This window comes from Gigantopelta aegis, chromosome 3, assembly GCF_016097555.1.
Source record: "Gigantopelta aegis isolate Gae_Host chromosome 3, Gae_host_genome, whole genome shotgun sequence".
Lineage (NCBI taxonomy): Eukaryota > Metazoa > Mollusca > Gastropoda > Neomphalida > Peltospiridae > Gigantopelta > Gigantopelta aegis.
Window position 1 is genome coordinate 45240340 of NC_054701.1, and position 144179 is coordinate 45384518.

The window sequence follows — 144179 nt, forward strand, 5'->3', positions numbered from 1 at the left end:
CTCTCGTGGGCGAATATCGGACAAAGTCGGCCTCACCCGGACTTTAAAATCCCATACTTCCACGTGGTATCGTAAGCTTTCTCCAAATGTGTTGATTATGGATAAAAGCTTCCTTACAAAACGTTTCAAATCTAACAAGATTATCAATCATGCTACGTCTGGATCTGAACCCACATTGCACATTAGTAAGCAATTTGTGGTTTCAAGATACCAGACAAGTCTACTATTGATAATTCGTTCCATGGTTTTACAAATACAATTTATCAAAGTGATAGGGCGATAACTAATAGGATTAGTTGGATCCTTACCAGGCTTGGGAATAGGAATAATAATAGTTTTTCGCCAATGAGAAGGAAAGTCACCAGAAATCCAGGTGTTATTAAAATATTCAAAAGAACCATCAAAGATGATTCCTGTAAATGCTTCAATAACTAATAATGAATTTCATCTGGTCCTACTGAAGTACCATGGGCTCTACGAAGAGCATCCTGCAATTCCTTCAGAGAAATGCCTGTTGTATACTTCAGCATTTTCGGATGAAAAATTAATGGACTGCTTTTCATCTTTAGTTCTAACAGATGTAAAAGCATCTGTACTGAAAGCAGAAGATGAAGTATGAGAAAAGTTGTCTGCCAATGCGTTGCCAATGTCACGATGAGACGTAACATCCGTATCATTGACAGACAAATGATGAATTGTATTACTGGATTCGTTACCTTTGATTTTACGGATCCTATTACAGACAGATTTCACTGATGTTTGTGAATTCAACTTGGAGACAAAAGTTCTCCAATATGTTTTCTTACTCTGTCTGATCTCTCTGTGAGCCTTAGCCCCAGCAGTACGAAATGCATCCAGGTTATCCGCTTTAGGTTTGCGTTTGAATGCATCCTTGCACGTATCATTGAACCATGGTTTATTGAAACGCTTTGGTACTGTCGAAGTCTTAGGAAGAGTTTCATCTGCAATATCCTTCAAGATGGAAATGAACAAAGACATGGGATCATCAGTAATGGCAAATTGTTACAGACGAATGTTGCACAGATTCTGAAACTGACCCCAGTTTGCCTTCGCCAACTTCCGCCTTTGAACTCGTTCAGGCGATGGAGGTCCATCATTCTCCAAAATAATGGGTAAGTGGTCACTACCACAAGGGTCTGAACCAACTTTCCAGGAGAAATCAAGAAAAAGTGAAGGACTACAAAGGGACAAGTCTATAGAAGTGAAAGAACCATATGCAGAATGAAAATATGTATGACTTTTATCATTAAATAAAAGCAAGTCATTTTTGAGAATTAAGTCTTCCAATTGTTTGCCGCCTCACATCCCCACAAAGTGTGGTGACCATTAAAATCTCCCATAATAAAGGTAGTAGGGAGCTTGTTTATAAAATCTTGAAGATCCTGTGGTTTAAAATTAAAATGATTATGAGGATGTAAATAAACTGAACATAGAGTAATAGTTTTATGAGCAGTGACTTTTACAGCCGCAGCTTGTAAATTAGTAGTTAATGTCACTGTACTCCTAGGAATGTTTTCATTAACAAAAATGAAAAACATCCCCTGATGCTCCATTTTTAGTTTCTTAAAACTTATGATAGAGGTTAAATCCTCTCATGGTAATATGGTCAGTGTCCTTCAAGACAGTTTCCTGATGACACACTGCAAGTTTTTGAAAGACTTAATTCATCAAAATTGGGCCTAAGCCCATGGCAGTTCCACTAAATGTCAGTAGGAGGAAGTATGGGGCTAATTTAGACTTTCCCTTAGATTTTGATGCTACTTTTTGTGAGCGCAAATAATCTTGTGATAAATCACCCATCTCATCGATCATATCAACCAAAGGATCATATTGATTGCTGACTGAGATGGAATTCAACTCTCTTCTTTAATCGTCCAGATTTAGAATGTTTTGTCTGTTTGCCTTTTCCTGACTGTTGTTGTATAACTGCTTCCTTCATTTTCTTGATAGCTTTAGCCACTTGTATTTCAGTTTTTTCAACATCAGACAACTTTTTGTACTTATTGTCACCAGATGGCCAAGTACGATCAGTATTGACAGCAACACTAATCATGGAAACCTTGACTACTGCAGCACACGATTTATCTGCAGTAGCTGGAGATGATGTTTCCACCACTTTCCTAGCTTCCTGAAATTGTAAGTGTCGACCTTGACCTGCTGAATCTTCTTTTCAAACTTCAACTTTGCACACTCTCGAGAATATGCAAAGGATTTTTTTTGGCATGTATTCCGACCATGCCTAAATTTCTAACATTTAAAAGAACGTAAAGGGTTTTGGATGCAAGGCTCAACAGGTACACTGAGATACCCAGCCTTACTCGAGCTTGGGAGTTTTGGTGTATTGAAAGTTAAAATTAAGTTATTCGTCGAAATCAACTCACTGAAACAATGACGGACCTTAATTCTTTTAACAAACGTCACGTCTTGAGCTGACAAATTTTCAAGAATTTCTTCTTCACCAACTCCTGCCAAATCTCAACATCTGATGACACCTTTAGATGAATTTAAATTACTGTGAGCTGTCACTGTAATAGGTATATTGCAGAGGAATGTTGACTTCAGGAAACACTTTGAATGACACTCTTTGGAACATTTCACTAACAACGAAACATTCCTCAATTGTTTTTACATTTTTTGGCTCACCAGCCAAACCAACTAGACCTTTCTGAATAGTAAATGGTGAAAGTTTGCCCAAGGCTCCATCAATTGAAGAAGTAACAACCAAGAACCCAATCTAATTAAAATTAGCTCCACTATTACATGTGGATCTAAAGACAGCCAGTTGGAACTCATGTCCACCAATCAAAACCTTACTTGCAGAATCCTGCCAGTGATTTAAAAATAATTTGAAAACATTCCGAATTATCCTGAGGGTATACGACATGTTTCGTGTGAATTACGAATGCCTTAAAACATGTTTTATTTTATAAAATAAATAATTTGTAATGTAAAACTGAAGACTGATTTAGTTTTTTTTTAATTTTATAAATAAATAAATAATTTTTAATGTAAAATTGAAGACTGATAACCCACCCCGTATGGTTCGCTGTACTGCGGCCACTAAAATAGACTCGCCCGATATTTTTAGAATTTGTATGCTCCCAAATAACGTTATAAAAGGCGAAGTGTGATTGGTCAATATTTAAATTGTTATTTACAGACGAAATGTTACCTGAACATTGGGGACTACGCAGTGTTGTTAGTTTTAAATCACTGGCAGGATTCTGCAAGTAAGGTTTTGATTGGTGGACATGAGCTCCAACTGGCTGTCTTTAGATCCACATGTAATAGTGAAGCTAATTTTAATTAGATTGCCAAGAACCTTGACCAGGATTCAGACTTCTTAATTGTAGCATTGATCATGGCATTGACGAAGAATCCGCAACTTTGGTGTGGACCTGTTTCATGGTCCCATCAAAAGTGATATCTTTATTTGGATCCATACATGAATCTATAATTTCATCAAATATGTCCACCACCAACCACAGAGTTCAACGAGGGGTGCTGCGGATAACCAGCAGGCAGCCAAGCAAGGGATACATGGTTGATATACCTGGGCAATAAAGAAACCATAAATCACCCAAATGACCCTAGCCACTGCCCCAAGAGCAACAAATACAAAAGGTACATCAAACAATGTTTGTTCTTGACCATATAAATAAAACAAAGGGTGTTTGCTATAGAGATTGGCGTGACCAGCCGATTGATCAGGTCGGACCTCCCTGACCACCCGTCTTGCTGAACTCCAGGCCAAAGTAGTGTTGCCAGAAAACATACCCATAGATATGCCCCCAACTCAACCACCAGGATCCCATCATCCAGCATTACAAGATGCACCTCACTGCCAACAAGGTGCCCCAAAAGGGGAGTTGTACTGTAGGCCTATTAGCCATTCTCATAGAGAATGTTTCACCCCTGCACCACAGTGAGGTTACAGTATTTGCAGGGGAAATAGCTAAAGATAAAGTTACAGATGCAGACGTCAAAAGATACAAGACATATCGGGTCTTTGCCACATTCAGCAGACCCAGCTTTGGCGAGTTTTGAGCCTTAAAAAAGAGAAGAAAAAAAGAGTCGAGATGAGTTAACGACACACCTTGAGCTGGATGTCAAACTTATGGTAGTTTTAACAGACTGCCAGCTACATTTTTGCATTAGTAGCAAGGAATCTTTTATATGCACCATCCCACAGACAGGATAGCACATACCATGACCTTTGATATGCCAGTCGTGGTGCACTGGTTGGAATAAGAAAATAACCCAATGAGCCTGCTGATGGGATTCGATCCTAGACTGACCGTGCACCAGGTGAGCACTATACCACTGGGCTATGTCTTACCCCTCATAAGGGTATGTAGCTATGACTCACTGTCAGGTTCTTTGTCTGCAGAGCTAGACCGGCTTCGGTGGCGTAGTGGTTAGGCCATCAGACTACAGGCTGGTAGGTACAGGGTTCGCAGCCTGGTACCGGCTCCAACCCAGAGTGAGTTCTCAATGGGCTCAGTGGGTAGGTGTAAGGCCACTACACCTTCTTCTCTCTCACTAACCACTAACAACTAACCCACTGTCCTGGACAAACATCCCAGATAGCTGAGGTATGTGCCCAGGACAGCGTGCTTGCACCTTAAATGGATGTAAGCACGAAAGTTAAAATTAAATGAAAATAAATAAATGCAGAGCTAGTTTAGACCATGACATACGGTTCCAATAGCAGGAGGACTGCCACTTTAAAATGCAACCTAGTAGAGGTGCAAACATTCTTTCTATAGTTTTTCAAACAAAGAGATGTCTAAATGCAAAGATGTGTATTGAACAATATTTCAAGGAACTGCTAGAATTTTACAGAAAAATTGCTCAAATTATTTTCTGAGGGCAATGTATCTTTGAATAAAAATAGTAAATTCAAGATGGCTGGTTAAAGTAATTTGAAATCTGTATGAACTCAAATCACGCCCCAAAAAACAACAACAACCACCCAAAACAAAGCCTCCATATTATCAGATAATTAAAAATATATATAATACAAGAATAATACAAACACTTATTAAGTTTTGTACCATCGTTTTATTACTTTTATAATTTATTATTTATAAAAGGAGTAAAGGTTTCAAAAATGTTTTGTTGCATAAAACAGTCCAACGATGATATTTCTATACAATTTCGAAAGTGAGAAGTGAAGTACAAAAAAAACAAGCATTCTGAGAGTACTGCTAAAGTAATACTTATCCCCTACCGGGCCCAACAAATTTTCTTTTCTCCTAAGTTCAAGGGGAATAACTCAAACTTATATATGATAAAGCTATACACAAAATTTGAAGAATTATGAAAAAGAGAGTTGGAAAACTATATTACTGACAGACAGAGAACTATAGTTGGACCAGTAGAGAATAAATAAAAGCTTACGTGGAATGTTAATAAAAAGAAATGTATATGTTTAATAAGATGTCTGTTTAATCAGCAGCAATGAGGTGAAGAATATATAGTATTAGTAGATATGCTTTAAAGGATGACTAGGGATGTGTGTGTGTGTGTGTGTGTGTGTGTGTGTGTGTGTGAAGAGGACCAGGATGTGAGTGGAAAATGCAGGCATTAATGACAGAAGTACAAAAAAAAAACAGAACAAAAAGGCAAGGCAATAATGGATAAAACCATAATCGAGGGGGACACAAAACAAATAGATACAACTCATTTGTCTGTAACAAGGCATAAAACAATTTCATCAACATTTTAAGTAACAAACCCAGCTGCTATCACACAGCCTATATTTTCAGTTAGCAGCAAAAAAGAAGAAGTTTTAGATACTCCTTCAATGTGACACTTTTTAGACAGAAGAAGAAGATGAAAAAAAAAAAAATATAGAGGAATAATAAAGCATCCAGTCTACTAAGGGAATAGATCCTATGACCTACTGCACATCAGTCTGACACTGTGCCAAATCTCACTCTTTAGTGTGTGTCTAACAGTAGCATGTTGAGGAGGCAGAGTACTCATTACCAATTTGACTGATGCCATCACATCTTCTATCATACTGTATCTCGTTTTTCTTCAGATGCCCTCTTTAGCATGCCTCAAATGTTGACACTGTGTAATGTTTTTTTTTAAAAATAAAAACAAAAACAAAAACAAACAAAAAATCACATAACAGGAACTGAACATTCATGAGTCATTGTAGTAACAGGTGAAACCTCTATTCAAGACACTGGACGATTGCCTTGATACATCTACATATATACATATATTTACAACTATCTTACACTGCTACCTTTTGGAAATAGATTCTCGAAGCTATTATCCATTGAACCATCTTTCGCACCAGTTTGCCAGATACGAAGTCTGGTTTCTTTAACGACACCACTAGATCACATTGAGTTATTAATTACCAGATATGAATTACAAACTGGCTATCCCTTTTATCAAACAAAAAGTTGCCAAACTGCTAACCATATTTTTGGCCAACTTGAATGTTGTTTAGTACATCACATTTGTGTGAAAATTTTATTAGTGTGTTCATTACTAGCAGTTATTTTCTCTAGATAATGTTGTTGTCGGCTCATTTCCATTCGTACAGTCATACACTTCATTATGCTCACTAGGTATATACTAAACAATAACAGAAAGAAATACATGTTTTATTTAACGATGCACCCAACATATTTTATTTACGGTTATATGGCATCAAACATATGGTTAAGGACCACAGATATTGAGAGAGGAAACCCGCTGTCGCCACTTCATGGGCTACTCTTTCTGATTAGCAGCAAGGGATCTTTTATATGCACCATCCCATAGACAGGATAGCACATACCACAGCCTTTGATATACCAGTCGTGGTGCACGGGCTGGAGCGAGAAACAGCCCAATGGGCCCATCGACGGGGATCGATCCCACACCGACTGCACATCGAGCGAACACTATACCACTGGGCTACGTCCCGCCACAAACAATAACAGAGACACAAATATGTTGATATATTTTTTCATGATACGATAATTTCGTAAATAGATTGTCAAAATAGGCCTGACAAGACACTGAAAACTGTAACAGAGGCAAACACTAATGTCAACATACATATCACTAGGCTCCTCAGTTAATACATATCAATAACTGTGACATATATCAGTAGATTCCTCACCTCTGTACACACATTACTAGGTCATTAATAGTTACTGTCAACATATATACCTAAAGTCTGAACCACATTGTTAACAACCACGATCAATTACTCTGCTACCTTGAGATTTGTCTGTACAGAAATTATGAAAAAATTCATTGCAATGACACAAGATTCCACATGTCACTAATATTGGCTTTGCTGAAATCTAGGACAAAAAGCATGTAGGGTGCCATTTTAAAAAAAAAAAAATATTTTATCGAATTCTGTCCAAGAGGGTGGAAGGATGTGACATAATCTAACAAAGATATGACATGCATTATAGTATAAAGCAATTGTGGTGACGTCATATTAATTACGTCACATACTTCGGAGTCTTCCACCACTCTTGAAGAGTATTTAAAAAAAAGTAAAATGGTAGACAGCAAAATATTACATGTTTTTTGTCATCGGATGTTACAACCTTGAATGTGGAATCTATGTTACAACCTTGAATGTGGAATCTATGTCAATGTAATGTTTTTGTCACGATGTTCGCCTGGATAAAAGGGGGGGGGGGGGGGGGGGGGGGGGAGAGAGAGAGAGAGAGAGAGAGAGAGAGAGAGAGAGAGAGAGAGAGAGAGAGAGAGAGAGAGAATCTAACAGGTAGGAGATTAATTTATTGTAGATGTTAACAATGTTGTTTGGACTTGAAAAAATTATCTGTGAACCGTGAATAAAATACAAAGTTAAAGCAATACCCAGAAGAGTAAAGTAGTTTATATCGATTCTATGTACATGGACATGTAGCCAATGTAGGCTATATTGAAAATAAAGGTTTTTCAAACTCCCAAATAGCTGGGGTAATAAAATAGAATAACAAATGAGTTACAAGTTATTATCAAATTTATGTCCCAAGTGAAATAATTTTCACTTGGGACATAAATTTGATGATAACTGGTAACTCATTTATTATCCTCTGTTCAATTTAGGATCCTTAACTGACATATCACTACTCCTCAACTGTCAACATATATCTCTAGGTTCCTTAGTCAATAAATACCACTAGGCTCCTTAGTTAATAAATACCACTAGGCTCCTTAGTTAATAAACATCACTAGGCTCCTTAGTTAATAACTATCACTAGGCTCCTTAGTTAATAACTATCACTAGGCTCCTTAACAGTTGTCAACATATATGTATCACAAGACTCCCTGGTTACTAAATATCAATAGGCTCCTTGACGTAAATCAACAATCAGTCAATGAATATCACTAAGTTCTTTAGTTGATATGCATCACCAGGATCCTAACTGCAACCCATATTGCTGGACTCCTTAGTTGTCCATATATATATCACCAGGCTTCTTAACAGTCATAGTATATTACAAGGCTGCTCAGATGTCAATATATCCCACGAGGCTCTGACACTATTACACAGGGGTGCAGACAAATGGGGAAAATGTCCAGTCAGCTGAACTGGTACCTGTTTACTGGAATTCCTACTAGTTCATGAGACTACAGCACAGGATAATATTGTTATAATACATTGTACATCCGTAACTTCAAAATGACAATCCACCAACTTCCTCATTTCTCCCACCACCCTACATTTTTGTCTGCAAATATGTTAAGGTTAAATCTAAACCTTTGTCCTTGCAAGATGTTTAAATAAATATGTAGGTTTATTTCTCTCCAGAATTGAATACATGATGTTGGTTTCTGACTCTGCTGTGATGCTCACAGAAACATGCGGAGATTACTGAGTTTTACAAGTGTTCACGTCGGTGGATTCAGACTCATCGGTGGGGTTTTTTGACACTTCGGGGATTTTGAAGTGAGGTTCTGTTCTCGAGATGGGGGATCTTTTCTTCCAAATGTTGTCGAGACTAAAAACCACAGAGTCGTCAGCACATGCTGTAAAAGAAACCAATGAATACATCTAAATACAGTGTAACATAAAAGCAACCTCCCCCCCCCTCCACCAAAAAACCCCAACAACACAAAAACAAACAAAGAAAACAATGAACTCAAAAATCAAAATACGTAAATGAGATTTGAAATGGGAACATAAATGTCTAAACACTGAGAAAACTAAATTTTGCCAACTAACAGTGGAATCAAAGGAAAATACCCAACAATGTGGGGATTTGGAGCCTTCCTGAAAACAAAATCAAACAAAAAGCCCTTCGGTTTGCTACAGCCTCTACAGGTAGACCATTTAATTTTGCATTACCCCTTACACCCATCCATATAGAATGTCTGAAATTTAATGTGTGAGCAAAAAAACAAAACACCCCAGTTTACACAACACCAGACTTGCACGAACATGATACAAATGTAACTACATGTATTGCTGTGGCAATTGTTAGAGGCCTGCATGAAGTAAAAATCCACAACTTTAGTGGCTGTAGGTGGGTTAACACCTCGTTAGAACAAAACAAAAATGGAGAAAGAACACTTATGAAGAAATGATGACAGGAAAATCCATGGTAATGCTCTCATAATTTTGATGAGATGAATGGATTATAGACTCCGACTCGGAACTCTATTTACGTGCCCATATACCAGAGAGGTTTCAGGCATGTCCGTCCCAGGTTTGATCTCTGGCATGGCTGGATGAGCTGACCTGGGACGGACATGGATTATAGAAGACACAATTTCTAGAATTGGCCACTGGCGAAGTCAGAGACCAAGTCCAGGGTGGGCGTGCCTGAACCCTTGTGGATATGGGCACGTAAAAAAGAGTTCCTGATTGCCGTTTCTATGATGCAATAACCAAGATGAATAATGACACTTTGACACTATTAATAGATTTTGCCGGAGAAAAAAACAATTTAAAAAGAATGAAAGGGGGAGGGGAGAGGGATTGAGGAGAGAGAGAAAGACAAATCTATGCATTTTTATTGTCACCTTTGTGCAAAAAACAAACCCAAGGGAAATTACCTTGATGTTTTTCTGGAGATGGAGGTGGCAAGGATATGTTCTCCTTGTTCATTCTGCAAAATAAAACAATGCACCTTCTTACTGCATATTGTGGAAATGTATAATGTCACATTACATTCCATCCTGAGTACTGTGGACCAGAACACTGGCACATAAGTACATGAAATGTGATGTTTCGATTCACAGTTTGTTGAACACAACTCAACAGTCATTTCAAAGTCAAGTACAACTACATCAAAATACAGAGTAACTTCCCTTCTGGTTTGGTTGTTCTTCGTGCACTAATTATACAATTAACTCTGACAATGATATACATTTAATACACAAATAACATATGATATTTAATTAGTATTTACACTGTTAGCATTGACATTATTATTACTGTTATTATTACAAATTTAATTAATTGTTTTGATAACAACAAGCTTATTTATTTTTTATTTCATATTTAAAAAATTTATTATTTAATAGTATTCCTATAGAAAAACATACATCTGAAATATGTATGGTATGCAGAAAATTTATTTTAAATTCCAGAAAGCACATTATACATTTAATATTTAAAATTAATGCTTTACAAAAATATTCTGAAAAAATAATCCACATAAACAAAAGAAAAATCTACTCCACTGAAGTTAAAACAAACTGTTTTATCCTTTCATGAATACTCACCTGACATTTGGCATTAACCCCAATTTAACACACCACTCCACTGCAAAAAATACACCTTGATCTAGAGGTAAAAACTATTATAATTCTTGGCCCCTTCAGGTGAGGTATAATTACCTAGGGATGAAGTTTGCAGTTTAAATTACCTCAAGCCAGGGTCAAATGTCAGAAAGCATTGTAAGCCTAGTTTTGCATGTAAACATAAATCTATGACTTAACCACAATTGTTATTACTATTAACAGTACAACTAATGTAGTTTAAATTACACGTTTCATTTTCTTTTGTCCTTAAAATGCTCCATTTTTTCTAACGATGTCATTTTCTGTGTGAAATACATGACTATTATAATTGCTAGTTGCACATACGTAAACTGACCATGTTTGGTGAAATTGGCTCCTCCATGGGTCTATTACTGGTATGCAAACTAAGGTGTTTTTTTGTTTGTTGTTTTTTTAAGAACTGTCAAAATACTGCACATGTGTCAGTTACATTGTTCCATCCAATGATGGATGGAACTAGTGACATTTCATGGGGACTACCAACTTGTTTTAGGCTAACACCACAAGAGACAAGCATCTTTTGCACTTGGAGCTTCAAGGACCAAAATGTGGAGGTGAACAGTGAAAGAAATTGAAAAGATAGGAGTTGCCAAATTGAGAAGAAATAAAATGGAATTCAAAGGAGGGAACAGAAAGGGGCAGTGCAATATAAAAACCCCACAAACCCCCCCCCCCCAAAAAAAAAAAACCCACACACTCAAACTAATAATAAAAAAAAACCTACTAAAACAATAAAGCTACTTGTTCCCCAGATGAATGAAAAATGTTCTACTCATCACTAACTACATTCATTTGCACCTTTTTCCATGTGGACTGCCCCGAACATCCCAAAAACCAATCATTGGCTAAAACTGTCCACTTTTATGAAGGGTACTTGCATCTGACTCTGACGATGTAACAGACTCTACTGGTAGCACTAAACCAAATAACTTCCGGCTGGGTCAAAGTTTGAGGTGCACCCAACGTTTGACAGAGAAGTGAACACCACAAGTCCTGTGATTGGTTATAAATGTGAGTGTGTTGGTTGTAAAAAAATAATAGTTTCATCTGGGTAAAACAAATATGCAATTTTATTTCATCTAGTACCAATGTGTCAAGTAGCCTTGTGCTTGAAACATGTATGGGGTACCTGTAAAAAAAAAGTACTCTAATTTTGCGCGGAACTAGGGTAGTCATAGACGCTACCAGTTATCTCAGAAACAAACAGCTTGACCCCCAATTTTTTCTGATTTACTTTAAGTGTGAGGGGTGGTAGTATTTATATCCGTGGCGTTTATGTTGATTGATACGCTGCAGGTAGGAGTTTTAGTCACATATGTTACTATTGTCGTCTATGGGATTTGATTTGGTAGTATACACCCTACTACACTGTTGAAAGGTTGGGTTACAGTGTGGAAACAAACTGCATGTTGTGACTAACCTTGTAACACTGCGCAGTTGATGTCTCAGAGATTTGTTCTCGTCTTCTAACCGCGCCATCTGCTTCTCCAGTCTTTTCTTCTCGCTTTCCAGCATGCACACAGAAAAATAGTCCACCGTGCCGCTGCGGCTCATGAACGATTTCGGTCCATCAGTGTCAGAAAGCGACTGCGAACTCTCAACTTTTTGTCCTTCATCAGTCTGACAAACTGGAAAGAAACAGAAACTATCCCGTCAGTTTTTAAGATACATATACTTTCAGGAATTGAAATAATCATAGTGTATGGTAACCCATATGCAGGTCTTTTTCTTTTGTCTGGTTGTTTCAGTTGTTTGGAGGGTTTTTTTTTGTAGATTTTGTGTTTTGTTTTTCAAACATACTGTATCATATATAAATAATTTAGTTATTCATAAATATACACCTGGAAATTAATTAAGCATCACCTGAACAAGTAGTTGTCCGTGCAAACAGTGTTTAAACTAGATAATGAGGTGGGGGTTTTTTGGGGTTTTTTTTGACATATTCTGTACCTACTAGATATTTACTGAGATGGCATACATAAATTGTTGCCATTATATTGTATGTATATACATGTAGGAGAGGGTCTAGTAAGTTGGCAAACTTGTGCCCAATATGTTTGTTGTTCATGCAATAAAATGTTTTCAATAAAAAAAACATATGTAAATTACTTATGAATAGCACACATAAGTGTGATTCCAGTTAAACTAGATGGTGCCTAATTAATTTCCAGATGTGTTAGTCAATCTGTGAAACCAGTCATTACGCGTAATGCCTAAACAAATCAGTCATTTCGCGAAGTGCCTATGACCACCAGGCGATACGCGAAATGACAGAAAATTCCAGGCATTTCATGAAATGACTAAAAAGTGCTATCTATAATACCATACCACACAAGTCTTAATGTAATGCTTTATTTAAACTCAAATCAAATAATTTCAGAAGTTGTACTTGAAGATGAAGTTGAATGTTAACCAAGTAGTCAGTGTCAAATCATGACAGTAACATATTGGTATAGAAAGGTCACCAACTTTGTACAGTTTACATCAGCATCAGTAAGTAAACGCTGGGGGCACAAATCAAATTTATTGTGTGTAAACTTCCAGTTTAGAATCTCTGCTATCACACAAATTGCGTAGACCTACATATTGTTCTCATCACAATCTATGATTATTCCGAGAATAATAAATCCCAGAAACATGTTTAGTTTTATAGAGATGAAAGTCATATGGTGCTGTATCACAGATTTGTACTAATGAATGTAGCCATGTCTTAATCCATTTGCTTATATAAACACAAAGCAAGGCTAGGTTTGAGAATAAACCAGCGAACCATTACAACTAATCAGGGATCAAAAGAAGCTCCTAGATAACAAAAAAAAGTTGGCTTTGTTTAACGACACCTCTAGAGCACATTGATTATTAATCATCAGCTATTGGATGTCAAACATTTGGTAATTCTGACTCGTGGTCAGTAGAGGAACCCACAACATTTTCTTAATACAGCAAGGGATCTTTTATATGCACTTTCCCACAGACAGGAAAGCACATACCAAGTCCTTTGGTTGGAACGACAAAAAAACCCAATCAGTTGAACGGATCCACTGAGGTGGTTCGATCCTGCGACACAAGCACCTCAAACGAGCACTCAACCAACTGAGCTAAATCCCACACCCTAGATAACAAGACATCAATAATATAGCAGATTCTGATTTGTTTGTTTAATTACCAGAAACTTTTGTTGGTAATATTCAAGTGTTACTTAGCATATTTTCTATAAGATTCTTTAATCTGAAACTATAGCAAAAGTTGAATATTAAGTTATTGTATAATAATAAATAATTAATATTAAGTAGTATTTTAAATCGTATAATCAATATACTTATCCTTATTTGTTCTTAAAATGTGATTTTATCAATATTTAAGACCAAAAGCCTGTATACAAGTGTCAATAATAAGACTTGAATCACTTTAGTCATTTTGCGTAATGGCTGGCCATGATTTTCAGTCATTTCGTGAAATGCCTGTTATTTTCAGTCATTTTGCGTATTGCCTGGTGGTCATAGGCACTTCGCGAAATGACAGATTTGTTTAGGCATTACGCGTAATGACTGGTTTCACAGATTGACTGTAACATATACACGTACATACATAAATTAGTGTACTTACATAGATATTTGCATGTGTATTTGTGTCACCATGTTCATATAAGCATGGATTCAAGACCCCCACCCCCCACTCCCTACAAAGCTTGACTTGGCTAATGTTTCAGGGGGCAATAAAACATTAAAAAATATACTAATAAAATTAAAGACTAACCATTGTGAAAGCTGGGTGACTGATAACAATAACTGTCAATAATACGTACAGGTTCTGTCACAGGTGTGTTCTATGCGTCTGAGCTGAGCTTTCAGACGAGTTATCACTGTATCTTTGTAGGCCACTGTCGTATCTTTCCCTGAAATGCTGTTATAAAAAGAGTCTCGTTTAGATAACTTTAAATGCACTAAAGAACCATGTGAAGAGAAATTCCCGACTTTGTAGCAATTTACCGATGCCATTTAACCATACCAATAACTAAATTGTGCTGAGTGTGTGCATCGTTAAATAAAACGCTTCCTTTTTCCTTGAAGCAATTTTTACGATTCCAACTAATCAAGCTTTTTTAACCAGTTCAATGCACATCTGTCCATTGCTGAAAAAGTACAGTTAGTCCAATGAGGTCCTGAATCCAGTTCAAGCCCTTTTCCTTCCATTTGCATAAATGGATGTTCCTAAAGTTTTCCAAGTTGGACTAGTGCAGCTGACAAATATTCATCAGTGAATAATTAAAATTACACATTAATTACATTTCCTTGCTTAGAATATACATGTAAATGTTTGTATATCCAATGTGATTCTGGTCATCCTAATATTTGTAGTAGCTCAAACAAAATTTAAAAATTTCTAATATATATTATATTTTTATTATATATATATATACAGATAAAATTATTGAAAGTTAAATTCCAATTTGAACTCTATAAAACTAGAAACAATGAGAAGCCAAGATATATTCACAAAATGCTAGTCTAAGCAAGAAATGTAATTATTAATGTCATTTTAATCATCTAGAAGGAGCTGTTGGCCGGAAACAATGGCTATGAAGTCGGCCATGTTTTTTTAATAGCTACCTTATACAGATAAAAACAGGTTCATTAATAAAGCTATGCACAAGAAATGTTTACTGGTTTTCTGAATCTAAATACCATTAAAAACACAATGTCTTCTCACACTACTCAGTGTTCTAACTGGGTGAAAATTAAAGAGGGGTGGCTTCCCAATCTCACCATCCTCCTAACAAAAAACCCAACAACAGAAGGAAGGAAGGAAATGTTTTATTTAACGATGCACTCAACACATTTTATTTACGGTTATATGGCGTCACATATGGTTAAGGACCACACAGATATTGAGAGAGGAAACCCACTGTCGCCACTTCATGGGCTACTCTTTTCGATCTTTTATATACACCATCCCACAGACAGGATAACACATACCACAGCTTTTGGTATACCAGTTGTGGTGCACTGGCTGGAGCGAGAAATAGCCCAATGGGCCCACCAATGAGGATCAATCGCAGACCGACTGTGCATCATGCTTTACCACTGGGCTACGTCCCACCCCTCCCCCAACAACAGAAAGGCAAAAAACCCCAAAAACAACCCAAAACCCCTCCAAAAACCCCAACAAAACAAAAAAAAAAAAAAACGAAAAAAAAAACAAAAAAAAACCATACATTTGAAAGCTTGATTGCCATGTATATTTGTGTGTTAGTCGACTCTGTGAATAGAACTACCCCTTATTTTGCCCCTCAGTATCTGGTACCAAAACAAATTTATCTTTTATGTAAATCAGTCAGTTACTGTCAGACTGTTAACCATTTGTTTTCCTGGACCGGAGATTACCGATATGATAAAAATAAAATAATTCTTTTATTGCTGAAATAAAATATAGCATTTATTGCGTGTATCCAACACACAAATGGATACTGGTATGGAACAAAATGGAGGATGTTAAAAACACTGTTAGATTATGTAACAATAAGCTACTGAGGTTTTCGTCATATCCTTATATTGCTGTGGTTTGTTTACACATCAATTTCTTTTCATAAAGTGTGCATTATTAAATAGCAGAGAATGTAGAAATGAAATCTAGGTGCAGTAAAATAGAGTAGGTTGTGAACAAATAAAAGAGGGGTGCAGGAAAATAATGGGGGGGGGGGGGGTGGAAAAATATGAAAGGGGGCATATTCAGAACACTTGGCTCTGAGTTTACAAAGACTAAAAGTCTGAAGACTTAAAAGAGTCAGACTCTATGTTAAAGCCACAATGTATAAATCTAATAAATAGATCACCGATATTGAATGTACATATTTTGAAAACCTTAGATTTTGTCAAGCCAATGTGTCACTGTGTGTACATACGTTTCTTCGAATTCCTTTTCTTTAGACCTCAACTCATGCTTCACGCGATGCACTTCGAGGTTCATGTTCTTCTTCTCGTTTTCCAGCTGAGTGATGAGTTCTGAAAACCGGAGGAAATAAATCTGAACTACATTGGGAACTGACAGGAACGTCATCACTGATCATTGGTTATATACTCTTCAAAAGAAGAAACGCAAAACCACATTGTCGTAACATTTGGAGAATTGATTTAATTATTGAATGGTGAGTCCGATAATTACCAAATGTTGCAGGATTGTTCACAATTCACTCTAGTCCACCAAGGTCAAGGTCATCTGGAGTCAATACCGGGTGTGGCCTCCGCGTGTGTTGACAACTGCCTGGCACCGCCTGCCCATTGAAGCAACCAGAGTATGGATGACGTCCCGGGGGATGGTGGCCCACTCGTCCTGCAAGGCTGCTGCCAGCTCGGGCAGGGTCTGGGGCTGTGGTTGTCGCTGTTGGAGGCGTCGGTCCAACTCGTCCCATAGATGCTCAATTGGGTTCAAATTCGGTGATGTCGATGGCCAAGGAAGGACATTAATGTTGTTGTTCTGTAGGAAAGCCGTTGTGAGACGTGCTGTGTGAGGCCTGGCGTTGTCATGTTGGAACACTGCGTTGGCGTTGGCCATAACTGGAATGATGTGTGGCCGGAGGATCTGGTCAATGTAGCCCTGTGCATTCAGGTTGCCCTGCACGTGGACCAGGTCAGTTCTGCCAGTGTGTGAGATGGCTGCCCACACCATGACACTACCCCCGCCGAATCTGTCCACTTCCTGCACGCAGTTTGCCGCATAACGTTCACCACGACGCCTATACACGCGACATCTTTCATCATGACGTCGGAGCAGAAATCGGGACTCGTCACTGAACCACACCTGTCTCCATCGCAGTTGAGGCCATTGTCGATGAATCTGGCACCACTGCAGTCGGAGTCGACGGTGTTGTGGTGTTAAGATGACACCTCGAACTGGACGTCTGGCACGAATTCCTACCTCACGTAGGCGGTTCTGTACGGTCTGGTCGGATATCCTGCGCAAACCTGGTATTGCTGCGGCTGTGGAGGTGGCAGTAGTCAATCGTTCCCGAAGGTGGCGTACCCGGATGTAGCGGTCCTGCCCGGGGGTAGTGACCCGTGGTCGACCGGATCTAGGGAGGTCACGTGTTGATCCATGTTGCTGGTAACGGTCCCACAGTCTGGAGATGGTGCTTGGGGACACATGGAATGCCCTGGCAACGGCCGTTCTGGATCGCCTGCGTCTAGTCGGCCGATGGCATTGTTTCTCTGCGGTTCACTGAGACGTGGCATGTCCTGGATTGTCAACTGTCGGCCAGATACAGAGGCCAGGCAAGCGAACACCCTGCACTTTTATACTGTCGGTGTTCATGTTGCATGTGCAGACAACGCACGTGCAGTGGTGACATGGTTTGCATGTGGCTGCATTTTTGCGAATATTCACATTTTGGAACTTTATTGTACAGTAGCTGCGTTTTATCGAATGTAACCGTGGGAATGTGTTTGGGACATGCAATGACCTTATATTCACAAAGCATGAACCGGTAGGAAACATAAAATCGGAGTTATAACCCATTTGTACCCTTTTGCGTTTTTTTTTTTGAAGAGTATATATATAATTGCTTTAGACAAACTGACTGACTTTCGATTACAGCATCAGTTAGAATAAATGTAAACTTTGATGCAACCAGTCTTGTAGCACTTGCTCGAATAGGGAAAAAAACATTTAACCACAGAGCCTCCACCCAATATATTTAAAAATCAATTTAACACATATTCATATAGGTAGTTTAAAAAACAACATTGTATCTGCTGAAGGCATGGAGATCCCACATGTTGAAATACAAAAGTTTCGACAGGACAGCACATACTACACCCTATGAAATACCAGCCATGGTGCACTGGCTAGAATGATAAAACCCATCAAGGTCCATTTTCAGACAAACAGTTGGATCACTCAGATTGAATTTGTCAATCTTTGACTTTTTTTGTATACAATTTCTTCACAGCCAGGATATCACATACCTTTGTCTTACTCTTAGATAAACCAGTCATGGTATTACATTAAACTTCTTTAAGTCAAGACGAAAAACCAACAAACCACCTCTTCTTGAAAATAGGTGATCTAAACGAGAAAACGATTTCTCTTGTGAAATTTACCAACCTTCTTTTCTGGCATCTTCCGATTTCCAGCTCTCTTCCTTTTGTTCATATTCAAAACACTTCAGCATCATATCCTACAAAATACATAATCATATCCAAGAAACTGGAGACAGAGGGGCAATCACGTGTTAGAGCAGAAACTTGTGTATACAAAGTTCGCACCAGCTGCCAGTACATGTTAAAATGCTTAGAAAGCTGTTTCTGTGAGTCATGATAATTTTGTGAACAGAGTATTGCTAAAACTGCAAATGAATAATGATCGCAATACTTTAATCAAGCAATAATACGATGACATTGTTAAAAGTAAAAGAACAAAACAAAGAACAAAACAGAGCACCAAAATACTGAAGGAGAAAAAAGGTAGTTGCAGTCATGTGACCGGAAAAGGAAGATTTTGGCCATCCCATTGGCTGTTGGGATGTTCAGACATAGGGGAAAATGCCCTTTTTTTGTGTTAGGTGAAGTAGAAAAGAAATGAAAGTTGCAAAGTATTAAAGATACCTATCCTACAATTTAAAAGCTATTTTGCGATAATTGATCAGGTTACACAAATACAAATTTTGTAGATAAACATCATGTGACTTGACTTCTGGTTATCTACAATTTTGAAATATTGTCCCCTGTAAAACATTACTTTACTGCATTATTACTGTGTCATTCAGTAGAAGGAAACTTGTACAAAAACATTATAGATGCATCATAAGTTATCACCTCATAATAGCAAGATGATATTTTATTAAAATCATGGACATCAACAAAAAACATATTTAAAATAATGATCCAACCTTCAAGGTTTCCCCTCTTGACTGGGCCTCTTCCCTCTCTTGTTCCATCCGTCGGATGTTTCTTATTCGCATTGCATACTGTAATCAAAAATGTTCTTTAGTTATGGAGTCATAGCATAGTCAGTCTGTCTGGAAATACAACTGCGTTTTATATCCAAGAAAAAAAGGTTCTCCAGAATATTTATTCTAAGTCTAAAACTAACCCTAATGTTTGAACTGAACAAATCATTGGAGCCCAGTATTTTGGCAGCAATGAAATTACATGTATATAGCAGGCAGAACATTTTATATCATCACTTATAACAGTAGTTGATTTCTCTTGTAATTAATGCATCACGAAAAACAAGTGAGGCTACTTCTCCCCACTATGAAACCTGCTTTTACCAATGGCTTTTCCTGAATTTTTGTTTAATAATAATATACACACAACCCACAAAATAAAACATTATTGAAACCATATATGGAAAAAACACCAAAACAATCCACACGCAAAATAATATGAGTGCCTCCCACACCACTTCTGGAACAATCTTAGCTTAAAAAAGTTTGTTTTGTTTAACGACACCACTAAAGCACATTGATTAATTAATCATCGGCTATTGGATGTCAAACATTTGGTCATTCTGACACGTGGTTATCACAGGAAGCCCGCTACATTTTCCTAATGCAGAAAGGGATCTTTTATATGCACTTTCCCACGGGCAGGAAAGCACATACCATGGCAAAACATGTGCTAGGCAAAAACCAAAAGCAGACTTCTGCATGTAGGTAATCATACATATAATCAATGAATTAAATGTTATGAAAGTCATGAATTTTGCCACAAATATCATGAAGCATCATCCCACCTATCATGTTTTAAAAATAGAATGCAACATGTCTTACATCTATCATGAATCTTCTTTCCACATTCTCCATCTTTTTGTGAAGAGGAGCAGTTTCCTGAAAAGAAAAGGGACAAAAAGACTAGTTACATTTACGAGTGGAATGCAAGGTTATTGTACACTTTCGATGTTTTAATTGACAGCCAATATTCCGAGAATCCATCTGCTGTCACTCAAAACATTAAAAAAAGTGTTCAAATATGCACATTATTTTATGTATTTAAAAAACATTTAAGTGAAAAAATATTTTTTCACAAAAATTAATCCATTAGTCAGAAGGATAAATGTTTCCTGATTTTATTACTATTTATTACTGTGACCATAAAAAGTTTATTGATCAGATCTGTTCTGTTTCTACTTTCTAATATTTTGAGTACGAATGTACATGCAACAGAAGAGCTAGAGGATTTTGACCATGGCTTATAAATTCTGACCATCTCTGATCCCATAACTAGTAAATTTTTTTTAGATGTTAATTGACATTGCAAAAATATCCAAGGAAAAAAGGGAGAAAAAACAACAACATCCACAATGTATTGTAGTTGATTTTAACACCAACCTGTTCTATTGGTGGCCAATCACTTTGATTACCAATTGACATTATTCTTTCCACAATGACTTCCACCTGCAAAACATTTACATTAAATGATAAAACATATTTTTCTGTACATCTCCATTAATAATTTCACTTTCTCTCAGTTTGTTCTATTGCATCTAGAACAGTATTGAATTTTTTTTTAATAATAATAGGGATAATCCTGACCCCATTCGCCCCCACCCATAACACATTATTTAATGAACAGCTGTTAATGGCCTGCATACAGTAATTACGACACTTGGTTTTGAGTATGAGTGAAAATAATTAAATATTACTTTAATGACACATAGACATTTTTTAAAACTGACTATATGGTGACTAGCGTAAGATGATTTCAACAACTGAACTACGATAGTGATGAAGAAACCCACTGTCACCAGATATTCAACGAATGCACCAAGTGGCGAATATATACATGTATTATACATGGCTCTCACAAATGAATGCACCAAGTGGCAAATATGATATGTATTATACATGGCTCTCACAAACGAATGCACCAAGTGGCAAATATGGTATGTATTATACATGGCTCACCCAAGCGAAAGCACCAACTGGCGAATATGATATATATTATACATGGCTCTCACAAACAAATGCACCAAGTGGTGAATATGATATGTATTATACATGGCTCTCACAAAAGAATACACCAAGTGGCGAATATATGTATTACAGGGTTCTGCCCAGGATTTCTTGAATGGTGGCAAGTTTTTCCCCACTGGATTTGTCAGCAAAAGGCGGATGTGGCGGGGGTCTGTGAATTTTTTTAAAATGCAGGCCCTCAATGCGATCTGAGCAACTCATAAGGCCCCTAATACAGTTTAAAATCTTGGGAATTTTTTTCAGATTTTTAATGTAATTTTTTTCTATTTTCCTCTGATCCTTGTAATAACACCATATGATATGATATACCAACCTGCTTATAAATAATATGTTTGTTTGTTTTATTTTGTGTGCTGATAGTTTGTTATGCTTCACTGCTGAATGAAATAAAAAAGATATAATTTGTGATGCATTTGTTTATTTTGCTATAATAAGCCTATTGATAATCTATTCATTCCAAAGACAAGGGGACAGTGAAGATAGATAATGTTGCAATGGTCAGCAAGGCAGGGAAATCACAATTCACAATGGATTTTCTGGATCTGCCACTGGTTAATATATATTTTTAGCTGTCAATCCAGACACATACAATTTTATTCAAAGTTTGAAACCATTAGTTAACTGTATATAATGTTTTAATGTATTTAATGTTATTATGTAAATTATTTTTTCACAGGCATCGCCGTATTCTTTGCATGAAAACCTCCACCAATGTCTTTAAAGCACTGTAGCAAACGCGTTGATTAATTAAATTTACAAACTGCGCAATAATTATTACTAACTCCTATTACGAGATATGCTCAACCAAATACATGTATTAAAACAATAAAGAACAATAATAAAAAAGAAAAAGAAAAAAGAAACTAGATCTATAGATCGAACTAAAATCTCGCGACATTGTCGCGATGATCTAAAGTTAGACAACAAACACGCTACATCAGTCAGACTGGTTTTTACACTCACTTACGTTAAACGTATTGATAAGGTTGGGAACCAGTTAAACCGCTTGGCTATTTTCGTTTTGAACTTTGTAATCGTTAGGTTTTTATGAATTAAAAAAATAATAATATAACATCGATTGGCATCGGAAGTATTTTCCGTCAACCATGACATACACAGATTTTATTTGGGAGTATTTTAGGTAAATATTGTGTCAAATACGCAGGATTTCTGTGTCATGTGGATGAGGCGCAGCAGTCGAGCAGACGACAGACGATAGGTCTCAGTGGTGGGCTTAATTCCAAGTAGGCCAGCTAGCTGTGAGATTTCAGCCTCATAAATTGAACAAAATGCCATTCATTTTAATCAAGAGACTACTTATATTCCCATGGGATTGTTCTCACCTAAAGAACTTGTCTAGCGGGCCTATACCCGCTTGTTCATGAGATCGTTTCATGTCATTTTATATCAGCTGGATCAGCGCATGCGCATGGAATAGCAGGTGATTGCAGCGTCACTCGCAGCCGTCTGAGATACTACAGTAAATGTAACGCACGTGGCATAGCCGGTTATGACGCGTGTTTGTTTAAAGTTGCGGAAAGTACATCACAATTCTTTTAAACTGTTTCATGGTGAAAATAAATAATTATTTAATGCCTGGTGATAAAAGTAGTGGTGGTCGGAAAAAGCACTTCTTGAGCTTAGTGGTGGTCGGGCATGTCTGAGTGCTGGAAAGGCCGAACAGTGCCGACCAACGCGGGCAGAATGCTGGTATTATGCATGGCTCTCGAAAACAATTGCACCAAGTAGCAAATATGATATGTATTATGCATGGCTCTCACAAATTAATTCACCAAGTGGCGAATATGATATGTATTATGCATAGCTCTCACAAACAAATACACCAAGTAGCAAATATATATGTATTATGCATGGCTCTCACAAACAAATGCACCAAGTAGTGAATATGATATGTATTATGCATGGCTGTCACAAACAAATGCACAAAGTAGCGAATATGATATGTATCATGCATTCATACACCATGGCTCTCACAAAACCTGTTTTGCCCTTAGGTTAGAATTGCCTTATCTATACCTCACAACAGTGATAGATTCTATGAGTCTACAAAGAGCTACAGATAAAAAGGTAACCAACAACTGAATCAAACACTGAATTAGGAGTGGACAGAGTTCTAGACATAAATACCAAGGGAAGTAAAACTGCTTCCCATTGGCTGTTGAAACATTTGGATGATTCCTTTATAGGGCAAGAAAAGAGCACGGAGATGAGAATAAAAATCATACAAAGAAAATTCTATATCTCACCTTTCTCAGTTCATCCAGCGACTGTCCGTCTGTCAGTTGTTTTGCTCGTGGTTCCTGCAAACATAACCAATGCATTACTTTTTAGAAATGCTGAATTTTGTGGAACATATATTAACAATCACAGATTTATTTTCAAACAAGCTTTCTGAGAATACTACTAAAGCAATACATGTCCCCTACCAGGCCCAACAATTTTTGTATTTCCTAAATTTAAGGGCCATAACTCTGCCAAAAATAGGTAAATCGCCATGAATGTCAAATCTGATTTGTAACAGTACATGATAAAGCTATACACAAAATATTAGATCAATATCTTGTAAAAATGCACCTGGAAAACTATATGTGGAACACAGACGGAGATGAAACCTATAATCCCCCCCCCTGGATTAGTAAAGGACTAAAAAAATCAAAAAAATCCTTTCTTAATAATATTACAGAGCATTAATTGTTTAATCAATGTTTATTGAGTGTTTCTTCCAGAAAGAATTTTTGGGTATAGCGCTATGGAATCGAATATTTTCAATGTGTGGTGAATGCAAACCAGTCGACAGGGGGTATGGGGGTGGGGGGCTACCCCAGAAGGAAGGAAATGTTTTATTTAACGACACACTCAACACATTTATTTACGGTTATATGGCGTCGGACATGGTTAAGGACCACACAGATATTGAGAAAGGAAGCCTGCTGTCGGCACTTCACGGACTACTCTTTTCGATTAGCAGCAAGGGATCTTTTATATGCATCATACAAGACAAGACAGCACAAACCACGGCCTTTGTTACACCAGTGCACTGGCTGGAACGAGAAATAACCAAATGGGCTCACTGATGGGGATCGATCCCACACCGACTGCACATCAAGTAAGTGCTTTACCACTGGGCCACTTCCTGCCCCTGCCTACCTCAGAAAGGAAATGGGTATGGGGTAGGATTAGGGTTAAGAAATTCATACAGTACTAATAAGAGTCATTAATTTTGTTAAAAGGTTAACTTTAAAAAAAAACAAATATGCAAAAAATCTGGGTATGGCACCATAACTGTTTCACCCTCTGGAAGAAACCCTGTTATTAGATGTAATTTCATTTTAAAAAAAAAAAAAAAAAAAAAAAAAGGAAAATTCCAATACTGAATTTATTTTGGTCCTAGTGTACAGAAAATCTGCAACACAATATATCTACCTTTAAACACATCTTCATACTAATTTGTTTTTTCCACTTACATTAGCTACTTTGTCAGCTTGTGCCAGCAACTCATTTTGTTCAGTGGATTCAGATTTTAATTTCTCAATTATAGCTTTCAATTCACCATTCTCCTACAATGTAAAATAGATGAGAAAAATTATTTAAAAATAAAAGAACTCATGAATCAATGAACATTTTTATAATACACAGCACAATCAATAAACTTCACATGGTATAAATACAGAATGTGACATAAATTATTCACAATATAAATGGTTAAAATTATTACATTTGCTGGGGGGGGGGGGGGGGGGGGGGGGGAGTAAGATTTAAGAATTATGCAGGAATAATATGAGGTAGCATGAACTGAACATCAGAACAACATGTTATCAATGACCACCATTCCAAGTGTTCTTCCATAGCTGAAAAGGGTGTGCAACATGACAATGCAATTTTCACAGGTACATAGATCCCAGTGAATAACAATAAGAATGATGCAGGATTCGTAAAATCAGTATGACTCATATGCAAGTGTAATACATTTTTTTATATTTTTTTTATTGTTATGAATAACAAGGATAGTCTCAAAATGACATCATATTTCACATGTAGCATGAACTAAACATCAGAACAACATGTTATCAATGACCACCATTCCAAGTGTTCTCCCATAGCTGAAAAGGGTGTGCAACATGACAATGCAATTTTCACAGGTACATAGATCCCAGCGAATAACAATAAGAATGATGCAGGATTCGTAAAATCAGTATGACTCATATGCAAGTGTAATACATTTTTTTTTTTTTTTTTATTGTTATGAATAACAAGGATAGTCTCAAAATGACATCATATTTCACATGTAGCATGAACTAAACATCAGAACAACATGTTATCAATGACCACCATTCCAAGTGTTCTCCCATAGCTGAAAAGGGTGTGCAACATGACAATGCAATTTTCACAGGTACATAGATCCCAGCGAATAACAATAAGAATGATGCAGGATTCGTAAAATCAGTATGACTCATATGCAAGTGTAATAAAAAAAAAAAAAATTTTTTTTATTGTTATGAATAACAAGGATAGTCTCAAAATGACATCATAATTCACATGTGCAGTCTCAGCTAGGGCCGGCCAAGCAACGTCATGTTATGACAACACTTTCCAAAATTACGTCATTTTATACTTATTACACGTGTACTTCGGGTGGTTTTTATTAAGTCGGTTATGTTGACCCATGTGGATAATAAATATACAATATGAAAATCACAAATTGGGAGTGGAACAAAAGTCATGATAATTAATGAAGATATGATCCTGCTACTTGGTTACTTACATCAGCTATTTTGTCAGCCTGTGCCAGCAACTCAGTTTTTTCAGCCAATTCGGCTTTTAATTTCTCAATTAAAGTTTTCACATCACCATTCTCCTACAATGTCAGAAAGAGGGTATTCAAATTTGACACAAAAATGCGAGAGAATTTTTTTTTTCAAGATGAACAAACTGCACAAAACAGAATAAATAAAAGATAATTTGTGGTAACTAAAAGTTAGTTTGTTTTGTTTAATGAAACCACTAGAGCATATTGATTTTTTTATTAATCATTAGCTACTGGATGTCAAACATTTGGTAATTTTGACGTAGTCTTAGAGAGGAAACCCACTACATATTTCCATTAGTAGCAATGGATCTTTTATATGCACCATCCTAGACAGGATAGCCAATACCACAGCTTTTGATATACCAGTCGTGTACTGGTTGAAACGAAAAATAGCCCAACAGGTCCAATGACAGGGATCGATCCCACACCGACCGTACATCAGGAGAGAGCTTTACCTCTGGGCCATGTTATTTAACTAATGGAACCGGTTACTTCATACATTATATTTAACACAAGTGCCTAAACTTATCATATTCTTAAATTAAAAGTAAACATTTTTTAAAAATTTAATTAGGAATTTAACAGAATGAAGTGAAGACACATGCCACTTATTATTTTTTTTACTCAGTATCAAAACATTCCTGTGCATAATCCTTTTTCATAAAAAAAATTTCAGTTATCACCATCAAGCAATTATAATGCCATGATCAAAGTAAAGTAAAGTTTGTTTTATTTAACGACGCCACTAGAGCACATTGATTTTTTTATCTTATCATCGGCTATTGGACGTCAAACATATGGTCATTCTGACACTGTTTTTAGAGGAAACCCGCTGTCGCCACATAGGCTACTCTTTTTACGACAGGCAGCAAGGGATCTTTTATTTGCGCTTCCCACAGGCAGGATAGCACAAACCATGGCCTTTGTTGAACCAGTTATGGATCACTGGTCGGTGCAAGTGGTTTACACCTACCCATTGAGCCTTGCGGAGCACTCACTCAGGGTTTGGAGTCGGTATCTCGATTAAAAATCCCATGCCTCGACTGGGATCCGAACCCAGTACCTACCAGCCTGTAGACCGATGGCCTGCCACAACGCCACCGAGGCCGGTGCCATGATCAAGATTACATCATAATTATCAGAGACTGAGATAAATGAAACAACAGTTTGACAATGGAGTTACACATGTTTAAATCACAACAAAATAAAGGCAAAGATTTGTTGTTTTTTTTACTGTTTTTTATCAATAACAACAATATGTTCAAACACAACAAATACGTTTTCAATTAGATCTGTCCCCTTATTTTGCTATCATTTCCATATTCACTTAGCAAACCGGCAAAAACCCACTCATACATCGTTTTTTATTTTTTTTTTTTTTTACTAATATTAAAAAAACCAAAAACAAATTCTAACACTGAATATATGGAAATTATGAGAGAAACTAGGAACGACAATGTATGAAAATAAAATAACATCTATTTTGGCCGTAAATATGAGAACATCTGTAACCATGCATCTATTTTTAATACCATTTCCCACTACTTTGTTACTTACATCAGCTACTTTGTCAGCCTGTGCCAGCAATTCACTTTTTTCAGCCAATTCAGATTTTAATTTCTCAATTAAAGTTTTCACTTCACCATTCTCCTACAATATAAAGTAGATGACAAAATTATTTCAATTGAATAATAGGGCTATTGAATTGCTCATAAAAACAATGGATATATTTTTATAATACCCAGCACAATTAATAAACGGCACATGGTATTAATACACAATGTTACACATCTGTTCAGTTCAAACAGTATTCACAATGATACATGTTTATAATTATAATATTTGCTTTGAATAACAACTAAGAATTAGGCAGGAATGCAGGCCATAAGATTTAAAATTTCATGGGAAACACTTGTTCGGTTCCATGCCTTGTGATCATGGGAACCCATTGGAAACTAGTTTTTTAAAATAATTATATACATATTATTTTTGTTGAATAGTCGTACTCGATATAATAATCATGGGGAAAAAACATTTGGTTCTGTGATTTTACTGACACGGTACCAGAAACGATTGTTTCCGTGAAATCCCGAGGGCCTGGGAATGTTATGACAGGGTTCGAACTTAACGATCGCCCAATCAATAATTAATAAATAAATAAAAGTACAGCTATGTAGCCTACTTTGCACCATGAAAAAGTGTAGGTCTACTTTAACATATAAACATATGCCCAATATAAGAATAGGTGTAAGGTAAGTTAAGTGGCATGTAAAATTGGGCACAAATTCATGTCGACAAGATTCAGCTCTGGTTATGTGTACACGTCATAGATCGTATTCACTGAATATTATATTTTAGGTTTTTTTTTTAAATTATTATTATTTCATTGAGATGAGGTGGGGGGAGGAAGGGGTTGTGTCGGTTATACCAGTGCTCAACGTTTAGTGAACGCAAGCATCTTTGTTTGTTGGAAATTATATAATCGGGAATTATATAATCCTATTATCTAATTTAATATGAAACGCTAAGCGATTTCGAAAACCTAACACGTGCGTAGCTCGTGTCCTATTTATTTCTGAATTGGTTCAGGAAATAGAAAGGATGGATCCAGATGTTGTCACAATTTCTGATGAGGATGATGATGATGAAGAAGATGATGATACTTGCAGTGCCATGGTGTTAAGTGATTAACAATACCACAAATGTATTAACAGTGACAGTGGGGAGTCACAGTGGCATGTCTGTTATTTATTTAAAGAGTGGGTTGGTTGAGTGCAGGAAAATACTCAAAATAAATGTTTTCTCTTATAATCTGTTGCAATATTGTTTTTTTTTTAGAAAATATTATTTGGGCAAGTGAAAATAGATCCGGGCAAGTGGTGTTAACACTTTCACTTCGGAAGGCAACTCAAAAAAAAAGTTAAGAGCAGACACTGTTATGAGGTAACATATACTGAACAACACTATTCAGTGATAACTATTACAAGTGTTCTCCACAAATAAGCCACAAAGTGTGACACCAGCTACATAAATCCCAGTGAATAACAATAAGAATGATGCAGGATGCGGGGAGCTGATCTCCGACTGACTTGTAAGTACCTAACTTTGCACTGTCATTTTCATATGGCACATATTTGAAAGGAAATGGCAGTATCATATTCAGCTTGACGGACATGCTTTTGAAATCAAATTACAAAGTTAAAATACTGCATAAGATTTATGCTAAGGAAGTGCACCACAGTATACATATACCGTATAACCAGAAATTTTCAAGGATTTTATTTTCGTGGGTTTCGAGGGTAAGTAGTCAGCATCGAAAATATAAATCCTTGAAAATATTTTTTAAAAATCAACAAATTCTAACTAAAATATTTATTGTGAAAACCATAACACACTGACAATTTACCGGAACATTTTATTTCCACCGTATACGACAAGAGAATAGTATAGTCAAAACAACAAGTTGGAATTTAAAAAATAGTTATTGCGTGAATCTCACTGTTTGTAGAATATAATGAAATATTTTTAAATTTTGTATATTGTTTTTGTCAATGTCCGCCCGCACTGCATCAGATTCTGGGGTGGATGAATGCAGATTTCAACATTTCCTGGCATATTTTTAATTCTGCCATAACTTTCATAATCCACCTTGCATGAATTGGTGGTTTTATTGCCGAACACGCATTTCGATCTTGATGTCCGTTACAACTTCGCCGTGTTTCATAGCCAGGGAAACCCGCTTCGAATACCATGTAGTAAAATTAGACTTCATGGCGTCCTTAAGTGCTTTGTTCACACATACGTCATAATTGGCTTTACACAAAATCGAAGACCGTGATCAGTTGTCTGTCGAATAGCATACCGGGTATCACAGTGGCCAATTAGGCTACAGGTGACTGTTCTATTGTTTAACTTTACACGTCGGTAGTATCGAACAACTGGCAGCCGAAGTGAAACTTTAATCAACAATAGCAAGTATTCTCGCAACTAGACTTGCTAAAACTCGAAAATAAAATCACTTTCAATTTAGATTTGGCACTCAACGAAAATAAGAAACCTTGAAATGTTTTTATACCCCAAACCACGAAAATGTCCAATTATACGGTACATACACATACACATATACATATACATATGTATATACTGATAGAGATAAAAATGCCTTCAAACACCAAAAATCTGGTTTTGATACTTATCCAATCCAACCCGTGGCAACTTTTTCTGTAAACCACTATCTTTTGTTATTCATAAAACAGTGTCAACTTTTTCCAGTTACACTGAAAACAATGACATATTTACAATTATTTTTAAAAAGATAAAATTTTCATCAATATATATATATTAAAATATATATATATGACCACAACACTCACTTAATTTTATGGATATGAATGGAAACAAAAGTCAATATAAATACACGAAGACACATATTCATGCTATTATTTCACTTACATGTACATCAGCCACTTTCTCAGCTACTTCAGCTTTTAATTTCTCAACTGCAGCTTTCAGTTCATTATTGTCCTACAATGTCAAAAAGAGTATATTATTATGTCTGACAGATAGATGTCGGCAAAAAATAATCTTAAATGGTTTTACTCACCACAGATTTTCAAACTGCATAAAACAGAATAAATAAAGCATAACTAACTTGTGGTAACTAATGCAACTGGTTACTGCGTACAATATCATAACACAAGTGCCTATCATACCATATTCAGATTAAAAGTAAAAGATTCATATTAATTAAGAATGTGGTAGGATTTGTAACAGAATCAACAGAACACATGTCAGACATTTAAACAATTTTTTTTTATCAAACCATTCATGTGCATAATCACATAAAAACTAATATTTTCAGTTAACAACATGAAACAATAATAATGCCATGGTAAAGATTACACCATATTTTGATCACAACCAAAATACAGTAGAATCCACTTATTTGCATAGACCCAGTGAATGAAAAAAAAAATATGCCATTAAAAGGCTTATTCAATAAACCGATTGGCCGGATGTAATTTGTAAAGTTCAGTATATCATACAAAAGCCTGGAGACCAGTCTATTACAGAGGAAACAGAATATCTCTCATTCAGAATAGAATGTATGCTATTACAACATGACTGCTCATAGTTAATTTTTATGTGAATTAATTAAATAAATTATCTACAAGAGAGTGTTGTAAATTTTTTGCTAGATAGTATGTTTCACATGTACTTCCTGTTTCACTGCAGATCTGACCTATTTACAAAGTTGACACAGTACTAGACTGTCTTCGGTCAAATTAAAGTCCGAACCACACTGTTAACTACAATAAATTACTCTCCTACACATTCCTCCCACATTTTGTCCAGACAGACATGAAAAAACCTTTACATTGACATAGATTCCACATGCTAGAATGTAACCATGTCACCTATATCGACTTCGATGAGATCCAGGACAAATAGCATGTAATTTGTCACCATTTTGCTTCAATATGGAATACTCTTCAAGAGGGGTGGATGCCCTTTATTTTACCACCTACAGTCATTTTTATTCAGTAACCAAGTTCCTCTTTTACAAAGTGGCAAAAACACATTAAACATTTATTTTTAAAACACACTGAATTATGAAAATTAGGAGAAAAAAAACAAATTTCACGAAAATCGTTGATTTGTTTGTGTGTCGGTTAAAATTATAATTACTATATATCAGTAGTCAATTTGAAAATCAGTGGGGTTTTTTAAAAATGCATTTGATCCACCAATGTAGCAAAGAACCGTAGTTCAAGTGTTTTTGGATTAGGTAGGTCTAACTCATCGGTTACGTGAATATTGTTCACATAACCGATTAAAACTCACATGAACCGACTTCCAGTTACCTAAGATTTTAAAATATTGTCTCCTGCTATCCATTCTACACATTAACATTTTTAAAAATTAAAATACAATTTAAACCATATCTGTGACATCACACTACTGTTTTAACTAGATTATTTTTCAAGAATCTATTTCTGTGAACAATGCAATTCAAACTTCTCTCACTAAATGAACATGTAATTACGGGGCTTATGAATTATTTTTCACTAATCCATGCTTCCTTGTACATTCCACACAACAGGTTTATTTTGGCCCACATGTGGGGACAATCAGCAGCAGCCATGTGCCTATTTTGAAGACATTTTCCTGCTACTTTTTTCACTTACATCAGCTAATTCGTTAGCTTGTGCCAGCAGCTCAGTTTTTTCAGCCAAGTTGGATTTTAATTTCTCAATTAAAGCTTTCAGTTCACCATTCTCCTATAATGTAAAACAAAAGGATATTATTCAAATTGGAGGCGGAAATTAATCTGATTAAAATATGATTATAGCTCATAAGTACAATGCATGACATCATATATACAATCTGAATAGTTATCAAGTATTTAAGAATTAATCTGCATATTTATCTAGTATTTAAGAATTTAAAGGAGTGCCATGTTATTATAAAGTGAAAAAGTTAGCATTAATAAATTAAAGATTAAAGGGTGTATCTGATAACATAATTAAGGCAGAGGTTCAAAAGACTAAGGTCAGACGAAATATGAAATATGTTTATACAATTACAAACTTTTTGCTGTTACACGAGTTACAATATTCTGAATGGATTGGATGACATCACAAAAAACCCTGAAATATTATACTTTGATAAAATGCTGAAAATTATATCATTATGGAAAATGGAATGTCATTACTGGGAAATGATTATGACAAGGGTGAAAGAAACTAATTTATGTGCATTTGTTGTTACAAATTATAAGAATTATTTAGAGGTTTTTTGTTTGTGAATTTATCATGTCACAAATCTTTGCTACACAGTTGAATGTGTGACTGTAATACTTCTATAAATACTTCAATAAACGAGAAATCAATCTTATATGACAATGACATTTCACCATTGTAAGTTTATCCACTAAATCCTCTTGCATGGTCACGGTTGTCTGCATTTGATTCACGGTTTGGGTTTTTTCTTCAATCTGAGCATTTAGTTTTTCAATTCTTGTTTTCAAAACATCTATCTCCTGTGGAAAATAAACATAAACTGAAGGTATTTGTGTATCACAAAGTGAAGTCAATAAACAAATAAAATTAACACAAAATGACCAACAACTTTTAAATAAAAAATAAATTTTTGAAAAGTGCCCTAGTGTAGTCAGCTGACATAAGGACTCTAGAACTGACCAGAAACACACAAATGGCCTCACACACATGCAATTTGTATGGCGCTGTCATGACGTTACTGTCTCAGACTCTGTACGTCTCAAGTCTAGACTCTAAAAGTTTTATAAGCACCAGGCCTGTTCCCAATAATGCTTGTTTTTATCATAGCAAACTTCCTTGTTTAAAAATGTATAGTCTCATGGCCTTCATATGATGACATCATGTTGTGTGACTCGTTACAAACACACAACTGGAACCGAGCCACTTTCTGTAACTGACTGATGACTTAACAAGAAACACAACCAAACTGATGGGAAGTTAATCCAACTAACACAGAAAGAAATAAGAAAGAAATGTTTTATTTAATGATGCACTCAACACATTTTATTTACATATGGTTAAGGACCACACAGATATTGAGAGTGGAAACCTGCTGTCGCCACTTCATGGGCTACACTTTTTGATTAGCAGCAAGGGATCTTTTATATGCACCATCCCATAGACAGGGTAGTACATACCACAGCCTTTGATATACCAGTCATGGTGCACTGGCTGAAAAGAGAAATAGCCCAATGGGCCCACCGCGGGGATCGATCCCAGACTGACAGAGCATCGAGCGAGCACTTTACCACTGAGCTACGTCCCACCCCACCAACTAACACACACACACACACCCACCCTCCCACCCTCCCTCTCTCTCTATGTATATATATATATATGTGGTGTAGATTCAAAGCAACTCAACAAATGTGCATCAATTCACAAGTGTGTCAACAGTAGGACATGTGATGTAGCCATCAGAAAGGACTGACAATATCACAAAACAACAGGATTATGTTAGAAATCAAAAGCATAATCAATTGAATTTCTTGACTCTTTGCTAGATTTTAAAAGCTATCCTTGTGTAAAAAAAATTGTTAAATCATCTACAGAAGGTCTTGTCCCAGATGGTATTTAATTTGATATAATGTTAAATGGAAATTCAACACCACGGCAGTCCAACAGTAAATGGCAAAAACCCCTCTCCCATTGATAATCACAGCAATTTGATACGAAGTTCCCAAGGGAAAGGTTTATTGAGCACTGACCTCCTTGTAAACATCGTGATCTTCTCCAGCATTCTGCATCTTGGAAAGCATGTCGTCCTTCACAGCCAGCTCTGATTTCAGCTGTTCTGTCAGTGCCTCCAGTTCAGCCTGACCCTGCAAGAATACATGAATGTCATTAATAGGCTGCTGCTGCTGCTATTTTACCAGCCTATTTAATAAATATTTGCTGAGTATAAAATTATAGGCAGCGATTACTGGCTGCTGTGAAAGTTGCATTGATACTGAAATGTAAGAATGTCACAATTTTATTTGTTTATCTTAAATATTAACATTAACAATGCACATCACAAGATTATCAACATTCACAAATTATGTCGAAAGAAAATACAGTTGAATCCTGTTGGCTTGAACCCCGTTGGTGCCCGAAGAAGTGTTCAACCTAACTATTCAGTCAACAACATGTAAGTATAACCAGTGGCGTAGCGGCTCCACAAGGCTCAATGGGTAGGTGTAAACCACTTGCACCGACCAGTGATCCATAACTGCTTCAACAAAGGCCATGGTTTGTGCTATCTTGCCTGTGGGAAGCACAAATAAAAGATCCCTTGCTGCTAATCGGAAAGAGTAGTCCATGTAGTGGCGACAGCAGGTTTCCTCTCAAAATCTGTGTGGTCCTTAACCATATGTCTGACGCCATATAACCGTAAATAAAATGTGTTGAGTGCGTTGTTAAATAAAACATTTCTTTCTTTCTTTCAGTGGCGTAGCGTGGGTTGCCAGCGCCCAGGGCAAGGCAAGTATTGCACCCCCTAACCAGTGGACCGTTAGTCACTTCCACCAGTCCAGAATTTTGCACCCAGGGCAACCGCTTCAGTGGCTCCGCCCACACTACGCCACTGAGTGTAACTCAGGACTTTGTTTTTGGTTTGAGCGTTGTGGTGTATTCAACCCACCAAGATCCTACTGTACTAACATTCAGTCAGATAGTATTTGTTCTTGGCAATTCTATTTTCACCTGTTATTTCTGTTTTTAATGACATCACTGAGAGTAAGTAATTTACTTACAGTTATGAAAGTTTGTTTTGTTTAATGACACCACTAGAGCGTATTAATCATCAGCTATTAGACGTCAACCATTTGGTAATTTTGACATATAGTCTTAGAGGAAACCCACTACATTTTTCCATTAGTAACAAGGGATCTTTTACATGCACCATTCCAGACAGGACAGCACATACCACAGCCTTTGATATACCAGTTGTGGTGTACTGGTTGAAATGAGAATTTGCCCAATGGGCCCACTGTTTACAATCATAATTTTTTTTTTTATCAAATATCAAAGCATATGGATTAAAAAACAAATATGTCCGACCATTATTTTGAGATGAGACTGATTTATTTCAAGTCTTACCGCTGTGAACTTATCGAACAAGTCATCCTGCATGCTGACAGTGGTCTGCATCTGTGCAACCATCCGTTCATGTGTAGCCACTTCCATCCTCAGCTCCTCTACCACACACTGCAGCTCACATAGTTCCTGATGTCGTAAAACAGTGAAAAAATTAATGACTTATGCATTGGTAAAGTTCTTGATGTCATAAAACAGTGAAAAACATAATAAATTATACACTGGTGAAGTTTCTGATCTCGTAAAACAAGGAAAAATATAAATTATATATTGGTAAATTTCTTAATGTCTTAAAACAGTGAAAAACATAATAAATTAGGCATTGGCAAAGTTTCTGATGTTGTAAAACAGTGAAAAACGTAACGACTTATATATTGGTAAAGTTCCTGTCTCATACACTGAAACAGTGAGAAATGTAAATTATACATTGACAAAATTACTGATGTAGTATAACAGTGAAATATTATAACAAATTATACATTAATGAAGTTCCTGATGTCGTAAAACAGTGAAAAATACAACAAATTATACTATGATAAATTCACAAATTACACATAAATATTTATATTATTACAATACCAACTAATGTAGTCACAACACAGATTATTAAGTTTTCTCTCTCTTTGCCTTATGTTTTCTGTAATGATGTCTATCATCCATTCAGAATATAGAGAAATCTGCTCATGCAGCTACCTCTGTTAAGCAGCCTTATGAAGTACCTTAATATTCTATCAAATCTCATATTAAAACGACCTGTAGTAGACAGCCACCAGTTCTAAAAGGCGTCAAGTGGCTGCTAAACTCAACTGTAGTTTTTTTTTTTTTTTTTTTAATTATTATTATTTAGCTTTTTGACAAGGACCAATAACTGTACTGGTCTTCGGTGTTTAATTATAATATATTTTTCTCTCTGTGAATGATGATGTAATACGACTTTCTTCTCACCTGTTTCAAATCGGTCACCAGATTTTCCTGTTCCAGTACTCTGTTCTCTGCTGTTGACAATAATACATCCTTGTCGGCAACTTCGGACCGCAGTTTCTCAATCAAAGAACCCAATTCGGTTTTTTCCTGCAATGTCATTTTAAAATTTACCCATATCAATCACCATCTTTGTTAGTGAACAGATCTAAATATATTGTATTCCTCAGCTATGCAATACTGAACTTATTACACAATTTTGTTAAACAATTCTGTCAGCTACATAATAAAAACTTCAAAAGGTTTTTTTTTAAATTATTTCTGGATAAACAACATAGAGGCTATTTGTAAAGCACATATGTTAATTTAAATACCCTTCACTTTTTGGGTTTTTTTTAAAACCATCATTCTAACAAGTGCGACATGGCTGGAACATCAAAGGCAGTGGTATGTGCTGTCCTGTCTATGGAAACAGGCATAGGCTGCTATTTAATAGAATAAGCCTATGCAGCAATGGCAAGTTTTGTTATCTGTCTAAATCAAGTTTCACTAAATGGATAAACGAAATATGCCAGCAGACATGTTGCAGCTCCAGGACTATGGCAAGGTATGTGTTCATTCATATATGCCAGTAGACATTTTACGAATTCCAGGACTATGGCAAAGTAGGTATTCATTAATAGATGTATCACTTTGAAAGTAAAGATTTAACCTATTTTTTGCTACATTGATTTTTATGTCCCTGATAATATTTTTTAAAAACCCAGATCTTTGTTTCACATAAAAAAGCTGGAACAATTTGTCAAACATGCAAGAAGTAATCTAAATATTTATTGCATTCTATTTTATTATATGCTTCTTGTTCCAGGAAGACATATCAGTTTACTGGCAAGCTTCTATGGGAAAGAAAAGACACACGTTTCAAGGCCACATACAATCACAGATGCCAATTGTTGATGAAACCAGACTTCCATTTGAGTTCAACTCTTTCAAGCACCAAATGTTTATGATGATGAAAACATTCCAGGCTCAGACAGTAACAACAATGGACAAGGGAAGAAAGAGACAACACACAGAAGCAAATTCAGAAAATAACCAAGTTTATAGGATATTAATCCATACCCATGACATCACACTATTGTTCTAGGTGTAGATTATTTTTCAAGAATCAACATCTGCGGGACAATACAATTGGAACTTTTTATGCATTCAAGTCAGGGATTCGAACCCACTACTGACAGAACATATTCATTGTAAACAAGTACAATGCTTTAGCCCATGAGGTCAAATATCTGCATCATCAAATAAACATGTAATTTAAGCTTTATAAACCTAATACTAGTGATAGTAATGTATTCTGGCGGAACACAGTGAAGATTGTCGGAAAATAAATCGGAAATTACACGTTTAGCACGAGCAATCACACTTAATGCCAGCCAGCCATCCACTGCCGAGGATTTCCTAACTGAATCGTTCAAGTTAGGTCCCAAAGGATCCTATTGTTTTGGGTTATTAGTTTTGTAAATATTCTTTGCCATTTTAACCAATATTTTCACTGAAAAAGATAACATAGAAGTTAATTCAGCAGTCACATATTTGTTTTTAATGAATAATGGATTAAGTTGGAGAATGCACTCAGAAGTGTAGATTCAGGAAATATAATTAACTCGCCCTTACAGGGATCGTGAATTATTTTTCATGAATCTACAATTCTTAAACTCATCACATGTATCATTCAACAGAGCTCTTCATTATATGCCTGCTAGCTAAAGGTTTAAGCAATAAAACATGTAAATGTAGGTACAGGGTTCACAGCCCGGTACCGGCTGCAACCCAGAGAGTTCTTAAGGGCTCAATGGGTAGGTGTAAGGCCACTACGCCCTCTTCTCTCTCAACTAACAACTAACCCACTGATATGGACAAACAGCGTGCTTGAACCTTAATTGGATATAAGCACGAAAATAAGTTTGAATGAAATTAAATGTACCGGTAAAGTTAATCGAGTTTGATTGAGTTACTAACATGACTCTTTGTTTTATCCCAGGGTATAATCTAGGCCATTTTTTTAGGTTTCCTTTTTGATAAATTGGGAAAAAATATTGCGTTAAACAGGGAAAAGGTAATTTTCCACAATATGAAGGATATCAATACTTGGTGTATGATTTTCAACATGTTGTGGACAAGTTATATTTGAATTTAAACTAATGTATCAAACTGTATTTAGCCAAGTATTAGCCTCTAATGAAAGTATAAACACAAAGCAACAATTATTTAAAACATTCATTTCATTTAAATAATTCATTTAACACTGTTATAAAATGTCCCTAAATCCTTTATTGCTATAAAAACAAGACAAACATGAAAATTAATACTATAAAATTCCCTTTGCAAGACATAAGCTAGTGCTACTCCGAGAATGAAAAACAGATCAGGGTCCTTGATTCTTGGGAGTAAGGTATTTTCAAATATGTATGATTTTAAAAATATATTATTAATGAGTAATTATATAAGGTCCTGCAAATGTGTGACATTTTCAGATTTCATAATCATGTTATAAAAAGTACTGCAATAAATTAGCATTACAAGTGTAAAACATGCTCAGAGTATAAAACATTCCTACCACTCCATTTCAAAAACTCACAATTATTAACATACAATTTAATGATGTCAAAATACCCTCAGGTAATAACCTTTATTTTTCATTTAATGATTCTAGAAGGAAATGTTTTATTTAACGATGCACTCTTCACATTTTATTTAGTTATATGGCGTCGGACATATGGTTAAGGACCACACAGATATATAGAGGGAGGAAACTAGCTGTCGCCACTTCATGGGCTACTCTTTTCATTAGCAGCAAGGGATCTTTTATATGCACTATCCCACAGACAGGATAGTACATACCACAGCCTTTGTTACACAAGTCGTGGTGCACTGGCTGGAACGAGAAATAGCCCAATGGGGCCACTTACGGAGATCGATCCTAAACCAGTCGCGCATCAAGCGAGCGCTTTACCACTGGGCTACGTCCCGCCCCTGATTGTAGAAAATCATAAATCCCTACCATTGTGATCTGCTCTTCTTGTGTGGCTACTGACTTCTGCATTTGTTCCATTAACATGTCTTTCTCACCCAATTCCTTTTGCATCTCCTCTAATTTGAGTTCTAAGTCAGTAATTTTCTGAAACATACAATAGTAAAAAATAAAAAGGGTACATGTATGTAGTGTAATTAAATCCCTTTTTATTAAACAGTAACCAAAACTCTGTCAAGTCCAACAAACAATTATCCATGAAAAATAAATGCTGTAAATCAACTCATAATTTTAAAACAAAATTTCAATTTTATATTTATAATTAAGAAAAAAAGAAAAAAGAGAAGTGTTAAAAAAAGAAGTGGCAAACTAGTGACTATTATAGGTTATGGAAATACATAAGACTTGTTCATTCTTTCACCACTAGGCTTCTGGAATTCAAATTGTCTCGTTCAACGATATTCATTTCTCTAACCAAACACAGGCATTTTACTAATATTGTAACAATCAAACACCACCCCCCCCCCCCCCCCACCCCAGATTATTCACATATTTCTTAATGTGTATCATTAATGTTGCCCATTCGACCAATATGGTATATTCTGTCAATAAAATGTGTCAAAACAAATATGAACGATTTAAAATCCATTTTTAGGCCTGCAATGTATCATTTTATATCATTTCACAACAAACAGCAACAACAGATTTTTACACACTAAATATCACTTCAAAGATACCCAGTCTCACCTGTTTCAAGTCGTCCACATTGCTCTGGCATTGATCACTATTCTGTAGTTCATCCAACATTTTAGTCTTTTCACTTAGTTCTATCTTGAGCTTTTCTGTCAATTCTTCAAGTTCTGAATGTTCCTGAAATGTATTTTAGTAGCTTAATAATAAACAATTTAAACTTCACACTTGAGAGAACACATAATTCCATTATTGTAAACATACTATAATCATCCAAACTACACGTAACTCTTGGGTTTTTTTACTTGATGGTCTGTTAAACAAATATTAAATATAATATATTCTAACTCAATTCCTTTGTGGTACTTCACATTTAATATATTTGCAAGTCCAAATCCAAACACTATTAAATGCAATTAAGGTTCAGACATGTCCGCCCTGGCCTGTCTTTGACTTCGCCAGTGTCCGAGTCCAGACTCGGTGGTGTCATGGTTTAGCCATCTAACATAAGGTACTTGGTTCACAGCCCCGTACCAGCTCCCACCCAGAGCACGTTTTAACCACTCAATAGGTAGGTGTAAGACCATTACACCCTCTTCTCTCTAACTAACCACTAACAACTAAACCACTATCCTGGACAGACAGCCCAGATTGCCAGTGTGTGTGTGCCCAGGACAGCGTGCTTGAATCTTGATTGGATATAACCACGAAAATATGTTGAAATGAAAAGGAATGTAAAAATTAATCTGATTAATCTCTACTAAAATTTGGGGTAGTAAATGTATTCACCATTCTATAATATTCTGTTTTGTTGATACAACTTCCTGGGTCCTGTTAACCACCTGTCCTCTGTTTCCACCCTGGATAGAGGCTAGGCTTTGTTGTAACAGGGAAAGGTGAATAATAATAATAATAAAACAAATTGGGGTAGTTTAACCTGTTTTTTTACCAGAGACGTAAAGTCAAATTCCCTCATAACTTTAGCAAAGAACAGTAGCTATTCTATGTCATCATGAAGAAAATTTTGCAGGTGTATGTCATATGATGAAGTTTAAATAATTTTAATGTCAGAAATGAAAACATTCTTTAATTAGACATTATCCCTACATGAGAGCTGATAAAACATCTTTAATCATGCATATACAAACAATGTTGAATCACTAACAATTTGGCCACAAACTCACCAGCTGGTTAAGTTCATAATGGTTATTCTTACAAACAAACAAAATTATAATTTGTTTATAACCTCCCCCACCCCCAATATTGGAAACAAACATGATGTCAATAAAACTATATCTAGTAGGGTTATCCTCTAATTAATTTGACAAAAAACATTCAGTTCTTACCATTGTGATCTTATCTACCACATCTTCTTGCATGGCTACAGTGTGCTGCATTTGATCTACCAACTTGTCTTTTTCACCCATTGCATTATTCAGCTCATCTATTTTCTACAAAAGTAAAAGAAAATATTTTTTAAAAACCTACAATAGCTATGTAGTGTACAATTATTTTTAAAAAATTAACATAATTACAATGTCTTCTCCAATATCAAACTGCCTAAACAACATTTTTATAAGTAAGACAGTAGGCACTAAAACATTTGGTTTAAATGTTCAGTTTGTATCTTAAATCCATAGTCAACAACAACCAAATTCAACAGATTGTAACACACAATAAAGTGGATGAACCAGATCTGGGTCTAATCAATCCATAAAGTCAGAAATTATTAAGTTCACTTAGAAAATATATATATAACTTTCATTATTATTCATATTTACCATGTGTTAGCAAAACCAAATATGCTATTGTCTCCCTTGCCAGATGTATGTGTAGTCTTCAGTTCAATGACTATTATTATATTTCTATTTGTATAAATACATAAGTGATATTGAATTCCACAGAGTAACAATGAAACGTTTTCCTCAAATTATTTACATATTTCTTAATCTGAATTATGCTTCCCATTTTACCAGTTTGGTATATTCCATCAATAAAATGTGTCAGAATAACAATCCAAACAAACATGAAGGAAATTATTTAGTTATTTAGAGGACAGCTGGGAAACCTATATGAACTCAATTTATTGAATCCAAATAGTCACAACAAACACCAATAACAGATCTGAATTACACACAAAATATCAGTCACTTCAAAGATACCTACTCTCACCTGTTTCAAGTTGTCCACATTGCTCTGGCACTGATCACTATTCTGTAGTTCATCCAACATTTTAGTCTTTTCACTAAGTTCTGATTTGAGCTTTTCTGTCAATTCTTCAAGTTCTGAATGTTCCTAAAATGTAGTTCAATAGTTTATAATTAAATTTCCTTTACATTCATTACAACATAACGTCATCCCATTGGTCCAGACGTAGCAATTAGAGTTTGTTAATTTCTCGATGGGAACGTCATATCTGATGGGCAAGCTCTTTTATGGAGTGTTATTGTTTATGGACCAAAAATAATTCAAAATAAAGTATGAAGTTTTAGTGTTATTAGTAGCAAGTATGATTCAAATTTAATTATAAGTATTATCTGGTATTTCTTTTAGATTCATCTGGAAATTTTTTTTTTTTCATACCCCGACGAACATAAAACATATAACAGACAATCCTTACATTGAGAAAACATGGCTAGAAAGAACAATGATTTCAAATTGAAATCAAAATTATCCAGTAAATCTCACATTCACTCAACACCGACATCCACTCTCACCCGTTTCAAGTCGTCCACACTGCTCTTGCACTGATCGTCATTCTGTAGTTCATCCAACATTTTAATCTTTTCACCAAGTTCTGACTTCAGCTTTTCTGTCAATTCTTCAAGTTCTGAATGTTCCTGAAATTTATTTCAGAAACTATTATGTCTTTACTTTGTACATTTTATGAATAATTAAAAAACAATTCCAGTATTATATACATAAAGCAGATTATAATAATTCAAAAGCCACTTTGTGTGTTCAGAAAGTATCAGATGTATATTCTAATTCAATGCATTTGTAAAAATGAATATGACACGATCACTATTAAAATTTGTGATAATAAAACCTGTGTTTTACAGGAGCTGAACTAGTGTATATACGTTGCAATGGAATTTCATTTCTTTAATTAAACTTTATCCCTTTATCATAGCTAATGAAACATCTTTAATTGTGCATATACATACTAAGTTGAACAGTTTTGCCACCAACTCTTGTTACCCGGTTAATTAATGACATCATTAGCTGATGACATTATTTGTAATGGCTACCCTCACTAAAAATTTAATACTTTGTTTGTAAAACCCTCCAAATATTTAAAATTACAATAGGGATAACCCTACTGTATATCAAGCTATATTTAGTGGTTTTACTACTGCAAATTTCACTGGCTTCACAAACATGTTGCCAAAAAAACAATCTGTGGCAGCAAAATCATTGATATACTTCAGCAAATTAAAAAAACACAGATTATTAAACAAGCTTGTGTGTTGTAGTGATTTTATGAAACAAGTGTTTCAAGCTTCCTGTACTGCCAGAACAAGAGCGAGAGTAATACATGAATCCTGACATGAGTCATTTTCAGAAATGATGTGATTTTGATAAGCGACATCAATTTTCCTTTTTAGATCTTTCCTTTATAGAAAATTACATGAAATGATCAACCAAAGACAAAACAAAATAAAGTTATAATAAACATAAGACTGGGGAACCAATTTCATTTTACGACGTCGCTTCCTAAAATTACGTCATTGGTTACATGTGTGCTTCATATGATTATTATTGACTCGATTATGTTGAACCATGTGGATAATCCTACCATTGTGATCTTATCTACCACATCTTCTTGCATAGCTACAGTGTGCTGCATTTCTTCTAGTAACTTGTCTTTTTCACCTATTTCATTATTCAGCTCAATTTTCTACAAAAGTAAAAGAAAACGTCAAAAATCTAGATTACAATGTCTCCTCCATATCAAACTGCTTAAACAACTTTTCATAAGTAAGATAGCAGTCATCGAGTCCTGAATTCTTATAATTGGCAACATCCAAAATCAAGAGATTTTAACACAATAAAGTGATAAGATTTGGAGTGTATGACAGTTCTGAGTCCCATTAGTCCATTAAACTCAGAAATAACAGACTTCACCATGAAAAATATTACCATAATGAACAGAGATATTTAATCCTTTTTTTGTAGTACTTTTTTTTTTTTAAATTTAACACCGACATCCACCACTCTCACCCGTTTCAAGTCATCCACATTGCTCTGGCATTGATCGCTATTCTGTAGTTCATCTAACATTTTAATCTTTTCACCAAGTTCTGACTTCAGCTTTTCTGTCAATTCTTCAAGTTCTGAATGCTCCTGAAATTTATTTCAGAAACTGTTACGTCTTTACTTTGTATATTTTATGAATAATTAAAAAACAATTCCAGTATTCTATACATCAAGCAGACTATTATAATTCAAAAGCCACTTTGTGTGTTCAAAAAGTATCAGATGTATATTCTCAGTTGTAAAAATGAATATAACATGATCACTATTAAAATTTGGGATAATAAAACCTGTGTTTTACAAGAGCTGAACTAGTGTATATACGTTACAATGGAGTTTGATTTCTTTAATTAAACTTTATCCCTTTATCCTAGCTAATGAAACATCTTTAATTGTGCATATACATACTAAGTTGAACAGTTTTGCCACCAACTCTTGTTACCCGGTTAATTAATGACATCATCAGCTAATGATATTATTTTTAATGGTTACTCTCACTAAAAATTTAATACTTTGTTTGTAAAACCCTCCAAATATTTAAAATTACAATAGGGATAACCCTACTGTATATCAAGGTATATTTAGTGGTTTTACTATTGCAAATTTCACTGGCTTCACAAACATGATGCCAATAAAACTATATCTGTGGCAGCAAAAATCATTGATATACATCAGCAAATTAAAAAATACAGATTGTGTGTTGCAGTGATTTTACGAAAAAAGTGTGTCAAGCTTCTTGTATTGCCAGAATGAGAGCGAGAGTAATACATGAATCCTGACACCAGTCATTTTCAGAAATGATGTGATTTTGGTAAGCGTCATCAATTTTCCTTTTTAGATCTTTCCTTTAATAGAAAATTACATGAAATGACCAACCAAAGACAAAAACAAAATAAAGATACAACGAACATAAGACTGGGGAAACAATTTCATTTTACGACGTCACTTCTTAAAATTATGTCATTGGTTACATGTGTGCTTCGTATGATTATTACTGACTCGGTTGTGTTGAACCATGTGGATAATAAAGTCGCATTATCCTCTGATGAAGTACCTACCATTGTGACCTTATCTACTACATCTTCCTGCATGGCTACAGTGTGCTGCATTTCTTCTAGTAACTTGTCTTTTTCACCCATTGCATTATTCAGCTCCTTAATTTTCTACAAAAGTAAAAGAAAATGTCAAAAAACTAGACACACAGTGAAATCTATGTAGTGTACAATTCTTTAAAATGTTAACACAATTACAATGTCTCCTCCATATCAAACAGCTTAAACAACTTTTCATAAGTAAGATAGCAGTCATTGATGCATTTGGTTTTAATCTTAAGTTCAAATCCTGAATTCTTATAATTGGCAACATCCAAAATCAAGAGATTTTAACACAATAAAGTGGATAGGATTTGGAGAGTATGCCAGTTCTGAGTCCCATTAGTCCATTGAAGTCAGAAATGATAGACCTCACCATAAAAAAATAATACCATATTGAACAGCGATATTTAATCCTTTTTTGAAGTACTATATTTTTTTTAAACATTCACATGCTAAGGGGAGATAAAAATTACTCTCCGGCGAGTGTCGGGAGTACAAGTCAAAGCTCCCCTTAAATGGCGATGTCTGAAAAGATTGGATTCATTTGTTTTGTTTGTTATTAAATTTCACAGTAACAATCAAATAATGTTTTCAAATTATTTACATGCGTTTCGATCTGACTTTTTACTGCTTCCCTTTCTAGCAGTATGTATCAAAACAATAATCAAAATAAACATGAAGGGCCTTAAAAAACAAAACAAAACAATATTATTTAGAGGACAGCTTAGAAGACTGCATATCAGTTATAGAATCAAAACTTTCACAACAAACAGCAATAACAGATTTGAATTACGCACTAAATGTCTCTTTAAAGACACCCACTCTTACCTGTTTCAAGTCGTCCACACCGCTCTGGCACTGATCACTATTCTGCAGTTCATCCAACATTTTAGTCTTTTCACAGAGTTCTGTCTTCAGCTTTTCTGTCAATTCTTCAAGTTCTGAATGTTTCTGAAATGTATTTCAGCAGTTTATTGACAAACAATTTAAACTTTATAGTTACGAATTCCAGAGCCCAATACCACAAAAGAACTGTAGCTAAGGTTAAGTGCAGTGACTTAAGGTGAGCTTTACAACTGGTACCATAAACTTTACAGCTATTCCACAGAGCAATCTTATGGGAGTCATAAGTGCCCCTTTAATGATTAATATATTCTTTGCAAAGAAGTGCAAAATAGTTAAATAATAAATTGGTTACTAACTTTTTGGGACATCTGGGATGTATTCATTGGTATTGTAAATCCATGCAGTAACTTTGTTAGTTTATTTGCTAAACAATAATTGCCCAATGCATAAGACATGAGAGTTATGTCCCGTATTTTCGTGTGAAGGTCATAGGGCTTAGAATGTTTTTCATCGAACACACAGTTTCATAGGTATTTGGTATATATTAGAACCATTTTTAGACAAAAAGTTAGTATCCTTCTAAGAAAATGATCAAATCATTATCCAACTGCCATTTGACATCTACCTTAGTACCTATTGTAAATGTTCACAGTAATTTACGACAATAGTAAGCTATGCCACGTCATGGAATTGGCCATCGTAGAAAAAAATTAAAGGGACAGACCCTAGTTTTTAAACACTACGATGTATTTTTCACTATTAAAGCCGTTTTTAATCATTTAAATAGGACTACTTACATTTTATTATTTAGAATATTCATTTTTGTACACCTGAAGTGATTCTGGTCATCCAGGTTTTTGTAATAATCCAAAATGCATTTTTCATAATTCACATGTTCGTCTGAGAAGTAATTGTTATCGAGACCGGCTCTAGTCTATTTTTAGACGATATTTGCAGGTTTAAACATCACAAACTTCAGCTTTTCTCAGTTATAACCATATCCAAATGTTTTGCAGGTGTGTAGATTAACTAAACTTACTGTCCATTTTCATGGACTTATACTAGGGTCTGTGTTTTAAGGTCATGATGGTAGGTATTTATGGCGATAGTAGTGCTAAAATTGCTACCATGGAACAGGGACCAGGACATTAATTATGACTTTAAAAAAAAAAAAAAATCATTTGACAAAATTGAATAACCTACCATTGTGATCTTATCTACATCTTCTTGCATGGCTACAGTATTCTGCATTTGTTCTAGTAACTGGTCTTTTTCACCTATTTCTTTATTCAACTCCTCTATTTTCTACAAAGAAACAGAAAATGTAAAAAAACCCACCAAGGTACACAATGATCGCTATACCATGTACAATTCTTTAAAATGTCAACATAATTACAATGTTCCATCCATATCAATCTGCTTAAACAACATTTTTTGCAAGTAAGACAACAGGCACTGAAGCATTTGTTTTTAATCTTCAGTTCAAATCCTGAATTCATCATCAGCAACACCCAAATTCAACAGATTTCAACATGTAGTAAAGTGGATGTGAACTTGAAATTATGCCACTTCCGAGTCATCAGTCCATAAAAGTCAGAAAATTAAAGTTTGTTTTTGTTTAACGACCCCACTCGAGCACATTGATTTATTAATCATCGGCTATTGGATGTCAAACATTTGGTAATTCTGACATACAGTCTCAGAGGACACCTGCAAGTAGCAAGGGATCTTTTATATGCACCATCCCACAGACAAGACAGCACATACTACTGCCTTTGATATACCAGTTGTGTTGCATTGGCTGGAATGAGAAATAACCCAATGAGCCCACCAACAGGGATCGATCCCATACCGACCACGCATCAAGCCGGCACCTTACCACTGAGCTACATCCTGCCTCATAAAAGTAAGAAATGATCAAGTTTACTTGTTATATTTCTACATATATACATATATGATCGATATTAAATTTCACAGAGTAACAATCAAACGTTTTCTTAAATTATATACATATTTCTTAATCTGTATTATTAATGCTTCCCATTCTAGCAGTTTAGTATATTCCATCAATAAAGTGTATCAAAACAATAATAAAAACAGACATGTAGGACAGCTGGGAAGCCTGCATCATATCAGTTTATAGAAGTGAAACATTTCCAACATGAATAACAGATCCTGAATGACACTCTCACCTGTTTCAAGTCGTCCACATTGCTCTGGCATTGATCACTATTCTGTAGTTCATCCAACATTTTAGTCTTTTCACCAAGTTCTGACTTGAGCATTTTTGTCAATTCTTCAAGTTCTGAATGTTCCTGAAATGTATTTTAGTAGTTAATGACAAACACAATTTAAACTTTACAGTTATGGATAATAATACATTAATTATGATTTGAAAAAACAGATTTGACAAAGCTAAAATTCATACCATTGTAACCTTATCCACCACATCTTCTTGCATCGCAACAGTGTTCTGCATTTGTTCCAGCAAGTTGTCTTTTTCACCCATTTCTTTATTCAACTCCTCTATTTTCTACAAAAGTAAATGAAAATGTAAACAAAACCCCAAGAATTCCACTGAATTAAAATGTCTCGCCCACCGTAAACTTATTAGGTGTTACTGATAGTTGCATCCATAAGATGTACATCTCAATTTTTATTTATATTAAACTAGAACTATACTTTACTGTGAACTAGATTATAATTCAGATCTAAGCAAAACTGAGGAAACACACATCATAGAAAGATAAAAACAAGTGATGACCTCTTGTAGATGTTTAAATATTAATAATATACATTCATATACACATAGGTGCAACTATAAACCAACCTTCATTGATCTAGGACTCACAGTTTGTGAGAAACTGATGTAAACGCAAAAGTTAAACGTTATACTTTGACGCCATCGCCACAATAAAGTGGATGTGAATTTAAGATTGTGTCAGTTCAGAGTCTCATCAGTCCATAAAGTCGAAAATGATCCAAGTTAACGTTATATTTCCACATATATAAATATATGATCAATATTAAATTCCATCATATAGTAACAATCAAACTTTTTCTCAAATAATTTACATATTTCTTAATCAGTATTTTTAATTGTTTCCCATTCGAGCGGTTTGGTATATTCCATCAATAATCAAAACAACCATTGAGGAGTTAAGAAATTATTAAAAGGACAGCTGAGAAGCCTGCATATCAGTTATAGAATCGAAACTTTCACAACAAACATCAATAACAGATTTGAATTACGCACTAAATGTCTCTTTAAAGACACCCACTCTTACCTGTTTCAAGTCGTCCACACCGCTCTGGCACTGATCACTATTCTGTAGTTCATCCAACATTTTAGTCTTTTCACTAAGTTCTATCTTCAGCTTTTCTGTCAATTCTTTAAGTTCTGAATGTTCCTGAAATGTATTTCAGTAGTTCATTGACAAACAATTTAAACTTTACAGTTATAAATGCCAGGCCACCATTCCACAAAGCGATCTTAGCACTACTATCGCCGTAAATACCTACCATCGTGACCTTAATTTTTTCTACGATCACCAGCCCGTTCCATGACATATATACACCAAATACCTTTTACAAAACTCAGTGTTCGATAAAAAAACACCTTTCTAGGCCATACGACAGTCACACGAAAATACACAGAGATAACTCTCATGTCTTATGCATTCGGCAATTGAATAACTTACTATTCTGATCTTATCTACATCTTCTTGCATGGCTACAGTATTCTGCATTTGTTCTAGTAACTGGTCTTTTTCACCCATTTCTTTATTCAACTCCTCAATTTTCTACAAAAGAAAAAGAAAATGTAAAAAACCCACCAAGATACATAATGAAAGCTATGTCATGTACAATTGTTTAAAATGTCAACATACTCAGAATGTCCCGTCCATATCAAACTGATTAAACAATATTTTTGTAAGTAAGTCAGCAGGCACTGAGAATCATTTGCTTTAAAAAAAAATTAACATGTAATAAAGTGGATGTGAACTTGAGATTACACCAGTTTTGAGTCTTATCAGTTCATAAAAGTCCGAAATTATCAAGTTCATTTCATATTCCATAGAGTAACAATCAAACTTTCAAAATAAAGTATATCCATATTTCTTAATCTGTATTATTAATGCTTCCCATTTTATCAGTTTGGTACATTCCATCAATAAAATGTATCAAAACAATAATAAAAACAGACATGTAGACATGTAGGACAGCTAGGAAGCCTGCATCATATCAGTTTATAGAATTGAAACATTTACAACAGGAATAACAGATCCTGAATGACACTCTCACCTGTTTCAAGTCGTCCACATTGCTCTGGTATTGATCACTATTCTGTAGTTCATCCAACATTTTAATCTTTTCATTAAGTTCTAACTTTAGCTTTTCTGCCAGCTTTTCAAGTTCTGAATGTTCCTGAAATGTATTTTAGTAGTTATTGACAAACACAATTTAAACTTTACAGTTAGGAATGTTTAACGACACCCAAGCATGAAAAATACATCGGATATTTGGTGTCAAACTATGATAAATGTAAACATGAAGTGATGAAAATCATCAATATAAAAATTAAACAGTTAAATTAAAACAGTGCAAAAAATACAAATATTACATAAATAGAGGATAATAAACGAGATACCAATTTTCATTTGTCACTAGCTAAAGCTTGTGACAAGTAAAATTATTTCACTCAGGACATAAATTTGATAATAACTGGTACCGAATTTATTATTCTATTTATTACCCCAGCAATTTTTTCTCTAACTGCCTTTATTTTAGACTCGCATGCACAGAAACTATGTAAACCACTTTTCAAGGCTTGTACACTGTTCTGAGTATTGCTATAACTTTGTATTTTAATCATGTTCACAGATAATTTTCAAAAACAAAAGTTCTCTTTATTCTGCAAAAATATATATAATGAATTGCATAAAATGAATTTTTTTTATAAATTTAACACTAAAAACAGTCATGAATGCACTCTTTAAACTACATGATATCATTTTGTGTGTTTGCCAAAATGTGATGATATCATATTTAGTACTGACAAAGTCATTGGTTTGCAAGTGTTAAATCATCCAATAGTATTGTTCGTTAGACCAATGCAGAATATTTCTCACTGAGAAAATATGGGAAATATTTTCCGTTATGAGTGACCACTGGGGTAATAATTAAAATTAAAATTTAGAAAAAGTCAGTATCACAAAGAAATTGCAATAAAAGTTCTGGATGGAATCGAAATGATTCATCCATCACATTTCTTTGTCCACATATATCTCTTCTAGTTTCCCAACTGCCCAAACTTCAGCATTAATTAGTTATGAATAATATTACATAAATTATGACATCAAAAAATAGATTTGACAAAATTAAAATTCATACCATTGTAACCTTATCCACCACATCTTCTTGCATGGCTACAGTGTTCTGCATTTGTTCCAGCAAGTTGTCTTTTTCACCTATTTCTTTATTCAACTCCTCTATTTTCTACAAAAGTAAAAGAAAATATAAACAAAACCCCATGAATTCCACTGAAATAAAATCTCTTGCCCACCATAAATGTATTTGGTGTTACTGATAGTTACATCCATAAGATGTACCCCTCAAATTTTATTTATATTAAACTAGAACTATATTTTACTGTGATCTATAGTCCGTCCCATCATTCTATAAATAATTTTTGTAAATAATTTCAGTTTGGTTTGACATAAGAAGAAAATGTAAAAGTGTTTGGGAAATAACAAAAAAACAACAACTATCGGTGTGTGCAATTTTCAGCTCAAAAATACGTACATGTAACTTGTAGTAAACTCCATAGCATGAAAAACGTGTTCTCTGTGGGACATACTATAGATTATAAATCAGATCTAAGCAAATGTAAAAACACACATCATAGAAAGAGAAAACAAGTGATGAACTATTGTAAATGTTTAAATATTAATATGCATACATACATAAAGATTATTATACAAGCTTATGTGTCGTACTGATTTTACGAAACGGATGTCAGGATTATTGTATTATTGTATATAAAACATGAATCCTGACACGAGTTTCGTAAAATAAGTATGACTCACTTGTCACACGAGTGTAATAATTTCTTTAATATCCACATTATCCAAAATATTATCAAGTTCACTTGTTATATTTCTACATAAATAAATATATGATCAATATTATATTTCATCATACAGTAACAATAAAACATTTTCTCAAATAATATATATATACATATCACAAAGTCGAGTCCCTAAATCCAAAACTTTTGTGATAAATCCTTATAGTTAACAACGAAATACAGTGATATTATCCCTATTCTAATACTACACCTTTTAGGAGTATCTGTAAGACATTTTATTGTTTTTATTAAAAAAATCCCACAAATATAAAACAATTAATTATCTATTCTCCTTACTTACGATATTCAATGAAAACACTTGTAGTAAGTAAAAGTATGACGTAATATTTTTTTCGTTCTCTTAACATGACGTCACTGACTTAGGAGTGAACCAAATGGCAAATTTATCAGCATTGTAGTCTGTCTTTTGAACATGATTTATTGTAATACAGGATACACTAAAAGAAATATTTTTGTTGGCTGTTAATTTCTGTTGCAAGGCATGAGGATATGATTGGACTTTACATTTCTGAGCAATGTTTCAACCTCAGATTGAATTATTTCGAGGAATTCTCCTGGTTTAAAACCACGTTGATGGGGTAGGTTTACAAGTTTATAACTTGCTAACATATTTTCACTTAAAGTTTATATAAATACATAAAATAACATGCATTTACTAAAGGTCAAGTATTATTTTCCAAAACATTTTCAGCATTGTACGATATTTTAAAGCAGTTAATGTTGTTTAAAATTGTGTTTGAAAAATAAAGTCATTTTCATCTTGTCTTCTTTATCAATTTCATTATCACAAAAAGTATGCTTTAAACAAAAATAAGGTACTTCAGATTGTGATTTAATTATTTCTAATGAACCTGCTTACACCCTTTTGAGAATACAAACTAGAAGAGCAGAGCACAAGACATGCTGGTAACTGCTGCGACCGATCAGTGACCAGACCTTACTTGGGGTGAGTGGGTGCATGTCCATTGCTGCTAACGAAGTGTTAAAAGTTACAATGGCACAAAATAATAACAAAATAATAATAATAACATCATTTTCATCTGAAGTTAGTCATGTTGTTGAACATTATTTATACCGACGTTTAAATATAATGAAAAACGCGGAATTAATATATTAACGAAAACACGACACATGAGGCTAAGTGACAGCATACTGAATGAGTTCTTGGAATTTTGTCATCGTGATAAATCCTGGTTTCCCATAACAGCGTATATCTACTGTCCGATTTATTACGAAAATTAACCACTGGAAAAAAGGCTTATATGAAAGTTGTATTAGAATTAGTGTTATTAATGTTTCCCATTCGAGCAGTTTGGTATATTCCATCATTAATCAAACCAACCATGTATAAGTTAAGAAATTATTAAAAGAACAGCTGGGAAGCCTGTATGATATCAATTTACAGAATCTGAATGTTCACAACAGCAATAACAGATTTGAATTACACACTAAATGTCACTTCAAAGATACCCATTCTCACCTGTTTCAAGTCGTCCACATTGCTCTGGCATTGATCACTATTCTGTAGTTCATCCAACAGTCTACTCTTTTCACCGAGTTCTATCTTCAGCTTTTCTGTCAATTCTTTAAGTTCTGAATGTTCCTGAAATGTAGTTTAATAGTTTATAGACAAACAATTTAAACTTTACAGTTATAAATGCCTGGACACTAATTATCACTTGTAAAAAAAAAATTAAAAAAAATTAAAGTGCCTACCATTGTGATCTTATCCACATCTTCTTGCATGGCTACAGTATTCTGTATTTGTTCTAGTAACTGGTCTTTTTCACCCATTTCTTTATTCAGCTCCTCAATTTTCTACAAAGAAAAAGAAAATGTAAAAAAAAAAAAAGGTACATAATGAAAGCTATACCATGTACAATTTTTTAAAATGTCAACATAATTACAATGTCCCATCCATATGAAACTGCTTAAACGATATTTTTGTAAGTAAGACAACAGACACTGAAGCATTTTTTTTTAATCTTCAGTTCAAATCCTGAATTCATCATCAGCAAGACCAAAATTCAACAGATTTCAACATGTAATAAAGTGGATGTGAAATTGAGATTATGGCAGTTCAGGGTCTGACTTGTTATATTTCCACATGTATAAATATATGATTGGTATTAAATTCCAGAGTAACAATCAAACTTTCTTCTCAAATTATATACATATTTCTTAATCTGTATTATTAATGCTTCCCATTCTATCAGTTTGGTATATTCTATCAACAAAATGTATCAAAACTATAATAAAAACAAACATGGAGGACAGCTGGGAAGCATGCATCATATCAGTTTATAGAACTGAAACATTAATAACAGGAATAACAGATCCTGAATGACACTCACCTGTTTCAAGTCGTCCACATTGCTCTGGCATTGATCACTATTCTGTAGTTCATCCAACAGGCTAATCTTTTCACCGAGTTCCGACTTGAGTTTTTTTGTCAATTCTTCAAGTTCTGACTGTTCCTGAAATATATTTTAGTAGTTAGGCAATTCCATGGTCAGGTAAACCAATAGGTCATTTTTAAAAACTCATTCAAGTGAGACAAGTTTGGTATCATTTGAAAGGTTATTATCTCTAGTGTCAAATATTACATTAATCCTTTTTCAGTATGTGTTTTAGTCACTTATAATGCAACTAATTCATCCACCATGAATGCAGCAATATTTTATGAAAAATTATATTAACACATTTATCAGCATATTTTTTATACATAAGTGGCTAGTGATAGTCAATGTTGGGCTAGTAAATAACTACTATTGCCATGCCCGACAGATAGTGAATTTTATTTTTATCAAATGTTGCAGTTGTTTATTTTGTAAATATGAATAACCTGCCCCCCCCCCCCCCCCCCCCCCATCCCCACTGTTAGTGTTTTTAAGCTATATCTTTCTCTTTAGGCGACATATCCAATTTTTAGTATTATTTAGTAAAATGATATTAACTTAAAGTAAAGTAAGGCTAGTGAATTTTTAATCGTGGCTAGTAAATTTTTTAAATAGCTGATCCCATAGCTAGTGGATTTTATAAAAATTCTAGAAGGCTTGAATCTTTATAGAGAAATAATCCCAGATATGTCCTTTGTTACTAGACATAATATTTAAAAGAAATATTTATATTTATATTTATATTTCAAGCCAATTTTATTCATAATATTTACATGTGTTTACTTGTGTACGTCCGATACCAAAATATAACATTTTTTAATCTCCACTTCTGCTAACTGGTTGTAAAATGTTATTAACTGAGATGCAATGTTAATTTTATATGGTTAATTAAAAAATGTAAAAACAATTACTGAATATGTAACAATATCCATTTTTTACTGTGGTGCTGTTATAGTGTACGTTCGACACCATGTACATCTGACACCATAAAGCATGTTTATTTTTTCAAATTTTTATGCAATACCAGTGTGATATTAGGAGACATTTTTATAACTAAAGCCAATTATCAACATCAGTATTAATACAAGTGGATTAAGAGGATTTCATCAAAGCGTGCAAAAGGCAGCTTCCTGTCAAAAGTATTGCTTATGTTTTAAAAGGTAAAAATTATACTTGCAACTAACTGTTCATCTCCGTAAAAAAATAACAAACCCAGTAATTGCATTTACTGTCAGAATTACACCAATTGGAAAATTTGTAGAGGATCACAACTAACATGTTAAATATGATGTCACATTTGAGGAAACTACTTTTTACATTCAGTGGCAGCACTTTACTATTTTGAAATTCTCTAGTTAATTATAGAGAGACTATGTGTGGAATCAACAGATATAAAGTTACTTATAACAAATAAATGCAAAAATATTAAAATATGTCATTTGCATCGTGTTCAGGTCCCTAGTCATGGGGGGTGGGGGGTGGGTGGGGGTGTTGCCTGCATCTTGTACGCCTTCAGCTTTAGAATAATGACAATTTTCTGTGGTACTGTCAGCTAGTGGAAAATTTTCTTGTGTCACTTGTCAGTTGTACATGTACATTAATCACAAGGTATCTGCCTTGCTCCCCCCCCCCCCCCCCACCTCCTTACCCTATGTAGTCATGGGTGTTACATTGATTTTTTTTAATGGGTTTCATTTGTACTGAATAGTAAAAGGTTATGGGTATTATTTAAGGTTTCTTTCAAAGCCAAAAACTGCTTTAAACAAAACACATGGCCTTCTCTGATGCACCTGGTAATTGTTTTTCAATTTCTTCAAACAAAAATAATAAATCCTAGCTCAAACTGTGTTTTTGTTTTTAATATCATCTTGTTTGTTTATTATAATGACCATTTTTCAACACTTGTAAAGTTGTATTTCACATGAATACATCCGACACCAAAAAACCAAAGTTTTTACATCTGATATACAGGTAAACATCTACCCTATAGGAATAGGACATATTATTTTTAATATGCCCTCACACATGACAGAGATTTAGACATAACCATGTGTGGGTGAAAAATTGCAGTTTGTGTGCATACATCCAACACCATGCATATTTTCCCCTGTACACCTGAAGTGACATAAGGATGGAACAAAGTTTATATATGACAATGGTGCCCTAGTTGATTCTTACAATGTAACAATAAAAAGTTGTGGAATTTTTTTTACATTTATGTAATGCTCGGCTGAAATGTATGTCCGACACCACACGGAATTGCCCAGTTATTGACAAATACAATTTAAGCTTTTCAATTATGAATAATATTACAAGTAATTATGACTTTAAAAAAAAATAGATTTGACAAATTAAAATTTCATACCATTGTAACCTTATCCACCACATCTTCTTGCATGGCTACAGTGTTCTGCATTTGTTCCAGCAAGCTATCTTTTTCACGTATTTCTTTATTCAACTCCTCTATTTTCTACAAAAGTAAAAGAAATATAAAAAACCAATATATATGATATAGTCTTTGTATCGGACTAAAAATGCCTCATTTAAGTCAAAATGCATGTATGGCAGCAGATAGACAAAACCTGCATGACTGAATCAGTTACCTTGGAGTTTAATTTCGGGACACGATAAAGCTCAGTCTGTAGAGGTCCTTGGCAGACACATGCGTTTAAAAAACAAAAACTCTAGTTCCAATCAGTGCCAGACCGCTATATCAAAGGCCATGGTATGTGTTGTGTTCTCTATATGAAAGTGCATATAAAAGATCTTTACTGTTAATCGACAAAAAAAAGAGAAAAAAGGTTGTGGGTTCCTCTAAAGACTACGTGTCACAATCACCAAATGTTTGATGTCTAATAGCTGATGATTAATCAATCAATGGGCTCTAGTGGTGTCAAATAAAATGAACATTTACTCTTGGATCTTTTGAATTTATATCTCTCATACAGCAGTGATAAGAAACAGAAATTCACTAGAATTTCCCTTCAATATCTCACCTGTTTCAGTGTATCCATATTGATGTCACTTTCACTTGAATCAACATGCTGGATTGCATCTTTCTTTTCAAGATCTGCTCTCAACTGTTCAATTACCTCTTCTTGTGTATGTTTTGTCTAATTTTGAGATAAATGAATTTGTAATAGTATCTCACATTCCTACAAGATCGTAAAAGCTCAAAGATATTTCTGTTATAAAGATACAGTTAGATCTAATTTCATGTTTTTCACCAAAAGAACTGAATATTTCATCAAATTAACATTATATTTGTTGTGTATGTAACTGTATCTTGGAAAATCAGACTGCAAATCATTTAATCGAACACTGTATATAATTAAGTACCTGTGTTAATTCTTCCACTAATTTTTCTAGTGCTAAAGTCGTATCCTTTGCTTCTGATGAAATATTCACTTGTTCATCAAAATCCAGTTTGGCCTTTTCATTCTGTGCCTATAAAACAAATCATTATTAAAAAGTGTATTAGCAGACTGTCGTCAAGTTATAAGAATGTGTTTCATCTTTATTCTCACAACAAATATGACTTAAAATGACAGACCCAGCTATTTAAACACTACGGCATAGGTATTACTATTTATTAGAGATAATTGAAATTAGACATTACTTATAGTTTACATGTATTTAGATTATCCATTTCCCAACATTTGAACTGTATCTGGTCATCGTGATGTTTTTAATACCACTAAATGCATTTTCTTTATTTTTAAATATATGAGAAATAACGGTTATGGAGACGAGATCAAGTCTATTTTTAAGGGTATTTTCCAATTTCAACATCATACTCTTGTTTCACTCCAATGTATCTTTATCCAAATATTTTGCAGGTTAGTGTCCATTTTCAAGGCTTGAAACTAGGGTCTGAGACTTTAATATTTTAGACTTAGTATAAACTAAACTATAAACTATTATTGTGCAATATGCATGGATATGACCTTTTTCTTTCTTTTTTTTTTAAATAAAATTTATTGACCCCAGGAAACAAATACACAGTCGTGCCAGGGTTCGGGCCCTGGTATCGCTACTTTAACAATAATTTAATATGTTAAACATTATACACAAGTGAATAGTATATACAGTCAGACCTCGTTACAACGACCACGTTCGTCCCTGGGTCACTTTGTCATTATATCGAAATTGTCGTTATATCGATTTATTATTCTTCAGCTACTGGGTGTCAATAGTAGCAAGTGATTATTTATATGCACCATACCACAGACAGGATAACACATACAAAGGCATTTAATATACCAATCGTGGTACACTGGCTGGAATGGGAAATAGCCCAATGGTCCCACCAACAGGGATGGATCACAGACCATCATTAAATCCTAAGTATATTATTATTAATCAAAGCGCATTCACAGTCAATCTAATCGATTGGTACCTACTTCGTTTACAAAATGACATAAAACTAGTAGACTTGATTGTTCGAAGTTAATCCTTTAATTGAATGACTAAAGGGTTATGTTCAAAAGCAATACACGTCTACATAGTTAGCAGACATCTCTTTTCAAAAAAGGTGACAAATGTTATTACCCGGTATACCATTATATATTATTATAAATGTTATAATGAGGAGAATTCCCACCCCTGATTAATAAAGCATATTGCAAAAAATTTGTATGTATGTGATATTTCGATATGAAATCTTCATATTTTAGGAAGTCTTCTTGTTCATTCAATAGATCACCTATAAACATGATACTAGTTTTAAGATATTTTTTATATAAATATGTTTTTTTATCTATACATATTTTACTGTTGTACCAAATATTAATACCTAAAATGTCATTTATATTTCGTGGTTGTTGTTTTTGTTGTATCTGTAACCTGCAGTATAATGTCTCTCTCCAAAATGTATTTAGTATTCATTCAAGTTTAAAAGTAATGAAATAGTTGCCGTGTATAATTAAATCGCGTGTAGATATACCTGTAATAGATTTAAAGAGATGAATCCACTGAAATGAAATTTCATTTTCAATAACTGCATTTTTAATCTGAATCAGAAGTTTTTCATACAAAACTTACCATCTGTTTTAAATGATCAAACAGCGTATAATCACCTGTTTTATGTCATCCATCAGCTTTTCCTGATTTACAGTGGTATTCTCAGCTTCTGTCAACAATTCATTCTTTTTGTCAAGTTCCAGTTTCAAATTCTCAGTTAATGTTTCTTGCTCAGCTTGTACCTTAATGGAATTTAACATCTTTGAATAATGCTGAAGACAAACAACTGTAATTTTGATAGATTGGGCCCATATTTTTGAAGGAATCTTAGCACTATGAAATCATAACACCATCGTAGGCTATAACATCACCATAGCACAGGCCACAGTGACTTCACAGCCTACGATGGCTTTACGGTTTCGTAGTGCTAAGATTGCTTTGAAAAAATATGGGCCCAGGGGCCTAATTCATTAAACTCTTGCAACTTTGCGATCTCACAGTGCAATGCTAAAAGACTTACAAAGAGGATGCTTTGTTGTCTAGCAGAGCCTAAGAGACCTTTGTGAATTAGGTCCCTGGTCTCTTTTTGCAATTAACAATTAAAAATAATTAATCATTTTTAAATAAAATTTCCATGAAACAAAAAGAACAAGAGTTACCGGCAAGGTACATGATACACCCATCAAAAATAGGTCGTGGTGACACCACCATCCTAAGTTGTACATGCATGCAAGGTTTGACGAACCTATATATTATATGAATTGATAAGGAAAATATGGCCAAGGAATTCCTTTAATGTGCAGTAATGCATGAAAAGTAGGTTGCAGTGACCTAATTATGGTACATGACACAATAACACCCCAAGTTGTACTTGCATGCAAGGTCTGATGATCCTATATGAATTGATAAGGAAGATATGGCCTGGTCAAGGATTTCCTTTATTGTGCAAGTAATGCATGAAAAATAGGTTGCGGTAACCTAGTTATGGTATGTGACATATTGCCATCCAAGGAAGGGTCGAATATATCACACTTACACAATGTTGACCGAATGATTGGTTCGAACTACCCAATGGGTCTATGTGGTTCGAACCAATGAGATTCAACTGTATATGAAAGGGAAAGTTACATACACCAACCCCCTATTCAAAATGAAAAGTGATATTTTTCATAAGGGATCACTGGACAAATTCGAGCTGGTTTTAGCTAGTCGTTATTTAACAAGAGGACTTTGCTGGTACACAACTTATATGATAACTGACCTGAAACTAAAGATGAATATGTTCTAGTATTAAAACTGAATAAATGAATTGATGGGTGAGACAAATGAACAACTGAATGATTTAATGAATAAATGAAACACCAATGGCACTAGCATTAAAATCATTCCAACAATTAAAAAAAACCTGAACTTTATCCACACACCTGCTTCAAATCATCCACCAACTTTTTCCTAACCACAGCTGTATTCTTGGTTTCTGTCAACATGGCTGTTTTTTCAGCAAGATCAGATTGCAGCTTCACAATTATAGCTTTATAGTCAGTATGTTCCTGCAATGCCATTATACATGTGATTGTAGTTCTGGGATCCAGCTATTTTTTTTAATTATTTTTTATTTTAATTAATTTATAACTGTTTAAACAAAACACACACTATTCATAGCTAAATTATCCGGATGTTATTTGGCTAATAAAATTTTATTTTTTATTTAGCCGCTTTTTAATAATTTTGGAGGAAATACTTCAGGTATCGAAAAATTGGCTATAAAAAGACACTTCTTTTCAGTGTGAGTCATGTTTATAAATACAAACAAGAATATTGATCAATGCACAACTGTTTTCACTATATAATTGATGTGGATAAAATGTTTTACAACAAGATTGTAGCTGTTAGCGACACCTCAAAACCCTGTAAACATGGACTGAACAGATGAACCAAACCTCTATTTACGCACATTCATCCCAATTGCCACCTCCAACATATCGGTTCTAACGATTAAAACACATAGAACACACTTTTAAACTCTTTGCAAAACCTCTACTTGGACTTTTAGGTACAACAATACTGAATTTACATTTCCCATGATGCACCATTCTTCAATGTATACTGCTATTGACATCAACCAAAACATAGGATGTTATTTAGTAAGAAGCCCGGAGAACTTTGTTCCACTTGTATAACACAAGAATTCTGCAGAATTCAATGTCTCACCTAGCATATTTTTGGTGCACCGTGATGAACGTCCATAGATGCAACTAGAAATCACAAATCATTAATACAGGACTTAATAGTTTGTCAAAAAAGGAAATTTAAAACAAAGGTTGATGCTGTTGATACTGCCACCACTATCAGAAAAGTATTATCTATATCTTATCTTTTTACCAGTACTTAGTAAAGGTGAGGCAATAAATGATAATGAATTGAATTTTTTATTATTTAATGAATGAGGGGCGGGACATAACCCAGTGGTAAATAAATCACCTGATGCATGGTCAGTCTGGTGATGCATGGTCAGTCTGGGATCAATCCTTGTCAGTGGGCCCATTGGGCTATTTCTTGTTCAAGCCAGTGCACCACGACTGGTATATCAAAGGCTGTCGTATGTGCTATCCTGCCTATGGGATGGTGCATATACAAAATAAAAAAAATCCCTTGCTACTAATGGAAAAATGTAGTGGGTGTCCTCGTTAAGACTATATGTCAAAATTACCAAATGTTTGACATCCTATAGCCAATGATTAATAAATCAATGTGCTCTAGTGTTGTCGTTAAACAAAACAAACCTTTTAAAATTCAATGAATGATCATAGATGGAGAGATGACATTGCAGCTTTAAAAGCTACTGATTAATAAATCAATGTACTCTAGTGGTGTTGTTAAACAATTTTTTTTTTTTTAAATTTAATGATCACAGAAAATCGAGAGATGACACTGCAGCTTTAACATACCTCGAAAAAGAAAGAAAGAAAGGTTTTATTTAATGACGCACTCAACACATTGTATTTACAGTTATATGGCGTCAGACATATGGTTAAGGACCACACATATATTGACATAGGAAACCCGCTGTCACCACTTCATGGGCTACTCTTTTCGATTAGCAGTAAGAGATCTTTTATATGCACCATCCCACAGACAGGGTAGTACATACCACGGCCGTTGATATACCAGTCATGGTGCACTAGCTGGAACGAAAAATAGCCCAAATGAGCCCACCAGGGGATCGATCCCACACCGATCGTGCATCGAGTGCTGTACCACTGGGCTACATCCCACCACCCAACATACATCGAGTCCAAAAAGAAAGATGAAGTGTGACACCATTTATACATACCATTTCACACACACTGCCGTCTGTTGCCTCGGCTATCTGCACTTGCTTTAGGGACTGGTTTTTGATGGCGATAACCTCATGCAGACCATCCACTGTAGCTTGTAAATGGGTGACCTCCTGAAATAAAGTTGTTTAAAAATACTGACAAACAAACTATGACAAACATTGAAAATAATTTCATAAAAGAACACAATATCTTTGAACAAGAACCACTACATGCATTTCAAATGTATTTGAAGAGTTATCTAGCACCTACTGTGAAAAAAAAAGAAAATTATAAAGAACACTTGTCGAAAGTAGAACTGGGCAATATATCGTATATACAGTCCAGTATCAGTATACCATATATACCCCCCGGTATCGGCATCGTGTCAATACCGATTTACCGTACCGAGTAAATATTAAAATACTGAAATTTCAGTATTGATAAATGTTTACCGCCATTTAGTAAAGCCCTAGCAATATATCTCACAAACACAAAATAGTTGAAAAGAGGAGAGATTAGGGTCTTGTGTATGGAATTTAATTTTATCAAGATGAAATTAGTAGGTGAGACTTAACTCGGGCATGTATTTAAAGTTGAGTATACCAAAAATACCGCTTGGTATGGTATCAGTACCGAATATCGTACCAATTTTTAGGTAAATCACCCCTCAAATACCAATACCGAACCTAAAACTTTCATCACTGTTCAGCTCTGCACAAAAGCATATTTGGATTAGAAATGAAACCCACTGCCACCACAAAGGCTATTCCCACTGAAAAACAAAAAGCAGCAAGGTATCTTCTACAGGCAGGACAGTACATACCAGTTTGTTTGTTTTGTTTAACGACACCACTAGAGCATTGATTTATTAATCATCAGCTACTGGATGTGAAATATTTGTTAATTTTGACTTACAGTCTAAGAAAGGAAACCCACTATATTTTTCCATTAGTAGCAAGGGATCTTTTATATGCATGATCCAATAGACAAGATAGCACATAGCACAGCCTTTGATGTACCAGCTGTGGAGAACTGGTTGGGATGAAATAAGAATCCCAAGAAACTAGTCCATCAAGGGATGGAATAAGAATCCTAACAAACTAGTCCATCAAGGGATGGAATAAGAATCCCAACAAACTAGTCCATCAAGGGATGGAATAAGAATCCCAACAAACTAGTCCATCAAGGGATGGAATAAGAATCCCAACAAACTAGTCCATCAAGGGATGGAATAAGAATCCCAACAAACTAGTCCATCAAGGGATGGAATAAGAATCCTAACAAACTAGTCCATCAAGGGATGGAATAAGAATCCCAACAAACTAGTCCATCAAGGGATGAAATAAGAATCCCAACAAACTAGTCCATCAAGGGATGGAATAAGAATCCCAACAAACTAGTCCATCAAGGGATGGAATAAGAATCCCAACAAACAAGTCCTTCAAGGGATGGAATAAGAATCCCAACAAACTAGTCCATCAAGGGATGAAATAAGAATCCCAACAAACTAGTCCATCAAGGGATGGAATAAGAATCCCAACAAACTAGTCCATCAAGGGATGGAATAAGAATCCCAACAAACTAGTCCATCAAGGGATGGAATAAGAATCCCAACAAACTAGTCCATCAAGGGATGGAATAAGAATCCCAACAAACTAGTCCATCAAGGGATGGAATAAGAATCCCAACAAACTAGTCCTTCAAGGGATGAAATAAGAATCCTAACAAACTAGTCCATCAAGGGATGGAATAAGAATCCCAACAAACTAGTCCATCAAGGGATGGAATAAAAAATCCCAACAAATGAGTCCTTCATGGAATGGAATAAAAATCCCAACGAGTCCTTCAAAGGACAACATAAAAATCCCAACAAACTAGTCCTTCAAGGGATGGAATAAAAATCCCAACAAACAAGTCCTTCAAGGGATGGAATACAAATCCCAACAAAGTAATCCTTCAAGGGCAAATGATTTTGTGAGCCATCACATTTAAACTACATCCTGTAAATTTTAGCGACTTGAATTAAAAAAAAAAAAATTCTTTAAATAAAAAGGCCTATTGCATTCTTACTTGCTGCAGTGTTTCAATAATGCTTTCTTGTATTTCACTTGAGGTCATTGATTTTTCAGCATCATTCTGCTGGGCAATACCAACTCTCAGCTGCTCAATGACGTCTTCTTGTTCATTTTTTACCTGTAAAATATAACAGGTACTATGAACATTTAGGTCAGTGTTTCTGCCAGAAAGAAATTTTTGGGTATGGCACTATGGAATTGAATGCAATCACAGTCAACAAAGGGTGTGTGTGTGTGTGTGGGGGGGGGGGGGGGGGGGGGCCCTCCCCCAGAAAGAAAATGGGTTAACTTTATGCTTAGGGTTAATAAAATCATACATTACTGATAAGAGTAATTAATTTTGTTAAAAGATTCACTTTGATAAAAAAAAAATTGCAAAAAAATCTGGGTATGGCGTCACCCCCATTTTACCCTCTGGCAGGGTGTATAGGACCGAGCTATCCCAGGTAATTCCCACCACCTCAGGTATACTTTTTTTCATCCCACATAACCACATGAAAACAGCCCTGCATTGAAAAAAAAAAAAAAAAAAAAAAAATTAAAATCCAGTTCATTTGTGCAGCTATTTGAGAAGAAATATGCTTCATATTTGTTATACGTTTGCAATGGTGAAAAAAACAAACAATCTTCTACTCTACATAACGTCAGTCCATCTTTGTTGTTATTTGAGAAAAACTAAACAATTGTGACTATCAGAGCCTCAGGATTGATGAAATTTAACTCATTAACATACACCAAAGTAGCTGTGTTTTTTGCACATTTGTTGTGGAATGTTGTTGAGCATCAATTCACACTGGCATTTCTTTTTTAATTTGTCCCAAAAAGTATTTCGAGTACTAAAAATTGACTTTTAGGAATATGACAAAGAACTGCTGGTTCGTAATTAATTTTTTCTTCTTTTTTTTCACTTATAATTTTTTTTCCAGTTTACCTAACATTTGGCTCAAATAAGGTCTGTCGCAACGGTATATTAAAATATATAAAACAACTCACAACTTAAATGTCTTTTTAAAAATTCAGAAAAAATAACTTTTGCTATTTTTCAAAACTGGTCATTTTAAACGGGAGCTATGCAAATAATGAACGCATGTCAGTAATCAGTAAATTTATAGTAAGTGTAATGCAGAAAACAGGTTGTGTTTGTTTCAATACATGGTTTCTCAACTGCATTCAAATATTCACCTTTTTCAAATTTTTCAACAGCTGTTCCAGTACCTCACTTTCACCACTGGCTTTTATCAACATCTCATCTTTCTTATCTAGGTCACACCGTAACGTTTCAATTAGTAATTCTTGCTCAGTGTGCTCCTAAAATGAAATATTTTAAATGGAATCAACCTCACATCAAAAACCGAAAGGAAACGAAATAGTTTTAGCAACAAAACGTATGGATACTAGGTGTTTAACAGGTAGTTGCAACACTTGAAAGTAGGGCTTCTAGATTATGGTAGCCCCACTCTCATGGCTAGTGATATTCAATGTTGGGCTAGTAAATAACTACAATTGCTATGCCCGACGGCTAGTGATTTTGTGTGTGTGTCAAATGTTGCAGTTAAGTGTATTTTGTATATATAAATATCCTGACCGCACCCACCAATGTTAGTATTTATAAGCTCTATCTCACTCTTTAGGTGACATATCTGATTATTACTATTATTTAGTAAATTTGTTTTTGACTTATAAGTAAAGTAGGGCTAGTGAATTCTTAATGGTGGCTAGTAAATTATTAAAATCACTGATCCCATGGCTAATTGATTTTATAAAAATTCTAGAAGTCCTGTTGGAAGGGAACAATATTTTACATGAACTTTCATTCCGTTCGCTGTCAGTTATGTAATTTTAAATTCATACAAACTGCCAACTGGTTAGTAATAGGTTTAAAACATAAAATGTTATATGAAAGTCACTTTATCAAGTATCAAAGAAACTGTTCTTCAATGATTCGCAATAAAACATTTTTTATTCTATATTTTATTTTGCATAAACTTTCACCATCAGCTGGAAATACTGTCATGAAAATCCAAGTTCAACACAAGTTGTGGCAAATGATTAGGTTATGCAAGTATACTTCATTAATAAAAACAATTGATAACCTAAAGTCTGCCTCACCCTCCTACAAAAATGTTTTTTGTAATTAATTTTAGTTTGGTTTGATGTAAGAAGACAAATAAGGTTTTGGAAATGACCAAAAAACTAACTATTTTTGTGTGCAATTTAGAAATCAACTGGCTCAGAAATAAATAACTTGTAGTAAAAAGTATGAAAAAAAGGCATTCTCTGTGGGAATGACTATAGGTAAAAATCATGTGAACCGACTTTCCGATTTCCTAAGATTCTGGACCGGCCTCAGTGGCGTCGTGGTTAGGCCATCGGTCTACAGGCTGGTAGGTACTGGGTTCGGATCCCAGTCGAGGCATGGGATTTTTAATCCAAATACCGACTCCAAACCCTGAGTGAGTGCTCCGCAAGGCTCATTGGGTAGGTGTAAACCACTTGCACCGACCATCCATAACTGGTTCAACAAAAGCCATGGTTTGTGCTATCCTGCCTGTGGGAAGCGCAAATAAAAGATCTCTTGTTGCTAATCAGAAAGAGTAGTCCATGTATTGGCGACAGCGGGATTCCTCTAAAAATCTGTGTGGTCCTTAACCATATGTCTGACGCCATATAACCGTAAATAAAATGTGTTGAGTGCGTCGCTAAATAAAACATTTCTTTCTTTCCTAAGATTCTGAAATATTGTACCCTGCTTAATGAAGAAAAAGTTGGGGGGTTTTAATGACACCGCAAATCATTGACTATTGGATGTCAACCATTTGGTAATTGTGACATATAGTCAGAGGAAACCCTCTACATTTTTCCAGTAGTAGCATGGGATCTTTTATAGCACCCTCCAACAGACAGGATAGCACATACCACAGCCATTGATATACCAGTCATGGTGTACTGGCTGGAACGGGAAATAGCCCAATGGGCCAACCGATGGGGACTGATCCTAGACTGACCGCGCATCAAGCAAGCACTTTACAACTGGACTATGTTGTTGAATTTGAACCCGACTCACGGAAGTGATTTGATCCAAGTATTTCTGCTGCATCATTAGTGTTGCCTCCATCTGTTCCAGTGACTTGTTGTTGTCGTTCACTTCGTTTCTCAGATTCTCAATCACCTGGGTTAAGTCAACCAAAAAGTAGACCAAAAAATTCAGAAAATTTTACAGGGAACCTTTTGTTCAGCATCGCGTTGCGATTTGCCAAGCAAGTTTAAGAGATCACTACATTAAAACATTAAACATTAGTTGCTAATAAATTTTCAGTCGATCAGATAAGTAAGTGATCAAAAGTTGGAAAACAATATCTTTCCTGGGATCTCAAAAGTAGGGGGTTACTCACTTCAACGAACCATGGGTCCTATTCCTTGACCAAGACTCCACACAAACCCTTTGCACAAACACATGGGTTTTCCCCAGTGTCGGAAATAGTTCTATTTCATTTTATGCAGCAAGACCCACATGAATCATGTTGCTTGTTACATTTTGGATGCCACGGTAAATAACAATGGCTGCTTCCATGTATTTGCTATAACATGCTGATCAAAACTGCAAATCTCACTTAACTAATTATATGATAATTATATCACTTTCATTATGCCTGATATAACAGTGGAAAACTTTCAAAGTAAAATGTGATACAGCACATGCACACACACGTCTCCAATACTGTACATTTACATACATAATGAGCAGGTAAGTGTGTACAGCGTATATTAGTGTGTAATACATACTTGTGTTGAATCATCTGTAAAATTTTCTTCCGTTTCCACAGATTCTGAACGTTCCTTGGTCTCGAAAGTAGGACACGTACCTGATTTCAGCTGCTCAATTATCTTTTCGAGCTCACCCTTTTCCTACAAACAATATTTTTAATCCATTATTATACATTATTCTTTCAAACCTGGAGTAAATCATACTTGTTAAAATGTAGGAAAGAAAACATTGCACTATAATCGGCATATGAGGTGAAAAAACAGGGAGGACTCGCACACTTCAACATGATTTAAAAGTATTTTAGGAAATATTGATTAGTAACCTGCATATGTAACTATTCACTTAATGTCATTAATTCTAAAATGAAGAAACTAACAGGTTTTCCCTCTTAGATGAAACATTGAAAGATTTGACTCCTACCTACAGATTTTTGAAGCTTTTCTGGATCTTAAAAACCCCCAGTATACATTCAAATATACGCAAATTGAAAATATATCACTAGTCTGTAGGACCAATACAGACAAAACTGTACCAGTCCACTAGAGTTTCTACTACTCTCCTAGCCCACAGCACAATATAATGTAACGATGTAACCCCTCAACAGATACTTTTGTTTTTTAATATGTTTCAGGGTTAACACTTCCAAGTTACACATCAGGTACTGTATTAACACAGTGCAAGACATATTTCATTAACATAGATTCCATGATTCCATGCTGGACAAACAATACATAACAGGGGTCAACTACAGAAGCATATCTAAACACGCATTTTGAGAGTACTGCTAAAGCAACACATGTCCCCTACCTGACCCAACAATTTTTTATATCTATCTGTGAAAAGTGAGTAAATCAAAATGAGAGTTAAACTTGATCAGTAACAGTACATGATAAAGCTATATACAACATTTCACTTCAATATCTTCAGGCATTGCAAAACAGAAGACCGAAAAGAAATTTTCATATCTCCAAAGCTAAAGTACCATAAAATGAATAAATCACCATGAAATTCAAACTTGATCTGTAATTGTACATGATAAAGCTATACATAAAATATCAGCTCAATATCTCAAGGTATTCTAAAAAAAAAACATCCGGAAAACTATATGTGGGACAGACAGTCAGTCAGATAGACGGAAAGACGGACAGACTGACAGACAGAAGGACAGCGATGAAACCTACAGTCCCCTCCGGTTGGACCGGTAGGTGACTAAAAAGGAGGTTCCCATGTGACTGTGGTGGCTGTATTTTCTAACTCATACATTAGAATTTCCATTCACATTTGGTGAGTGGACTAGTAGGTTCTGATATTTGCCTAATGGTTAGCACCAAAATAACAAACATTGTGTCATGACATTCTGCTTGGATCCTACCTGAGAGAGGATTATGCTGCGCAACTCTTCCGACTCCAGTTTACCATGCAAGTCTTGAATTTCAAACTCCAACATAAAATCATTGTTCTCATCATCTTCATTATTTAGTGCCTGCAAAAAAAAAGAAAAAAATAGAAAAGAGTTAAAGCTTGTTTTGTTTAATGACACCACTGGAGCACATTAATTTATTAATCGTTGACTATTGGATGTCAAACATTTGGTTATTTGACATACAGTCTTAGAGAGGAAACATGCTACATTTTTCCATTGGAAGGGATCTTTTATATGCACCATCCCACAGACAGGATAGTATATACCACAACCTTTGCTAGTCCAGTCGTGGTGCAGTGTCTGGAACGAGAAATATCCCAATGAGCCATTCAACAGGGATTGATTCTAAACGACTGCACATTAGTCTAGCGCTTTACCACTGGGCTACATCCCGACTACTGCCTAAAAAAGGACAAAAACAACCTGTTATCTTGGTTGATTGCCTTCAACAAAGGATGTATTTATTCATCTTTGCTGCCAATACTCAAAACACAGGAAACAGAAAATCTTGATAAGCACCATTCAAATGTGTTGTGTAATTTTTAATGCCCTGTACATGTAGTCCTAAATACTAATAATAATATTAACTGTTTTTTAAAAAAGAAAAACAGAAATAAATGATCAAACTATTTTTTACTGGTGAAAGTGGGATTTCTTTTTATTACGTTAGTTTGCATTACACAAAAGGAAAGGTGAAAATCCCACCTCCTGTGGGGATGAAAAAAAACTAAGCCTCTATTTTTCTATGCCCATCACACGCACTCTATCCCTGAGCTACACCATGGCCTGTATTTAACAAGGACAGTTTGATTTAAGGAAACAAAAAGGGCACATTGTTTAATTAATCATCAACTACTGGATGTCAAACATTTAATTGTTCTGACAGGTCTTAGAAGAAGCCTGCTACATTTTAAAATTAACAGCTAGGTAACAATTGGGGAAAAAAACACACACAATGGGTCTGCTAAAGAGGTTTGATTCCAGGTACCTCGGGCAAGCGTTCTACCCACTGTACTAGATCCACCCTGTATTTAACAAATTAACATATAACTGTTGAGTCAAACATCTAGAGACCTTGAAACATGGTTGACACAAATACAGGTTCTACAGAATATTCAGGTTTTTAAACACTTGCTGTCATTAAAACCTTTTAATAATAATAACGGCATATGCTTACCTTACTAAGGTGTTTTTCCAGCTGTACAATATGTATCTTAGCTGCTGCCAAATCCTTTTCAAGATTTTCTACTTTTATCTAGAAAAAGAGAAAAGAAAAAACGTATTCAAGGTCATGGTCACTAATATTCTGATCAAACCTACTTCAGTGGCCATCTCTATAAACATGTGTCCTTTTTAACGCTGCTTACTCCCTTAATACAGGTGTCCTTTTTAAATGTTGCAACTGAAGTAATGTAATGAAAACTGAAGTGAACTTTTTTAATATTTAATTTGTTTGTTTGGTAGGTTTTTTTAAAAGAAAATATTTTATATTTACAGATTTATATTGTAGCTTTATCACCGTTAGTAAAAGTGGCTGTAAAACAATGTTCTTATTTCCTTCTTGCTGAACTATATGTGACCTGTAGGTGTAACTTCCTTCAGTCATTCAGCAATTGCTAAAATTTAGGCAATTCAGCATGTCTGTTATTGTTCCATTCAGCGTTCTGTTTACAAAAACTTCCTGAATTATAATAAAAGAACTCTAATCTTGCACAGAGATTCATTAAGACTAAATTTAAAATAATAACAACGGTCAAATTGTTTTTTAATTACTTACTCCATTGAAAATTTAAAACTGTAAAAGCAAAACTTTTGAAAAATTAATGTCCTTTCGGAACATGTCAGTTTAAAAAAATCTCTGCAACAAAATAAGGAGTTATTCTGAATTACTTTTACGAAGCAACAAGTGGGTTATCGAGACTACTAAATTTCCACTCACTGAAAGCGAAAATAGACATATTATGGCACCATGAAATCACGGAAAACATTGCGATTCGAGACTTGTTTTCCTGGATTTTGCAATATGTTGCATGTGTCATTTAGAAAATTCAATTTCATTTGTACAAATTATATTTAAGAGCCATGCAGGCCTGTGTACTAGGCAAGCCAGAGAGTTTGACACTGTATATAATACATTTCCTTAAAGCCATTCTTATACCATAATAGGAACATTAATGCTTTTTAAGAATTAAACATTATGAAACACAAATGAAGTAAAAACTTTCTTGCCTTATTTTCGTACTTGGCAAAATTTCGTGTTTCCACAAGCTCCTTCTCTAGCCAAAGCAAAGTATGTTTGCTGAAAACCAAAAACATGTCTCAGAGTCCATTATATTGCCCCATGTTTATTAAACTTTTAGTCTAAACTCAAGACTAATAACAACTTGAGAGTTTAATGTCATTGCAAACCTATACAAATTCCATGCATGTGATGTCATTATAAGTAAAATATATATATAGGTATAGGTATGTGATACCCATTTAAAATTAAAGCTGAAATGACCTTTTAAAAGCCAAACAATCTGTACTATATTAAAATAAAGATAATTTTTAAGCATTTTAAATCAAATCCAACATACTTTGTTGAAATTATTTTAAGCAAAAAACCCCACCAAAAAGTGAGGTCAGATAAAAAATCTGAAAAAATAAAACCCTAACTATAGCTTCAGGTTGGAATAGGTAGAATAACTAGACAAACAATACCATTTAGATTCGTCATTTTCCACAGGAACCGACCACCGAACTCTGCGATTATTTCGAGAAGTTATTTCCAGTTGCTTCATGGCAGCTGAACAAAAAAAGGAGTCATTCTTGGTGAGTTGGCGATCAGTTGGAAGCAATGGGAAAACATCTGACATGTCCCTGCAGTCTGTGTTGAATGACATGTTGTTCCAAGTGGAATTCATTGCGTTGTTTTCCCTCTCCTCGGGTATATCCATATATGGGACTTTGAATTCTGTCAGTGGTGCCAACTTTGGTTTTGCCGAGTACACTGAAGAAAAAGAAAGAACCAGTAACCCAGTTGTAAAATATGTTGTTGAATATTGGATGTTATGTTAAAAAACTAAACAAATTGTTGCAGTTAATGGCACCACTAGAGCAGATTGATTTCTTAATTATCAGCTATTAAGATTTCAAACATTTGGTCAATGAAACACGCAATAAGAGGAAACCCGCTACATTTTTCCATTAGCAGCAAGGGATCTTTTAATGTGAACTTTCCCATAGACCAGTCTTTTATATATCAGTCGTGGGGCACTAGTTGCGATGGAAAAAAACCCAATTAGAGAATACGTCCACCGAAGTTCCTTCAACCTAAGCAGCTCAGGCTTGCGCTCTACCAACTGAGCTAAATTCTGCCTCTCCTATTATGTGGTAAACATAAGTATGGGGTAGTTTTTCTTTTTTTATCAATTTTAAAAAAAGAAGAAGAAAGAAATGTTTTATTTAACGATGCAATCAACACATTTATTTACGGTTATATGGTGTCAAACATATGGTGAAGGACCACACAGATAATCTGAGAGGAAACCCGCTGTTGCCACTTCATGGGCTGCTCTTTTCAATTAGCAGCCAAGGATCTTTTATATGCACCATCCCACAGATAGGGTAGTACATACCACGGTCTTTGATATACCAGTTGTGGTGCACTGGCTGGAATGAGAAATAACCCAATAGGGCCACCGACGGGGATCGATCCCACACTGACCATGCATTGAGCGAGCGCTGTACCACTGGGCTACGTCCCACCCCATCAATTTTAACAATTAAGACTATAAGGGAACACGCTTAATTACAGCGACATGCAGTTAACTGTAAGCATTTTGGCAAACATGGGTTAACTTACATTGTGCGGAAATTGCTTTGGCACCAGCCCATGAATATCGCCTCTTTATCAACTGAAATGGAATATCAGAACCAAACACTATAAGCATGTATAAACATAACGGAACAAAATTTTCTGTCATGCCAACGAAACATATATACAGTGAAACCTCTCAAAACCGGACCCTCTGTAAACTGGAATCTCCTCAAAACCGGACATTTCTCATGGGCCTTTTTTAAATATCTGTACATAAGAGAACCTTTCTAAACCAGATACCTCTTATAACCGGACTTTTTACTTGGTCCAGAGGGTGTCTGGTTTAGAGGAGTTTCACTGCATATAGATGTACTAAAGATGAAAAGCTTATTAATTATTTTTGTGTTCATACCTAAGAATGGAAGGTTAAAAACAAAAGAAAATTTAACATATCAACATATACAACCATGAGTTGAGGTTATTTAAAATCTCAGTTCTGGACATCATAGATTTTCTACGAGGGTCCAGAAGTAAATAAGTGGTGCGACTTTAACCAATACTTTTTTTTACAGATGCCGTTTTCTGAGTTATGGTATTTCATTTTTTCACTAACCACAGAAACTGATAAAGATTTTTTTATTTTAATCTATTATGAAAACAAGCTAAACCTGTTAAAAACTTAAAAGTAAAATTCTACTGTAAGCAAGTTAGCCATTTGCATGAAAAACCTACATGAACGAAAAACCCCACAAAAATCTATGATTATGATGCTTGAAGTCTTCTCTAGGTCATCTAAACAAAAACTGTGACAAATGTACACGGCAACATGAGAACAGAATTCAGCCAGACTGAGCAGGGAAACATTCACTGGACTGGACAGCGAGTTTCACGCTAAACCGAATAATCACCTTTGAAACCATGACATGTGCTCGTCTCTTGTGACTATCCGTGCTACATACCTGCCATTCTCCATCAACTTTTAGCTGTGGGCTTAGTCTGACCACTTCGGAGAGTGTTCAGTAGTTACTTCTAGCATTGTTAAGAGGAACATGTAACCACCTACTATGCTCCCCTATGACCGGCAGTTAGTGCTGTGGGTCAGACCAGCTTTATTAGCGGCAGAGGACGAGAATGCTACCAGTACCAATTCTTGGCAAATGTTAGCATTGCTCACTCTTGCTGCATGCATGACAGTGTTTCTTGGTTTATATCCTACAATAAAATTCCCTGATTTTCCCCCAATCCCGAACATTAACGGACCTTGTTTTCCTCAGATAGTTCTCGGAGTGTGCTTGACACCACAACTTTGGAACGGAGCTGGTCTATCAACTTTTGCTGCTGCGACTCCAGATCCTCCTTAGCTTTCAGTTTTTTCTGCAAGTCTTCTTTTTCAGACTGCATGTCCAGCACACCAATCTAACAAAAACAAAACAATGTGAGCTAACGTTTTCCTTTATAATAATCAAGGAAAATTATTTAACAATGAAAAGAAAACTTCTGACATTTGCATGTCCACCTACCGGTATAAACATGTACATTAAAAAAAAAAATTAGATGTACCTTCCTTCTTTAAAGTTATTATGGAATGTTTTTAGCAGAATAAAAGAAAAACAAAAAAAGAAACATTTAATGACATCCCAGCATGTTGAAACAGTAGACATCTAACATTTCGGGGGTTGGGGGTGTGGTGGGTGGTGGGAGGATGGTGAATCTAGCTCAGTCGGCAGGTGCTTCAGTCAAAGTATCAAATCCCCTTGGTAGAGCTATTCCTATGACTGCATTTTTCTCCATCACATCATAGCTGGTATATCAAAGGTAGTGGTGTGTGATGTCCTGTATGTGAGAAAGTGTATATAAAAGATGCCTTGCTGCTAATGAAGACTATGTGTCACAATTAGCAAATATTTGACATCCAGTAGCCGATAATGAATCAATCAATGTCTTCTAGTAGTGGTGTAACAAACACAATCTCTGTATTAACATTTGTTAACAGGTATGTTTGTTGATAGACATGTATTGTAAGCACATTTTAAAACTATATAGCTATTTCATGTTTTATAGCATACTGTTATTGACAGAGAGAGAGAGAGAGAGAGAGAGAGAGAGAGAGAGAGAGAGAGAGAGAGAGAGAGAGAGAGAGAGAGAGAGAGAGAGAGAGAGAGAGAGAGAGAGAGACAGAGAGAGACAGAGAGAGACAGAGAGAGAGAGAGAGAGAGAGAGAGACAGAGACAGACACAGAGAGAGAGAGAGAGAGAGAGCGAGGGAGGGAGAGACAGAGACAGAGACAGAGAGAGAGAGAGAGAGAGAGAGAGAGAGAGAGAGAGAGAGAGAGAGAGAGAGAGAGAGAGAGAGAGAGAGAGAGAGAGAGAGATAGAGGAATGGGTTGGTTGTTGGTGGGGGGGTGGAAACTAAGTGGCCACCTATCCCACTCACACCAAATAGCAGTACAGTATCTTTTATATGCTCTTTTAACAGAAGAGATAGCACTACCTTTCAGACATCAATAATGAAGCCTCAGTAAATAATCCAACAGGTCCAATGAGGGGGACTGATCCTAACATCTGTTACACATCAATCCCTAAAACAATGGAGATTTCCATTTCCACTCGGAACAAAGTATGTTTCTAGAAGCCAAATTTAAAATGCTTGTTTTTCAATTAAACAGCATACTAAAGCAAAGTGTGCAAACTTACATTACTGAGCATCTTCTGGAGTTTCTCAATTTCCCGCTGATACTTTTTTAACATGGCTCTGTCAGACAAAACCTCATTGACGTGTGGCTTGTTCTTGATTGTTTTCGCTTGGCTTGCAAACTGAAAGAAAGAAAACCAATAATTTTGAGAGTACTGCTAGAGTAATACATGTCCCCTATTGGGACTAACAAATTTTCATATTTCCTAAGTTCAAGGGCCATAACTCTGTGAAAAATGGGTAAATCACCATGAAAATCAAACCTGATTTATAAAAGAACATGATAAAGCTATACACAATATTTTATTTCAATATCTTAGCATTGTAAAAAAAAAAAAACCCAAATTCCTGAATTTTTTTTTAATCTCCAAGTTCAAGGGCCATAACTCTGTCAGAAATGGGTAAATCGCCAGTCATGGTGCACTGGCTGGAGCGAGAAATAGCCCAATGGGACCACCAATGGGGATCGATCCCAGACCGACAGCACATCAAGCAAACACTTTACCACTGGGCTACGTCCCGCCCCAAATCGCCATAAAGTCAAACCTGATCTGTAATAGTACATGATATAATTATTTTAAAAAATTCCACTTCATATCTCAAGGCATTGTGAAAAAACATCCGAAAAACTATATGTGTGACAGACGGACAGACAGATAGACAGAGATGGACAGACAGAAGGATGGAATTGAAACCTATAGTCCCCTCCGGTTGGACCGGTAGGGGACTAAAAATAAGTGTGCAGTGAACTGAGATACAGACAACTAATGTTATGTGACATTCGGTGATTGGGGCATAAATAGAGAATAATAAAGAAGTTACTAGTTAATATAAAATTTATGTGCCAAGTGAAATAATTTTAACTTCTCACAAGCTTTATGAGGGCACACGTAACCGGTGAAATAACTGAGAAATTATTATGCATGATTTAATGTATAATATTATTGGACAATTTGACACTTAAAAACCAATGACTTTGTCGGTACTAAATATGACATCATCACAACTTGGCAAACATGCACAATGGCATCACAAAGTTTTCATTTATAACTCTGTTTCTATTGTTAAATTTGTCACAAAATGTTATTTTAATAGCAATCATTACAGATTTTTTAATTGTCTGTGAAAATGAATAATAAAAAAAAAAAGTTATAGCAATAATCAGAACAGTATGTAAAGTGGTTTGTAAACATTGTTTACATATGTATGTACAAGTATGGATATTGAAAATAAAAGGTTTCTAGAGACAATAACAGACGAGGTAATAAATAGAATTAGAATCTCGATACCTGTTATTATCAAATTTATGTCCCTAATGAAAATAACTGGTAACTTGTTTATTATCCTCTTTAAAGCAAGCAAGTTAGTTTTACTTTGTTAGATCAACTGTAATCTGGAATAATCATGTTTTCTGCTCGGAGAGCCTGGATTAAACATATTATGCAATGTTTAAGCTTTAAAAGCATCGGTCAATTGAACAATTCTTTCAGATTTTGTGCGCCTTAACATTTCAATTAAAACAGTTAAAACATTTAGGCTTATGCTTGTAACTGAAATTACGAACCCTGAGAGTAGAATGACTTTCTTCCACCGATGATGGCGATATCGTACAAATAATCACAGTCTTCGAGTTTCCACCCAAGGCATTCTGTAAAATTCTTGTCAGTTTGGAGTCACGGTATCCTACAAAAGAATTGCTGGAAAAAAAAAAAAATTGGCAAAGATTTAGATTTTTAAATTTGGAAGAAAAATCCACTATTTCTCAACTTTGATTACCATAAACAAATTTTACAACATTATTCAATAACACAGTGATAAAAATACCATTTTATATCCACTATTTCTCAACTTTGATTACCATTAACAAATTTTACAACATTATTCAATAACACAGTGATAAAAATACCATTTTATTTCAGGATCATCTCTAAATTAAATTAAATGAAAGTTAAAAAGTTAAAGTCTGTTTTGTTTAAAGACACCACTAGAGCATATTGATTTATTAATCAGCTATTGGATTTGATAATTTTGACATATAGTCTTAGAGAGGAAACCTACTACATTGTTCAATTAGTAGTAAGGGATCTTTTATATGTACCATCCCACACATAGGATAGCACATACCACAGCCCTTAATATACCAGTCGTGGTGCACTGGCTGGAACAAGAAATAGCCCAACGGGCCCACCGACAGGGATCAATCATAAATTATTTTGTCTGTGGAAGTAGGTTATCATTGTATTATATCATCTTTTATTACATTTTAGGTGTCACAAATATTGGAACTTCTCAAAAGTGAAATTAATTATATACTACATTGTAACTTTGCTGAGAACCCTATATAGTTGAATGAGAAGATCAAAACAGGTATTACCAGCGTGTACACTGGAAAAAATGTTGGTGAAGCCAATTTTAGATGTATAGAGTATTTCCTTGAAAATTATAAAAATGTGCTTAATTTAAGGAATATTTAAGACTAAATATTGTAGCCACTTTGTATAAAAAAATTATGAATTGGCTAATCTGGCAATGGACAGGTGAGCCCTGAAAAATTATATTAAACCACACAACTTGCTATCTAAGGAATGTAAAGTTTGTTTAATGAAACCTGGGCACATTTTTTTAACTACAGCTACTTGGTCTTTAACATATAGCTATTTTAACATTTGGTTGAGAGAAAGAAAAGGGGAAACCAGTTATCACAAAGGTTATTCCTACCACAGCAAGGGTTCTTTTATATGCACTTTCCTATGGACAGAACAGTTCATAACCTGGCCTGCTATCAAGTCTTAGAATACAAAATTGTCTATACACGCACCTCATTCCTTCACTAAGTACTCTTATGACATTGCTGAGTACTAACAAGCTCTTGTTGATTGCACAGCCTTCACGAAACCTATCTCCAGAGTTTTCACCCGCTTTTTCAGATCCCGCCAAATCAACAAAATTCTATTTAAAAAAAAAAAAAACCACTTGATAAGATAGGAAAAATAATGAATTTTTAGGAAAACTTTATTCTTAACATTTCAAAAACAGTAATTGTAGTGTATTAATCACCATCTCATCAGTAGCATTGTCTGGTAATATATTTCTTTCATTTGTAATAAATATAATACTGAATATGTTTGTGACATGCGACAAAAATATATTCAATAAAAAACTCCATTAGAACTGAATCAAGCTGCATTCTGTAAATGCTCAAATCTTAATGGTTTTACTTAGATCTGTAATCACAAGTATATTTTTAATAGTTAAAGGTTAACTTTATAAACAGATTATAATAGGAAACTTATCAGTTGGGCTTTACCGATGTAATAGTGATCATAAAACCCATAATTGTCACAGAAAATGTTAACCACAATTATTCCTACAATTTTGAAAATGTAAACAAGTATTTTGAGTACTGCTAAAGCAATACATGTCCCTTAATGGGCCCAACAAATTTTCGTATCTCCTAAATTTAAGGGCCATAACTATGTGAAAAATTGGTAAATTACCATAAAAGTTAAACTTGATCTGTAACAGTACATGATAAAGCTATATAGAAAAGTTTACTCAATATCTTCAGGCACTGGGGAAAAAAGTCAGGATTTTTTTTATTTATCACCTAAGTTCAAAAGCCATAACTCTGTCAAAAATGGGTAAATCGCCATGAAAGTCAAACTTTATCTGTAACAGTACATGATAAAGCTATACACAAAATTTCAGGGCCCCGTTCCACAAAGCGATCTTAGCCCTAAGATCACCGTACGTGCATAGCTACCGTATGCACTAAGGTGATCTTAGTCCTAAGATCACTTCGTGGAACGGGGCCCAGGTCAATATCTCAAGGCACTGTAAAAAAATGCATCCTGAAAAACATATATTGGACAGATGCATGGACACAGAAGGACAGGGATGAATCTATAGTTCCTTCAGGTTGGACCGGCTGGGGACTAATAAGATGGGCTGTGGGTTTGTTTTCATGTGGTCTTTAAAAAACCCAGCTAGACACTGAATAAGTATTAAAGGTAAAATTTGCAAACTGTAGGGTCTAGCTATATGACCACTACAATTGGTGCATGGTTCTAATAATGCAAAGCCTTCCTAAGATCATATATTTCTAAGCAATTGTACAACTGAAAATTGATCGGTTGGTGTAAACAGATTATAACTGATGATTGACAATGAAATAATTCCAATTGATTCCCAACACTATTTAATACAGATCATTCGCAATTTGGCTGCCAATTATAATTGGGAAACTCAACAAGTGAAAATCAACTTACGAGATGAGAGAGCCGTACTGGGTCTACAGCATCGACATCATTTGTTACTCTGCTTTCAATAATCTGTAACGAATGAACAAATAGTTTTTAAAATATTGAAAATATAAATATTGTCTCATCAGTATCATTGTCTGGTAATCCATTTTTTTTCTTCTCATTTGCATTGAATACAATACTGAATATGTGCCACATTATTTTTCTCAAGCTCAACCTATTAAAAAATACAGGCAAGCTTGAACGTGACGATAACACCAATGGCAATGATCATAGCTACAATATGAATAGTCAATGGTCAGACTTTATTGATCGCAGTTTTTTTTGCTGCTGAATAACAATTAATGCCATAGGTTGAAGAGATCTTTTTGTTTTGTTTTAATTTTGTGTTTATTTGTTGCAAAATGTATGGGTTTAAAATTGCCATAGACATGCTCAAAATTGCCATGGGTGAGCACTTAGCCCACATCAAAAAGCTTCTAGAGAAAATTCTTAAATTTGAGTCCTGTCAAAGCAACAATCACTGTGTACTTACAATCCTGAAAATTGAATGGGAACGAGAACTCCTCTCGTTCAACTTCGTCTCTGCAGATTTACGTTTTTCTGTAACAAAAGATAAATATAGCAAATTAGCCAATAAGGAAGACAAACAAGATTGGTTAACATAATATTCAGTGTAGAACAGCCTCGATTACAAGTAATCTTATAAACCCAAACCACCAACAGTGCTGACAGCCTGAAAATTGTACACCGTAAATGTTTAAGGAGATGATGCTAGGTTGACTAAAAGTATATTTTCTCCCATCTCTAGCTATGCAAGACAAACCCATTCCATGACGTCAGCCAATACGGAATAAATCAGTCTTGCATGGGCTATGACGTCACTGCATTTAACATGGGGAGTGTTAGTATTGGTGATATATGACATATTAATGTGAGTTGGTGATCTGAGGTCATCAAACAAGTTTTAGATCATATTTCATAAAAACCTTCAGCATAAAAGCCATCTTGTTAATTTGTAGTGTTAAATTACATTTAACATGTGAAACAGACATGGAAACTATATTTTTGATAAAATGGTAAAATAAAGAAGTAAATTTTTCAGCCATCTTTGTCTGTTCGTGTAAAAATATAGTTTATTTATTAAATGGATGAGAAAAAGACTCCACCATATGCGGTTATGTGTGATAGAAAAAGTATACCCTCATTGGTAGAAATTTTGACCCTGGGACTCGGCAAGTCTCATCCCAGATTGAACTTTCCACCACCGAGGGTGTACCATTTTTATCTCACATGACAACATATCATGGAGTCTTATATTACTGTATATGATATAATTATACGAAAAAGGACTGGGCACAAGACGAATGTCAAACATGTTTATTCTATAGAAAATCTGGCTTAAAAATCATCAAAAATGTAATTATATCCAAATTTTTCCTTGTGTTTTTGGGGGTGCGTGTGTGGCAAATTATATATAATGTGCAGTCTACAAGATTGTCAACAGGAGAAAACATGGCCTAATTCTACTAAGTAAATTCAAATTAAAATCATACCGTCTCCTAACTGAATGATGTCTACCACCTCATGCATCTGTTTAACATGCATCTCAGTTAAGCCAACTACAGAAATCTGATGATCCTGAAAAATATCAACAAAGAAAGCTAGTTGTTTACCAACACTCCAGCAATTAATTCATCAGTTATAGAGCTCAATCGTAATGACGGTAATTGCCGTAGCTGTGATATGAATTGCCATAGGTCAGGTAATTTACCCATGGCAATTTTTTGTCGTTGGATAAAAATTACTGCTGTCCGTTGAAGGGATAATTTGGAGTTTTTAGTTGTGTTTATTTGTTGGATAAGTTACAGGTTTAAAATTGCTAAAGGCAGGCTCAAAATCACTTAATTGAGCATTTTGGCTACAGAAAACAACTTTGAAATTCTTTAATTTGAGCCTTGTAGATAGTTTGCCAACTGCAGGGATGTAAATGAATGTTTTCTGTAGCCTTGAATGCATCTGTAGTTACTGTTTTTGTGGTTCATATTAAGATCTGGTTTAAAAACGAATGCAAAGGTTTGTGGATAATTAGCATAATCAGGTGACCAACACATGATGTCATAAATTAAATGACATCATTTTGATAAGCACCATCTTCCTTAGTCTAAAAACTGTGCCATGGGTACTTTTTTGATTATGTTAGAAAGAACTCCTGATGTCCAATTTGTAGACAACAAAAGGTCATGTGTTGAACATGTAGACAGCTGAAGAGACCTTGTTATTATTGTTTTTTATGAAACCAGTAAAAAAAAGCCATGAAAGTTCCAAAAACAACTTTCTGTACATTTCATCGACCAGTGTTTCTGTGATTTATTCACCCCAAAACAATGTTTACCGACTGAAAAAGCTGTGACCATAGCTCGAACTTAACAACGGCACTTGTTTGCCAACAGATAAAAATTATTGCCATAAGTTGAAATGACTGTTTTTGGTTTTTATATCTGTTGCAAAAGTTACCGATTTGAAATTACCATAGGCAGGTTCAAAATTGCTACTGGTGAGCATTTTGCCTGTGGAAAACAACATTTCAAAATTGCCATTGGTGAGCATTTTGCCTGTGGAAAACAACACTTTAAAATTGCCATTGGTGAGCATTTTGCCTGTGGAAAACAACATTTCAAAATTGCCATTGGTGAGCATTTTGCCTGTGGAAAACAACACTTTAAAATTGCTGTATGTAACCAACTCAAGTTCGAGCATATTTTTGTCACTCCCTTATTTGGCCGCTGTCTAAAACAGTTTTGCCTGTATATAAGATTTCCAGTCAGAACTCACTGGATCTTCTTGGAGCTTTAGAACTTTTTCTTCATTAACTGGTGTTAGAAGGTCTATGATTTTTTCATTGTAGATTTCCAGGTAGGAAATCCTCAGCAGAAACTCTCGATCCGGACACTGAAATTGTTTTAAAAATAACACAATATTAGTAGTGCATGCTCAACATATGAATCACTTATGCAAAAATGCCCTATTAAGACCATTTTGTTCTACTATGGAGTCAACTATAAAATACAGGACCCATATTCACAAAATATCGTAAGCCTAGTTTTACATGTAAACGTAAATCTACGACTGAAGAGCTATTCACGAAACAACGAAAACGTAAGTTACGTGTAAAGTTGGACGTAAATATAAGAGTGCCTCAGGTTGCAACTAACGCATATACATATAATAAATCAAGCACGATCGCCGTTATTTACTATTATTTACGGAAACTAGCAGCATTTCCAATAAATGTAGCAGTTTGCTATGGCGAACGCCCACGGATTGAACATATTTTTGTTCGTGATCGAACGGATGTTTTCGACTTGGCCAATTTCTCCTGAGTTATCTTTTCCTTTTTAAGAAATGTCCTCAAGTTCGTACCAAAACGCGGATCCCCACCAATACCAAAATGCCATGGTTCACTGTTCGCAATGTTATTGTTAGCAGACGACAAACAAAATTGCGTTTTGCGCATTTGTTATTTACCCGGTAGCCATCGTTTCTAATGTGTTTTTATTAATTACTCCAGTGAGAATGTTAAATCGTAGATTTACGTCCAACTAAGTTACGTTTATATTTACGACCATCTTTGAGAATAAGGTGCTTCTTGCACGTAAACGTAAATCTACGGCACACGTAAGTGCTAGTCGTAGACGTAAATTTACACTTTTTTGTGAATATGGGTCCAGATCTTTTGCACACTGCACTAACCGGAAATAATAATAGAACACTGATCAAGATTAATCTTGATAATGGCAGTTTAATTTTTTTGTTTTTACATGAAAAATACCTGGTTTTCGGCAAGTATTTTTGCTTGACAACAATGGGGAAACTTCACAATCATATTCAGTGACTGCTAATTTGGTAATAAATAAATTTACCAACAACGAAAATATTGGGACACGAATCGTAGTTTATTTCTACACAAAAATTCAAGTAAAAACAAACCACAATTATTGTAAATAATGGATATAAATACTGGACATCTGGACACAAATGCATATAAGTAAATGCAACTTTACAGATTTTTTGCCTAATTTTAATCCACGTTAACTGACCTAAAAATATCATTAAAATTTGAAAAACCCATGAAAATAATACTTATTGATTCAAATATCAATAATTACTTTGTGTATTTGTAAAACATTTAAGTTAAAATATGTGAGTAAACGTTATAAAATTGTACCCCCATAACATGTTTTTTGTCAAAAATTAACCCAGTAGTCAGAAGGTTAGAAAGAGCAGAACAATGACAAATGCAAAGTATAAGTATTAATTAATATTGCTACCAAGAAGTTATAAGTAAAAACTACTCAATTAATCGAATATTTTACAGAAGAGAAAACCAGAACCTGTGCTTTCAGCTATGAAAAATGTATTTTTGTGTTTGTGACTGAATGAATGTTTAACGACACCCCAGCACAAAGAATACACCGGCTGTTGGGAGTCAGAACACAGTGTACTACACATTAGTCAGGCAGTTGATGTATGACAAACCTGTTCAATGTATTGAAAAACATTGTTCATTGATAGTCCCAAAATTCCAGTTTGCATCTTGTTTCCAGAGACTGTGTATGTTTTTCCAGAACCCGACTGTCCATAAGTAAAAACTGTACCTGAAATGAGTAATTATTTATGTATCAGCTGTTAGAACATGTCATAGGACACCATATTCCTTGAAGTAGCCAGCCTAAAGTTAAAGGTTGTTTTGATTAACGACACCACTAGAGCACATTAATTTATTTACCATCAGCTATTGGATGTCAAACATTTGGTAATTTTGACAGACATGTAGTCTAAGAAGAGGAAACCCATACATTTTTACATTAGTAGCAAGGGATCTTTCATATGCACCATCCCACAGACAGGATAGCACATACCACAGCCTTTGATATCCCAGTTGTGTTGCACTGGCTGGATCAAGAAATAGCCCAATGGGGCCCACCGACAAGGATCGATAGCAGACCAACTGTGCATCAAGCAAGCACTTTACTACTGGGCTACGTCCCGACCTCTAGCCAGACTAGGCCTACAACAAAAATAGAGAATGGCAGCCATACATCACAGCAGACACAGTGTTTGGTAACCCATGTACAGGTTACCACAAAATACAGACATGGTAAATTTTAAGTATAGTTACAACATATTTATCCAGTTTTCTATTCCCACTATTTTTTTAATTATTAAAGTCCACCACAGACACACTAATACTTTGTTATTCATTCATATTACTGTTCTATCATTTATTTACTATTTGAATAAAATATAATACACCGTAAACTAAGTGAATGTTGTATTGTTTTGTGAAATACAATGTTTTTGAGAACAATTCCTCCCATTTTGCTTTGTCATCAATTTATCTATGAAAAAGTTTAGTGGCAACAGACAATTTTTATGTACATGATCCTTTTTTTAAATAGTCTTTTTTTTCTCTATAATTTAGAAAACAAGGACACAAATGATAGTCCAGAGAACACTGTTTTGAAAATCTTAATTAGCGTAATTTCAAGTCACTTGAAATTAATTAGGAACTCCACTTGAAATTAATTAGGAACTACTGTTTAATGTTTTAAAATTGTGTACCGAATCATGATGTGATACTGAAAAAGATTTTCCATGCAGTCCATGGAGTTTTACAACCACTTTTGCTATCCAGCATTCAAATAAACTCACCATGAAATCCTTCCATTGCCCCTTTAACAATGGGTTCAGAAATCTGTTCGTGAATATCAAAGTTACTGTCGTCGGTATCAAAAACATGATCTGAAATGCAAATGGTAAAATCTTTCTTTCTTGTTTTCCCTGTAAATACTAACTGGTGTAACAGATTACTCAAAACAATACAGAACACATAATTGTAAGATACATACATTTTATAAATTTTAACATGAAATTCAGAATGTTTTTAATTTATTAAATGACATTTGTCACACATGTAAATGGATGAAAGAAGGATGATATAAAAATTAATAATAATAATAATGTTATATAAAGTGGCAGGCTTTAATTTCAATTTCACAACACAATCAATAACAGTCATGGCTGTCTTCAGCAAGGAAATGTTTTATTTAACGACACACTGAACACATTTTATTTATGGTTATATGGCGTCGGACATAAGGTTAAGGACCACACAGACAATGAGACACGAAACCTGCTGTCACCACTTCATGGGCTACACTTTTCGATTAATTAGCAGCAAGAGATCTTTTATATGCACCATCCCACAGACAGGATAGTACATACCACAGCCTTTATTACACCAGTTGTGGAGCACTGGATGGAACGAGAAATAGCCCAATAGGCCCACCGACAGGAATTGATCCTAGATTGATCGCTCTTTACTACTGGCCTATGTCCCAATTAAAATTTGAGAAGCAAAGATTGCTGCCCAATCAACAAAATAAATTTTAAGCCTTGTACATCTGGGGTGGAAAATTATTTTATAAATGGTTACTTGCCCTGAATTGTACAATACTTGCCCAGATATTTATGTGATGAATGTTGAATTTTTAAGTGAATAACATATATAAAGAAACTTTTCTGATTCGCATGATCTTTATTTGTTTACTTTAATCCACTGGTTTTGTTTAAGTTCAGGTCCACCTTCAGCCGTATCAGATTTCAAAGACAGGATATGGCGTGTACCCTGGGCACTTTGAATCCACTCCTTTACAGCAAATCTAGGGCAGAAATCTCTCAGTGTCTTGGGTCCATGTGTCATTATTGTTAATGTGTTTTCAAGAGTCTCTTGGTTTAGAACAGTCCTGTGGTTCGTCTTGACTAAGTTCATAATAGAGAACATTCTGTCACACATAGCTGTGCACGGGCTCATTACGAACATCAGCTCAACTAATTTGCAGATTTTTTTGCATTAATGCTTGGGAATTTACAGCAAACAGAACATGGGAGACTACTCTAACACTATTGATAGGTGGTTGCACGTAACTAATTAAAACACATTATCGAGAGCCATTATTTTGTTGAGTAAGTTATGCACTTTACTAGTTTAAAGTATTTTAAGACATAAATACAGGTGAGCCACAGAAGTTTTCCTAGAATAAGTATTAAAATAATTAAATAAAAAAATTCCGTACTTGTATTTGTTGCCATACCATGAAATATTACTGTACACAGGAGTCAGGCAATGGTATGTTTCCACTAGGAGTGCAAAAACCGTATTGCAGTATAAGAAACTGTATTGCAATATAGTTGATATTATTTAAATTTAATATTTATGGGGTTTTTTTTTTTTAATGAAAACAGAAGGCATAACTTTTTAATGATCTTTATTAGTTTCAGCTGTCAGACTAAATCAGGGTGCAAAGCAGCACTTTATATTTACTCGCCAACTGGCTAGTGAATGAAAAAAAATACTAGCCAACTAGAGATTGTTACTCGCCAGGCAACATATGAAGTACATGTATTAGTATGGATAATTATAATAACATAATTAAAGAACTTTAAACACCAACCTCATCCTGTGTTGTTTATTTTTCTCAAGGGTATGTTTCCAAGAATCCAGAAACAAATCATCAATTAGGCCCTATTTTGTTTTACTTTCCTTTGTAAACTGTTTTTTAATTGGGTTACGCGATTCCGACAAGTATACCGACGACTACAGTTACCGAAACTAGGACGTATTTTATTTATTTATTTATTTTTGTTCACGATATGCTATCGTTACCAACAACTTTCTCGAACGTTTTTTTTAAATTTATTTAGCATATTCCCGCCATGTAACATTTAGCTTAACTTTAGGTGCAAACAAATTGGCTGCGAAGCAATTGGTCCAATGCTTTGTGAAAACTCATTTACAATCGGAAAACCCCGATGTGTCACAAGGCTTTCCGATCACCTCGATCGTCAAGTCGGCTTGCGGTGAACTCGTATGGAAAACTTACTCGTATGGGGGGAAATGCAGTGAACTCGTATGGAAATCCACAAGTGAACTCGTATGGAAGACTTAATCGTATAGGGAAAATGCATATATCCAATACTTGTGTGTAATTTTTTATGCAGAGGTCGACAAACCCTCTAGCCTGACGTATGTGGCTAGTGGTTTTTAACTTCAGGCTAGCGAGAAACGCAAAACATGCATGCATGCATTGTTTACGGTTTCTGTCGCAGGAAATAAGTCTAATGACATGCGTGATTTGATTGGTTGGGCAAGTCACATGGTAGTTAATCTCGCACAATGTTTTAGGCTAAGAAACTCTAATTATATTTGTACTAAATATTTATATCTATATATATATTAAATTATATTTTTCAATATGTCTCTTACTCTGTTACATCATGAAATGTATTTACATTTCTATACTCATATCTCATCTTGTAATAAAGTTCGGTAAATAAGAAGCATGTATACAAAACAATTGTCATGTAAAAATACACATATTCAAAGTATATCTGCATATCCATACATCCCCATACGAGTTCACTGCTATTTCTTACATACGAGTTCGTTTTCCATACGAGTTTTTCGTCCATACGAGTAAGTTTTCCATACGAGTTCACCGCACCCCGTCAAGTCGGCCGGAGAGCTCCGAGTGTGATATCCGCAAACTGGGCAAAATGCGGAAGTGTATGTTTACAGTTTCGATCATTAGTATATGTGTCGTCTGACTGATTAGTGAAATAAATGTTCCAGTGTCAGCTTCATTCTGAAAAAATAATCTACTCGCCAAAAGGCTAGTGTTTTGCAAATTTAAATCGCCATAACAGAATTTCACTCGCATAGGCGAGTGTTTCACTCGCAGTATTGCACCCTGTAAATGTTTTAGGCCATTTTTTTTTTTTTTAAACACCATACTAGTCTACTAGAACATCGGTGTGATGGTGTCAAACTATTTATAAATTGTCACCTTCGGAAATCCTTACTATCGGGCTTTTCCGTTGCTGCTCGCTTGACACGGAAATGTACGTATAGAGTCGCAATGTTTCGGCAGATCGACCGAACCAGAGCCTGAGGTATTTTGAACGATCGGCCAAAGTATTCCGAGTGCAGTGAAAAACAGCGATGTGTGATTCTCATTTGTTGGTTTATTTCTTTGAAGATGATAGCCGTAGCCGTATTCCAACGTAAATGAACAATGAATGATATTGTGTAAGTAACAAAACATTTATTTGTAATTATCGTTAACTGGTTATTTACATTGGACTTTTAACACATTTTGTTTAGAAGTTAGAATCAAGTATAACTGACCTATCACTTTGTATGCCAACATTGACGTGATTGTTACATTTCCTGTCATCACCAATTAATAAAATGATGTGGTTTTTGTTTGTTTGTTTGCCTATTTCAAGTCAAATAAGATACAAGGAAAAAAATAGCGTATAAAAATCGCGATACACAAAACTGTACCGCGGTTCATATCGAGCTGATCAATTATCGCTGCAGCACTAGTTTCCACCCCTGTACATCTATCTAAAAATTGGCTCAACCAAAATTTATTCCAGTGCAAATGGTGGGAACTCAGAAATATATGTACTACAATACTGCTTAAGTTGATATTATCTAAAGAACATTTAATAACAGGCATCAAAGGGAGACAACTATATATCTACACAAGGTTACTTGAGGTCATTGTAATGTGTGTTTTTGTGGTAATTGAGTGTTGTTTCAACTGCACTTTTTTGAAGGGGCCCATCACAGGAGCATTCAGTTTTATAGGCAACAACTGCATTCAACAATGTTTCTTTTGCATATTATGACAAACTGTGTGTTTAAAGGCGTGATCAACATATACATGATACATATATTCATAAAACTGACCAACCAGTGTATCACCCTTGGGCTATGAGAATCCCTAGACTAGGCCTATATTCAGTGACAGCAAGCAATAACATTCGCAAGCAATTTGACTGCTTCCCAATGTTGTCATTTGGAACTGTAAAAACAAGTCTAAGAATAACTATTTCTGTTCTGTCTAGCTGAACCGAGCCCATGAGACACAGCTGATGGCAACTACCTGAGCTGAAGCAATATACTTACCAAAGTGGTATGTTGTTCCAACACTATCTGGATCACAACAAACGACTGCATTCTGTACCACTTTCCAGGCTACTGACACGGAGTTCTGTATCTCCCTAAAATCAAGCACATAGTGAACAGTGGTGTCTTCAGAACATGAAATAACAGGTGAAAATTAAATTATAGGTGGTTATTACCATTCCCTTCAATTGACATGTGACCTACCAAAGTAGAATGATACAATTTCATTGCTTGAAGTTTGTTTTGTTTAGCGACACCAGTGGAGCACATAGTAGATTAATTAATCATCGGCTGTTGGATGTCAAACATTTGGTAAATCCGACCTGTAGTCATCAGAGGAAACCCGCTACATTTTTCCTTACGCAGAAAAGGATCTTTTAAATGCACTTTCCTACAAACGGGAAAGCACATACCACGGTCTTTGTCCGGTTGTGGTGCAGTGGTTGGAACGGGTGAGAGTTCATTGATCACGGTCCACTATAGTTCCTAATTGTGACACATGTTATGGTTCACATATTCACTTCTAGGAAATGGTGAAGAATTAAAGCAATATGTATGTTTAATGGTAAGCCTTCTGGCTGTATTTTGCCCATGTCATTTTGTAATATTGAGCATCGACCTTTTGGGACATGGGTATACAGCGCAAGTGACAGCCGGAGTGAATCGGTTAATGAACCACCTGTTCGGACCGGTACTACAGCCAGATGCGGTCATATAGCAAAAAATGAGACAGAAATGTTCTCAATTTTGGAGTGAAAATAAATGCTTATATTTAATGTATGTTAGCAATGGTGTATGTTATTAGTGCCAACGAGAACCCGTTCTATTGGCAATCTTCATTTGAAGTTGGGCAATTTAACATGGGTTTCAATGGCAGATGACATCTGTGTAGTGAGACCTAATATCTTAAATATCACCACCATACATTAATTACCAGTTTACAAGTTTTCAAGCAACTATCACAAGGCTATCAACATTACGTAAAAATATCATTCAGTCAGGAAGCACTTATTCTTTGTGGGGAGAGGGGGCGAGAAGTCGCCCAGTGGTAAAGCGCTCGCTTGATGTGTGGTCGGTTTGAGATTGATCCCCTCAGTGGGCCCATTGGGTTACTTCTCGCTTCAGCTAGTGCACCACGACTGGTACATCAAAGGCTGCGGTATGTGCTATCTTGTCTATGGGATGGTGCATATAAAAGATCCTTTGCTACTAATGGGAAAAATGTAGCTGGTTTCCTCTCTACAACTATATGCCAAAATTGCCAAATGTTTGACATCCAATAACCAATAAATCAATGTTTTCTAGTGGTGTTGTTAAACAAAACAAACTTTATTCTTTGTGATTCTATGTGGTGCACATTTATTAAATAGATGGCAAAATCCTACATGCACTGACACTTCTGGTGAATGTAATATTTGTTAACAATGACAGAAATCAACTTACTTCTGTAGAAGTGGACGAATCCGCACCGCAACTTTAATACGGTCACTTTCCATGTTAATAACAACCTGAAAATAATTTTAACAAATGGCATTTAAAAGAAAGTAACCTAGAAATTAATAATAAATAAAACTAAGTATATGTCTTGAATGTGGGTGCTATCAGATTTCTTTCTGTAGTGTGTGTATTAGTGATTAATATGTGGATATTTGTAAATCAAGTACCTCGAAAATGATAAATGTAAAGATATTTGATGTCAAACATAGGATTGTTGTGGTATTAGAGCGGGAATCTTTGATTACCGTGTGGTGGGCAGCGATTGCCAGAAAATTACATAGCTTGGTCCCTGACTGTATATCTGTCCAGATGTCCGTCTAGCCCCCAACAGTCAGAGTACTGAGGCTAAGCTTGGTCCCTGATTGTATCCAGGGCTGAATATCTGTCCAAATGTCCGTCTAGCCCTCTACAGTCAGAGTACTCGGGCTAGTAGTCAACTAATTTTCATGAATATAAAAAAAATGGTTTTCTTGTGCTAACAACTTTTATAGGTAGCTGGAAAAAAAGAAGAAAAATCTATTAATGTTGTTCCTCAATAAAAATGAATTGTTGATGATGATCTGACAGGGTTATAGCTAAAACGGAACCGTGCCAAAACGGAACCAAATTGGACAAAACGGAACCTGCGTTGACTAAAACGGCACCGAAATTTATGGTTAAAACGGAACCTACGATGGCTAAAACGGCACCATAATTTAATTTTATTTGAAGAATAGTAAATAAGACAAAAAAAAAAACTTAACTTAAATGAAAAGTTATTTATTAAAAGAAAAAATAAATGTTTTTGTGTCACTTCTGATAGTTGCACAATCTTCAGGACAGGTAAATTTATTTACGTGCTTCCATCAGATAACTGTTCAAGCACGCTCCCACTGGGAGCCGCCTCTGACAAGAGTCAGACGCCAATCTTGCTGAGGAGAGCTCTTGTGAACTTTTATTTTTCTCAATAAAATAAGTCAAAACAAAGAGACCACCGGAAGTTGGAAAAAAACGTGAGCTGCGTATACATTTCTTAATTTTTACATATTCAATAAAGACAACACTTTTCCTTGTTGTTGTATTGTTCCTGTATTGTTGTTATAATTAACCCTACCATACAGATCCGTCTTAATGCTTACTACTACAAAAACTAATCTGTTTGACCAACAGTGTTAGTTGGGGATGCAGATGATTGGACATGGAAGTATTAGACACACAGAATCATAGCTTCCTATTACAGATATGGAACAACCAAATCATTGATTTGATTTCAACTTATTTTCGTGCTTATATCCAATTAAGGTTCAAGCACGCTGTCCTGGGCACACACCTCAGCTATCTGGGCTGCCTGTCCAGGACAGTGGGTTAGTTGTTAGTGAGAGAGAAGAGGGTGTAGTGGCCTTACACCTACCCAATGAGCCCTTAAGAACTCGCTCTGGGTTGGAGCCAGTACCGGGCTGCGAACCCTGTACCTACCAGCCTGTAATCCAATGGCTTAACCACTGCGCCACCGAGGCCGGTACCAAATCATTATCTATCTCAACTTTTGCAATCATTATATATGAGCTTAGGAGAGCTCATGTATGGGCTATGCCTGTTGAGTAATCCGTTTGTAAATTCAAGAAAACAACTGATATTTCTGTGTTGCAATTTGAGTTTAATTGTATGATAGCCCGGTTCCCTTACTTGTTTATTTAACAAACAGCACCAATGTAGAGAGGTGTTATCCATTGTGAACTAATTAGCAATATATGTTCACTAGAGTTTGTCCAAGTTCAGTCAAATTGGTGTTAAGACTACTTTCTGTATTTTCAAAGACTGTACTGCTAATTATGAGTTGTTTTCTTCATGACAAGTAAAACAAAAGGTTATATAAACCGGGTTCGTACCGTTCTGGTGTTGTTTGTCCGGTTGAGTTATATTTAATAAACATTGTTCACAGTAAAATAAAGATTATAAAAGCAGGTTTATTAGAGATAGACATTATAAAATGAAACAAGCTAATAATCTATATTTATTTTAAAATAATTTTTACCAAAATTTTATTTCATTTTCTTTTAATTGTTTTTCAGGTTGCATACAGACATCAAGCTATACATAAGTTTGTCAGGAAACTGATGTCACTGCCATTCCTCCCGGCCCAACGTATCAGGATGATGTTCAATAGAATTGATGCTTTGGTCCCTCAAGATGGTCCCATCTGCCACCTGATGGACTATTTCAGTCATCAATGGATGGAACATCCAGTGTTTCTTCCATGCTGTTGGTCAGTGTACAGCATTACTATCAGGACCAACAATCACGTTGAAGGTGAGATATCTCTGTTTAAAGCTGCAGTACACCACATATTATTTGTCAGGCTTGTTCACGTTTGAAAAAGTGACTACCTCACTAAAGACATTTAAAAAAAAAAACTGATTTTAGACGTTGACTATAAATGACAAATATTAGGTATTTTACTATACAGAAAAAAAAAAGATGCAGAAAACCATACCTTCCAACTTGTATTTAAAAAAAATTCTTTATATCTACTTTTTTTATTTATTGCAGGTTGGCATTGGCGAATCAATAATAAAGTCAGGGACCAGCCACTAGGTATATACCGACTGATACCAGAATTATACATGGAAACGTCCATGCTGCCAATTCAAATGAGACTGGTACAGGAGGGAAGATTGCGGACGTATATAAGGGAGACGGCAACCCAGCGTCAGAGGCATGGCAGGCCTTCAAAGATGGCGAAATCACATCGATTCAGCTGCTTTGATGTCCATGGCCCAGCCCATTTTGATTAAAAATTTGCAGTATATTTGGTGTCAAAGTGTCACATCACTATTAAACAAATAAAATGTTTTAATCTTGTCAACTTTGTTGTTAGTGTGTTATCGGCTATTGGACGTCAAACATATGGTCATTCTGACAGTTTTTAGAGAAAACCCGCTGTTGCCACATATGCAACTCTTTTATGATAGGCAGCAAGAGATCTTTCATTTGCGATTCCCACAGGGAGGATAGCACAAACCATGGCCTTTGTTGAACCAGTTATGGATCACTGGTTGGAGCAAGTGATTTAAACCTACCCATGTCTCGACTGAGCACTCATTCAGATTTGGAGTCTTTACCTGAATTAAAAATCACATGTCTCGATTGGAATCCGAACCCAGTACCTACCAGTCTGGAGACCGATGACTTAACCACAGCGCTACCGAGGTCGGTATATTAGGCATCAAAGTATGTACAAAGAGTGAAGTGTACCAATGTAAAAAAAAATCAAAAGAAATTCAGACATAGAGGGGGAAGGGGAGGGGGAATGGGGTAGTAATGCACTTGGCGCTCTTAATTTACGTATTTACATCACGTTATAATCTATTAATACGTAATATTAGTAGTAATATTACATAAACAGTGTGGCCAGTCTACGTCATAAAAATGGAAAGACTTCCGAATTCACCCTCCCCCCAACCCCTATTCATCGCTCTGAACCCTAACCCTAATCCTGAAATTAAAAATAAGATAAGTTATATATATTTATATATGGTGCCGTTTTAACCATGATAGGTTCCGTTTTCGCCAACAAAAATGGTTCCGTTTCCACCAAAGAAAATGGTTCAGTTTTGGCACGGTTCCGTTTTAGCCTGTACCCATCTGACACAGCCTTCCATACACTACCCCCACCCCCACTATAACAGTGTCAGTCATGTAACTAAATAAAGACAAAACTAATGTTGACAAGTCATTACCGATCTGTCAAGTCTAGTCTCTTCGTTTATAAAAGTTTTGGAAAAATATCTGCCCGGTCCCCCCTTCCCCTAACCTTAACTCCAACCCTAGCCCGAGTACTCTGACTGTAAGAGAGCTAGACGGACATTTGGACATAAACACGCTCTCATTACAGTCAGAGACCAACCTATGTCTTTTTTTGGCAATTCCTGACTACCAAACGGTAGGCAACGAGTCCCGCTCTAATACCACAACAATCCTATGTTTGACGTCAAATACCTTTACATCAATCATTTTCGAGTTAAGTGATACAAAAAAATCCACATATTAATCACTAATACACTTACTACAGAAAGAAACCCGACAGCACCCACATTCAGCTACGCTTCGTGACACTCCGTCGCAACAATTGCAAAGCTTGGCGATCTATTTCGAGACTGGGCGATTCCGCCTTGTGCAGCAGTTACAGGGGCCGTCTCATATCAAGCGAAGTTACAACATGGAAGAGTTGGCTAATGCCGTTTTGGATGAATTTGGATTTCATTACGTCATTAAACCAAACAATTACACATTATTGATTCCATTTTGAATTTGAAGGATACATTTGGGGTGTTATCGACAGGATACAGCAAAAGTATGTGCAACGTACTGCCTCCTCTTATGAGACGACCCCTGTAACTGCTGCACAAGGCGGAATCGCCCAGTCTCGAAATAGATCGCCGAGCTTTGTAATTGTTGCGACGGAGTGTCACGAAGCGTAGCTGAATGTGGGTGCTGTCGGGTTTCTTTCTATAGTATGTGTATTAGTGATTAATATGTGGATTTTTTGGTATCACTTAACTCGAAAATGATTGATGTAAAGGTATTTGACGTCAAACATAGGATTGTTGTGGTATTAGAGCGGGACTCGTTACCTACCGTTTGGTAGTCAGGAATTGCCAAAAAAAGACATAGGTTGGTCTCTGACTGTAATGAGAGCATGTTTATGTCCAAATGTCCGTCTAGCTCTCTTAGTCAGAGTACTCGGGCTACTCCAACCCTAGCCCTAACCCCAGCTGTAACCCCAACCCTAACACTAACCCTAATCTTAACCCTAACCCAATTATATTATTGGGATATTATACACAAGTTTTAATCTATTATTACCTTTGGATATCCTCCGATATGGTTTCTGTATTACTATCAGTGTACATGCAATAATACTTAATAGAATCACCTCCACTGTACTAGTAACTAGGGACAAAAACACTTTAAAAATAATATAATCAACTGTTTCATTGTGTTAAATTGCACTGGGGAAAATACGGTACTCTTTCCGATACATATGCAGTAGAATTAAAGTTAGTCCTTGCGCAGTGTGATTTGAAAGAGTGCGGAAGTGACATAGGACGGAATTCGGTGGGGGACGGAATTCGATAGTTTAGGATACATTGTTTTCTACAGTGAACAATACGCATAATCAATCAAGCATTAACTAACAACGATAATAAAGATGTAGCATACAATAATTTAAAGGTAAATTAGTTGGTTTTAACAAGATGTCTTCTTCTCACCAAGATGTCTCCTCACCTTTGAGACTTCGTATTAATCGTAACTTTCGATCCCTTGTTCAAAATTACCACAAGTTTTGTGTTCTGACAGTTGATTGGTCAATACCTCGACTTTAAAGTGCTCACTGCACTGGTTACTTGTGTTAGTGTAAGAGCTACCAGTCTAGTAATATTGAATAGATACAGGTCAAAATCGTTTCGCTTTGCCACTCAGAATTTGCGATATTGCTGATAATATCTAAACTTTCAGCCAACGCCATTCATTATTTTTGTGAACAAAATTAATTATCTGGGTTACATAAGCGTACGAGACAGGGGGCGGGGCGGAGTAGTTGCCCCCAAATTTGGGCAAAAATTATGAGATAAAATGTTGTAACCTGAGATTTTAGTTTTTTTACCAGCCCATTGGGCTGTTTCTCGTTACAGCCGGTGCACCACGACTGGTATATCAAAGGCCGTGGTATGTACTGCCCTGTCTGTGGGATGGTGAATATAAAAGATCCCTTACTAATCGAAAACAGTAGCCCATGAAGTGGCGACAGCGGTTTTCCACTCAATATTTGTGGTCCTCTGACGCCATATAACCGTAAATAAAATGTGTTGAATGCGTCGTTAAATAAAACATTTCTTTCTTTTTTTCACCATGTATTTCCATCATTCTACTCTCAAAATTAGTTGTAATACATGAAAAAAAAATGGCCTGACCTTTATCTGTAGTCTAAATAAATATAGTATAATATAAGTGGTGTAGGCCTATGTGGTGTTACATTAGTTACTTGCAACAAAATTCACTGAAACGGTCCAATTTACACATTACACACGTATGTATGAACGCGCGCGCGCGGGCGCGTGCCATAGGTTCGCACACGCGCGCGCACACATATACATACATACACTAGCTTGGGGGGGGGGGGGGGGGGAGGGCAACTTTGTAGCAACAATAGCTCAAAAGGTATCGTGGCATGTCTACAAGTTGCGGGCGATTCGGTGCCATAGGTTCGAATCCCATTAAGTTTCTATAATGCTTTCCGGATTTTTTTCTGAGGGGACTGCCCCCGACCACCACCCCCACCCCCACCACCACCACCCCACACACCCCCACCGCTAGCTACGGCCCTGGCAACGGAAAATTTGTGAGGCTAGAAATTATTTAATTATCCCCTGTGCCAGTGCGTTAATATCTGTGTATGCAACAGTCAAGCTCGACATACATACAATATATAGATATTCATACATCAAAACATACATACATACATACATACACACGCACATACATACATACGTATGTCTGAATAGCTCAAAATGTATCGTGGCAAGTCTGCAAGTTGCGGGCGATTCGGTGCCATAGGTTCGAGTCCCAGCAACGGCATGGGACACTTTGTGAGGCCAGAAAGGATTTAATTATCCTATGCGCCAGTGCGTTAATATCTATGTATGTAACGGTTAACCTCGACATAATACAATATATAGATATTCATACATCAATACATACTAGCCAGTGCCAGGTCTGCCCACTGTTTCAGGCACGTAAGCGGGATCGACCGCGCAGCTTGTAGGCCCCATATAGTTGAGTTAAAGAGCATCCTTTTTATAGACGCCTCAATAGCTCAAAATGTATCGTGGCAAGTCTGCAAATTGCGGGCGATACGGTGCCATAGGTTCGAGTCTCAGCAACGGCATGAATATCTGGGTTCAGAACAAAAAAAATGTCTCGAGTTTCAGAACAGAGTATTATTAGTGAAGTCATGCAGGTGGCTGAAATTTATATTTAAAAAAAAAGTATTTTCGATAATACGGGGAAATGTTCATCTACACTAACCGATATGCATCAGGCTGGATTGTTTTGGATGTAATTATGATGTAAGCAGTGAGACTAGTAAATCGCACCCACCAAACAGATTCCAAATAAGAAAGAAAAAAAGATCACCCCAGGCCTGAACAGCGTGCAAACAAGTTCACTGTTCGACGTCTTGCATGCTAAACCACCACCCTAATCGTAACCCTAACACAAACCATCATATATATTTGTATACAGTTTTGGGATGATCTGTCGTCTACCAAAATGACCAAATGTTTGACAATCAATAGCCGATGGTTAATAAATCAATGTGCTCTAGTGGTGTCGTTAAACAAAACAAACTAACTTTTTATCTATTGCCTACCAGAATAAATTCACTTATAAATGCAAACTTAGTCAAATGTGTTATTTCTTCTCATATCCTTTGTATATATGTGCAGCTTGTTTTAATGCTCTTTATGCAGGTCCCAATTGAAGTAAATAAATATATTCTTTGTCTGTCACACAGACACACACACACACACACACACACACACACACACACACACACACACGGACGATATATTGACTACTAAGTCCAAGAAATCAGTGAAATCACAAAACATTTCAATTTTATTTTTATGTACACAGTATAAATATACAATGAAGGATGACACTATTCCAACCCCAAAATATGATCTTCATATGTCATAATTCACTAATTTGAGCCACTAACTTTTCTGGTAATTCAATGTCTCTGATCCCAAAAATAATCTGCTTCTGCAGCCAGTTCAATCTTTATAATTAATTAACTCATCTGAAATTCACTGTCATTGCTACCATCATGAATAACTTATTTAGTGTCATCTTGATGATAAACCAGTCAGTCACTAGTTCACCCTCTAGATTCTCGTCTGGTTGGCTGTTGACATCTCTTGCAGACTTTCTAACAGTCAGCCATAGCATGCTAGCCTGTAGACATCTCTTGCAGAAGGCTGCTGGTCACATCATCGTCATCTCGCCAACCCATACATGACTCACAAGACTCGCAAGGCTCACACAGCTGAAACAAAAACAACTACAAAAAGGCTCACTTAATATAACACAGTAATACCACAATACAAGAAACAGAAATCAGTAATGAGAACTGAACAAACTGTAACAGAAATCAGTGATGAGAACTGAACAAACTGTAACATAAACTAATGAGAAAAGAACAAACTGTAAACAAAAACGAATAAAAACTGAACAAACTGTAATAGAAATCAGTAATAATGAGAACTCAAAAAATGAAATGAATAATGGGAACTGAACAAACTACCAGAAATGAATTACGAGAACTGTACAAACTAATAGAAATGAATAATGAGAACTGTACAAACGAGCAAACACCAATAATGAGAGTAAACAAATTAACAGAAACAAATGAGAACTGAAAAAAAATCTAAAACACACACACACACACACACACACACACTCACAACCTACAAAGAGAGATGAACACACTGTAACAGAAGTTAATGCGAAGTGAATACATTATAACGAACAACAACCATGAGAATTGAATAAACAGTAACAAAAATAAATAATGATAACTGAACAAACAGTAACAGAAACCAATAATGTGAACTGAACAAACTGTAACAGAAATCAGTAATAATGAGAACTGAACAAACTGTAACATAAACTAATAAAAAGAACTGTAACACAAACTTATAATGAGAAATAAACAAACTTTAAATAGAAACGAATGAGAACTGAACAAATTGTAGCAGAAATCAATAATGAGAACAGAACAAACTGTAACATAAACTAAGGGGGAATAAACAAACAGTAAACAGAAACGAATGCGAACTAAATAAACTGTAACAGAAATCAATAATGAGAATTGAAAAAACTAACAGAAATCAGGAACAATGAGAACAGAACAAACTAACAGAAATCAATAATGAAAACTGAACAAACTGTAACAAACATCAGTAATGAAAATGAACAAACCGTAACAGAAACCTGTCAGAAATCAGTAATAATGAGATGAGAACAAACTAACAGAAATCAATAATGAGAAATGAACAAACTGTAACAAACATCAATAATGAGAATGAACAAACTGTAACAGAAAGCAATAATGAGAATTGAAAAAAACCTGTAACCGAATAAATTATAACGAACAACAACCATGACAACTGAACAAACAGTAACAAACATAAATAATGATAACTGAACAAACAGTAACAGAAACCAATAATGTGAACTGAACAAACTGTAAAATAAACTAATGAGATATAAACAAACTGTAAACAGAAACGAATGGGAACTAAACAAACTGTAACAGAAACTAATGAGGAATTGACAAACTGTAAACAGAAACGAATGGGAACTAAACAGAAACAGAAACCAATAATAAGAACTGAACAAACTGTAACTGAAATCAGTAATAATGAGAATTAAACAAACTGTAACATAAACTAATGAAAAGTAAACAAACTGTACACAGAAATCTATAATGAAAACTGAACAAATTGTAACATACACTAATATTGAGAACTGTAACATAAACTTATAATGAGAAATGAGAAATGAACACATTTTAAACAGAAACCAATGAGAACTAAACAGACTGTAGCAGAAATCAATAATGAGAAAAGAACAAACTGTAACATAAACTGAGGGGGAATGAACAAACAGTAAACAGAAACGAATGAGAACTAAATAAACTAACAGAACCAATAATGAGAATTGAAAAACACTAACAGAAATCAATAATGAGAATTGAAAAAACCCTAAACAAAAACCCACCAAAAACAAAAAACCACACACACAAAACAACAACAACCCAAAAACACATAAAACCTATAATGAGTAACACAAATAAATAATGATAACTGAACAAACATTAACGGAAACCAATGTGAACTGAACAAACTAAAATAAACTAATGAGAAATAAACAAATTGTAATCAGAAAGAATGAGAACTAAACAATCTGTAACAGAAACGAATAATGAAAATTGAACAAGTGCAACAGATATCAATAATGAGGACTGAACAAACTAACAAACTAATAAGAAATGAACAAACTGTAAACAAATACTAATGAGAACTAAACAAACTTTAACAGAAGTCAGTAATCAGAAATGAACAAACTTTAACAGAAATGAGTAATGATGATAACTGAACAAACTATAAAATAAACTAACGAGAAAGGAACAAACTGTATACAGAAACGAATGAGAACTAAACAAACTGTAACAGAAACCAATAATGAAAACTGAACAAACTGTAACAGAAATCAGTAATGATGAGAACTGTTGAACAAACTGTAACATAAACTAATGAAAAATTAACAAACTATACACAGAAACGAATGGGAACTAAACAAACTGTAACAGAAATCTGTAATGAAAACTGAAGAAACTGTAACATAAACTAATAATGAGAACTGAACAAAATGTAACATAAACGTATAATGAGAAATAAACAAACTGTAACAGAAACGAACGAGAACTGAAAAAACTGTAGCAGAAATCAATAATGTGAACAGAACAAACTGTAACATAAACTAAGGGGGGATGAGCAAACAGTAAACAGAAACGAATGAGAAATAAATAAACTGTAACAGAAATCAATAATGAGAATTGAAAAAACTATAACAGAAATCAGTAATAATTAGAACAGAACAAACTAACAGAAATCAATAATGAGAACTGAACAAACTGTAACAGAAACTAATAATGACAACAAAAAACCGTACCCCCCCCCCCCACACACACACACACACACACACACAAAACAACAACACAAAAAAACCCACATAAAACCTATGAGTAACAACAATAAATAATGATAAATGAACAAAGAGTAACAGAAACCAATGTGAACTGAACAAACTAAAATAAACTAATGAGAAATAAACAAACTGTAATCAGAAAGAATGAGAATTAAACAAACTAACAGAAACCAATAATGAAAACTGAACAAGTGCAACAGATATCAATAATGAGAAGTGAACAAACTAACAAACTAATGCAAAATTAACACACTGTAAACAGATACTAATGAGAACTAAACAAACTGTAACAGAAGTCAGTAATCACAAATGAACAAACTTTAACAGAAATAAGTAATAATGAGAACTAAACAAACTGTAACATAAACTAATGAGAAAGGAACAAATTATAAACAGAAACGAATGGGAACTAAACAAACTGTAACAGAAATCTGTAATGAAAACTGAAGAAACTGTAACATAAACTAATAATGAGAACTGAACAAAATGTAACAGAAACGTATAATGAGAAATAAACAAACTGTAACAGAAACGAACGAGAACTGAAAAAACTGTAGCAGAAATCAATAATGTGAACAGAACAAACTGTAACATAAACTAAGGGGGGATGAGCAAACAGTAAACAGAAACGAATGAGAAATAAATAAACTGTAACAGAAATCAATAATGAGAATTGAAAAAACTATAACAGAAATCAGTAATAATTAGAACAGAACAAACTAACAGAAATCAATAATGAGAACTGAACAAACTGTAACAGAAACTAATAATGACAACAAAAAACCGTAACCCCCCCCACACACACACACACACACACACACACAAAACAACAACACAAAAAAACCCACATAAAACCTATGAGTAACAACAATAAATAATGATAAATGAACAAAGAGTAACAGAAACCAATGTGAACTGAACAAACTAAAATAAACTAATGAGAAATAAACAAACTGTAATCAGAAAGAATGAGAATTAAACAAACTAACAGAAACCAATAATGAAAACTGAACAAGTGCAACAGATATCAATAATGAGAAGTGAACAAACTAACATAAACTAATGAGAAATGAAAAAAACTATACTGAAACGAATAAGAACTAAACAAACTGTAACAGAAATCTTTAATGAGGACTAAACAAACTGTAACATAAACTAATAATGAAAACTGAACAAATTGTAAACAGAAACGAATAATGATGAATTAACAAAATGTAAAGAGAAACGAATGAGAACTGAACAAACTGTTGCAGAAACTAATAATGAGAATTTAACACACTATAATAAACTAATAATGAGAACTGTGCAAACTGTAACAAACTTATAATGAGAAATGAACATACTGCAACAAAAGTCAACAATGTGAACAATAAATTACAACGGATAACAATCACGAGAACTGAACAAACTGTAACACACACCACAAATACGAACTTAAAGGGACATACCCTAGTTTTTAAACACTAACGCATATTTTTGACTATTATAACCGTTTTGGACAACTTAAATCATACTTTACTTAGATTTTATTGTTTAGATTATCGATTTCCGTACATTCGAAGTGTTTTTGGTCATCCTAGTGTTTTTAATATCACAAAATGCATTTCTCATATTCTTAAAAACGCACGTGCGTCTAAGAAGTAACAGTTATGGAGTCGAGTTTTAGTCTATTTTTAGAGGGTATTTCAGCATTTCAAAGTCACAGATTCATGTTTCACTCAATTGTAACTTTATCCAAATGTGTTTCAGGTTTGTAGATTAACTAAACTTAGTGTGCATTTTCAAAGTTGAAACTAGGATACGTCCCCTTAAAGGGACACGCCCTAGTTACGGCTAGTTGTTACCATTACGGCGTTGTTTTTCGCTATTAAACCCATTTTTTCACAAATAAAATTGCACTTTACTTACATTTTATTATTTAGAATACACATTTCCATTCACCTGAAGTGCTTTTTGGTAATCCTGGTAATCCTGATGTTTGTAAAACCACGAAATGCATTTTTTGTATTTCTTAAAATGCCGCGCGCACTCGAGAAAAAACCGTTAAGCAAGCGAGGTCCAATCTATTTTTAGAGGGAATCTTCCTGTGTAAACGTCACAGACGTTGGTCTACCACGTGACCGTTATCATTTTGGTTCGGTTTGTTTTCTCGTGCACGGTTCGCGCAATCAACATCCGATTTGTTGTCGTTTGCTTGTTGTTCACTTGTGAGATATTTCTTCACAGTTCGTGAACATTTTCAGTAACAATAAAGTTCAGACAAGCAAGTGTCTCAATACAAAACGCTACAAACCCTTAAAACCAAATTTTTTGCTAAGTCTTACGATATCTGGAGAGGGGATACAACCAGGACAGAACAGTTGGAACATGTCCAGAGGTGAAAGGAACGCACCCCAAGTCTGTGAAATTTGTCGTGACGTAGGCATTGTTGTGCTTCGAGCGACATCTACCGGTGACATCAGAATACTAACTTTCAAAATTATTTCAAGCAATTGGGACATGGGGATTTCCCATGGTATTTATCGATATAAAACCTGCTTTTTCACTCCATTTGATAAAAACGTGATCTAAGTGTGTTACAGGTTTGTAGATTAACCAAATTATAATTTATTTTCGCTGGATGGAACTAGGGTGTGCGGCTTTAACAAACTATAGGTCTAACAGAAATTACAATGCGCACCGAACAAGTTGTAGCATAAGCCAATAATGTGAAGTGATCAAATTGTAAATTGAAAAAAATAGCAAACTGTAAAATAAACTAATACTGACAAGGGAACAAACTTTAACAGATATCGGTAGACAGAATGGCCAAACTGAAATAAAAACAGAAATATGAGAACTGAACAAATTGTAACGTAAACCGATAACGAGAAGAACAAAACGGACTGTAACAGATATCAAAAATGAGAACTGAACAAACTGAAAGAGAAACCAATAATGAGGATTGAACAAATGTTAACAGAAACAAATAATGTTAATTGAACAACATTTAACGGAAATCAATAAGTCGTGTGTACCACTCTCTGTCGCTTTGGTGATTGTCGGGCACTTGTCGTATGAGACAGTGCGAATAATTTTTACATGCTCATATACCACTAGAGTTTCGAGCATGTCCGTCCCGGGGCCCGTCTCTGGATAGCCAGGGGCTTGTCCCGGGACAGAAAAAAATTAGCAGACAATTTTGAAATTTACATCCAAAAATTAAATAGTGGGCCTTTAAAATTTTGATGCGCATCTTTAATATAATTAATAAATAAAATTGTACTATTAAATTTGGTCGCTAGATTAGATCGGGTGGTCAAAAAGAAATTAGATAAGATCGGTGGCCCGACTCGGGATGGAAGGGGGGGGGGGGGGGTGTGAAAATGGGCAGAATTTTGAAAATAGCAATTAGTAAAAAAGTTAATAGAATTTAAAAAAAAGAAAAGAAAAAAGTTAAAAGCCAGAAATAAAAAGAATTAAATGCTCGGTCGAATATTTATATAATTTGGAGTATTTTAGAAGGATAGTCCAAAAATAAATAAGAGAAAGAAGAGAGGATCGGACTATTTAATACTATTAAAAAAATAACGTAATTTCGACATAAACTTTTGAACGAAGGTCTAAAAGTTTTAAAGTGCGATCTATATGTCCACGCGAGTGGCCTCGTTAAGGCCGTTGGGGTGCACAGCTTGTACGGACGAGATGGGTTGCATCCCGTCAAGAAAACCCCTAGGTTAACAGTCAATAGACGTTGAAGGTGTAGTGCTGTGCTGAAATACAGATCTTGAGAAGCCGGATCCGTCTGAACGAGAGAAAGAATCAGACTAGGGTATAGTCCAGTCGTCAGAGGTTGGTATAGTGGTGCGGACGGGCCCGACTCCGGAGGATACGAGATGGTATCACAATAAAACAAAGTAAAGTCTAGAAAAAGAGTAGATGGGGCCGACCCCGCTTCCTATTTCTTCTTAGAGTAGGGCGGTCAATCTTCCAGTGCTGCTAGGACAGGCTCGGACATGTAGAGACTAAACGCGAACAACCGTGGCGTTCTGCAGAATGGCCGTCATACGAGTCACGAAAAATACAAGTCAACATAGTCAGACGGAGAAATGACGTGGAGGCAAGGAATCTCGCTAAAAAAGAATCCAACCTGGTGGTTCAGACTGTCGAAACGAGAAGCGTTCCAGCGTTCAATCAGTTCCAATGGCCGCATACATCCCAGTAGAAAACTTCACTTCGTTGACAAAAACAAAGACAATGGGTAATAAAGAGAATAACCAACTCACTACGAGGAATTACGGATTATCTGTCCCTCGTGAATTAATGCTGTAAAACCCTCGCCAGGGACAGATAATCCGTAATTCCTCGTAGCTCGTTAGTTATTCTCTAATTAATATGTGGATTTTTTTTTTTTTTTTTTTTTTTTTTTTTTCATCAAGGAACTCGAAAATGATCGATGTAAAGATATTTGACGTCAAACAGGATTGTTGTGGTATTAGAGCGGGAATCTTTGACTACTTTTTGGTGGGCAGCGATTGCGAAAAAATTACATAGCTTGGTCTCTGACTGTAATAGGGCTAATAACCGTCCAGATGTCCGTCTAGCTCTCTTACAGAGTACTCGGGGCTGGGTCCAATCGTGCAATGGGTCCCTGTTCACGCCTAGGTCTAGCACATTAAAATTGTTATATTCTCCAGTTAATATTATTATCTACTTGTATTATCTGTAGGATCGATTAATTTGAATTTATGTATCACAAATAAAAGTAAGAATAGCGAAATGTAGCATTTGTAAATTTGAGATGGTCCCTTGGAGTTGTTGTTTTTAACATAATGGGTAAAAGGTAAGAGTAGACCCCTGTCCCTCTTCGCCTCGAACGAGTATGTTGCACTCCATGCAGAATTACACTGGTGGCACCTAAGCATTTGTGTTATTTTTTAAAGTTAAAATCTTTCTTTAAAAATATTTGTATCACCGCCACAGTACAATGGAACAATAAGCGTGTTACTACTGAAAGTTATTATTATTTAAAAAAGAAGAAAAAAAAAGAAGAGAAAAACCCAACTCAAGTAATAAGCGCATTTTTAGTGGCACCACACTGTATTTACTGGCCTGCATGACGGCACATAAATCTGCGCAGCAAACATTACAACAACCACTTCTGTCGCTAATATTCATAGAAACAACAACAGGTACTGGATCCGACTTTTTTGTAATCTAGACCACAAACACTTCCTATTATGGTTTGTTTCAGGTATATTTAGATTATGCAAAAGAGATAAATAAAAATGGTGTTCCGTGCTGCTTAGTTTGGATAAATCAAAATGACATAATAAAAAATTTATGAGTATTATTCAACAACAGTTGTCTGTTATTAACTGTGTAAATGAGCACAAATAGTGTTCGTTAGAAATATAGGACAATCAATGATAATTTTGAAACAGCCTATAGCTAAAAATAGGCCATGCTTTAACAGTGTAAGACTGGGCAGCCATATTGATTAGTGTTGTGTCACTCGGAGGGAAATTCAAAGTATGCTTGGATGTTTACGTTAACAGATAAAATAAAGCAAATTTCATTGAATGGTTCATAAATTACAGTAAGGCATGTATTGAAGCTTCTATGTAAACGTGTGTAACCTAATACATTAGGTTGATTATTACAACGGTGACAGACACGTGTTGACAGGTGATACAAAAACACATTGATCAAGACTGGCAAAAATATACTTTTAGTGCATTAATTCAGAAGGTTTTTTTTCAATCAAATTGTAATTTCCAGTTTAATACACATATTCACAACCAACAACAATTGTTTAATTAATTAAATTAACGTTGTTTGTTTGTTTACAAACATACGCCAACACTTGTTTTAAGATGTCATGTAACGTCATTAACATGAGCAGACTTTTGTGCCGCGCAGGCTAATGAGACATGAGTGTATACAAACAAATAAGCAACAAGTAAACAAAAACAGCAGTGTTCAACAACCGCAACACATATATTAAAAAAAAAAAAAAAAATCCAAAACTAATTAAAATATTAAACCGGGGAATGTATGGGAGGCACAGGCATTCTTATTTGAGGACGAATGTTTTTTTGTTATTTTAAGGGTTTTTTGTAGTTTTTTTTGTTTGTTTGTTGTTGTTGTTGTTGTTGTTTTTTTGTTTTTTTTGTTTTTTTTTGGGGGGGGGGTTGTTTATCAACTCTGTATAATTAAAGATAAAAATCTGAATTGTGCTCCCCGCTACAGATAATGCCTACCCACTCCGCTCTTTTCTACGGGCCTGACAAAAAAATGAAAAAGAAGAAGAAACCAAAAGAAAAACTCACCATTCTTCCAAGCAATTCCATAAACTTACCCTAATAATCAAGTGACGTCAATCCATTTATGACGTCAACAATGTTGGTAGCCAAGGGTATCAGTAGAATCTACTAGCGGATGTTTTTAAACAAAATGAGACGATAAAAATAATATTAATAATGAAGGAAGGAAATGGGTTTTTTTTTTTAATAACGCACTCAACACATTTTATTTACTGTTATATGGCGTTCGACATATGGTTAAGGACCACACAGATATTAAGAAAAGAAACCCGCTGTCGCCACCTTATGGGCTACTTTTTTCGATTTGCAGCAAGGGATCTTTTATATGCACCATCCCACAGACAGGATAGCACATACCACGGTTTTTCATATACCAGTCGTGGTGCACTGGCTGGAACGAGAAATGGCCCAATGGGCCCACCGACTGGGATCGGTCACAGACTGACCGCGCATCAAGTGAGCGCTTTACCATTGGGCTACGTCCCGCCCCCACATAAACTAATGAGAACTGAATAAATTATAACAAGGCACGCATTGAAGCTTCCATGTAAACGTGTATAAGTTAATACACTAGGTTGATTATTACTACGGTGACAGACACGTCTTTTAGTGCATTAATTCAGATGGGGTTTTTTCAATTAAATTGTTATCTACCAGTTTTGTACACATATTCAGAACCAATATGTGTTGTTTTAACAATTGTTTTATGAATTAAATTAACGTTGTTTGTTTACAAACATACCCCCAACACTTGTTTTAAGATGTCATGTAACGTCATTAACATGCGCAGACTTTTGTGCCGCGCAGACTAATGTGACATGAGTGTATACAAACAAATAAGCAACAAGTAAACAAAAACACGCAGTGTTCAAAAACCGCAACACATATATTCAACAAACAAACAAACAAAAAATCCAAAACTAATTAAAATATTAAAAGAAAAATTATAGTTAAATACATGCACGCATACGCAAAGAAGAAGACGACTACTACGACGAAGAAAACAAGGAACAAGAAGAAAGCAGGCCCATTAAACCGGGGAATGGGTGGGCGGCACAGGCACTCCTATTCGAGGACGAATGTGGGTTTTTTTTCGGGGGTTTTTCTCAACTGTATAATTAAAGATAAAAAATTTGAATTGTGCTCCCCACTACAGATAATGCCTCCCCACCCCACTACAGATAATGCCTCCCACCCCACTACAGATAATGCCTCCCACCCCACTACAGATAATGCCGCCCCACTCCACTTTAGATATCTTTTTTAAGGGCCTGAAAAAATTAAAAAGAAGAAGAAACCAAAAGAAAAACTCACCATTCTTCCAAGCGGTTCCATAAATTTATCCTAATAATCAAGTGACGTCAAATCATTGATGACGTCAACAACGTTGGTAGCCAAGGGGATCAGCAGAATCTACTAGCGGATGTTTTTAAACAAAATGAGAAGATAATCTCGATGGAAACTAGAATGGGTGTCACGGGGATCCTATTAATACCCGTAACTGAATGAAACACACGATTATCCAAATATCTCTCCTAACTGTATATCTATTAGATCTCTCTGTAACGGGCAGTTATACCCGCGTGGCTCGTCTCTAGGTATGAACAGAGTTAAGATCTTATATAAGGTATATATAATATAGCACGTTTAGTTCACTAGAAAACACAACAAAAACACAATACACTTTGGAATCTGTATTAATCTACGCTGACAAATGTACTGCCGCAGTAGTTAATTAACAACAACAAATAATAACAACCCAGAACTGATCACTTAATTAGTTAATCTCTAAGTGTCTAGTTTACATAATATTCTAAACACTTTACCGTGACACAACACCCACACGTGTGATAATTGAGAAACGCTTCCAGGGGAACTTAAGTAATAAAGGAATTGCAACTCTATTCCTAACTGGTTAATTTTTAATTAACCCCTAACTACTCATTCAGTAACCTTGTAATACGGAATTAATACTGGTACCTATCACAATAAAGACAATAACCTACAGTTTACCTATGTCCTCTAGGATGACTGGTTAACCTTTATATATATTAGAACAGTGAGCCTACAGTATACTGCGTCAGATTACCGGCAGCACCGTCTAAATAATATTGGTATAATACAGTATTAAAATATTTAAAGTCACATCAATCACATCAAGGTTATACAACAGAGCAGAAGTAATATTTACCAAGTCCAAACGGACGCGTTCCCTGGAAGCCTTCCAATATGTTTCTCCCTGATATCTCTAAAACCCTAGCTATTTATTATAAAACCCAGTATCGCCATGGGGTACATCGCGGTCCTCCCCCTATCAAGTGATATTTCCACAGCGACCAAGCCGGCATATTTTTCTTAGAATGGCCAGACTTGCTGACGTCTAATCGCCAAAATCACGGTCGTAAAAACCGCACTCGCGGAGGTATTACGTAACTACTGGCCACATGGCCTGCGCACCTGGTCCGGGTGTGTATTAGAGGGTACAGCTCCACCACTGTCGCGCAGAGGTATTACGTAACAAAGTGCCCACCTGGGTTTAAGTGCATACTGGAACTGCACACGGCCCTAAAACAATTAATATCGCCACAGGCGAAAACAAAATTAAGAGCATGTTCCGTCACAATGTTTAACCTTCTCGGTATTAACTTTTCCATTAACCTAGAAGAAATTATTGATTTAAATTATAATCCCAAGATTATCGAAATACAAAAATTAATGAAGGTATGATCTATCAGAAAACTTACTGTTTTAGGAAGAATTACAGTCCTGAAAACGTTAATAGTTCCTAAAATAACATACCTACTGAAAACATTACCAAATCCAAGCGAACGTTTGCTAAAACATATAAATACATTATTTTCCCAATTTATTTGGAATAGCGGCCGTGAACAACTTAAAAGAAACTTAATAACGCAAGACTATAAAAATGGTGGCATCAAAATGATAAACATAAATAATTTTATGACCGCTTTGAAAAGTTCGTGGATCCGACGGATATTTTTAAATAACCCAAAATGGACCATTTTGGTCGAAGCTTCTACAAATATATCAACACGTGATTTAATTATATATGGCGACCATTTTCTATACTGTAAAAAAAGTTCAATAAAAAATACATTTTGGAGAGACACATTGGTTAGTTGGTTAAGGATACAAGAAAAACAAATTCCAGTAAACGTAGATGATATTCTCCAGATCAATATTTGGTTCAACAGTAAAATATGTATAGATAAAAAGCCATTTATACTAAAACGATATATCTCAAAAGGTATTATCTTTATTAACAATTTGTTGAAAGAACAGGGAGACTTTCTAACATATGAACAGTTCATAGAGAAATACGACATAATTACCAATTTTCTGGAATATGCTTCATTGGTCAGTGCTATAAAATCATTCATTTACAACCTAGACAATTTAAATGATGACGTGTTTATAGCATTACAAAATCCTGTTCTTCCATATAACTTAAAGGTTTTGTTCAAAGATCAGAAAGGTTGCAAACATATATATGATTTACTGAACACTCAAACCACCATTCCAAAATCACAAATAAAATATTCTAAAGAAGGATATATCTATGATATATATGATTGGGAAAAATATTACATTCTACCCTTTAGATCTGTCAAAAGCACAACATTATCTTGGTTTTAGTATAAAATCATACACCGAATTCTTACAACTAACAAATTTCTAAATATGATTAATTATATTGATTCCAATGCCTGTAGTTTTTGTAACAAATCACCTGAAACCATACAACACCTTCTATTTGAATGTAGTTTAGTACATTCTCTGTGGGAAGCAATAGAAGAATGGATAAGAAATGAAACTGGAATTAATATCACTCTAAGCAGAGACATAGTTATGTTAGGCATGATCAACAACGAAAAAGGTGATTTTGTAAATTGGCTGACTATCAACATAAAATATTATATTTACAGTATGAAAATACAAAAAAGAAATTTACATGTCAATGCCGCGAAAAATATTCTACAAAATAATTTTGAAATAGAAAAATATATTTATTACAAAAACTGCAACTATGAAGCATTTTATAAGCAATGGACACCCTATAAAACACTCTTTGAAAGAATGTTTTAATTAAAAATAATGCTTTGAAAGTTCACATGGAAATAGAGTACTAATTAAAATGTCATTCTCTAATACTCTCTCAATATCCCCACAACTTCTTTATACTTATCTACTGCTGTTGCACCCCCCCCCCCCCCCCCCCCCTCTCTCTCTCTCTCTCTCTCTCTCTCTCTCTCTCTCTCTCTCTCTCTCTCTCTCTCTCTCCCTTTCCATCTTATAAATACCACAGAAAGCATTAACATATTTAAATAGCATATTTTGTTTAGATACTATTGTTTAAATATGTACTTTGTAAGGCAGTGACCACGGCTCCCCAACCTGTTCACTGTCTATGTTCTGGGGGCAATAAATCTTTAAAAAAAAAAATACTAATAATAATAATAATGAAGGAAGGACAGAAGGACATGGGGTTTTTTTTAAACAACGCACTCAACACATATTTACGGTCATATGGCGTCGGACATATGGTTAAGGACCACACAAATATTGAGAAAGGAAACTCGCTGTCGCCACTTCATGGGCTACTCTTTTCGATTTGCAGCAAGGGATCTTTTATAACGGTATGCATCATCCTACAGACAGGATAGCACATACCACAGCCTTTCATATACCAGTCGTGGTGCACTGGCTGGAACGAGAAATAGCCCAATGAGCCCACCGACAGTGATCGATCCCACACCGACCGCGCATCAAGCGAGCTCTTTACCACCCCTTATATTGATAATGAATAGGCTACTGTTAAACCATCGATTACTTCCATTTGTTTTCCTTTGTCTGTTCTTTTAGTTTATTCAATCGTTTTTGACAAAGGTTTACTTTTATTTATTTATTTATTTATTGAAAATTGCAGTCGCCATTGTTGTACAATTTAAGATAAGATAAGATAAACTTTATTGCATAGAAACATTCCACATTTGGAACTGGATGCAAAACAAATAATGTTTGTAATTAGGAGAGGGCCTGGTAAGTTGAACATTTGTCTATATACATTATCACCGGATACTTATCAGAGGCGTCGTAAGCCAGTTAAAATTGGGGAGGCGAATGTCGACCCGAGCGAAGGGAGGGAGTGCCAGGGGTGTCCGGGGGCACGTCTCTTCCCCCCCCCCCCCCCCCCCCCCCTCCACACCTCGGAAAATATTGGAATTCTAGATGCCATTTCCTGCATTCTACTGCATTTAAGAGACAACTTTGGTAGGTATCTCACACACATTTTTGTAGCAAAAGTACTGGTAAAAAGGGGATATTTCACTGATAGTTTTATGACAATAAAAAAGTTTGTCTGATTTGTCCAAATATTGGGGCGGCGGTCGCCGCCCCTGCTGCCCCAGTTCCGACGCCTCTGCTTATGCAATCAAATTAAAATTAGCTCCACTATTAAATAATCATGCACGCCATGTCAGTAATGTAACCGAATTATGTGTCAATACATTTTTACGTTATAAAAGTTGTATGCTAACATTATATCTCTGTATATATGTATATATATATTATGTGTTCAAGGGCTATTAGGCCTAATGCGAATAAAGTTATTATTATTATTATTATGTAATAATAAACTGCGTTCACTTTATATTGGATGGAGGGATTGGGTAGGAAATTCATATTCTGTTGATCCCCTTGGCTACCAACATTGTTGACGTCACCAATGATTTGACGTCACATGATTATTACAGTAAGTAAATGGAACTGCTTGGGAAGATCGGTGAGTCTTTGTTATGTTGTTTTCTTCTTTCCCATCTTCTTTTCAGGCCCGTATAGAAACAATATATCTAAAGTGGGTGGGGAGCACAAATCAGATTTTTATCTTTAATTATTACAGACCCGTAGAAAAGATATCCGAAGTGGGATTTTTGTTTGTTTATCTTTTACTATACAGAGTAGAGAAACAAAACAAAAACATTCGTCCTCAAATAGACGTGCCTGTGTCTCCCACCCCTTCCCCGGTTTAATGGGCCTTCTTTCTTCTTGTTCTTGTCCATGTCCATGTTCTTGTTCTTTTTCTTCTTCGTCGTCGTCGTCGTCTTCTTTGTGTACGTGTGCGTGTATTTAATTATCAGTTTTATTTTAATGTTTTAGATTATTTTGGATATGTACATAGGCGTCGGAAACGGGGGGTGGGAGGGGCAGGGGGCACTGGCCCCAACTCTGAAACTGGGGGGGGGGGGGGGGGCACAATATGAACTCGCATTTAATAAGTGCACACACACACACACACACACACACACACACACACACACACACACACCTAGTTGCTTCCATCTTCCGACGCCTATGATGTGTGTTGCAGTTGTTGTGTAGGTGTTTTTTTTGTTGTTTTTTTGTTGTTTTTTTCTTGTTGCTTATTTGTTTGCATAATTAGTCCAGGAACATTAGGTCAAAATTAGAGTTTAACCCGAAAATAAATAGTACAGAGCTGATTTTTTTTGTTTTCAGTTCAGGATAGATGCAGAATATCTATAGTAAAAACATATAAAAAGTTTCCGAGGTGTGCTTTACTACAGACGTAAATGTATATTTATTGCTCCGTAACCTGATACTACGTTAGTAACCTATTTTTGTCTTCAACTTTTGAGAGCCCGTAATATACTATAATGTTGATATAAATAATTTCAAACATATTACTAACTTCAGATGAAAATGATGTTATTGTTATTATTATTTCGTGCCATTGTAATTTTTAACACTTAGCTGCAATGAACACCCACCCCAAGTAAGGCTCCGGTCACTGATCAATCGCAGCAGTCAATTCGATCATGTGTCTTGTCGTTTGCTCTTGTAGTGTGTGTTCCCAAAATGGTTCATCAAAAATTATTGTTTCGCAATCTGAAGTATTCCATTTTTGTTTAGAACATACTTTTTGGGACAATAAAATTGATAAAGAAGACAAGATGGAAATGACTATATCGATTTTTTTTTTTTTTTTTTAAATTGTCTCGTCCCAAATCCAAATTTTGTGATAAATTCTTATAAGTTATAGTTAACAACGAAACCCAGATATACACTATCCCCAAATTTAAGAATATAATATGTTTAATGTGCTGGTCCTAGGCATGAACAAGGACTCATTGTACGATTAGATAATTTCAGTCTTGTTTTCAAAACCTTGATTAACGATATTTCTAGTCCGTTGATAATTGATTAGTAGGCCTAATTAGTTTATTGTCTTAAAATTGTCTAGCGATCTCTGAAACTTGATACTGTTCAAACACAATCAGGGCCGTAGCTAGGGGAAGGGGTTGGGGGGGGGGGGTAATTATAGAAACTTAAAGAAAATTCTCTTAACTGTTTAAGGAGTTTTAGACTGTTAACTACTCATTTGCCCCCCCCCCCCTCCAAAAAAAATCAAAAAAAAAAAAAAAAAATAAAAATCCTAGCTACGGCCCTGAAAATGTTCCCTGTTGAGAAAGCGGTAATTTTACGGACATTGTTAACTACAGTGTCAGGTATTAGTAGAGCTAGTGATAAAAACATTTAGGCCTACATTTCTCCATAAGCATACGAGACAGAGTGGTCGGTGGGTATGGGGGGAGGCTCAGGGGGATGGGGGAAACTGACCCCCAGTCCTGGACAAAATCCTGTTTGGCAGTGGTAATAAGAATAAATGTTGTAATCCAGACTGGGGCACTTTTGTTTAATTCGGCGGAAAATCACTGTGTTGAATCAACTGCTGAAATTGTGCAAGGTGAATCTACTAGTAAATGCAGTTATTTAGTATTAATTTTCTACGAGAATGTAGTTGAAAGTATATTATATATATATGGTCATATCTTGATTTAGTTTTGACATTTTCCCTTCTTCTTCTTATCTCTTAGTGCTTGGTCTTGCACGTTATATTTGATGTTGTTTTCTTTGTTTTTCTTCAGAACATGGTATTTTAATTTAATTTTATTTTATTGTTTTACTTATTATATATATATATATATATATTATTTATATAATATATATTATTTATATTGTGTGTGCGTATCGTCTTCTCTTAAAGTTCAGTCTGTTTTCATCTTAAACATTCTGTTATGTTTGTTCAGTTTGAATGTCTTGTTCAGTTTCTACTGTTCAGTTTTCATTTTTATTCTGCTAGTTTGTTCAGTTCTCATTACTGGTTTCTATTACAGTTCTCTCTTTAACTTTCGTTAAGTGTTTGTTCAGTTCGCATTACTGGTTTCTATTACAGATCTCTCTTTAACTTTTGTTAAGTGTTTGTTCAGTTCTCATTACTAGTTTCTATTACAGTTCTCTCTAACTTTTGTTAAGTGTTTGTTCAGTTCGCAGTACTGGTTTCTATTACAGTTCTCTCTTTAACTTTTGTTAAGTGTTTGTTCAGTTCGCAGTACTGGTTTCTATTACAGTTCTCTCTTTAACTTTTGTTAAGTGTTTGTTCAGTTCTCATTACTGGTTTCTGTTACAGTTCTCTCTTTAACTTTTGTTAAGTGTTTGTTCAGTTCGCAGTACTGGGTTCTGCTGCGGTTAATTCAGTTGTTATTACTGTATTCTTTTACAGTTTGTTCAGCTCTCATAATTAGTTTGTTCTGTTCTCATTCGTTTCCTTTTTTTTTTTTTTTTTTTTTTTTTTTTATGTTAACTTTGTTCAGTTCTCAGTATTAGTTTCTGCTATAGTAACGTTTGTTAATATTACAGTGTGTTAATTTCTCTTTATTGGCTTCTCCTACAGTTCGTTTCCTTTTAGAGTTTGTTTATTTCTCATTATACGTTTATGTTACAGTTTGTTCAGTTCACTTTATTGGTTTCTTTTACAATTTGTTAAGTTTGCATTACAGTTGTTCAGTTATCGTTATTGGTTTTTATTACAGTTTGTTCAGTTCTCATTTTTGGTTTGTTGCAGTTTAGTAATTCTAATTACCGACTTCTGTTAAAGTTTGTTCCGTTGTCAATATTAGTTTATATCACAGTTTGTTCTCTATTCATTATCGATCTCTGTTACAATTTGTTCAGTTCGCATTATTGGTTTATGCTACAGTTTGTTCAGTGCGCATTGTTGACTTCTTTTAAGCACATAGTTTGTAAGTTCGCATTTCTGGTTTATGTTACAGTGTTCAATTCTTGTGATTGTTGTCCGTTATAATTTATTCAGTTCACACTGTTGACTTATTACAGTTTGTTCATTTCTTATGATACGTTTATGTTAGGCCTACAGTTTGTTCGGTTCCTATTATTGGTTTATGTTAACTTTGTTCAGTTCTCAGTATTAGTTTCTGCTATAGTAACGTTTGTTAATATTACAGTGTGTTAATTTCTCTTTATTGGCTTCTCCTACAGTTTGTTCATTTCTCATTATTAGTTTACGTTACAATTTGTTCAGTTCTCATTATTGATTTCTGTTATAGTTTGTTCTGTTCTCATTATTGATTTCTGTTACAGTTTGTTTAGTTTCCATTCGTTTCTCTTTACAGTTTGTTAATTTCTCATTAGTTTATGTTACTATTTGTTCTGTTCTCTATTAATTTCTGTTAGGTTTGTTTAGTTCTCATTATTAGTTTACGTTACAGTTTGTTCAGTTATCATTATTTGTTTCTGTTACTCTTTGTTCAGTTCTCATTATTTGTTTCTGTTACTGTTTGGTCAGTTCTCATTATTGATTTCTATTATAGTTTGTTCTGTTCTCATTATTGGTTTCTGTTACCGTTTGTTTAGTTTTCATTCGTTTCTGTTTACATATTGTTCATTTCTTAGTTTATGTTACTATTTGTTCTGTTCTCTATTAATTTCTGTTACAGTTTGTTTAGTTCTCATTCGTTTTTTTATTACAGTTTGTTCATTTCTCACTATTAGCTTACGTTACAATTTGTTCAGTTCTCATTATTGATTTCTCTTACGGTTTGTTCAGTTCTCATTATTGGTTTCTTTTACCGTTTCTTCAGTTATTATTATTAGTTTCTGTTACAGTTTGTTCAGTTCTCATTCGTTTCTATTTACAATTTGTTAATTTGTTATTATTAGTTTACGTTACCATTTCTTCAGTTCTCATTACTGATGTCTGTTAGTTCTCTTTATTGGTTTCTGTTACAGTTTGTTTAATCCTCATTCGTTTTTTATTACAATTTGTTCACTTCTCAATATTGGTTTCTGTTGCTGTTTGTTTATTTATCATTATTGGTTTCTAATACAGTTTGTTCAGTTCTCATTAGTTTGTTACTGTTTGTTCTGTTCTCATTGATTTATGTTAGTCTGTTTAGTTTCCATTCGCTTCTGTTTAGTTTCCATTTGTTTCTGTTTAGTTTGTTCATTTCTCATTAGTTCATGATACAGTCTGTTCTGTTCTCCGTATTGGTTTCCGGTACAGTGTATTCAGTTCTGATTATTTTCTGTTTACTGTTTGTTCATTTCTCATTATAAGTTTATGTTACAGTTTGTTTAGTTCTGATTGTTGATTTCTGTTACAGTTTGGTCGGTTCTCATTATTGGTTTCTGTCACAGTTTGTTTAATCCTCATTCGTTTTTATTACAATTTGTTCATTTCTCAATATTGGTTTCTGTTACTGTTTGTTTATTTCTCATTATTGGTTTCTATTACAGTTTGTTCAGTTCTCATTAGTTTATGTTACAGTTTGTTCTGTTCTCATTGATTTATGTTAGTCTGTTTAGTTTCCATTCGCTTCTGTTTAGTTTCCATTTGTTTCTGTTTAGTTTGTTCATTTCTCATTAGTTTATGATAGTCTGTTCTGTTGGTTTCCGCTACAGTTCTGATTATTTTCTGTTTACTGTTTGTTCATTTCTCATTATTGGTTTCTGTTACAGATTGTTTATTTCTCATTAGTTTATGTTACAGTCTGTTCTGTTCTCCGTATTGGTTTCTGTTCCTGTGTGTTTAGTTCTCATTATCAAGGTTTGTTATAGTTTGTTCAGTAACTTCAGTTCTCATTATTGGTTTCTGTTACATTTTGTCCAGTTATTATTAGTTTATGTTACAATTTGTTCTGTTCTCGTTATTGATTTCTGTTGCAGTTTGTTTAATTCTCATTCATTTCTGTTTATACTTTGTTTATTTCTCATTTGTTTATTTTACAGTTTGTTCATTTCACATTATTGGTTTCAGTTACTGTTTGTTCAGTTCTCATTACTGGTTTCTGTTACAGTTTGTTCAGTTCGCATTGATGGTTTCTGTTTCTTCTGTTCGTTTCTGTTTCCAGTTTGTTCATTTCATAGTTTCTGTTTCCAGTTTGTTCATTTCTCATTATTAGTTTACGTTACAATTTGTTCAGTTCTCATTATTTGTTTCTGTTACTGTTTGTTCACTTCTCATTATTGGTTTCTGTTACTGTTTGTTCAGTTCTCATTATTGGTTTCTGTTAGTTTGTTCAGTTCTCATTATTGGTTTCTATTACAGTTTGTTCAGTTCTCATTAGTTTATGTTACAGTTTGTTCTGTTCTCATTGATTTATGTTTGTCTGTTTAGTTTCCATTCTTTTCTGTTTAGTTTCCATTCGTTTCTATTTAGTTTGTTCATTTCTCATTAGTTTATGATACAGTCTGTTCTGTTCTCCTTATTGGTTTCCGCTACAGTGTATTCAGTTCTGATTATTTTCTGTTTACTGTTTGTTCATTTTTCAGTATGAGTTTATGTTACAGTTTGTTTAGTTCTGATTGTTGATTTCTGTTACTGTTTGATGTTCTCATGATTGATTTCTGTTCCTATTTGTTTTGTTCTCATTATTAAGTTTTGTTACAGTTTGTTCAGTAACTTCAGTTCTCATTATTTTTTTCTATTACATGTTGTCCAGTTAACATTAGTTTATGTTACAATTTGTTCTGTTCTCGTTATTGATTTCTGTTCCAGTTTGTTTAATTCTCATTCATTTCTGTTTATAGTCTGTTTATTTCTTATTTGTTTATTTTACAGTTTGTTCAGTTCACATTATTGGTTTCTATTACAGTTTGTTCAGTTCTCATTAGTTTATGTTACAGTTTGTTCTGTTCTCATTGATTTATGTTTGTCTGTTTAGTTTCCATTCGTTTCTGTTTAGTTTCCATTCGTTTCTATTTAGTTTGTTCATTTCTCATTAGTTTATGATACAGTCTGTTCTGTTCTCCTTATTGGTTTCCGTTACAGTGTATTCAGTTCTGATTATTTTCTGTTTACTGTTTGTTCATTTTTCAGTATGAGTTTATGTTACAGTTTGTTTAGTTCTGATTGTTGATTTCTGTTACTGTTTGATGTTCTCATGATTGATTTCTGTTCCTATTTGTTTTGTTCTCATTATTAAGTTTTGTTAAGTTTGTTCAGTAACTTCAGTTCTCATTATTGGTTTCTATTACATTTTGTCCAGTTAACATTAGTTTATGTTACAATTTGTTCTGTTCTCGTTATTGATTTCTGTTTCAGTTTGTTTAATTCTCATTCATTTCTGTTTATAGTCTGTTTATTTCTTATTTGTTTATTTTACAGTTTGTTCATTTCACATTATTGGTTTATGTTACTGTTTGTTCAGTTCTCATTATTGGTTTCTGTTACAGTTTGTTTAGTTTTCATTCGTTTCTGTTTACAGTTTGTTCATTTCTCCGTATTAGGTTACGTTACAGTTTGTTCAGTTCTCATTATTGGTTTCTGTTTACAATTTGTTAATTTGTTATTATTAGTTTACGTTACCATTTCTTCAGTTCTCACTATTGATTCCTGTTACAGTTTGTTCAGTTCTCATTATTGGTTTCTGTTTGTTCAGTTCTCATTCATTTCTGTTTATAGTTTGTTAATTTCTAATTCGTTTCCATTCGTTTCTGTTTAGTTGGTTTCTCATTAGTTTATGATACAGTCTGTTCTATTCTCCTTATTGGTTTCTGTTACAGTTTGTTCAGTTCTCATTATTTATTTCTATTACTGTTTGATCTGTTCTCATTAGTGATTTCTGCCACAGTTTATTCAGTTCTGATTATTTTCTGTTTACTGTTTGTTCATTTCTCATTATAGTTTATATTGCAGTTTGTTTAGTTCTGATTCCTGATTTCTGTTACTGTTTGATCCGTTCTCGTTATCGATTTCTGTTAAACTTTCTTCAGTTCTCATTAGTTTATGTGGGGGCGGGACGTAGCCCAGTGGTAAAGCGCTCGCTCGATGCGCTGTCGGTCTGGGATCGATCCTCGTCGGTGGGCCCATTGGGCTGTTTCTCGTTCCAGCCAGTGCACCACGACTGGTATATAAACGGCCGTGGTATGTACTACCATGTCTTTGGGATGGTGCATATAAAAGATCTCTTGCTGCTAATCGAAAAGAGTAGCCCATGAAGTGGTGACAGCGGGTTTCCTCCCTCAATATCTGTGTGGTCCTTAACCATATGTCCGACGCTATATAACCGTAAATAAAATGTGTTGAATGCGTCGTTAAATAAAACATTTCCTCTCTCTCTCTCTCTCTCTCTCTCTCTCTCTCTCTCTCTCTCTCTCTCTCTCTCTCTCTCTCTGAGGTGCTTGCGTCATAGGATCGAACCACCTCAGTGGATCCATTAAACTGATTGGATTTTTTTCTCGTTCCAACCAGTGCACCACAACTGGTCAAAGGTTTTCATGTCCATGGGAAAGTGCGTATAAAAATATTTTGCTGCTAATGGAAAAATGTTGTGGGTTTTCTCTGATGACTACGAGTCAGAATTACCAAATGGTTGATATCTAATAGCCGATGATTAATTAATCAATGTGCTCTAGTGGTGTAGTTAAACAAAACAAACTTTAACTCTCTCTCTCTCTCTCTCTCTCTCTCTCTCTCTCTCTCTCTCTCTCTCTCTCTCTCTCTCTCTCTCTCTTTCTTCAAAAATTATGAAATTGCTCGAGTTTATATTTAAATTATGTAATAGGAAAGCGAGATTGCACTGGTGTAGCCGAAGATGAAGCATGGGATCCATGGTCCTCCCCAATCACATCTCTTCATGGATCCATACCCTTGTTTTTCAGAGGCATATGCCGCTACGTCGCCGGCATCTGTGAGTGAGAGATGCAGAAAAGTGATCATTGACTGTTACAAACAACCACGGCTGGACAAGCAAGCCCTCCAGGATGGTCTTTCGACAATTAAAAAAGGCTTCGCCCAGTTTACGTTTAACTTTACCCCTATTGCCGAAAAACCAGCGTTGGACGCTTTTTGTAGGCAAGTTAAATTGTTCGATATGCCAGTGTGTGAATTCGTAGGGTGGGATATTGGGAAACACATTTTGCTTCATATTTTTCAAGAATACATAATGCCCTAGTACGTCAATCCCTCGTTGGTCAAATGCCAGATCTGCCCTATTGGCGTATAGTAGCCAGAATTTGATTTATATTGGGGCACCTATGAGATGCATTATTCGGCGACAAGAAGAATATAAAAGGTGGTGGCAGAAAAGAGGTGTGCATGACCCCCAAGGCCTCCGCAATGGATTCACCCCTTGATTATAATGATGCATTTGAAAAATCATACCGGCGTCGTGGTAGGCCATCGGTCTACAGGCTGGTAGGTACTGGGTTCGGATCCCAGTCGAGGCATGGGATTTTTAATCCAGATACCGACTCCAAACCCTGAGTGAGTGCTCCGCAAGGCTCAATGGGTAGGTGTAAACCCCTTGCACCGACCAGTGATCCATAACTGGTGCAACAAAGGCCATGGTTTGTGCTATCCTGCCTGTGGGAAGCGCAAATAAAAGATCCCTTGCTGCTAATCGGAAGAGTAGCCCATATAGTGGCGACAGCGGGTTTCCTCTCAAAATCTGTGTGGTCCTTAACCATATGTCTGACGCCATATAACCGTAAATGAAATGTGTTGAGTGCGTCGTTAAATAAAACATTTCTTTCTTTGAAAAATCATAGGGCGGGACGTAGCCCATTGATAAAGCGCTTGCTTGATGCGCGGTCCTTCTGGGATCGATCCCCGTCGGTGGGCTCATTGGGCTATATCTCGTTCCAGCCATGACTAGTATATTAAAGGCCGTGGTATGTGCTATCCTGTTTGTGGGATGGTGCATATAAAAGATCCTTTACTATTAATGACAAATATAGCGGGTTTCCTCTCTAAGACTACAGGTCAACATTACTAAATGTTTGACATCCAATAACCGATGATTAATAAATCAATGCGTTCTAGTGGTGTTGTTAAACAAGACAAACGTTTAAAATCATCTCAGTGCAGAAACAAGTGCTTGGTATAGCTAGGCTATCAAAGATCATGATATGTGATATTTCAGTAATCGCTTGTTTTTAGTTCCAACCAGTGCTTGGTATGGCTAGGCTATCAAAGATCATGGTATGTGGTATTTCAGTAATCGCTTGTTTTTAGTTCCAACCAGTGCTTGGTATGGCTAGGCTATCAAAGATCATGGTATGTGGTATTTCAGTAATCGCTTGTTTTTAGTTCCATCCAGTGCTTGGTATAGCTAGGCTATCAAAGACCATGGTATGTGGTATTTCAGTAACTATATTAGTTGATTGATTAGCCGTGCTTAAAGGATTATATTAGGTTGAAGTTTTAACTCTTTGCCGAAAAACAGTTTTAACTTCCCAAATTTCCCGAAAAAGAAAACATGGTTAAGGTCATAGGCATACGGGCTCCCATTTTTGTAGGGCGGGGTGGGGTGGGCAGGCTGGTTTTTGCCCGAATTAAACAAGAGTGCCTGAATCTGTATTTCAATGTCTGTTCATAATAGCATTACTGCCAAACAGCTATACAGGGTTACAAACGAATTGCCATAGATCGTTACATGGGTTACAACTAATATTTTGGGTAGAATTATCAAATTACATCGTGAAAAGTGTTCAGGGTTTTGCCCGAATTTAAGGATTTTCTCCAGGACTGGGTTTCGTACACTTATTGTTAAGGTCGCAGTTCTGTTTGTCATATAATAACGGTTTTGTGTATTATTCCACAGTGCCTGGGACAAATGGACTGTTTGTCTTCAAGACTGTATCATCACAGTTTGGCAGAAACCTCAACCCATGCATGTGTTTTGCAAGCAACGCGACGGTAAATTAATCGATTGACTATTTCACTAGTTGAAGTAGTAAAATCATCATCAGCAGCAATAGTAGTAGTAGCAGCAGCAGCAGCAGCAGCAGCAGTGGTAGTAGTAGCAGTAGCAGAAGTAGCAGCAGTAGTAGTAGCAGCAGTAGAAGTAGCAGTAGCAGTAGTAGTAGTAGTAGTAGTAGTAGTAGCAGCAGTAGTAGTAGTGGCAGTAGTAGCAACAGCAGCAGCAGTAGTGGTAGCAGCAGCAGTAGTGGTAGCAGCAGCAGTAGTAGTAGTAGCAACAGCAGCAGCAGTAGTAGTAGTAGCAGCAGCAGCAGCAGTAGTAGTAGCAGCAGCAGCAGAAGCAGCAGCAGTAGTAGTAGTAGTAGTAATAACAGAAGCAGCAGTAGTAGTAGTAGTAGTAGTAGCAGAAGCAGCAGTAGTTGTAGTTGTAGTAGCAATAGAAGCAGTAGAAGCAGCAGCCGCAGTTTGTGAAATTTTGAACATGGAATAGTAATGATATATTTGTCGTCAAACTGTGAATGATCTGTTCACTACAATACAAAATAATTTCATATGTCAACGTGTGGACTAGTTAGAGTCATCTTCATCGTTTTCATCGTAGTCGTTATCATCATCAGCAGCAGCAGCAGCAGCAGCAGCAGCAGCAGCAGCAGTAGTAGTAGTAGTAGTAATAGTAGTAGTAGTAGAAATACACCGTTTATATAACATATAAAAGTTTTTCACTACTTAAACAATAGCACTTTTAAACAGCACTTAATTAATTAAATATGGCGCTGTTTGTTTGTTTTTGTGGGGGGGGGGGGGGGTTGTGTTAAGGTTTTGTTTTCCTTCAGATTTTCTAGCTTCCCTTTCATGCTGGAAGGGTACAATTGTTGCCAAGACAATAAAGGCTTGCACTGAAGGCGTCGATAAAAAAAGCACCGGATTGCAAGTATGTGATAATATATATATTACCTTCATCTTCATTATGACTGTACATATGATATTTGTTATCACGACATGCAGTGACATAGAGTGGCGGGGATGCAAATTGATGGGGATGCTCCTGGATTTCATGAATTCCAAATTAATAACCTATTATTCTTATTCGACTAACTGTTGTCATGAAAGAAGAAGAAGGAATGTCTGTTTAATAACACCGTTTTATATCTTAACCTACAGCTATTTTACGACACTTGCTCAAAATAGCCTAGTGAGAGAGAAATCCCGTTGCCACTACCTAAGCTATTCTACTCAGGGGGGGGTGGGGGGGGGTCAGCCTAGTCAGAGGAGAGAAATCCCGTTGCCACTACCTAAACTACTCTACTGGGGGGGGGGGGGTGGGGGGGGGGCAATAAGAGAATGGGTCCACACATCAGGCGAGCGCTCTACCAACTGAGCTAAATCTCGTTATGTAAACATGACAATAGGGTGAGATACACTATCATGCAATATAGGGTTGCCAAACAAGTTTAAACGATAGAAATTAGGCTTATGAACATGAAGGAAATGTTTTATTTAACGACACACTCAACACATTTTATTTACGTTTATATGGCGTCGGACATATGGTTAAGGACTACACAGATATTTAGAGAGGAAACCCGCTGTCGCCACTTCATGGGCTACTCTTTTAGATTAGCAGCAATGGATATTTGATATGCACCATCCCACAGACAGGATAATACATACCACGGCCTTTGGTACACCAGTTGTGAAGCACTGGCTGGGACGAGAAATAGCCCAATGGGCCCACCGACGGGAATCGATCCTAGACCGATCGCGCTATACCAATTAGCTACGTCCCGCCCCTATGATCATGAAGCTGTGGTAGAGATAAGAGGGAGAATCTATATTGGTTTATACTAGCGGACATTACTTGACGTAACTTTGGACGTTGCTTTAATTTTGTTGTTGATGATGTTGTTTATTTTTTTTAAATTACAAGTCTCAGAAATGCGGTAGGATGCATGAAAGATAATTTCAAGAATCTACCAGGATGTTCAAAAGAATCTGTTCGGTTCATAGGTGCCGTGCTCGACAATCATTTGGAAAAGGATTATCGTGAGCTTTGCAAACCAGCCACTGAATGATCAGCAAAGTGACTATTTTCCTGACATCGTGGATTCACCGTATGACAATAAACAGTATTCGTAATGGCCGATGTAAGTTGGTCCTTTGACGTTGATTGGATATAGAACTACATAGACAAAACTGGTTGACGAAATCAACAAAGAAATTCGTTTTATTTTCACCAAGTAACCATACAAATTACATACAAATATTATTATGTTAAGAGTTTTCACTATTTGGGCTTTATAACTACAATGTATATATATTAAGTTGTGAAATTATTTCACTTCATTTTGAGTTTTAAAAGTCATTTTAATGAAGTGTTACTTAAAGTCAGTTCAATTACTGTGATCATTTCAGTAAATGTTATACCTGTTTAAAGTGTACGAGGATATATATATTCACAGTGAAACCTTTCAAAACCGGACCGTCTGTAAACCGGAATTCCCACAAAACCGGACATTTTACAGAGCCACTTTTTTAAAAACCAGGACGGAACTTAACCTCTCTAAACCAGATATCTCACATACCGAACATTTGTCTTGGACCAAAGGGTGTCCGGTTTAGAGAGGTTTCACTGTGTATATGAGTCGTATTCAAATAAATCTAATATCTTTCTTAAATAATATTGTTTTTTATTTTTATAATCCAAGAAATCTACATAAAATGTAATTTTTTTCACATTGCTGACCATTTCTTGGGGAACTTTGACGATGCTCGAGATAACTGAATGATTTTTCGAATTAGCTTGGCTTTCTGTGAGAAGCTGTTTTGGAAACGATTGATCTGTCCTAGTGGCTGTCTGGAGTCCCTGTGGTCATCCTGCTCGTTGATTCCGATTGGCCCTGCACTTTCCATGACGTACATCGCAGGTGACGGACTGCATTGTCCTTCAATAAACAAAGCAAACATAGATGTGATATAACCGGCCTCGGTGGTATCGGTTGATACGTCCCCTGATAGCGAGTGTAATTTCTCATTTTCGGGTGGGGTTGGGTTTTTTAATTATCCTTAACAGACCAAATACAAGGTCACTTTGATAATAAAATACATCATATTACTTAAATTTGAAAATCAAAACCATAAACTTTTTCAAAATAGTGTCTGCAATTGTAAGGCAAAGTCCAAAGGATGTTTTCACGTTTTGTATCACCTAATAGGGCTTCGGTTCAGAACTGTTGTCATAGTATCAGTGGCGTAGCGATTGGGGGGGGGGGGGGGGGGTAAGGGGGTTGATGTCTCCCACAATCGAACCTTTTTGTTTTTACTGTATTAAATTTATAAAATCACACATACATAGTGTGTTTCCCCCTCCCCCAATATAAAACCCTGGCTACGCCAGTGCACAGTATTTCAATATTTATTTTGTGTATAAAAGTGAATGAATAGCAAATTAAAGAAAGGCAAAAGGTGATCTTGCTATTATACACTATTATTATACTATAGCTATAGACTACTTACCTACGAATCTGTTGTCTGGTACTTCCTTAAAAGTGGAATTTTTACAAAGTCCACTCAAGCATGGACACGCTCCAAGAAACGCTACCCATTTATGGTAGTTCTCACCTGGATAGCATTCTGAAGAAAAAAGAAATTATACATGTAGGCCTATTTGAAATAGCGACTCGCAATGTTGGCGATATTTTCAGTCATTCAATTTATTATTCAGTGATTTTGTTTAGCACACTTCTTGTTCTATATATAAAGAAGTACTACTCAAAAGAATTTAAGGGTCAGACGATATTTTCGACATTATTTTCTGAATGTCAATTATATTAGCTAGACCATAATGTCACGCATGGTATTGTTCCATTTTGACGAAAGTGGGTCTAAGTAACCCATAAATGAATTCAAATCCACTGTCATTGACACTGTCGACTAGTTCTAATGGCGAAAACATGCTTACATTTGCACGTAAATTAGGGCGAAAGCGAAAGGTCTGCTAAGTGCCCATAACTTGCTTTTTCACAAAGCGCTTCATTTGCACGCTTTGCACGTGTATTCCATGTTCCCAATGCTGAATTTCTGTATAATTGGAGCTTGCGTTTTGTGTACGGTGCACACTCCAAATTCGACAATGGTACGACTTTCAACTGACTATCGAAGATCGAGGAAGGGCTATTGCTTGGCTTCAGGATGGCAATACGCAAAGAAATGTTGCTCTGAGACTTGGTGTCAGTCAGAGTGTCGTTGCCCGACTGTGGCAACGGTACCAAGCAACGAATTCTGTTCGAAATCGTCCACGTTCGGGAAGACCCCGAAGCACTACAAATAGAGAGGACCGCTACATCACCAATATGGCTCTACGTCAACGCACAACCACTGCAGCCGATTACGTGACAATCTGCGGACTGCGACTGGAACTCGAGTGTCTGATCAAACCATACGCAATCGGCTGAGAGCCAATAATCTACGCTGCCGTCGCCAGGGCTGTTCGACCATCACTCCTACCACGTCACACAGAACGGCCAGACGTCACTGGTGCACGCTTCATCTGCGGTGGCAACGTTTTTTAGTGGGGTCGAGTGATGTTCACTGATGATTCCAGGTTTAGTCTCCAGTTCAACGACGGTCGGGTTCGTGTCTACAGACGTCCTGGGGAGCGCTTCGCTGACGTTAACGTTAGACAACGTCACCGGTTCGGTGGTAGCAGCGTCATGGTGTGGGGCGGCATCTCTATCCACCACAGGACCCCCCTCTATGTGGTGGATGGCAATCTGAATGGAATCCGCTATCTGAATGAGATTATCCGGCCGTTGGTTCTCCCAGGCCTTCAGCAGATTGGCGGCGGGGCAGTTCTGCAGGATGACAATGCCAGACCCCACTGCGCCAGGGTGGTAACGGACTTTCTCAGACAACAAGGTATCGCCAGGATGGATTGGCCAGCATATTCGCCTGACTTGGCCCCAATAGAATTGGGCAGGAGAGTTCGGGATAACCATGCCCCTCCGGCCAACCTTCATGACCTGGGTCAACGTCTTATGGCAGAGTGGCAGGCCATACCCCAAGAGTTCTTCAGACGTCTGATCAACAGCATGAGGCAACGATGTGTCAAGTGTATTCGCGCCAGGGGTGGATTCACACACTATTAAACGAATGTTCTAATATGTAAAATCCATGTTTGACAACCTTCAACTTTGACAGCATGTCATGTGACTTTCTTGTATACAGTGACGTTTATTTGTGGTTTTTGGTAAATATGGAACAATAAATAAAAAAATTGGTGTAGTTTACATCATCAATCTAATACACTCTGAAACTTATTTGGTTATAAATTTTTGACCCTTAAATTCTTTTGAGTAGTATATATAAAAGATATGCATAATTCACATTTAATTTTTGGAGTTTTATGAAATCAAGCCGACTTACATAGATATATTATACATGAACACATTACACACACAACATAGTTTGTAAATATATACACGATATTTCTGCCATAATTTATTTTTAAATGTGCATTTGACCGATATAAACGAAACTTATTTAATAACTTGTTTTAAAGTTGTTCCTGTTTTTTTTACTAAATATAATTAGTAATTGCTTCATACAGATCTAATAGGTTGTATAGGCAGATCTAGAGGGGTGAAGGTGTATACAACGTGTATTCTTTAATGCTCTTTGATGCTCTTTGATACTCTTTGATATGACTGGCAGCTATGAAGGATTGCAAGGGTTTACGTTTTATGACGTACAATTTTTTTTTAAAGCTTTTTCTTTCTTTTCTAACTTTTTTTTTCTTCATTTTTTAAAAATCCCTGTCTTATCCCTTGCGTTAATTATGGAGAAAGATATCAGTTCAAAATCTGAAGCAGTGTTAAAGCTTATAGCCCGGTGATAAAGCGCTCGCCTGTTGCGCAGTCGGTCTAGGATCGATCCTCGTCGGTGGGCCCATTAGGCTATTGCTCGTTCTAGCCAGTGCACCACCACTGGTATATCAAATGCCATGGTATGTGTTATCCTGTCTGTGGGATGGTGTAAATAAAGGATCCCTGGCTATTAATGAAAAAATGTAGCGGGTTTCCTTTCTAAGACTATATGTCTAAATTACCTGATGGTTGACATCCAATAGTCGATGATTAATAAATAAATATGCTCTGGTGTCGTTAAATAAAACACACTTTTTATGTCAATATTACCAAATGGTTGACATCCAATAGCCGATGATTAATAAATAAATGTGCTCTAGTGGTGTTGTTAAACAAAACAAACGTTTAAAATCATCTCGGTGCAGAAGAAAAAAATTGTTTAGTAGAAATATATCAGATGCAAATCGGTTGTTGTTTTTAGTTCCAACCAATGCTTGGTGTAGCTAGGCTATCGGAGATCATGGTATGTGATATTTCAGTACAAACATATTAACTTTTACTAACTTTCGCCAGTGTGTCCGAGCCTTTGACAGGTAGGCGTGGTCACCTGTCGTTTTCCTCGATACAGAGAGCGCCGAATGCAGCACTCGCCTCGGTCACACTCCTCCGACATCTTACATTCCTGGCCAATCTTTGCGTCACCACATGCAACTAAAACAGCCTACAAAAGTGCAGTATTTTGGAATTAATATAATGAAAGATCCATCACTGACATTATTATCTAAAACTATCCTAAATAAATTGCAAAATCACGGAGCAACATGTAATGATTTTTCAGCATTTCAAGAATAAAATAATATTACAAGAGGGAGTAGCATAGCCAGACGGGGGGCATTCGCACCCCCAAGATCACTTCCTTTTTTCCACCACCACCTTTTGCCTATCATACCATAACATGACTTATATACAGTGTGACACCCCACCCACCCCCACCCCCCCCCACCCCCACCCCCAACATACCAATATGGATACCGCCAATATACAATCTTGGCTAAACCGGCCTCGGTGGCGTCGTGGTTAGGCCATCGGTCTACAGGCTGGAAGGTACTGGGTTTGGATCCCAGTCGAGGCATGGGATTTTTAATCCAGATACCGACTCCAAACCCTGAGTGAGTGCTCCGCAAGGCTCAATGGGTAGGTGTAAACCACTTGCACCGACCAGTGATCCATAACTGGTTCAACAAAAGCCATGGTTTGTGCTATCCTGCCTGTGGGAAGCGCAAATAAAAGATCCCTTGCTGCTAATCGGAAAGAGTAGCCCATGTAGTGGCGACAGCGGGCTTCCTCTCAAAATCTGTGTGGAGAGGACAATTAAGGCATTTGGCCTGGTATGCATATTCAACGATATATAATGCACATTATTGCTTAATATCAACACGTATAATCGTATAGTTAATTAATAAAACGGTTAAATGTGACGGCTATTATATATAACGGGCGCAGCCATTTCGTACCATCTCAGTGAGTACGCCCTCTGGCGAGCTGGTGGTTACGTAATACTTAACGCGTAACGTCAGGAATGAGCCTTAGAACTAGAGAAACACAATCTACCTGGTTTTTGCGGGATGATAAATAGTCGTACATTGCAATGATCTGTAATAATACACATCCCAGTAAGCCAGCAATAAGTATATCCAGCACTATATATATATTAGTTTTCAATACAAAATAAAATACCATTGTCAAAGTGGCTACACAACAAGTCGAAACAATTAACAATGTTTTGCCCATGCATTAACCTACGTACTGAAATGATACACGGGGTGTTTTCTTAGTTAATTGGTCTATGCTGTTAGTTGCTTCTGCCTGTGATTCCTGATTGGCAGGTGTGTATTTGATTGGTAACCAGACGAGGCAATTAATTGACGCTGTTTAGACACAAAACTACATACCGGTATTGTGAAATATTACCTGTCGCCCCTAAAATTGTAATGGACGTGGTTTATTACTCCAAATAGTTCTGTAAAACTATTGATTAAGTAGACTTTTCCATCTAAAAGCACAGAACTGACCAATTACGTAGTCCCAAAGAAAAGAAAATTATCACTTGGGTATCGTGGGTTGTCGTTTTTGGTCCAACGTAGCATATCAATAGGCCTAATTTTGTAAATTTTTCCTTTGGATTATTTAACAGAGAAAAATACTATAACCCCATTTTGTTCCGTTAATGCAACTTGAAATATATTTAGTTAAATAGTTTATTATAATATTACGTCATTTATGCTGTTTTACAAGTCAGGTTGATCAAAGAGAAGCGCCTTGTCGAAAATTACTGCTTTTGTTTACACTGTACATACAGGAGATGGTCAGGAGCTGACGTCACTTCGCCCCAAGCTATCCCACCGGACGTCACAAAAACGAAACAAAATGGCTGCCCCCAGTTAGCAGGAATAATCATGGTTTTTTATTAACTCTAAAATTACGCGTTTTTCATTTGCTAAAGTGTCAGTATGTGTTGGTGGTCCGGGTATGTATCTTTCCAACACATAAGGCTCTTGTTTGAGTTGACCCTACCTTTAACCATATATAACCGTAAAAAAAATGTTTTGAGTGCGTCGTTAAATAAAACATTTCTTTGTTTTTCCAATCTTGGCTACGCTAATGATGAGGCATCACTTTGAAATATGTTATACCTGCGACATAAATTTCAAATAACAGTTTGCAACCAAAATATCAGTCACATTTAACTAAAGGGACTGTCCTGAGTTTGGTGCCATTTAACAAGTTTAGGATCAACAGACCCTTTTCAATGACTAAAATTACGTCAAAGATAGTTTTGTTATTAAGAATATCAGTGTCTACATAATACACGGGCGTAGGAAGGTGCCAAAAAATGTGTGTATGTGAGTGTGGCACGCACACACGCACACGCACACACATACATACATACATACATACATACATACATACATATATATATATATATATATATATATATATATATATATATACATGTGTATATACATATATACACACACACATGTAAAACTATTTAAAAACATCGCTTTTGTTACAAAGTGGGGGACATATGCCCCCTTGCCCCCCCCCCCCCCCCCCCCCCCCCCTCCGCTTCCTACGCCAGTGATAAACAATGTGTTAATAGTCGTTCTAATATTTGTAGTAGCATAAACATTTTACAATCCAATAATTTCCTGGGGGTTTTGGTTTTTTTTTTAATAAATAGCGAAGTAAAATGAAAAAGGAAGGTGTCAAAAAATGTGTGTATGTGTGTGTGGCACGCGCACACGCACACACACATACATACATACATGTGTGTGGTGCGTGTGCGCGTGCCACACACACATACACACATTTTTTGACACCTTCCTTTTTCATTTTACTTCGCTATTTATTAAAAAAAAACCCAAAACCCCCAGGAAATTATTGGATTGTAAAATGTTTATATACACACACACACATGTAAAAATAGTTTTAAAACATCGCTTCTGCTACAAAGTGGGGGACATATGCCCCCCTGGGACTATTAACTACTCAGTTGTTCCCCCCAAACAAAAAATCCTAGCTACGGTCCTGCAAACACTAGATTTTAGCTGCCTGAAACATCTTAATCTGTATCTTAACCGGCTGCGAGCGACGCGAGCGATGCGAGCGATTATTTTAGAAATCGTTGATTTCAATTGCCGTATCCTAACTGGACGCGTGCGACGCGACACATTTATCCGTCGCGCCGTAGCGTGCGGTTAGGATACGGCAATTGAAATCAATGATTTCTAAAATAATCGCTCGCATCGCTCGCGGCCGGTTTGGATACAGCTTTATAATGGCTGTAAACTTAACTTGAACTATTTGTAAATGCCCCTATATCATTAGGGTTCCAGGCATGTCCACTGGTCCGGTCTCAGGATAGCCAGGGATCCGACCCGGGACAGAAATTACTTATTTAACATGGAGCAATTTTGATATTAATATGCAAATGAGGTGAGGGGGTGGGGTGAGAGACCTCTGTTGATATTTTTTTGAAGTGTTAATCAAAAAACCAAATTGTAATAATTTTAGACTAATATTTAATTTCCATTATATTATGGCGCAAAATTTTGAGCGGGCAGATCCAAAACTAATAATTATAAGTGTCCCTTTAAAATGCATTTTATATTGTACAACTAATTGTAAGCCCTCGGTCCAAAAAAACACAAACAAAACGCACCTGAACGTTACACCGAATGAAAGAATACAATTTTAAAATAAAGATCACTTTTTTTCTTCTTTTAAAAAAAAAAGTCCCATCTGTTTTAAGTTGAACAGCGGAAAAAGTATGAACTTTGAAAGTTTATTATGTTGTATATTGACTGTAAAATCTTTAGTTTTATACATTGCTTAGTTTTAAAATGATATGTGACACAAAAGGTAATCGATATTTAAAGGGACATTCCTGACTTTGTTGCAATTTTTAAGATGATATCGACTAACAAAGATGTTTTAAAGCTTGTACATATCAAATATATTTTTCTGCATAAAATATCAGTGGCTGTATATTAAACGTGTTTATGATCGTTCTAATATTTATACCAGGTTAAATTTCATTCTATTTCCTAAAACAAAACAAAAAAATTGTGTTTTTTTGTTTTATATATATATATATATATATATATATATATATATATATATATATATATATATATACTGATGGAAAGAAATAAAGGATCACACAGATAGCAACAAGAAATAATGACTGCATCAAAAATCAATTCATATTGTCAGAAGTTGACTGGGAACATATAGGCAGGTCTTTCAACACTACTGTCATTCAATCCAACAATACAACTTGGTGTGAAATACAGACATTACTACGCTAGTAGTGAATTAAATTTGGTATACAATTTGATGTGTTCCCTTATTTCTTTCCATCAGTATATATATATATACATGTGTGTGTGTGGGGGGGGGGGGGGGGGTGTACGAAATTATTTGAAGACAAAATCCAGTTTGGGCTTCTTACAAATATTAAGACGACCAGAAACACATTGAATAAATATACAATGCAGCAAACTCAGGAATGTCCCTTTAATATATCAGTACAAACTTACCACAACAGCTGCGGCGATTACCAGCAGTTTGTCCATTTCGAGAGATATCCAAGCGTACAAGTAGGGAGCTCTGGAAATGAATGTGTTTTCAGTGTTCTACTTGACGTAGACCCTTTTTAATTACACTTCGGGTTTATGTACCCGTATAAATACAATGGACCTCATCTTCAAACGACTCTGCACCTTTGTTTACCGACCTTGTTGGGGTTAATCAAACCTAGTGAAAAGACACTGTGAAGGAAAGAATATTTTAGAAGGTATCAGCGATAGAACTGGTCAGTTTGAAAGACTTGTTGACATAGCGATCGACTAGAAATAGAAATACGTTTTGTGGTGGTAGACATGGGCTAATTAGGTTTTTACCAGCGGTTTTCGAAACCACTTCTGAAAAAAATGTTTAAATATTTAATTAGACTATAAGCGTAGGAGACAGGGTGGGGGGCATGGGGGGGGGGGGGGTCAACTGCCCCCCTAGTGCTGCAGCAAAACCTCAAATTCGGGCAAAAATTATATAGATATTAGGGGAAAATGTGCTAACTTAAGACCTTTTTACAATGTATTTCCATCATTCTACCATCAAAATTAGTTGTAATCTATGTAAACATGCATAGTTATTCGTTTGCAACCCTATATATATTCGGGCAATTTCGGTTAATTCGGGCAATAGCCAACCCACCCTACCCCCTCGCTCACTACAAAAATGGAAGCCCGTACGTCTACGAATTAAGACTCTCTCAAAATAACCAACGGCCCCGCATCCCCAAAAAAAAAAAAAAAAAAAAAAAAAAAAAAAAAAAAGGTACTACACCGAGTAGGCTACGTTTTTTTTTTCTTCCTATCTTATACTTTCCCTTAAGATTTAGGGGATTTATGTTTGAAGAAGGCACATTTAATTTCTATCTTGGACCCAGCCTCTATAAGGTCATATTAAAAGAGCACGTTGACCTCCCGTTTTCTTTTATGGAAATAGCTAGGGTATCAAATAATATAATTATGATTTTACACTGACATTTTTAAAATGCAAATTATTTTATTTTGTAGGCAACAATGAATATCGGAAACACTTCAAACACCCACCCCAAACAAACTCTTGGCACAGCCCGAAATAGGCATAGTTACTATATATCAACAAGAAATTTATTCACATAAAGACCACCAACGGTGGTACATGTGTGACAGTGAATGTTGACAAGCAGTATACATAGGCTTACATCCATACAAATACATTACTATTACAGACGCTCTAATATATCACAATTACTGTATCCCCAAATTTCATAACCATATGTTATTATTGGTATAATCATATCAGCAACCGAACTGACGTCCAAGTTTACACTTGACACTGATATGTAATCAATTTACCTTTTAAAACTAAATAAATGGGAGTTCACTTAAGTGTATATGTTTACTGTTAATTTTAAAAGAAAAGTGTTAATTTTTTTTAATATAACCCATGGAAATCCGATTAATTTCCGTACTTTCGGTTGATAGTAGTTGGAAATTTGTATTGCTTTTAAAAACTATGATGTTTGTATTTTACAGGCCCGAAGGCTCAACCTCTAGTGGCGAGGAAAGACTGTAGTCGGGAATGGGCAGAAGCCATATTTTTATCTTTATTTATATAAAGACAAAAAACTAAACATACATTTTCAAGAGAGGGGGCACATGCCCTCTAGCCTCCCTCCCCCGGTTCCTACGGGACTGTTTTATATGAATTTGTTAATGAAGATCCAACATGATTATTGTAATACGTGGTCTAGACATTAGAGGGGAAACCTGCTACCACTACACAGGCTGCTTTTACTCCTTGGGGCTGAATATCTGTCCAGATGTCCGTCTTGCCCCCTACAGTCAAAGAGTACTCAGGTTGCTCCTAGTGGTATCTTTCACGGCTACATATACACAGGGCTGCAAAAAACAATACTAGTCCGCTCGTCAAACGAGAGTACAAATTCTGATGGTCGTCTAAAAATAGAACCATTAGTCCATCTACGTTTTTCTAACAAACTAAATAAAGTATTTATTTTCATGTTTAAATTTTTTTATTTATATATTAATCATTTCACCCATTTTAAATTAGTATCACTATAAAGCAAACAAAACAAGGGGAACTAGTTGGGACCCATTTTAAATTAGTATCAATGTAAAGCAAACAAAACAAGGGGAACTAGTTAGGACCCATTTTAAATTAGTATCAACGTAAAGCAAACAAAACAAGGGGAACTAGTTGGGACCCATTTTAAATTAGTATCAACGTAAAGCAAACAAAACATGGGGAACTAGTTGGGACCCATTTTAAATTAGTATCAACGTAAAGCAAACAAAACAAGGGGAACTAGTTGGGGCCCATTTAAAATTAGTATCAACGTAAAGCAAACAAAACAAGGGGAACTAGTTGGGACCCATTTTAAATTAGTATCAACGTAAAGCAAACAAAACAAGGGGAACTAGTTGGGTCCCATTTTAAATTAGTATCAACGTAAAGCAAACAAAACAAAGGGAACTAGTTGGGACCCATTTTAAATTAGTATCAACGTAAAGCAAACAAAACAAGGGGAACTAGTTGGGACCCATTTTAAATTAGTATCAACGTAAAGCAAACAAAACAAGGGGAACTAGTTGGGACCCATTTTAAATTAGTATCAACGTAAAGCAAACAAAACAAGGGGAACTAGTTGGGACCCATTTTAAATTAGTATCAACGTAAAGCAAACAAAACAAGGGGAACTAGTTGGGACCCATTTTAAATTAGTATCAACGTAAAGCAAACAAAACAAAGGGAACTAGTTGGGACCCATTTTAAATTAGTATCAATGTAAAGCAAACAAAACAAAGGGGACTAGTTGGGTCCCATTTTAAATTAGTATCAACGTAAAGCAAACAAAACAAGGGGAACTAGTTGGGTCCCATTTTAAATTAGTATCAACGTAAAGCAAACAAAACAAAGGGAACTAGTTGGGGCCCATTTTAAATTAGTATCAACGTAAAGCAAACAAAACAAAGGGAACTAGTTGGGGCCCATTTTAAATTAGTATCAACGTAAAGCAAACAAAACAAAGGGAACTAGTTGGGACCCATTTTAAATTAGTATCAACGTAAAGCAAACAAAACAAGGGGAACTAGTTGGGACCCATTTTAAATTAGTATCAACGTAAAGCAAACAAAACAAGGGGAACTAGTTGGGACCCATTTTAAATTAGTATCAACGTAAAGCAAACAAAACAAAGGGAACTAGTTGGGACCCATTTTAAATTAGTATCAATGTAAAGCAAACAAAACAAAGGGGACTAGTTGGGTCCCATTTTAAATTAGTATCAACGTAAAGCAAACAAAACAAGGGGAACTAGTTGGGTCCCATTTTAAATTAGTATCAACGTAAAGCAAACAAAACAAAGGGAACTAGTTGGGACCCATTTTAAATTAGTATCAATGTAAAGCAAACAAAACAAAGGGAACTAGTTGGGGCCCATTTTAAATTAGTATCAACATAAAGCAAACAAAACAAGAAGACTAGCTGGGACATGCGGGGGGGGGGGGGGGGGGGGGGGGGGGGGGGGGAGGAGGAGGGACCTGACGGATGCAGCATGCAGAAGGGACCAAACTAATGTTGTACATTTGTATTTCATTGCACCATTCCATATATCATCTTATCTATGCATGATCCTGGATGGATAGAGGGGGAGACTTAGCCCAGTGGTAAAGCACTCGTTTGATGCGCAGTTGGTCTGGTATCGATTCCCATCGGTAGACCCATTGGGCTATTTCTCGTTCCTGACAATGCACCACAACCGATACATATATAAAAAAAACCATGGCCTTTGTTGAACCAATTATGGATCACTGGTCGGTGCAAGTGGTTTACACCTACCCATTGAGCCTTGCGGAGCACTCACTCAGGGTTTGGAGTCGGTATCTGGATCCCATGCCTCGATTGGGATCCGAACCCAGTACCTACCAGCCTGTAGACCGATGGCCTAACCACGACACCACCGAGGCCGGTGATATATATATATATATATATATATATATATACCATACCATAGTATATCTTGTCTGTGGGATGGTGCATATAAACGATCACTTGCAACTAATGGAAAAATGTAGTGAGTTCCTCTCTAAAACTATAAGTCAAAATTACCAAACGTTTGACATCCAATAGCCGATATCAATAAATCAATGTGCTCTGGTGGTGTTGTTAAACAAAACAAACTTTAAAATTAAATATAGTGGATGGATAGAAACAGATGATGTCAAGTATGTAGAACATAATAAACAATGTTAAAACATATCAAGATATTTAATGATAGTGCTATTCTGGGAAACACTGGAATGGATGTTGCATGGATGGATGGATGGATGGAAAGATGGATGGATGAACCTACTCAATGAACAACATTTTGACTATTGTCTCCTGCAACATCTGGATTTGTCTCTCTTTTTTAAGTCAATCAAATCAATGAATATAATATTATTATCCTCCAAACACTAATAAACAAATAAAGCATCCAAGATCATATAAATAAATTTATTGAAAAATCTATAAATATAAAATCCTGACATACTTAACATATTTTGATTTTCCTCTTGATCTAGCAAGTACTGTAGATATTATTGGGAGAAACATTAGCTGCCCAGTCCTCAAACTAGTACATAGTAGTTTCATCATAATTCCACCAGTCAAATGAAGCTTTTAAAATATATCCAAATAATTTTCAAAAAACATTTCAGGATGCCAATGGTATTCATTGATTTGGTACAAATTATTATCATCATCTTCAGTAGAAACCACAATGTGCCTGAAAAATCATCTAAACAATGCTAAGGTATAGAGGAAACTGATTAATTTTGATTTTTAAACAAAATTATGACTTATTAATTAATAAAACTTATCATAGATTTGCCAGTCCAGACTTTAACGTCATGGCAACACCATTCAAATAGCATTAAGTTTTATAAGCACAGGCCCTGGATAATTTATAAACGTTTATTCTTTACAGAGACTAATTATACTAATTTAAAAAATATATATATTTAATACAAATTATACAAATACACAGTCAACCCTGTAATAAGCAGCCACCTAAACAAAAAATAAATCACATAATACGTTAAATACCTGTATACATTTTGCTCAGTATCACGTCACAATTCGCTATGCATGTTTCAGAAATCGCAACACAATTTTAAAACATTCAATAGTATGTATTATTCAATTTTCAACTGACTAGAAATGTTGCTAATCAAATTTAAAAAAAAAAAAAATGTTCAATGGTATATTTTATATAAGGGCTGTTAATATTGTTTTTGGTTATCTACCTATGTGAAAAAGTCACAAACTGAATGAAAGTGTACAGCGTAACACAACATTCTAATACTAAATGTTTCACTGCAATACGTAAATTCACACACACACACAAAGAAGAGGAAAACCTATTCTTTTAATTACAAACACCACAGCTCAGGTAGTTTCTTTTATTGTCATCATCATGATCCACTTTCTGTAACGATGTTCCATTTACCACAATGACATAACATTTTGCATTTATTGAAGGATAACTTTTAATTTTCAGTGAAGTTTGTAAGAATACATCAGATGACCTGGAGGAATTGTACCTAGTAATTTAACCTCTTAACACAGATGGCTACTTCACAGAAGTGACCACTTGGGCATTCATTCATAGTTATTTTGGTTCTTATATCCAATTAAGGTTCAAGCACGCTGTCCTGGGCACACACTTCAGCTATCTGGGTTGTCTGTCCAGGAAAGAGGGTTAGTGGGTTAGTGAGAGAGAAGTCGGTGTAGTGGTCTTATACCTACCCACTGAGTCATTAAAACTCACCCTGGGTGGCAGCCGGTATCAGCCTGCGAACTCAGTCTTATATCAGATGGCTTACCCCACAGGTATCCCCAAACAATAACGTCAGATATGTTAAGTAACGTTATATAACAATATATGTGACTATAGTATTTGTATTAGGGGTTTCTGTTTTGGGGTACCTGTGGCTTAACCATGACACCACCGAGGTCATTTTTTTAGCGAACTGATCAACATTTATATACACATATATATTCTCTTGGTTATGTTGTATAGAACATAAAAATCAATGTAATATTCATCTTCATGGTAGTTCAAGTTAATATACAAACCATATATTTTGTGCATTAACAAACAATGAATATTGTTTAAGAATTATTATTAATTTTAGACCAGCCCATCTAAATTTGCGCAAAAATTATATTATATTAATAATTTATATAGGTTAGGAATGTTAATATTTTTCTTTAAGGGCGCAGCCAAAACTTATTAACCCCAATTTTCCCCTTTTCTATACTTTTGGCATTAATATTAAAAATTTCAAAATTGACCCTATTTGTTAGGTTATCCCTGTCCTGAGTCAGACCCCCAATCCTACCGGAGGCAGTTAACAAACAGCTCCCTTGAATGTTATTAAAACATTTTGTGAACAACAAAAAGAGGAGTGTATATATCACCGACATGTCAATATTCTGTGTTAATAATGGTGTGCCTGCCGAATACTCAATTTCATTAATTAAAGATCAGTGTTCAAATAACACTGAACATATAATATTGAACAAA

The 144179-nt window shown here is 35.5% G+C and overlaps 2 protein-coding genes across 2 annotated transcripts; both read right to left on the reverse strand.

The window, feature by feature from the left end:
- Window positions 1–6980: 6980 nt before the first annotated feature.
- On the reverse strand, window positions 6981–101444 carry LOC121368666 (centromere-associated protein E-like). The gene is made up of 66 exons (XM_041493405.1): window positions 101319–101444; window positions 93399–93463; window positions 91956–92050; window positions 87632–87721; window positions 86456–86574; window positions 84752–84868; window positions 83473–83557; window positions 82452–82519; window positions 81923–81985; window positions 80473–80603; window positions 79219–79351; window positions 77657–77776; window positions 76224–76379; window positions 75009–75060; window positions 73865–74153; window positions 73391–73460; window positions 72339–72416; window positions 71111–71221; window positions 69756–69878; window positions 69037–69141; window positions 67155–67280; window positions 65968–66090; window positions 63912–64028; window positions 62002–62127; window positions 60694–60819; window positions 58955–59062; window positions 58612–58728; window positions 57981–58085; window positions 55571–55693; window positions 54933–55034; window positions 54697–54819; window positions 52460–52564; window positions 51371–51493; window positions 50767–50868; window positions 50353–50475; window positions 49494–49598; window positions 49258–49380; window positions 48269–48370; window positions 47048–47170; window positions 46184–46288; window positions 45093–45215; window positions 44668–44769; window positions 43586–43708; window positions 43041–43163; window positions 42215–42319; window positions 40926–41048; window positions 40209–40325; window positions 37169–37294; window positions 36227–36352; window positions 34855–34968; window positions 33502–33627; window positions 32774–32866; window positions 31038–31109; window positions 28143–28235; window positions 26541–26633; window positions 25243–25335; window positions 24025–24078; window positions 21113–21178; window positions 20555–20611; window positions 19670–19747; window positions 18886–18958; window positions 16688–16787; window positions 14591–14688; window positions 12206–12413; window positions 10057–10109; window positions 6981–9027 (listed from the first exon to the last, which is right to left on the reverse strand). The coding sequence occupies exons 1-66, from the start codon at window positions 101442–101444 to the stop codon at window positions 8870–8872; spliced, it is 7200 nt and encodes a 2399-aa protein (XP_041349339.1). The 3' UTR covers window positions 6981–8869.
- Window positions 101445–128819: 27375 nt separating this feature from the next.
- Window positions 128820–133379, reverse strand: LOC121390528. The gene is made up of 3 exons (XM_041522363.1): window positions 133037–133379; window positions 130125–130241; window positions 128820–129553 (listed from the first exon to the last, which is right to left on the reverse strand). Exons 1-3 carry the CDS (start codon window positions 133143–133145, stop codon window positions 129342–129344), a joined length of 438 nt encoding a protein of 145 aa, XP_041378297.1. The 5' UTR covers window positions 133146–133379; the 3' UTR covers window positions 128820–129341.
- Window positions 133380–144179: the final 10800 nt, after the last annotated feature.

Excerpts from the sequence above, each read along its gene's own strand:
- LOC121390528 (XM_041522363.1), bottom strand. The coding sequence starts at position 133,145 with ATGTCGGAGGAGTGTGACCGAGGCGAGTGCTGCATTCGGCGCTCTCTG. Across the intron at positions 130,242-133,036 it reads GCTCGGACACACTGGCGAAA|AATGCTATCCAGGTGAGAAC; the intron begins GTTAGTAAAAGT and ends TTTTTTCTTCAG. Across the intron at positions 129,554-130,124 it reads ACCAGACAACAGATTCGTAG|GACAATGCAGTCCGTCACCT; the intron begins GTAAGTAGTCTA and ends TGTTTATTGAAG.
- LOC121368666 (XM_041493405.1), bottom strand. The coding sequence starts at position 101,444 with ATGCTATGGCTGACTGTTAGAAAGTCTGCAAGAGATGTCAACAGCCAA. Across the intron at positions 60,820-62,001 it reads TGGTGGATGATTTGAAGCAG|GTACAAGCTGAGCAAGAAAC; the intron begins GTGTGTGGATAA and ends AATTCCATTAAG. Across the intron at positions 50,869-51,370 it reads ATGTGGACGACTTGAAACAG|AAAATTGAGGAGTTGAATAA; the intron begins GTGAGAGTGTCA and ends TTTCTTTTGTAG.